The 124,516-nt window shown below is 33.0% G+C and overlaps 22 protein-coding genes, 1 long non-coding RNA gene and 1 other non-coding gene across 31 annotated transcripts; 14 read left to right on the top strand and 10 right to left on the bottom strand.

Moving 5' to 3' along the window:
* The first annotated feature begins 1,006 nt into the window (after window positions 1-1,006).
* LOC101205949 (photosystem II core complex proteins psbY, chloroplastic) lies at window positions 1,007-1,927 on the top strand. The gene has a single exon (XM_004135243.3). The coding sequence runs from the start codon at window positions 1,180-1,182 to the stop codon at window positions 1,717-1,719; it is 540 nt and encodes a 179-aa protein (XP_004135291.1). The 5' UTR covers window positions 1,007-1,179; the 3' UTR covers window positions 1,720-1,927.
* Window positions 1,928-3,691: 1,764 nt separating this feature from the next.
* Window positions 3,692-5,211, top strand: LOC101206192. Its single transcript, XM_004135244.3, has one exon. It carries the CDS (start codon window positions 3,885-3,887, stop codon window positions 4,635-4,637), a length of 753 nt encoding a protein of 250 aa, XP_004135292.1. The 5' UTR covers window positions 3,692-3,884; the 3' UTR covers window positions 4,638-5,211.
* Window positions 5,212-6,768: 1,557 nt separating this feature from the next.
* On the top strand, window positions 6,769-17,772 carry LOC116403670. The gene is made up of 4 exons (XR_004216450.1): window positions 6,769-6,930; window positions 7,522-7,745; window positions 16,890-16,952; window positions 17,080-17,772. It is a non-coding gene; the product is annotated as an uncharacterized LOC116403670 (long non-coding RNA).
* Window positions 17,773-21,345: 3,573 nt separating this feature from the next.
* Window positions 21,346-23,636, bottom strand: LOC101206427 (very-long-chain 3-oxoacyl-CoA reductase-like protein At1g24470). Its single transcript, XM_004135245.3, has 2 exons — window positions 22,569-23,636; window positions 21,346-21,916 (listed from the first exon to the last, which is right to left on the bottom strand). The coding sequence occupies exons 1-2, from the start codon at window positions 23,216-23,218 to the stop codon at window positions 21,568-21,570; spliced, it is 999 nt and encodes a 332-aa protein (XP_004135293.1). The 5' UTR covers window positions 23,219-23,636; the 3' UTR covers window positions 21,346-21,567.
* LOC101218119 (regulator of G-protein signaling 1) lies at window positions 23,617-29,220 on the bottom strand. 2 transcript variants are annotated; one of them, XR_004216752.1, is made up of 12 exons: window positions 28,989-29,220; window positions 28,318-28,438; window positions 28,162-28,222; window positions 27,967-28,051; window positions 27,789-27,862; window positions 27,404-27,595; window positions 26,521-26,609; window positions 26,099-26,337; window positions 25,576-25,700; window positions 24,678-24,799; window positions 24,308-24,586; window positions 23,617-23,959 (listed from the first exon to the last, which is right to left on the bottom strand). XR_004216752.1 is itself a non-coding variant. In XM_004135458.3 (11 exons), exons 1-11 carry the CDS (start codon window positions 29,063-29,065, stop codon window positions 24,377-24,379), a joined length of 1,395 nt encoding a protein of 464 aa, XP_004135506.1. In that variant the 5' UTR covers window positions 29,066-29,220; the 3' UTR covers window positions 23,617-24,376. The 2 variants fall into 2 exon arrangements, 1 of the variants encoding a protein (XP_004135506.1); XM_004135458.3 differs by having other exon boundaries at window positions 23,617-24,586.
* An 851-nt stretch (window positions 29,221-30,071) lies between these two features.
* Window positions 30,072-31,245, bottom strand: LOC101206667 (protein NOI4). The gene is made up of 3 exons (XM_004135246.3): window positions 31,037-31,245; window positions 30,718-30,933; window positions 30,072-30,346 (listed from the first exon to the last, which is right to left on the bottom strand). Exons 1-3 carry the CDS (start codon window positions 31,043-31,045, stop codon window positions 30,320-30,322), a joined length of 252 nt encoding a protein of 83 aa, XP_004135294.1. The 5' UTR covers window positions 31,046-31,245; the 3' UTR covers window positions 30,072-30,319.
* Window positions 31,246-32,096: 851 nt separating this feature from the next.
* Window positions 32,097-39,776, bottom strand: LOC101218359 (myosin-10). 4 transcript variants are annotated; one of them, XM_031886425.1, is made up of 9 exons: window positions 39,585-39,776; window positions 39,153-39,363; window positions 38,687-39,016; window positions 35,460-38,603; window positions 34,165-35,029; window positions 33,427-34,076; window positions 33,015-33,171; window positions 32,860-32,941; window positions 32,097-32,592 (listed from the first exon to the last, which is right to left on the bottom strand). In XM_031886425.1, the coding sequence occupies exons 2-9, from the start codon at window positions 39,318-39,320 to the stop codon at window positions 32,490-32,492; spliced, it is 5,499 nt and encodes a 1,832-aa protein (XP_031742285.1). In that variant the 5' UTR covers window positions 39,321-39,363; window positions 39,585-39,776; the 3' UTR covers window positions 32,097-32,489. The 4 variants fall into 4 exon arrangements, with proteins under 4 accessions (XP_031742285.1, XP_031742286.1, XP_011655589.1 ...); XM_031886426.1 differs by having other exon boundaries at window positions 39,153-39,345; XM_011657287.2 differs by having other exon boundaries at window positions 38,756-39,016; window positions 39,153-39,776.
* A 2,634-nt stretch (window positions 39,777-42,410) lies between these two features.
* LOC101206911 (E3 ubiquitin-protein ligase AIRP2) lies at window positions 42,411-44,523 on the bottom strand. The gene is made up of 5 exons (XM_004135247.3): window positions 43,860-44,523; window positions 43,473-43,635; window positions 43,295-43,367; window positions 42,964-43,198; window positions 42,411-42,869 (listed from the first exon to the last, which is right to left on the bottom strand). Exons 1-5 carry the CDS (start codon window positions 43,937-43,939, stop codon window positions 42,659-42,661), a joined length of 762 nt encoding a protein of 253 aa, XP_004135295.1. The 5' UTR covers window positions 43,940-44,523; the 3' UTR covers window positions 42,411-42,658.
* A 2,583-nt stretch (window positions 44,524-47,106) lies between these two features.
* On the bottom strand, window positions 47,107-52,682 carry LOC101207149 (probable LRR receptor-like serine/threonine-protein kinase At1g67720). The gene is made up of 15 exons (XM_004135248.3): window positions 52,193-52,682; window positions 51,532-52,069; window positions 50,786-51,297; window positions 50,531-50,660; window positions 50,238-50,309; window positions 50,089-50,157; window positions 49,926-49,997; window positions 49,727-49,795; window positions 49,197-49,363; window positions 48,875-49,116; window positions 48,509-48,635; window positions 48,372-48,437; window positions 48,061-48,247; window positions 47,841-47,973; window positions 47,107-47,768 (listed from the first exon to the last, which is right to left on the bottom strand). Exons 1-15 carry the CDS (start codon window positions 52,260-52,262, stop codon window positions 47,454-47,456), a joined length of 2,769 nt encoding a protein of 922 aa, XP_004135296.3. The 5' UTR covers window positions 52,263-52,682; the 3' UTR covers window positions 47,107-47,453.
* Window positions 52,683-54,868: 2,186 nt separating this feature from the next.
* On the top strand, window positions 54,869-56,886 carry LOC101207887 (E3 ubiquitin-protein ligase AIRP2). Of its 3 annotated transcripts, none has more exons than XM_004135251.3 (5): window positions 54,869-55,154; window positions 55,472-55,634; window positions 55,780-55,846; window positions 55,925-56,135; window positions 56,257-56,886. In XM_004135251.3, the coding sequence occupies exons 1-5, from the start codon at window positions 55,072-55,074 to the stop codon at window positions 56,462-56,464; spliced, it is 732 nt and encodes a 243-aa protein (XP_004135299.1). In that variant the 5' UTR covers window positions 54,869-55,071; the 3' UTR covers window positions 56,465-56,886. The 3 variants fall into 3 exon arrangements, with proteins under 3 accessions (XP_004135299.1, XP_011655587.1, XP_031741549.1); XM_011657285.2 differs by lacking the exon at window positions 54,869-55,154 and adding an exon at window positions 55,164-55,376; XM_031885689.1 differs by lacking the exon at window positions 54,869-55,154 and adding an exon at window positions 55,165-55,314.
* A 646-nt stretch (window positions 56,887-57,532) lies between these two features.
* LOC101208128 (small heat shock protein, chloroplastic) lies at window positions 57,533-58,866 on the bottom strand. The gene is made up of 2 exons (XM_004135252.3): window positions 58,320-58,866; window positions 57,533-58,221 (listed from the first exon to the last, which is right to left on the bottom strand). The coding sequence occupies exons 1-2, from the start codon at window positions 58,528-58,530 to the stop codon at window positions 57,734-57,736; spliced, it is 699 nt and encodes a 232-aa protein (XP_004135300.1). The 5' UTR covers window positions 58,531-58,866; the 3' UTR covers window positions 57,533-57,733.
* Window positions 58,867-62,974: 4,108 nt separating this feature from the next.
* Window positions 62,975-64,757, top strand: LOC101207639 (stemmadenine O-acetyltransferase). Its single transcript, XM_004135250.3, has 2 exons — window positions 62,975-63,866; window positions 63,976-64,757. Exons 1-2 carry the CDS (start codon window positions 63,096-63,098, stop codon window positions 64,519-64,521), a joined length of 1,317 nt encoding a protein of 438 aa, XP_004135298.1. The 5' UTR covers window positions 62,975-63,095; the 3' UTR covers window positions 64,522-64,757.
* A 4,191-nt stretch (window positions 64,758-68,948) lies between these two features.
* LOC101218593 (stemmadenine O-acetyltransferase) lies at window positions 68,949-70,671 on the top strand. Its single transcript, XM_004135460.2, has 2 exons — window positions 68,949-69,772; window positions 69,867-70,671. The coding sequence occupies exons 1-2, from the start codon at window positions 69,002-69,004 to the stop codon at window positions 70,410-70,412; spliced, it is 1,317 nt and encodes a 438-aa protein (XP_004135508.1). The 5' UTR covers window positions 68,949-69,001; the 3' UTR covers window positions 70,413-70,671.
* A 1,663-nt stretch (window positions 70,672-72,334) lies between these two features.
* On the top strand, window positions 72,335-75,884 carry LOC101207391 (signal recognition particle subunit SRP72). Its single transcript, XM_004135249.3, has 6 exons — window positions 72,335-72,503; window positions 72,587-72,717; window positions 73,412-73,764; window positions 74,021-74,117; window positions 74,206-74,487; window positions 74,682-75,884. Exons 1-6 carry the CDS (start codon window positions 72,365-72,367, stop codon window positions 75,681-75,683), a joined length of 2,004 nt encoding a protein of 667 aa, XP_004135297.1. The 5' UTR covers window positions 72,335-72,364; the 3' UTR covers window positions 75,684-75,884.
* Window positions 75,885-77,563: 1,679 nt separating this feature from the next.
* LOC101218831 (F-box protein SKIP14) lies at window positions 77,564-81,380 on the top strand. The gene is made up of 2 exons (XM_004135461.3): window positions 77,564-80,034; window positions 80,148-81,380. The coding sequence occupies exons 1-2, from the start codon at window positions 78,235-78,237 to the stop codon at window positions 80,649-80,651; spliced, it is 2,304 nt and encodes a 767-aa protein (XP_004135509.1). The 5' UTR covers window positions 77,564-78,234; the 3' UTR covers window positions 80,652-81,380.
* Window positions 81,381-82,393: 1,013 nt separating this feature from the next.
* Window positions 82,394-82,773, bottom strand: LOC101219061. Its single transcript, XM_004135462.3, has one exon. It carries the CDS (start codon window positions 82,692-82,694, stop codon window positions 82,509-82,511), a length of 186 nt encoding a protein of 61 aa, XP_004135510.1. The 5' UTR covers window positions 82,695-82,773; the 3' UTR covers window positions 82,394-82,508.
* Window positions 82,774-82,929: 156 nt separating this feature from the next.
* LOC101208371 (mitotic spindle checkpoint protein MAD2) lies at window positions 82,930-84,976 on the bottom strand. Its single transcript, XM_004135253.3, has 7 exons — window positions 84,735-84,976; window positions 84,629-84,644; window positions 84,396-84,526; window positions 84,112-84,232; window positions 83,931-84,034; window positions 83,309-83,430; window positions 82,930-83,198 (listed from the first exon to the last, which is right to left on the bottom strand). The coding sequence occupies exons 1-7, from the start codon at window positions 84,805-84,807 to the stop codon at window positions 83,142-83,144; spliced, it is 624 nt and encodes a 207-aa protein (XP_004135301.1). The 5' UTR covers window positions 84,808-84,976; the 3' UTR covers window positions 82,930-83,141.
* A 591-nt stretch (window positions 84,977-85,567) lies between these two features.
* On the top strand, window positions 85,568-85,648 carry TRNAL-AAG. Its single transcript has one exon. It is a non-coding gene; the product is annotated as a tRNA-Leu (tRNA).
* Window positions 85,649-94,767: 9,119 nt separating this feature from the next.
* On the top strand, window positions 94,768-101,220 carry LOC101219301 (putative ABC transporter C family member 15). Its single transcript, XM_004135463.3, has 10 exons — window positions 94,768-96,036; window positions 96,127-97,556; window positions 97,661-97,747; window positions 97,841-98,443; window positions 98,546-98,710; window positions 99,158-99,452; window positions 99,588-100,108; window positions 100,183-100,246; window positions 100,346-100,585; window positions 100,676-101,220. Exons 1-10 carry the CDS (start codon window positions 95,208-95,210, stop codon window positions 100,825-100,827), a joined length of 4,386 nt encoding a protein of 1,461 aa, XP_004135511.2. The 5' UTR covers window positions 94,768-95,207; the 3' UTR covers window positions 100,828-101,220.
* A 1,308-nt stretch (window positions 101,221-102,528) lies between these two features.
* Window positions 102,529-105,079, top strand: LOC101208612 (pentatricopeptide repeat-containing protein At3g04130, mitochondrial). The gene has a single exon (XM_011657283.2). The coding sequence runs from the start codon at window positions 103,089-103,091 to the stop codon at window positions 104,646-104,648; it is 1,560 nt and encodes a 519-aa protein (XP_011655585.1). The 5' UTR covers window positions 102,529-103,088; the 3' UTR covers window positions 104,649-105,079.
* A 1,298-nt stretch (window positions 105,080-106,377) lies between these two features.
* LOC101219540 (lysine histidine transporter 1) lies at window positions 106,378-109,307 on the top strand. The gene is made up of 6 exons (XM_011657282.2): window positions 106,378-106,956; window positions 107,331-108,108; window positions 108,186-108,291; window positions 108,414-108,505; window positions 108,663-108,731; window positions 108,891-109,307. The coding sequence occupies exons 1-6, from the start codon at window positions 106,775-106,777 to the stop codon at window positions 108,987-108,989; spliced, it is 1,326 nt and encodes a 441-aa protein (XP_011655584.1). The 5' UTR covers window positions 106,378-106,774; the 3' UTR covers window positions 108,990-109,307.
* Window positions 109,308-110,150: 843 nt separating this feature from the next.
* Window positions 110,151-110,873, bottom strand: LOC101219781 (TLC domain-containing protein At5g14285). Its single transcript, XM_004135465.3, has one exon. It carries the CDS (start codon window positions 110,871-110,873, stop codon window positions 110,151-110,153), a length of 723 nt encoding a protein of 240 aa, XP_004135513.1.
* Window positions 110,874-112,774: 1,901 nt separating this feature from the next.
* Window positions 112,775-120,171, top strand: LOC101220021 (ATP-dependent DNA helicase Q-like 5). Its single transcript, XM_004135466.3, has 20 exons — window positions 112,775-114,001; window positions 114,114-114,167; window positions 114,382-114,494; window positions 114,638-114,850; window positions 114,975-115,053; window positions 115,410-115,463; window positions 115,561-115,635; window positions 115,729-115,782; window positions 116,241-116,285; window positions 116,364-116,458; window positions 116,544-116,673; window positions 116,821-116,919; window positions 117,199-117,254; window positions 117,347-117,449; window positions 117,953-118,081; window positions 118,645-118,817; window positions 119,048-119,072; window positions 119,143-119,258; window positions 119,489-119,764; window positions 119,862-120,171. Exons 1-19 carry the CDS (start codon window positions 112,847-112,849, stop codon window positions 119,577-119,579), a joined length of 2,859 nt encoding a protein of 952 aa, XP_004135514.1. The 5' UTR covers window positions 112,775-112,846; the 3' UTR covers window positions 119,580-119,764; window positions 119,862-120,171.
* A 775-nt stretch (window positions 120,172-120,946) lies between these two features.
* LOC101208855 (hypothetical protein) lies at window positions 120,947-124,078 on the top strand. Of its 2 annotated transcripts, none has more exons than XM_011657281.2 (5): window positions 120,947-121,378; window positions 122,272-122,428; window positions 122,529-122,579; window positions 122,715-122,832; window positions 123,611-124,078. In XM_011657281.2, exons 1-5 carry the CDS (start codon window positions 121,224-121,226, stop codon window positions 123,700-123,702), a joined length of 573 nt encoding a protein of 190 aa, XP_011655583.1. In that variant the 5' UTR covers window positions 120,947-121,223; the 3' UTR covers window positions 123,703-124,078. The 2 variants fall into 2 exon arrangements, with proteins under 2 accessions (XP_011655583.1, XP_004135303.1); XM_004135255.3 differs by having other exon boundaries at window positions 120,952-121,378; window positions 122,715-122,807.
* Window positions 124,079-124,516: the final 438 nt, after the last annotated feature.

The raw sequence follows: 124,516 nt of genomic DNA, 5'->3' as shown, positions 1-124,516 counted from the left end.
CGTACTATTAAACGGGCACATATGGAGTCATTGTTTGTAAAATTAACAATTTAGTCGTATGTTTTATAATTTGTAACAATAATATAAAGGCTAATTGTTATATACTCGAATCTAAAGACTAAGGATATTGTTCTTGTTTCCTGTTTCTTCTTTTTTATAGTTTAAATATAATTTAATTACGTAAAAAATAATATATATTATTCATTAAAATTGACATTATAAAAAACACATAAATCATGTTACAAAATCAATAACTATAATATTATAAACTTTATTAATCATATGTGGGTAAAATTTAATTTGAAATAATAGTTGTTTGGTTAATTCAAATTCCATTCGAGCAAAGAAAAAAAACAAGTATACAATCTAAAACTCTGACTAATTTTGAAAGAAGTAAAAATAATAAATTTAAATTTAAAAAATATTAAAATTTGGAAGATCAAAATAATATATAAATGTAAATATTAAACAGTGTAAAATTCAAAATTATATTAAACATGGAAATACGGAAAAGAAAAAACTAAATAGAAAACAATTTTTGTAATTAAATATAAATTTTGACAATCAAATAATATATAAATATAAATATTTAAAAAGTTAAAAATTAAATAAAACATATAAATATGAAGAAAAAAAGGAAAAAATATTAAACACATATTTGAAAAATTAATAATGATTGGAAATAAAAATAAAAATGAAAGGATGAAAATGATTTCAAACATGCTTTTATACTAAAGAAATGAAATAAAATAAAATGATAATAGAACTAAGTTAGTGTGAGCTGAATTCTAAAGGGTGAGAGGTGTTTGAGTTGGTAAGTTCATCAGGACAATCAATTATTAGCGCTAGTTATATTAGTTAGTATTTTTTATTTTAATTATCCCAAAACACATTAGTGAGAAATGAAGATTAAGTTAAATGTTACGTCAAAAGTGTTTGTTATATGGTGAATGAAAATTAGAATTAGAAGAAGATAATATGGATGAGAAAGGAATAGTGATGGCAACAAAATTTTGAGGCTCAAAATTTCCCAATCCCACCGTTTTAGATAAGAATACAATCCATTCTCTCAATTCCATTGGCTCTCATTTCCCCAAAATCCTCTCTCAAATTTCCCAAAAACGCTCTTCACATCCCTAATTCCTATTCCCTACACACCAATTTCTTCACTCTCCTTCAATGGCGGCAACAATGGCGACTATGGCTATCCTCAACGCCAAATGCTTCACCCCCATTAATAAAACCCCACTTCTCCCTTCAAAACCCGCCACCAAACCCATCTCCCTCCCTCTCCCTATCCTAACCAAACCTTCCCTCGCCGGTACTGCCATCGCCGGAGCAATCTTCTCAACACTGAGCTCCGGAGACGCTGCTTTGGCTGCCCAACAGATCGCCGATCTAGCGGAAGGCGACAACCGGGGACTGGCTCTTTTGCTGCCGCTCATCCCGGCGGTGGCGTGGGTTCTGTTCAACATTCTTCAGCCGGCGTTGAATCAGATAAATAGGATGCGTACGGAGAAGGCGGTGATTGTTGGGTTGGGTCTGGGTGGGTTGCTGGCGTCGGGGCTTGTGGGGACTCCGGAGGCAATGGCGGCGGAGGCAGGGAGCGACGGGCGAGGACAGTTGCTGTTGATTGTGGTGGCGCCGGCGATTGCTTGGGTTTTGTTTAATATATTACAGCCGGCGTTGAACCAGCTGAATCGGATGAGATCGGAGTGAAATGGTGATTAGATGATCCTTAAATTACTTGTAATTTTAAATGCAAATCTCTCTCTCTTATGCTTTATAAATGAAGCGTTGGAGTCTAAGCCCAAACTTGATTTCTTTTTGGGGTCTTTTTTAGTGTTTATAATCAATATTCACCAACCTCAACTTCCAATATACTTTCATTATTCTTATTAATACTTTTAGATGCCACTTTCGTCCAGTTCTATGCTTATTTTCGTTCATTTTTATTACTTTCATCTGTTAATTTATGCATTTACTAGTTGTAACAATTGTATTTCAAATTAGAGAATTAAAATTGTGACTATTTCTTTCATATTTAACCTTAACTATATGTGGGAATGTGTCAAATAGCTGGGCCGTGATTCGATTGCCCACTGTTAATGAGCTCGGCCCAAGTCAGTGACCCAGTTCATTATCCATGATTTTTTTAAATTTTACTTTAGTAATTTCAAAAAATAGTTTTTTCAAAATTAAAAAAATTAACAAACTATTTTCTATTTTTTTTACCATTTACCTGATGAAAAATTTAAGCATTACCTACCACGTAAATTTGTTACTCATTTGATTCAACTTTATTTATCTGTCTCAATTCTCATTCAAATTCAAAATTTTTAAAGTTTATTTTAAAAATTTTATCAAAAGACTATAGACAAAAATTAAATTTAATCAAAATAAATACATTAATTATTTAAAAAATTAAAAATGAGGAATAAAACAGATATGAAGTATGTGTTTGAAAAAAGCAAGACCAAGATGCTTTGTTTGGCACTAAGTGAATGTTTATAGATACTTAAACCATACTTTAGCTAAATAATTCTTTTTTTTTAAAAAAAAAAAAAAAAGCCAACAATCACTCCACATTCTAATCCCAAATTCCCAATTAACAATCAATGCAATGTATTATTATATACTTTATAATCTACAATAACATATATATTTTAATATAAAGTTTGCTTCTTATTTAATTTTATATATCATGGACGTCATTTTCGTTACACAATAAAAATTCAATTAATTAACGTGGATTGTGTATAGTGTATAGTGTTGTGTTGTAATAATCAATGAACATTGAATAACATTATTAAATGAAAAATAATAGAATTTAGATGGAGGTGACACTTGGTGGGTTACTTTCTATTTCTCTAATCCGTTATGATTGATGTTTAGTTTAACTAAGATTTAATTTGTATGCTTTTATTATTTATAAATTTACTTTTTATTATTTCATTATAAAAAAATGTTCCAACTTCTACTTTATTTACTTAATGGTCAGTACATCCATCATTATACTCATTCAAGCAATAAAAAAAACGGATTTCTCCCCCATATATAAATTTGTTTGATAAAATATTTTCACAACAAAATCACTAAAAAAATAAATTTTACTATTTAATTTTAAATATTTTTTCAAGTATATTACAAAATTATGGTATCATTTATTTCTAATAAAAATAATAGTGGTATGTCAGGAGAATTTACGTGAATAGTTAAAGTTTATAGAGATATATATGATTTTTTTTTTGAAATTATTTATAAAACATAGCAAGATCTAACTTCTTTCTTAGTTTATTTAATATTATTAGCGACGACATTAATAATGTCAATAATATGAGTCCAACTCAAACTATCATCTATTATTTTAGAGGACTTAATATCTATTATTTTAGAGGACATAATATCTCAAATTTAAATCCAATTCCCACTGGGGTTGTACTTAAAAAGACCTTACATTAATTGATTCTTTATTTTATTACAATTTTATTATTATTATTATATATATATATATGTGAAAAGGAAAACAAACATTAGAGGTGTAATGTAAAAGCAAGCCATGTGAAGACATTAGTTGTCCAAATTCCCCATGCAATTTGTCTACTAAATGACCTAAATACCCCCATTCAATATTTAACTTTACCATTTTGCCACCACCCTCACCACTTCATTAGAAAGAAGAAAAAAAGTGAAATCTAATTTTCAAATTAAAACAAGTCAACTTGCAAAAAGCATCTGTTTTCCTTTGTGCAGTTCTTCAGGAAAGAACAACAACAACATCATCATCATCAAAGAGAAAAACAGAAATTTCCCATTCTTTTCTTTCTTTCTTTCTCTCCTTAAGCGATTTCCTCAAATTCCATCTCTGTTCTTCAAAAAAAAAAATGAAACCCAATCAATCAAAACCCCTCATTATATCCAAATACTTTGTTTTATCCCTCTTTTTCTCCCTCCCTTTCCTCCTCCTCCTCTCTCTCCGCCCTTACTACCATCGCTTCTCCTCCCCTCCCACCGACATTCCCACCCCCGATTTAAAGATCCGACCCGGCTACACTTCCTACGAACATTACATCAAGAAGCAACTCAACAAAACCCTAGACCCCAAGCTCCGCAAGATATGGACCACCCGAGATTGGGATCGCAAAATCCAAGTCTTCTCCAGATTCTTCGACGGTTTAAAACGGGAAGGCCTAATCTCCACCGAATCCAAAGCCCTCTGTATCGGAGCTCGGGTTGGGCAAGAAGTGGAGGCGTTGAAGAAGATTGGAGTCTCGGATTCCATCGGAATGGATCTGGTTCCTTACCCGCCGTTGGTGGTTGAAGGTGATTTTCATAACCAGCCGTTTGGGAACAATAGTTTTGATTTCGAATTCTCTAATGTCTTCGATCACGCGCTGTACCCGGAACGGTTCGTGGCGGAGATCGAAAGGACGTTGAAGCCCGGCGGGATCTGTGTGTTACACGTGGCGTTATCTCGTCAGACGGATAAATACTCCGCCAATGATCTTTACAGCGTGAAGCCGTTGGAGGCTCTGTTTCGGAGTTCGACGGTGGTTCGCGTTGGGAAGATCGACGGCTTCGGACTGGACACGGAGATTGTTTTCAGAAAAACGGCAAACATCATCCAACGGTCTTGATTCATTCATTATTTCTTTTGTATTTACTGAAAAAAATAGTTTTGAATTTTTTTAAAGATAAAATACCATTTCGTTTCCACATTCAATTATCCTATTTTACTCTTACTCTTCATAAATCTGATCCCTCCATAATTTAAAAAAAAAAAAAAAAAACAATTTTGAACCATTAAAAATATTTGGATTATTTTTCGTATAATTAGTCAACAAAATGAATAATGAAAAGAAATAAAATAAAAAAAGAGGGGGAAGACAGCTGGATTGAAAGAAACTTGTTTAGGGACATTATTACTTATTTGGTTAAATGAGAATTAATTATTGGTTTTGGTAATTTTTGATTGGACCGCTTGCCTGACGTGGCGTCGGTCCCTTGGAGTTATTCCCTTTCCTACGCATTCTTTTTGTTTCTTTCCTTTCTTTTTGGTTTGTGTTTATTTCTGTTTTTGGACGCTGTTTTAGTTTGCATTTAATTGGTTTTTGTTACGAAATTAATAAGTTTATTATAATGTTGTCAAGATTAATGCCATCTTACTTGTACTTATCATAATATATTATTAAGGAAATTTTTATTTTTTCACTACCAATTTAAATGAAGCAAACAAAATTTCAAATATGCTAAATGGTGTTGTTTGAATAATTTGCTAAAGTATATATATATATATATCACCTTATTACACCGAATCAATGTTCTTTTTATTTGTTTTGCAAATTGTGTTTCCTTTTTGAAATTATAAATTTACTCTCGAGGATACACGTGTGTAAAGTGAGTTTTATTCTTCCATCAACATATAACGAAAAAATCATTCCTCTCCTATAACCAATGATACAGAACAGTCTCAAATAATTAGTTTGTATTAACATTTTTCTAACAAATTTGTAAAGTTAAAATAACGGTTGTTGCAATGGATGACACCAACTATGAAAAAACAATAAATATCGATCAGAAGTTATTTGTATATAACCTATAGTTGATAATCATAGTAGGATGTGAGACCACTCTAACGGATATCTCTAATAACAAATTAGAAAGGTTACATATTTAAAGAAAAACTAGTCAATGAAAATGATTTTAAATAAATAAAAAATTATTAGATCATAGAAGCTTTCACGGTTTAGATCATCAACTAGAAATTGGTAGAGTGAATTATTACATACATCGTATCTTCATGTTAAGACATCAACTATAATAGTGATGTATGCAACTATTTATCACATATAATTCAGTATAATAAAGGTTTTAAATTATTTTTGTTACCATATTAACTATTTTTCACTCATCAACTTTTATTATTTATTATCATTTTTATTGTTTACTACATAAATAAAAATAGCTCAAATTCGAACCCAAAAAAATAATAACCTATACTAGTATATAGACATTATTCAAAATGAAATTTAAATTCTATAAATATGTTGAAGAGAAAATGATATTTTAATACTTTTTTCTAATTCAGTTAAGTTGTTTATAATGTGTTTGATATTATATTTATAAATGATTAAATTAGTGGATGTTACTCCCTAAATATTAATGGACAACAAATTTATTTATAAACATGTTTTAGGTTAAATATTTGTTATAATTATAATACTAGAATATTTTATGATTTATAATAAACTAGGGAAGGTTAAACACAAATATTGGAGAAATATAATATTAAAATAAATAAATTATTAAAACTAAAAAATTATAAGTATATAATCTTTTTCAATTTATTGTTATCTTACAAATATTAGTAGACTATAAATTTTTTTAGAGTAATGGTCAAAAATAGAAAATTTCACAAAAATATTTACACTATATAGCTAAATTTGATTTTCATTTTTTTAAAATTTAAAAAATTCACGTTAATACATTAAAAAAAGCATAAATTATTCTGTGTAAATAAGAGTTGGTAAATTGTTACATTATTATTTCATTTATATGTCATTTACATTGTATTGTAATTTACAACATCCTTTTTTATTTATTTTTATAAATGGTATGGGTGAGTACTCAGTGCGGTTTAATGGAAAGATTAATTATAATAAAACTTTAGCCAGCTGTCTTAGTTTGAAACTTAATGGCGTCAACGGCATCCAACGGCTACATTTTTAGGTTTATTTACTTCTTTATTTAACTTTACAGATAACCTCCATCGCAAACCAATTTTCTCCAGAATTTTCTTTTTCCGCCTCAGTGCACGCTGGTCTAACCTCTGAACCCTAATACTGATTTTCCTTTTCCTTTTCCTTTTCCTTTTCCTTTTCTTCTTCTCATTATCAGATGTTTGTGAATTCTACGGCCTTTGTGATTCAGGTGATGCGGCTTTCTAAATTCTGGGCACTATCTTTCTACATCGTTTTTGCTTCGTGTCTTTTTTTTTTTTTTTTACTGTTTTTTGTTAAATGTCAAATTTATGGCTCGTTTGACAAGCTTTTGATGCGTATTGTTTCCTAATCACTTTTGATTACATAGTATTGGCAATTGATTCAGATTAAATGTTTGTTTCTTGAATTCGAAGTGTTCAATTTTTATAATTTCTGCAGCGTTTTTATCTAGATGGTTTTTTTTTTAATAAATGATATTTACTGTTAATTTCTGGCGAATTTAAACGAGATAACGAGTAGAGGTATTATATTCTAGTCTCTTTTAGTGACAAAGGATTGGGAGTTGCTTCAGATTTAATGTTTTTTCCTTGAATTCGAAGTATAACTTTTATGATGTTGCATCGAGATCCTGGAATTGTTTTCAAATACACTTACCGACTTACGTTTATTTTAATTAGACAGTAACTGGTGTGTACCAGGATCGGTTTTCTATTTCAATTCTTCTCTGAGAGTTGGGATTTACTATCGTTTTATGACGAAGCTTCTCATATATTTTAAACTTTGATTACTACTTTTTCAGGTGAGGAAATTTTTTGTCTGTATGGACATCCTAATGAAACATGGGAAATGGTTCTTCCAGTAGGCAGAGGTTCCACCGGAGCTTCTAGAGCCTGCACTTGGAATTAATTTTGCAACAGATGGCATGGACAGAAAATATTGGCGACCTCTTGTTGCTGTACATGGTGATTCCTGTTTGCTCTCTGTGGCTTTCTATTTTGGAGCAAGACTTGACCGAAGCAAAAGGTACAACTGTTCCACTTTTGAATTTTTGCTTGTGAGCTTTAAGTTAGGTTCTGTTAAATGCAATTCTTTTTAATCGTGCATTTATGTGAACTTTTATAGGTAATGTCATTTTACTTTTCTAATGTTTCTTTTGGCATCATTACCAAATACTCTTTCTGACATGTAGGTGATAAGTTCATAACCAACTTACACAATCACACAACTTCCTTGTGTTTCCCAGTTTATTAAGGTTGATTTACCTTCAATAACATTGTTACAGTCTGAGTAATTGTGGTTTTAGGAGGATGAAGAACTACATAACTGTTTATTCGATATGATTACATAATCTTCTTTTATGTGAAGGTGTGCACTAACTTTATCCATCTTACTAATCATAAAATGACAGAACACTTTTCTAAAAGGTCTTTCCAGAAGATTTTTTCTTCCTCTTTTCTTCTAAAAACTCTTTCCAGAACATATGTATATATATATATATACTTGCAAAATCTCATGTTTCAAAGGTCTATCCAAAAGAATTTTCTAATAGTTTTCTCGATTCAAATTCTATTTTCGAACTCTTTTCAAAATACTTCTTGAACTTTTGTCTTCCTTTTTGTTTTTTTTTTTTTTTGTTCTAAAAAAGTAAACATTTCACAGGACTTTCAAAAAACCGCATGAGCAAGGGTGTTGCCACGACACACAGGGCAATGAGCAACAAGGCAACATGCACACGGTGCGCGGAAGATGTTGTCTTGGTGCCTTCTTTGCACATGTGGAAGCAAACTTTCAAATGTCATTTACAAAACATCATTGCAAACTTTTTTTTTCTTCCTCTTTTCTTCTAGAAACTCTTTTCAGAACATATGTATATATGTGTGTTTATATACATAGATATTTGCAAAATTTCTTGTTTGAAAGGTCTATTCAAAAAAATTTTCTAAAAGTTTTCTCGATTCAAATTCTGTTTTCGAACTCTTTCCAAAATATTTCTTGAACTTTTGTCTTCCTTTTTGTTTTTGTTTTTTTGTTCTAAACAAGAAAACATTTCACAAAACTTTCAGAAAACCGCATGAGCAAGGGTGTTGGCCACAACACACAGAGCAATGAGCAACAAGGCAACATGCACACGGTGCGCGGAAGATGTTGTCTTGGTGCCATCTTTGCACATGTGGAAGCAAACTTTCAAATGTCATTTACAAAGCATTTAGCAAACTTTTTTTCTTCCTCTTTTCTTCTAGAAACTCTTTTCAGAACATATGTATATATGTGTGTTTATATACATAGATATTTGCAAAATTTCTTGTTTGAAAGGTGTATTCAAAAGAATTTTCTAAAAGTTTTCTCGATTCAAATTCTGTTTTCGAACTCTTTCCAAAATATTTCTTGAACTTTTGTCTTCCTTTTTGTTTTTGTTTTTTTGTTCTAAAAAAGAAAACATTTCACAAAACTTTCAAAAAACCGCATGAGCAAGGGTGTTGGCCACAACACACAGGCAGGCACAGGGCAATGAGCAACAAGGCAACATGCACACGGTGCGCGGAAGATGTTGTCTTGGTGCCATCTTTGCACATGTGGAAGCAAACTTTCAAATGTCATTTACAAAACATCATTGCAAACTTTTTTTTTCTTCCTCTTTTCTTCTAGAAACTCTTTTCAGAACATATGTATATATGTGTGTTTATATACATAGATATTTGCAAAATTTCTTGTTTGAAAGGTCTATTCGAAAGAATTTTCTAAAAGTTTTCTCGATTCAAATTCTGTTTCCGAACTCTTTCCAAAATATTTCTTGAACTTTTGCCTTCCTTTTTGTTTTTGTTTTTTTGTTCTAAAAAAAGAAAACATTTCACAAAACTTTCAGAAAACCGCATGAGCAAGGGTGTTGGCCACAACACACAGGGCAATGAGCAACAAGGCAACATGCACACGGTGCGCGGAAGATGTTGTCTTGGTGCCATCTTTGCACATGTGGAAGCAAACTTTCAAATGTCATTTACAAAACATCATTGCAAACTTTTTTTTTCTTCCTCTTTTCTTCTAGAAACTCTTTTCAGAACATATGTATATATGTGTGTTTATATACATAGATATTTGCAAAATTTCTTGTTTGAAAGGTCTATTCAAAAGAATTTTCTAAAAGTTTTCTCGATTCAAATTCTGTTTTCGAACTCTTTCCAAAATATTTCTTGAACTTTTGTCTTCCTTTTTGTTTTTGTTTTTTTGTTCTAAAAAATAAAACATTTCACAAAACTTTCAGAGAACCGCATGAGCAAGGGTGTTGGCCACAACACACAGGGCAATGAGCAACAAGGCAACATGCACACGGTGCGCGGAAGATGTTGTCTTGGTGCCATCTTTGCACATGTGGAAGCAAACTTTCAAATGTCATTTACAAAACATTTAGCAAACTTTTTTTCTTCCTCTTTTCTTCTAGAAACTCTTTTCAGAACATATGTATATATGTGTGTTTATATACATAGATATTTGCAAAATCTCTTGTTTGAAAGGTCTATTCAAAAGAATTTTCTAAAAGTTTTCTCGATTCATATTCTGTTTTCGAACTCTTTCCAAAATATTTCGTGAACTTTTGTCTTCCTTTTTGTTTTTGTTTTTTGTTCTAAAAAAGAAAACATTTCACAAAACTTTCAAAAAACCGCATGAGCAAGGGTGTTGGCCACAACACACAGGGCAATGAGCAACAAGGCAACATGCACACGGTGCGCGGAAGATGTTGTCTTGGTGCCATCTTTGCACATGTGGAAGCAAACTTTCAAATGTCATTTACAAAACATCATTGCAAACTTTTTTTTTCTTCCTCTTTTCTTCTAGAAACTCTTTTCAGAACATATATATATATGTGTGTTTATATACATAGATATTTGCAAAATTTCTTTTTTGAAAGGTCTATTCAAAAGAATTTTCTAAAAGTTTTCTCGATTCAAATTCTGTTTTCGAACTCTTTCCAAAATATTTCTTGAACTTTTGTCTTCCTTTTTGTTTTTGTTTTTTTTGTTCTAAAAAAGAAAACATTTCACAAAACTTTCAAAAAACCGCATGAGCAAGGGTGTTGGCCACAACACACAGGACAATGAGCAACAATGCAACATGCACACGGTGCGCGGAAGATATTGTCTTGGTGCCATCTTTGCACATGTGGAAGCAAACTTTCTAATGTCATTTACAAAACATTATTGCAAACTTTTTTTTTTCTTCCTCTTTTCTTCTAGAAACTCTTTCCAGAACATATGTATATATATGTGTGTGTATATACATATATATTTGCAAAATCTCTTGTTTAAAGGTCTATCCAAAAGCATTTTCTAAAAGTTTTCTCACTTCGAATCCTGTTCACAATCTCTTTCCAAAATATTTCTTGAACTTTTGTTTTCCTTTTTTTCTTTCAAAAAGAATACATTTCATAAAACTTTCGAAAAATTGAAAGAGCAAGGGTGTTGGTCACTCACAGGGCAAATTTTAGTTTAAAAGGCCTATTCAATAACATTTTCTAAAAGTTTTCTCACTTCAAATTTTGTTTGTAAACTCGTTTCAGAATATTTTCTTGAACTTTCGTCGTCAACTTTTCTTTTAGAATGAAAAAAGGCATTTCATTGAACTGTCAGTATATTCCACGAGCAAGACAGCATACAATCGATGCATGGAAGACACAGCCTTGGTGCCATTGTGGCACAGGCGGTCAAACAAACTTTAAAAGGCCCCTTACATAATATTGTCTTAATTTTCTTCTCTTTTTTCTCTTTAAAAAACTCTTCCTGAAACACATTTTCAATTTATAAAAAACACATTTTCTCTCCAATGTAGATTTTGCATAATAAATTCCCTGTTTAAATAATATTTAAGAGTGAATTTTCACTTTTGTGTATTATTCTCTATCTTACATGTATCTCTTCATAATTATTGGATCTGTTCTATAACTTTTCTCGTAAATTTCTATATAAATTGCAATCGTTGTATAACATTTATCAATTTAGAAAAATCTTAGGTGTTGTCCGAAAATCACTTTTTTCTATTTCATCATCACCCGACCTCAAAGCCCCCTATGGTTGCCGTTTGGCTTTTCTATTTTTTTTCTTCTTGAAATTAAGTCTATAAACACTCATTCTATCTTCAGTTATATGTTCCAGAATTATATTATATTTTAGTTTGGCTTCTTTGTATATTATTATTGGTACATTTCTATGTTTTATTTGCACAAAATTATATGTTTTTTTTATAACGATGGATAACTTCTTTGTTACAATGTCCAGTAATTATTTGACTATCATTAATTTCTAATTCTGATTGATTTTTCTATGTTAGCACTGGACGCTTTACAGGTATTTTTATTTTACTTCCTTTGATGGATTTATTTTTCTTTTAGTTTTTCTTTCAACATTTTCTTCTTTCTCATATTTTTCTACTTTTGTAGAGTAGATTGTCAAATTTTATATCTTTGTTATCTTGGTAGAAGTTATTTATTTTTGCCGTATGGGTGATTTTTTGTTTTTTTGCCCATTCTATTCTCTTGGTTCTCTTTTCTTTTTTGGTTCATATATTTATTAGTATATGAGTGATTTTTTACTTTTGTATTCATTTCTCTCATTACCATTATGGGATCTGTTTTATGACCTTTTTCGTGAATTTCTATGTGAATTGCAATTGTTGTATAACATCCAATATGATGTTAGAAAGATATGAGGTGATTAAAGAAAACTTGATGGTTGAAAAATCAATTTTTCTTGTTACATCTCATGTCGATGCTCCAAATTCGAGAACCATTTAGTTTTTGTTCTCTTAGTTAAACCTTTAAATTACATTATATTCTTTAGTTTGACTTCTTGTATATTATTATTTTGGTACATTTCGTAGTTTTATTTGCACCAAATACTTTCTTTCTTTCCTTGTTTGTTGCATGGGGCGCTTTCAAGGTATTTTTCCTTTACATTATGGATTTATTTTTTTAGTTTACTTTTTCTTCGTACATTTTATTTTTCTTCTCATCATTTGCTACTTTATTTTAAAGTAGATAATTAAATTTTATTTATTTACTTTTTGGTGGATGATTTTTTTCTTTTTCCGTTTATGATCTCTTGGTGGTGGTTCTTTTTCTTTTTTATTGTTAGTTTTTTTTTAGTTTGGTTAGTTTTGGATTTGAATTGATATTTACTACAATTGAATGTGGTCTTATTAGAGAAGGTAATATTATTTTTGTTACTTTTTTTTTTTACTTGTGTAATTTATTTTTCTTGGATGGTTCAAAATATTTTCACCATTTTGCCGTCTGTTTAGTTTCTTTTTATTACATTCTTATTTATTATTTTTCTAGCTTTGTTGTTTACGGTTTGTCTAGTTTTTTATGTAAGGTCACTTTTAAAAATAACAAAACAAATTAAAATATTTATAATAATATGGCAAAATTTTAGATTTTCTCAAGATAAAAATTGATAGACTTTTATATCTATCCATGTTATTGATAGAAGTATATCTAATGTCTATTAGAAGGGTAAGAATTGTTGGAATTTTTTGTCCTAAAACTCGTAGTTTGTAATCATATTCTGTTTCAATAAAGTTGTTATTGAGAAAAATATTATAATCCTAAATCCAATAAATCAAGTTTCAAGGCTATTTTTTGAATAAACTTGAATTTTATGTGTAAACATAAACGTGGATCAAGTTCTGACATATAGCCTAAATAGTCTGTAGTATATGAATAAAAGTTGGACACCTTATTTAGAGAAACTATGGATGCGACCCACTTTGTAGTACAAACGATATTTTGAATTTAAGGAGCAAGATGTAATATTGGGGGTAAAACGATATTTTGACCCAACCAAGGTTACGAGTAACCTGTGTAGGATTAACTTACTGATTATAGTTTTATCAAATGGACACAAATGTATCTATAGTGAGGGGAGTGCAACTACGGGACTTTAGTGGAATGACCCGTCAGTTAACGAACGTTGATTAACTTTAACTCGGTCTAAAAGAGTTTAGCTAGTTAATCTTGAATCATTGGAGCCCATGATCTATAGGTCCATTAGGTTCCCCTGTTAGCTCATATGTATTAAACTTAGAACAGTGGGATGAAAAAAGTCGAATTGTTCGAATTTGGAGAAGAAAGAGAAACTGACAAATATAGTGATATAGTCGTGGTCTTCTAATTAGAAATAGAGCTTTATGTTTTACATACTATAAGTATGAATGTAGATTCATACTAAGAAGCTCGGAATTGATGGAATTTGTCAAAAAATAGTAAAAAGTCAAAATATTGATTTTTGACTTTGAAAAGTCAAACTTTGACCGGCCTTATATTCAAATGTGATTTGAATTTTGGAAAAATGAATGCGGATTCATGCTCGGGAGGTTGAAATTGGTCAAAACGGATAAAATGGTAAAAAATCAAAATATTGACTTTTGACTTAAAATATCTAATGACTATTTTACCCTTGGACTAAGTTAGTGGGAAAATCCAACATTTTGTTGGATAATCCCACTAATTCTTAGTGGGATATGTGGCTATATGATATATAGACACCTAACCCACTAAGTTCCACTAATTGTTAGTGGAACATTAGGTGTTGAGATTTGACAAATTAATTACATGTATTTTTGCATGTAATTAGGTTCTAAATAGGGGAGTTTTCAAATGAGTTTTCAAATGGTTGAAATTTTTTGCCTTTTTTAATATACTTCAAAAATCTCAAAAAAAAAAAAAAAAAAAAAAAACTTCTACCTTCTAATTTCCTTTTATCTCCATTACTTTTTACATCAAATTGGATCTCACAACCTGGTTCTTTGTCCAAAGAATAGTAGTTGAGCATTAGTGGTGGTCTCGGTTTGAATTTCTAAGGAGGTATCAGAGTTTTTTTGAAAGCTTCAAAGGTAATATTTCATAAAACCCTAATTTGATTAGTTTATGGTTACTTGTTAATTGTGGCAATTAGGATAGAATTTTGATTCTTTTTTCGCTGTGCATGTTTTATTTCTATCAAGAATAACTCGAATAACTTGACAACTTAGACTATTTAACTCATATTATATGAGTTGGGTTGGTATAGTTTGGAACGTGGGTTGGGTTGAGTTGAAAAATTTGAAAGTTTTTGAGTTGGGTCTCATGTTGGAAAGTACCAACCGAACTTGAATTAATAATATAACGAATTAGGTTAATAATTTTTTAATAAAATATAACGAACTAGGTTAAGTTTTATAACAAACTCTCCGTAGTCGTCATCTTTGTTCTCCGTTCTCTTCATCTCTTTTGTCCTCGTCTTCTCCATCTCCCTCTTCTTAATCTCTTCATTATTTTTGGGTAAGAAGAAAGATCAGTCATCCATCTCCCTCTGACTTCCTTCAATTATAATCCTTTCGATTCTGTCAATCATCGTAACAAGTTTGCCATCATTTTATGATTTTTTTTTTCATTATCATTGAGAATTGTTCACTTTTGTCACAATCCTTAAATGCTTGGCTATTTTTTTTCAATTTTGTTTTCTTTTGTCCCAGGTCTTACATTCTTGCCGTCGTTTCGTTTCTAATATTATGTTTAAGTCTTTCATTCATAACAAATTAAAATTTAGAAATGAAAGAAAAAAAAAAAAACAATACAATCAACAATCCAACTGGGTTGGAAACTCAATTCGGGTTGCCAACCCAAACAACTTGAAAAAGTTGGATTGAGAATGCCTTCCAATCCGTCTACACCACCTCTGGTGTCTATCAAGGTTTATTATCGATAAAATCTGAAATATTAAATTTGCTATTTTTGACAATTCCTCTTTTGATTATGGTTTTGGATGCTTCTTTTCCACAACTTGTCTATCAATCTTTTAGTTTTTATTTTGTTTGGTTCTTCTATTCTTTGATATAGCTTTTATAATATAATTATTTTTGTTTGATAAACTTATTATATTATGAGATATATCAATTTGATAGTACAATGAGTAAAGAAGTAAAGAAGTGTAGAATGACAACTCCTTTCTATTTTCTAATTCACTTTCATAACTATTAGTTTTAGTAGTTTTTGCTTTTTCTCATTTTGATCATATATTTCATTTCTTTTGGAACTGATGTAATTTTATATTTTTGTTGGATGGTTTAAAATATTTCACTCCATGTTTTTATGTGAAATTCTTATTCTTCTAGTTTTATTTTGGAGTAATTATAGTTCGTGGCATTTTTATAAATAAAATTAGGGATTTATTTTTAAAATTTTTGTAAATTTTTTAAAATGTTAATATATACTTAATTACTTTGAATCTAATTGCTATATTTGCAACCATCACCTTATTACGTGTGGTTCTTCTATTATTTGGTACATTTTTATATATTATTATTTTCTTTGATTTTATTATACTATGAGATACATTTGGTTAGTTTTGTGCAAAATATTCATATTTTGCTTGCTATATGTTTCTTTTCTTAGATTCTTGAGAATGGTGGATTGTATTTTGTGTATTTGGTGGATTTTTTCTTTTCTTTTCTTTTTTTAATGCTCACTTCATCTCTTGAGCTCAGAGGCTATATCATACTAAAAGTTATACATGTTATTTTAAAAAATTTCCATATTACACTTTCTTAATTTTAGGTTCCTAGGTATATTGAAAGTTTAAGAATTGTTGAACACAATCAATCATGGTCTTATTGAAAGTTTAAAATGTTTGAAGTCAACGTTGTTGTATGAGTTTTTGTTAGTACAATTTTTGTTGGCGAGTTTGTTAAATATGTAATGGATTTTTTATACGCTAATTGGTAAATATGATTGTTTACGATAAATTTTGTTGAATATTAAATTATACTAATTTTATTAATCTTACCAAGAAATTAAGCATAATTATTTGAAGAATAAATAATTTAAAAATGTCTTACAAGTTTTCTTAACCTCCAAATATTATAGAATTAAAATGAGTTATTTTGTAAGATAAGTTAAAACCGAGTCGAAAACTATACTCTCTTTAGTCGAAAACTTCATTTTACGAGATTAATCGAGGCATATACACGTTGGTTGAAATTAATAAAACAAATAAATTGCATGCTTGAGAAGCGAATACTTCACTCCCTGCTTCTTGAGTCTCGTTTCCTACGTCTTCTCCTACTCATTCACTTCTTCTATGGTTAAGAATCTTACATCTCTTCGATTCTTGCTCACTCTTTGATTCATGCTCAAACCAGCAAGCATTGAGTATCAAACTCCACACATGCAACTATGGCGGACTTAGTAATTTCATCCAACAGGTAACGTGAACAAAAAGTAAGAGAAAAACATAGATCTTTAAAAGTTGAGTTTAAAGCTTAATCGCTGAGAAGTAAGCTGAAAAACTAAGGTTTTTGAACTCATATTTTGTATAATCAATTGATATAGGTAGCGGCTTTGCACTTACTAGAAGATACATAAATCCCAATTCAGGAAACTTTTGAACATCATCTCTGACAACTTCTTAGGTGAGGTAATTAAGAGGAAAAGGGAACATAAAGTCGAATGGGATAATGGTGAAAATTGAATTCTATATGGAAGAACAGAAATTCCTTCAAGATCAGCCAGAGGGAAGAATGTTGCCTTCTACATTTTTACAATTGTTTAGCACATGAAATGTAACACTCTTAACTTAGCCTTCCTCTGTCATTTATAACTTTACAAATTGGTCTTCTGAAGGAACATGACGAACCACAAGCTGCTTTTGAGCTATCTTTTCGCAAATGAGGTGCGGCCATCGTTTTCAGTATGTTTGGAACGATTGTAAAGCACCGGATTAGCAACATGGTACGTGTGGCACTTACATTATCACAAAGCAGTAGTGGAACAAGCATTGATTTCAGACGACATAAGGACTGAAACCACATCAATTCAGCAGAAACATTGCACATATATGACGATCATCATCGGGACAATTAAGGAGAGATGATCAAACTTAGAAAAAATAATTAAAAGATATAGTACTAAACTTAAGATATCGTAGGATGTGCTTAACAGGAAGCTAATGTACAAAAGTAGGAGCATGAAGGAACGTACACACTTCGTTTAATATAATGACAATGATGAATTTTTTACTCTTAAGGAAAAAGTTTTGCTTTGTTGATGACAAACATGTTTGAAAGATTTATGCATCAACATAAAAACCATATGTGTGCACACATTTATAAAACAATTTTAAAGACTTAATATTGAGTAATAAATTATAAAAATTACTATCAATATTAATTAATTTATCAAAATAAATTTAACTCAACCATAATTTACATACATTTCATCATTTAAGATTCAAATTCTCATCTTTGTAGTTGTTGTACTAAAAATTCCATCATAAAAATTTTAAAAGTTGACTTCATGAAACTATAGGATAATGTTTATCCAAACAAACAAAACAAAATAAATGTTATGCTTTTCGATATGATAGTCGAATACAACATTTTAATTGAAACGATCTTTAAATAGATATTTTTCTATTTCTTAATTATTAGATAGTTGATCTTGCAATTTACTAATTAAAACTAAAAAAATATCTATGTGAATGTTGTTTCAATTAAAATTTTGTATCGAAAATTGAAAATTGTATCAATTTAAACCTATATTTATCAAGTAAACCCTTAAGTTTTCGCGATCAAATTAATTTAAACTAATAGTTAATAATTAAAATTTTTTAATTTGAAAATCATTCATCCTATCATTTTTAATTGTTCAATATTTTAAGAAGTCTATACACTTAAAGTTTTAAAGGTGATTTAATAGATCAAAATTGATTGGGTTGTGACAATTTAAGAATTTAACTAATAAAAATATCATGTCATATAGTTTTTTTCAAGAAATTTTTTGAGGCTCTTGCTCCAATACTTCACACTTAAATTGATACAGTTGTTGGATTCATAGTTTAATAGATACAATAACTAAAAAATAATAATTAATTTACAAGTTGTTGAATGTTTTATTTTCTTTTTAAATGCCCAAATGGATGGATTGATTTGAATAATAATAACAATAAAGTTTGGAATAGGATGTATGATGAAGGTCAACTTTGGTGTCTAATCTCTTATTTAGTGTTCTTCAAAACCAATAAATCATAATACACTTTTAACAAAAGTCTACACATTATTTTTCTTTTCAACCAAGTTTGTTATTAATCTTACTCTTCCATCCTAATTAATTCTTGAGAGAAAGGTCATCTCATCATTTCTCATCATTTAGATTGTAAATATTACGCATTAGTGATTTGAAGTTATTTTTACAAACTTTCTCGTATTTCTAACGATTTGAAGTTAATTTATTAGATTATTTATTATTTATGGTAGTTTTATTTTAAAATTTTAGTTGGTCTTAGTTTATTGGTTTTATTTGTAAATGTTAAGAAAGATTTTGAGGAAAGAATAAATTAATTAACATTTTAAAATAACAAGGTCAGAAAGAAGCATGATAAAAGCTACGATTAAAAGTCGAGATAAGACTAAGGTGGTTGGTTGGGAGTGGCCAAGACCGACCTTTGTTGGGGGTCGTCTTGCAAAATTCTACATATTTTACGCATGCATCAACCCAAAGTCACACTTGAAGTCCAATATATATTCTAAGAAAGACCCTAGCCGATGCCAAAGTTGATCCCTTAGGCATGCCTTGATCCATTCAATTTGAAAGATAATATATTATCTCATCTAGAATTAGGATCGGATATGTGAGTCTTCTAAATCGCCAAAGATAAACTTAGCTATATCAAGTCCTTTATAATTACACCATATTATGGATTTATATGAGATAACTTAAACTTTTGACTTCTTAATCTCTGTTCTTTCATGAATTACAAATACAAGTCACATGAGAAGGAGGGTTAGGTACGTTTTTTCTCGGCCAAAATTTGGCATGATCAACAATAAAGATTAAAATGAGGGTGAAGAAAGTACATTTTTTAAAATAGAGTGCCAATTAGGAATACACAAGAAGGAAAAGAAAAAAAATGATAAACCCTAATTAATTTTCTTTTGAACACCGACAAGGAAGGAAGGAAGGAATGAATGAACGAACGAATGAAGTTGGAATAGTTTAGATATGGAACGTCGTGAGCGGTGGGCTGCCGGAGAAGAAAAAGATGAAGAAAGAAAAGAAAGGATATGATCATAAACTTAAATCTATTAAACCAATTCTTTTTCATTTTAGTATCCCTACTCCTAAGGGAACTTGAATATTATACAATTTCCATTGAAAGAGAGATGTCTTAAGCCACTAGGGTTCATGATGATGATGAGGGAGATGGAGATGATGGAGATCGAGATGGAGATGGAGATGGAGATGGTTGTTTAATATATTTTTTTGTTTACATAATTGGTATATATAACGAAGTGACGTAGTTTTAGTATTATTAAGTTTAGTGGTCGATCTATCATTTAGCTATCGGAGATTGAACTAATCGCCTCTAAGAACATGAGCATGTCAAGATCAAAGTCCTCTAGAAACGAGATGTTTTATTTGGTTCAAGGTTTTAAAAATATATGAAATTATAATTAAGATAACTATTCTGGTACTATGTGAAAATGATAAATTTTATGCAATATATTGATTAAAAAAGCAAATAAGAATCTATTAGAATTTTAATTGTAATATTTGAAAGTTGTATGATTTATAATTAAAATTAAGTTGTTAATATCGTCTTACTTTTTAATTTTTATCTATTCTCCATTTTCTTCTACAATAAATAAATATACATAATTTAATAAGATACACTAACTTCAATAAGAATAAAAAGAATAATGGAAGAACCAAAATATTTGCTTTAACCAAGTTTTGTATGTTAAAAGGAAAATCGTCAAAAGTACATTTATCATTAACAGAAAAATAGTAATGGCTTTTTTTCTATGGAGTGTAAATATATATATATATATATATTGTTTTTTGAAAAAAAAATCTCGTATATTTTAGTAGTCAAATACGTTTATTTTATTTAACTAATTATCATTTTAGTGTTTCAAAAAAAGAAAATTTTTATTTTGAAAATTTGCAACATTGTGTAGAATTTAAATATTTTTTAAACAAATATTTAATGATTTTCATCCAATACGGAAATGATATTTATATTTTTTACACGAACTATAGATTTCATAGTGACATTTTTTTTTTGTATATAGAATTTATTTTATAAAATAGGGATGAATTAAATTTTTGGTGGGTATACATCCATCATAATTTCAATTTAATTTCCACAATTTAAAAAGTTTCTTATCATCATATTCATGCCTACCTTTTAATAATTTAAAATTCAATAAAATTGTCACATTGAAAAATAAATAAAAATATTGTTGTATTATATTTTTGGTGGCTATATATATATATGCACACACACACATCCACCATAATTTCACATTAATTTCTACCATATTAAAAGTTTCATCGTCATACCTACCTTCTTTTAATTATTAAAAATTAAATAAAATTTTCCTCAGTGAAACATAAATAAAAAAATGTGGTTGAATTATATGTTTCGTGGCTATATATGTATATATACATCCACCATCATTTTCACTTTTAATTTCTACAATTTTAAAAACATCATTCTCATGCCTTCCTTTCAATTAAAATTTAATAAACTTATTTCTCTCAGTAAAATAATTTAACTTCATCATGAAAAGTTTTGTGTTAGCACAAATTAATAAATGTAATAACGTTAGTTTGTTACATTCAACAGATTGAACTATTAACTTTTAAGAAGACATTGTTTTGTTTGGTTGTCGAATCAATGCTCGAATTGACACAAAATCTATATGTAATAAGATCACGTTCTATCATCTTATTGAACAACACAATGATATATTTACTATTTCACTAGATTGTAAACAATAGTAACCTTCACAGAGTTGCTTTTTTTGCCAAGTCCTTTCATTCTTGTTTGCAACCTTCAATCCGTTTCATGGTGACGGATTCCTTCCTCCTCCTCTCCAAGCCAATGGAGAGCCGCCAGGCGTCAAGCATCGCCTCCGGGAGCAGGGAAGCAAAACACCATTGGAGCGAGTGCGCCCAGTAAGGGGTGCACCGTGGCTCGTATCCAATTTGGCGAATTGCAGCTTTCACATAGTCATCGGCTGATGGAATGAACAGCGACGCTTGGCTTACCGACGCTACTCTTGATGCCATTTCAGTTGCGACGTACAACGGCACCTGACATTGAACATCAATTCCCCAATCTTTGTATTCCACGTGTAGAGATCTTGAGAGTTGGTCAACGTACCTGAAAAAAGAAAGAAAGAATTAGAAAGATCAACATGATTATATCATATCATCAACATTCAACAAGGATCAAATGGAGGGTTGCTTTTCAGCTTTTGGATTATCCCATAATCAGAAAAAGTAGAGGTTTTTAACTTAGAGGTGGAAGTTAGGGACCCGTGTACGGATGGAAAAATGAGTTGGATTTCCCACGTTTGAGAGTGTTTTTGAAATTGTTGAAATCAATCATGTCATGTTAAAAATGACTAGGAAACATGACTTTAATTACACCTTTAAAGCCAATTTTCATATCATCAACTTTGATTTAGAAGGACTAACAACATATTTCGGAGTGATTTTGAATAAACTTCTGACAACAGCACATGCCAAAACCTTTTCAACCGTACCTGTACTTTTTCTTATTTCAAAAAGCAGAGAAGACGTCAATAATTTCTCAAAAATTAATTAGGAACTTTGGCAGAAGACATGGTAGTTGGTGAGACATGGGGTAAGTGAGGGAGGCCCATCTCAGTGAACACTTATTTCCTCAGGAAGATAGAGAAAGAGATGGACTTCTTCCCTCAAACCTTCTTCATTTTCTTTATTCCCTAAAAGAAGAACAACAAGAACAAGAAAATATATTAAGGAAGAGAGTTGAGAATTTGATTACATACGCTTTCGTAGCAGCATAGATTGCATAGAGAGGATGAGAAGGAACAATAACAGCAGCTCCAGAGCCAATATTCACAATAGCTCCTCTGTTCTTCTTAATCATCTTTGGCAAAACAGCTTTAGTAACCCAAGTAGTACCCTTCACATTCACTTTGAAAACATTCATCCAAACTTTCTCGTCCACTTCATGGAAAAAGCTAGCGTTCGGATATGTAATCCCCACGTTGTTTATCAAAATCCCCACATCTAAATCTTCAATCACCTCCTCAATCTCTGCAATACCACCGCTAATATCGTCTTCTGTGAAGTCTAATTCAATTATCTTTACCTTTGTATCAGGAAATTCAGATTGAATATCCTTAGAAACTGCCTTAAGCTTCATGGAGCTTCTGCTCACCAGTACAAGGTTGAGTCCGGCTCTGGCCAGCTGATAGGCAAAGGACTTTCCAATGCCGTCAGTGGCGCCAGTGACTATTCCCCAAGAGCCATAGTATCTCAGATCCTTGGAGGGTCTGAGAAAGGCTCGGTAAACCCATCGGGCGACAGTGGCGGAGTGCCAAAGAATGGTGAAGAAACCGAGAAAGGAGAGGATGAGAAGCCAAATGGGACTAGTGGAAAGTAGCAGAAAGAATGTCTCCTTCATTGTGTGCATGATTTGTTTTCTTCTCCTTCTTTTTATCTTCCTTGCCTTCCCCTCATTTTCATGTTATAACTGATTACTTAATAAGAAAGAGAAGGAGAGAAAGAGAAGGAGAGAGAGGAAGAATAGTAGGGTAGAGAGTAGAGAGGGGGTAGAGAGAGTGGACAAAGGAAACTCTGCTTGGTTACCTACTTTATATGAATGGTCATTTTCTTTTGTTCGTTATTGGAATTCAACGAAAGCAAGAAAAAGCTTTCATTTGTGCCGATGCTAAAGAAATGAACTAGGACTTACAAATGTTAAAAGAATAAAGAAATGTTTTTATTATGTTTGAAAGTATGCCACCGAAGATTAAATAAAACTAAACAGATGAAGGCCACTAACTATTAGGCATTACTGCTGAAATCAGAGACAACTAACACAGATCATTTCCATAAAAGGTAAATAATGAAATTATGACTGTACATTTGGAGTAATTTCTGTGGAGCTGAAGCTGTCAAATTTATACTTCAAACAACATTTGGGTTTGCATCAAATGCACAAAACCGTGGAGTTGAAGGCAACGATGGTTCATAATTGCTTGTAGTAAGAAAAAATAAAGTTAAAGGTAACTTTAGGAAATTTGTGAACTGACTTAAATTTTGTACCTAAAAGTTGGAGGGTTCTTGAAAAACTAAACGGGTCTAGTTCGTGACTCAGCCTATCCACCTGTCCACTTTCAGTGCTTTATTTCATCAAAAGTGGCCATCTTTCCTGCAAGATGAAAGCACCTATGCCATTACTCCTTATGAGGAGGACCACTAGATATCAAATGCAACGGGGGACATTAATTGCGCATAGTGCATCCCCTCAGTTACCATTTACATCTTGGAGGCCATAACTCATAAAGAAGACCAACTTTCGTCTTATTGCTTTAAAAAATGAGAACAATCACATGATTTATCTGTTGCTTCGCTGCATTATCAACTCTGAGCTTGCCTTGTTGTTGCCTTGGGGAGATTAATGACAAAAACGTTTTGTTCTCCCAACTTCTTCCCATTTTTTTTTCTTTGGACCCCATCCTAGTGAGTTAGAAAGAAGGAAATAGTTTAGTCTACGAACCAATTAATAGACTTGAGATGTAAAGGCAGCTGCAACCAGGGATGTGTAGGATTCAAATCTTAGGCACTTTTAGTGGTCAGAGTCGTGAGTACTATCATGGCCAGAGCCCTTTGAAAATTGCTCTTGGTTGAAAGGATCGTCGGTGCCTTGTACGGAACTCAATCTAGGAGAAAGGTTCCAACTCGCCATCTGTTCAAGGTCTCGCCCATTTGATCTCATACTTGTTTCTTCCTTTAACTTCAGAAAGAACATTGAAGACCAGAAATCTTTTGCCAAATTCTTCAAGGAAAAAAAAAAAGGACAAAATACGGAGATGTTATGAAATTGAATTGAATGGAAAAGAAGTGAGAAGTCCAATAGAGATATATACCATCTTTATCAACTGTATCAGCTCGTTTAGTGCATTATTGAAGAGATTGGGATCAGCCAGATCAGAAGTTGTCAAAATCTCTTGACGGCATCGGTGAGAAATGTTCACCTCCATTGTGGCACCTGTTGGATGAATGAAATATGACACTTTTCATAAAAACAGAGCTCACTAAGTTCAAACGTGGAAATATATAAACAAATTGCAAAATGAAGTTAGATCTGGCCAACCTGAGCACATTTAAAAGAAATTTAATTCCATTATTTTCCATTATTTGGTCCTTGAATCAGTGCTAGCTAAAAGGCCGGTACAACAGGAGGAAAAATTATTGATTGCTTAAAGTTTTCGTACAAGGTTTAATCATTAATAACCAACTTGCGGTAACTGTTAAGACTTAACCACCAGTTATCTTCATGCTTGTGGATCGTTCCTTCCTCACCAAAAGAGGACAAAGCAAGCAATCACGAGTTTAGATTTTATATAAAATATGATCATGACAAAATATGAAAGCATTAAGTTGAATGACATTATGAAAGCAGGTAGAAAACAAATGCTTGTTCATGCACTCTATAGACTAGCAACAACTGTTTTTCACATTATAACTGAAACCCAGAAAGAGTTTTTCACATTATAGCACCAACTCTATGGACTAGCACCAACTGTTTTTTCACTCTGTAGACTATCACCAACTTAATGACCAAAACGTTAAAGATTGTATTTACCAAAGAAACTCAGAAAGAGTGATTTGATTTTAACCAAACTGTCCTTGGTTAATAAAGGAGTCACATTTTTAATCAAAAGTAAAAACTTGTGGTCACTCACGCGCATACATTAGAATGAAAGTCAAGGTTGAAAAAGAGCACGACTGGTTATGTTTCAAGGATATATCGAATGCCCGAACCTGGTGTTATGTAATTGTCAATTATATGTCTTGCCATATAGATTCTTCTCACAGGGTCGTCCAAAGGCAGTTTCCCTAGCTCATGCACTTCATCATAGAAGTGCACATTCTCCCCAGCTAAGCAACTGCAATTGAGAGTGGGGGAGTATATTAAATAGTAAAATCACAAGCACTTAAACCCTCTAAGTTGTTCTAGAGATAACCGAACAAAGGCAGCATATGTTGAATAACCCAAAGCAAATAATAATACAAGTAAGAAAAAGTGAAGACTCTAGCTAGAGGTTAGAGCCAAATGTTTGAACCAAACTCCCACCAATGATCTCTGCCTCTATCAACATCTCTTCTCTATACTCATATATGAACTTTGAATACCAACAAATTCCAAAAGCAAAGTCAAAGCCAACAAACTACTCAATCCTAGCACACATTCAAACAAATCAACAACCGATACCATCTTCAAGTTGAATCTTCAACTTTGTTCTATCTCTCTTACAGAAAAATACAGGAGGAACATAGTTAATACCTGTCCGCAAAAGCCATGAATGATCGACGAAATCTTTTGTTCAGAAGTAATTTCTCCAGTGGTTCGTTAGGATCTATGACTGTTTCCGGTTCCCTTTGTAGTAACAATCCACTATCTGGTATGCCCAGCGCATGACCCATTGAGTCATATTCAAGTGCTTCCCTTTTTCTCAAACTGATTTGAGAAAGCAGTGGTTGTGAGCTTGAGGTAGAGAAGAAGGTCAGCACAAGAATACTTGCCTGTAAAATATGCCTGGGAAACGTTAGGTAAATTGGCATAAGTCCTACAAGATGTCTCAGACTACAAGTGAACTATTGATACCTCTACTATTTGAAAGCAAGTTACTGGAACGTATATTCATATTTGCTGGCTAGGCCACAAGAGGAACAAAAAAGATAAGTAAACCAGCATGGATGTCATACCGTTACTAATAGCAGAAATCTAGAGGCAACCTGAAGACCTAAGATCTCTTCATGGATTTCATTTGTAATATAGGCAGAAACCCAAACTCCTGGAAGAGCAAAGAACAAGTGAAAAATTAACCCCGAATTTTGAATCCTACAGAATCTGCACATATATTTACTCCAGACTAGAGACTCATGAAATGGACGGTAAACTTTTCGTTCCATTATTTAATCTTTGATAATAATAGAAAATTTTCAACTCTATAGATTACAAGGTAAGCATAAACAGAATCCCACCATATGAATTCAAAGTGGTGACAAAAGTCAGTGTGGCATGCAGTAAATCAAAATTTTCTGCGGGATCTAGGTCTTCTATGCAACATATTTTGAAATAATAATAATAATAAAGTTTATTTTTTGAGGTGCACAATTGAACATGCAATTAATCTTTTGCAGACAAAAAAAATCGTATTAGGATGACGAGATATGATATTTTTAGGGGGAAATGGCTTTTGAAGAAAGATTGCTTTACAAAAATGTGGACTTTTGGAGGAAATTTTAGTGTGCTTTTGAGCAACAAAGAAATTAATAATGAGTTGTTCAATTCACTATGTTTAAACTAAAACAGAAAGCAAAGATGTTGCCTTAACCAAAAACCTCAGTTTCAGCCTATCTGAGCATAAAATGAAGAAAACTACGGTATCTTGTCTATTTGAAAACTATTGAATTTCCAATACCATGAAGTTCCCATACAAGATTCTTGTGAATTACTTTGACCCTTTTTGACTATCATCTATTAAGTTTTTGTGTTCCATCAGCTGAGATTTGGCATATAAAGACAATAAAACTTTAGCATCGTATACTATGCTCATCAAAGAAAAACATCAGAGGTATTATATACCAATGGAAAATGCTGAGACTATTATTCCCTTCCACAGATCCCTTAGTTCATCAAACCTGAACTCTATATGACGAACAGCCCATGTAAAAACAATCAATGTAGCAACATATAAGATATGGAGAGTCATGATTGGAATAATCCACCGAGGCCCCATGTGGCACCTGTAATTTAGAGGCTTCTTGACATTGATAACTGCAGAAACAAAATGAAAATTTCTTGTTTCTGAAACTTTCTCATCTGAAGTTACGAAAGGATATCTTGAACTCATAATAACTCATGTATAAAATATATCGAGGACAAAATATTGTTGTCAAGTGAAGTGAATGAGGTTGACATTTCGTGCATAGTGGTTCTAAAGTAAGGAAGTTCGTTGTTTCAGACTCACATGCAGCCCCAGAAATCCACGGCAATAGAATTAGTGGAAGGAAAATGTGTGTTTTGATGGGTGGTAGACGCCGCCTGAAAATCAAGAATCAAACCCAAAAGAACATTAGGAAGGGAGGTGTATAGCAGAATGTCTGAGCTTTATAGTCCTCTATTCCATAAACTATAAGTTTACTTACTTTACAAAAATGTAATATAGTTGAAAGGTCTGTGTTATGCGACTGCTCAGCAGCAAACCGAATCCAAGGGGACCTTCAACCCACACTAAAGCAAGAAATGGAAGATCAAATTTGGGAAAAAAGTAATAACAAATATTTAAGAACTCTGTTTGATAAGACGTTTCTAAATTCTAAGAATAACAAAACTATTGAAACCTGCCCAGATATAGCAAGAGCGCCACTTTTGCCTCTTGAATTTGAAGAAACTAACAGATATCTGTACAGAGAGACAGAAAGGTGGCATAAATTACACCTTGAATCGACAAAATGGAAAAGAGAATAAAGAGTAATACAAATAGTTCCATAGCCTACCACAATTGACAGCAGAAGATTGAGGCTAGCAAAAACTTGAATTACTGGAATCCAAAAGCGGCTGCCTTTGGGAAGAGGAATCTTGTACATCACATACGGTAATATCCACCGAAAGATCAGCCTGAAAGCAAGAAAGTGGAATAATTTATACCCGATTCAAACAGACAACCGATCAATTAATCAACAGGAGTAAATGTGGGAAGAGCTTTGCCTTCAAATACCAACTAGCCCAGCTCTAAAAGATAATACTGCATAGCCCCACTCATCAACAATTAAGAAGAACCAACTCTCCAAACAACAAAATGCAGATGCTTTCCATTTTTCACAAATAAAACGGCATTCCACGTAACTGAATTAAAACTCGACTCATCCAAGAAACGATAGCAGTTGAACTGAGAGAAAGACATAATCAACAGACCCAGAACTCATGGAAAGGAGAACATAGCAAAGCTACCATGGCCGCAATGGAAGGAACACTCCCAACCCCGTTGAAGAACAGAGTGTAATAGGAACAAATATACAGAGAAAAATGAGCCAAATCGTGGGATCGTTTCAAGTTGAACAACAACAAAATTTGTGCATTAAGTTAGAAAATCAACAAGCAAATAACTCCAAAACTGGGAGAAGCAAAAATAAAGAATTGATCAAAGAGCAGAAGAAAAGAAACCCACAAAGCCAAACAAACTGCAGCAAAAACTATAGCGATGTAATCGCTGGGACAGCCACCGTCGACGGCACAGCGCGCCATTTTGCTGATAAATAAATTCCTTCTATTAATGGAAGAAATCAATAACTTGAAGAAATGATTCTGATTCGTAAGAAACTGTTGACATAATCAGTTGATTTTCACTCAATCAACTCTTCTTCTCTTTCCAATAATCGATTGATGATTGTGTTGATGTTAGGGTCGTCTTCGTTTTCACTTTTCAGAGTCCCATAGCCACGTCAGTATGAAAGTTTGACTGAAAAGCAATATTGTTTGAATATTCCAACTCACTTTATTCACTAAATTGGGGAAGCTGTACTGACGTGTCTTGCTTTAGACGACATGTCGTCTAGCATTTCTTTGTATTATCACATCTCTTTGAAATATATTTCCACAATGTGAGCTTAAATTAACACATCTACATTTGTGTAAACCACCTACAAATTTGTGATTCGATACTAAAAAACATTTGTTAAGAAATAAAAAGTACGATTAAAATCGAATCAACCATTCATCCATGTCAAACCGAACCGAACCACTTATACATTCGAAATTCTTTATAAACATAGATTAAACTAATTTGTACAATAATTAAGTACATATAGAAGTTTCAAATACTCAAGTTTAAAAGTTCTATCAAAATAATTCGTATGAAGTTACATTTATTCCCTACCATTGCTAGACTTATATATATATTCTAAATAAAGTTTTTGGTTCAATTTTATAAGAATCAATTTCAATTTAACACAAACCAAATAAACCGCATGCATTCAGTTGCAGTTTGATTTGTCATTTTTCAACTATTTTTTAATACTTCTCATTGGAAGTAAACAACGTTAATGTTGTATTTATGAGTTAGTCGTAGTGAGGGTAAGTTAGCCTAGACTCTCACGGAAATCACTTTCATATAGTAATACCAACATGGTACTATGTAGTAAAATTTAAAGCATCCGACATTTTGCATTTTTGCTACTGATATTGCAAATTTGAAATTTAAAAGATAGAGTAGAAGGTAGATGATGAAATTAAAGCAATGTCAAAACAAAAGAGATCCAAGAATTAGGCAAACTCAAACCTTTTTCTTTCTATAAACAATGTCTTTTTATTACTATTACAAGAGAAGGCAACCCAAGAAGCCTAATTAATGTAATGAAAATAATGAAAACCCCATGAAAAGTTTCCCAAAAACTTTATACAACACAATAAATTGAATCTAACAGCATCCATCAATACTCAAGAAAGCCACCAACCACAAACAGAAGAATTTTTTGTGTTCTTTCAATGTGACAAAGTCGTCTACCAAAAGCAGCCACACCATCCTTTCTGCAACAAAGAAAACCAGATGGTTAGAAAGGAAAAATTCACATTGTAAAAGTGATCGTAGTTTGGTTTTCGCAAGATATTCGAAAAGCAATGAACTTCAAGCACCGAGATTATGTCTTTGACTTTCATTTCATTCCAGTTTAAAAGTCCATAGCTCATAATGTTTTAAGAGAGTGCTACTGTAATTAGAACTTTAGAGAGGTTTTTGTATAATATAATAATTTTTCACGTAATGATCAAATATGGTAAGTGGTTTTTTTCTCCACTTTGGTCCTAGTTTGATTGTTTTTCTTATAGTTTATCAGTTATCTTTTCAGCTTATTCCTACGATAGCAAGGAAAGGAGCAAAGCAAAACAGAACTGGATCGAACCTGCTTCCTTGGATACTTGTGCTTCTGATTCTTCTTAGCAGGTTCATACTTTTGACTTTGGTTTTGGGGTGGTATCACATTATTAGGAGTTCCAGCTGCTCCACCATTCTTCTTATTATCTCTTGCCCTGTTGAAAATCACAGTAAACCCTTCAGCAGCAGCAGGATTTTGTTCATCCCAATCACCAAATTTAGGAAGAAATGGACCCTTTTGAGCCTACAAAAAGAACAAAACAAATCAGAAATGAAAGAAAAGAAAAAAAAAACGAAGTAGCAAAGCATGACACAAAAATGGAGAAAGTGGGAAAGCAGAATCTTACTGAAGCCATAATTGAAGAATATTGCAGTTTTGAGGAAATGGATAATTCAAAGAGTAGTTGAGCAGATGAAGGAGAAGAAGAATAAAGAGTTGTGGTTGAAGAAGAAGAAGATGAAATATGGGGTTTCTTATAGAGGATTATGGGCTATGTTCAACGCGTCAGAGAGTTTCAAAGGGCTCAAAAGTGGCGGCTCAATAACGATGGCCGAGTGTGAATTCAATTTATAAACCCAAAATATTATATAAAACTATACTTTAAAATAATCATATGCAATTCATATCTCCATATGGTTGTTTTATTTTTCTAATAAAGTAAAAGTTTAATGTGTATCTACCATAAAAGATAATATAATTATAAATACGTAGCATAGTAGATTTGTATTTTTTTTTTTTTTGTTAGTAACAGGTCAAAAACATCATTTTTCAACTAATGGACAGGGTTGGAAATGGTATACTAAGACTAGTAAAAGTTCATATTATGTTATCTTGACCAAATATATTACAACGTTTTAACTTAAATTAATAACATTTTGTAACATTAACATTCAAAGAAGAAAAAAATTCAATGTTAAAGTCGCTAATCGAAATTCGAAAGTCCACGTACTCTTAATTTTGATTAGTGTACTTTTAACTTGTTTCATTTTGGTCCATATACTTTTAACTTTGACTTATTTTAATCATTATAGTTTCAACTTTAGAGTATCACATCTTTTTATATTTTAAGAGGATAATATTATTATGTACAAAACTATTTTTTTTAGTTCAAAAACTTGAATGAACTAAAGTTTAAAATCTTTTATAACTCTAATAACAAAAATGACTATAAAAATGTATAAAGAATATAGTTATACAAAGATGTCTTTCTTTCAAGAAAAAAATAAAATTTCTTTATTAAAAAAATAGTATTTGAAGGAAAGTATTTCTTTATATATAAAATATTGTAATTCACACATATTTTTGTTATAAAAAAGGGGAAATATTTCCCAAAACAATCTCCTCAAACAACAGGTTGAGTCTTTTTCTAAAAAACATTATACATCGACTATTAAACAGCCAGCTACTAGGAATAAGTTTGGTCATTGTACTTTTTCTTCATGTCTTGGTAGCGTAGAAAGTTACACAATTGACCATGTAAACTAAAGAAAATGGTCAATCGAAGAAACCGAAATGGAAATGGAAATGGAAATGAAAAGGAAAAGTATCAAGGCCTATATTCTATTATTCATCTATAACTTGATCTATCATCTAGCAAATACAAAAAAGAAGAAAGTTCTCTGAACTCCTAAAAGTTGAGCTCCGAGAATCAAATATAGGCGTGACAATAGGTATAATCTAACGAAGTCAATAAATGAACCAAGAAAAAAAGAAAAGAAAAGTATGGTTGCAATGTACATGATACAAATTACCAACACTTGAAGGAAATTCCCTTAGGTGGTGGATGGTCTTCTATTTGGTCACAAAATGGTTCCCAGTAACCATATGTGTAACAAGAAACAGTAGGTGATGAGGCTGAGCCTTGCACCTGGACGACTCATTAAAATTCGCCCGCCAGAAACCCTGCAATGGGATTACCATCAGGAATGCTCGTGTATCATGTATAATCCAAAGGTAGAAATTTGAGTATATTTGTCATTTGACCGTTTAATGAAAATGGTAGTTAAGTGTAATCAATTTTTCTGTATGGTGGGGAGGAAGTCATGTGTTTGATCATGTTGAGACCATAGTCTACTAACTAACCACACAATGATAATTCAGTAGGAGTTCAGGTGAAGCGTGTTTTTTTGTAAAAAATATAATACTGCCTCGAGAAAATGTGGCACTTACCAAATTCCATCAATTCGATCTGCAATAAGTTTTCCTTGTCTTGGGATGAGACCTGATGTATTGAGTGATTTGAACACGTGACCTGAAAGAAAAAAATTAGTAAACTCTCCAAGCTTTGGAACTGATCAAACAAATAGGCAAAACTTATAGCAAACCTTTGTCTTCATCACTTTCCAAGCCCTTTTCTAGTAGACGATCAGATTCTGTTTCCACATCGATCGTAAGATGATCAGTTGAACCTTTTCGCAAAGTTCGTGCATGGGCAGCTGAGGCTGGTGGAACAGGTGGTATTGCACTTTTCCCAGATGGTCCCTGCAAAATATCAAACAGTAGAAGATGTGATCCATGGAATTTCATGCCAAGAGAACCATTTATATGGAATGTGCATCTAAAAAGTCACAAAAACAGTATCCTACTCTTGACCCGTGGAAAGTAACTAACTATTTTGTCTAACACAAGCAAGCAATTTACATTCCATAAATTAAAAACCTCAACAATCTTTTATTATTTTTTTCCCCTCTTTTGTTGTTCCTCAAAATTCAATCTTCCTAGTGTGTGGATACGTACCGCATCTTCAATCTCTGATATCTCTGATCCAGATGGAAAGGAAGGTGCTTCAAAAATGCTCCTTTCTTTGATGATCTCTGGTGGGGATGTCCGCCCTTGAAGTGACTCTTCAAGTAGCGTATTCTTGGCAGTTAGTTCATCTATGATTTTTTGGCTCCCTATTAACCTTTTACTCAGTTCCTCAATTTTGGTTTTTGAATTTTCAGATTCTGAGAGCATATCCAGAATCTGCTTTCCTAATGTTCTTACTAGTCCCTTCAAGCCATCTGACTTCGATTCTCCATTGTAGTTACTATCCAACGAACTAATCATTTGTACCAAAGATAAAGAAATCTCCGAGAGATCTTTCTTCATCTTCTCTGAATCAAGTTGATTCCTTGATACCCGGTCAAACTCCTCTTTCAGCTGTTCAAATTCAAGTATTTGTGTAGTCACTGTAGATTGCAGCTTTTGCTTGTCATGAGATAATAAGTTGAGCTGATTTTGTAACTCGGAAACATAATCAGCTAGGTAAAAGAGCTTCTTTACATCAGGTGAATCATATTCTTCCAGATCTAGGTGTTCTGAGTCAGGCAAAGAGATCTCAGTCCTTCTAACTTTCTCAAAGAGGGCTTTCATTTGCATTGTTGACAAAACGCAGTCTTTTGCATCTAAGAAAAATATAAATAAATCATCAGAAGATTTTTAAAAGATAGTGGAAAATTTCTACAAATACTTGAAGTAAGAAGATTGGTTTACCTTGTTCTTTCACCAGCATACTATTATACAATGATGAAAATTCAGCTTCCCTTTCTTTTAACTTTTCTTCGGTTGCTTGACAAGCCTCCAGTTGTCGCTTAAATTCATCACAGGTACTCTGTAATAGTTGTAAATCAGTTTCCAACTTACCCACCAAATTTTGGTTCAAGTCCTTTTCCGCTTTAACTTTTTCAGTTGTTGCCTCAGATATTTCCAATCTATGCTGCATATCTTGAATTCTACTAGCTGCAACCTTGCTAGTGCTCTCAAACTGCTCAAACATAGATCGAACTTTTCTAATAGCAGTTAATAATTGTTCTGCAGCGGCAGCTGATTTGCTACTACATGATTTCACTTGAGACTCTACAGCTGAAGCTCCACTAGTCTCACTACTTTCCATGAGTTTGGCATCCTTCAAGTTGTCAAAATCGGGAACGGGGCTGAGTAGAAGTAGATGGTTGGTCATTTCAAACTGAAGTTCTTTAGTTGTGTCAACACAAACCGATATTAGAAGTGAAACATCGTTTTCCAACATCACTCTGGTAATTTCTTGTTCTTGTTTATGCATTTCGAGATTCTTCACCATCTCTTTCAAGGACTCCACATGTCCACACACAAAAACTATTTCCTCCCTTGTTGCTTGCACATTTTTTAACAGATCAGCAACAAACCCGTCCATTGAAGAGGAGAAACCTTCAAAATAATCTGTAAATTTTTTGTTCTTTAACCATATTTCTTCCAGAATCTTTCTGAAAGATGATGAAATATTACCAACATCATCTTCAACAACCGCCTTACGAGTTTCACTTTCAACATCAAAATCAAGGAGCTTTCCATGAGAGAGGCTTTCCATGCCATTCAGATCCTGGATTAAATTAAAAAAATGTAATCAGAAAAAGAAACCATATGGAATATTTGACAACTAATTAGATACTTCTAAAACTGCAATAGCAGTCACGTTAGTGTCCCCCAGGGAGAGAAGAAAATACTAGAATTTGTGAGCCACTGTTAATAGATTCAAAATAGCATCCACAAAGAAAATGCAAAATCCAAATAAAATAATAATAATAAGATTTTTTTTACGATGAGAAAACTGCATTTGTAAAGAAGAATAAGAATACTAAAGAAAAACAGGCCACAGAGAACTCAGCCCGAACCAAAACCAAATAAATGAACTACCAAAACATACAAACGTTAAAGACAGAGACCACACAGAAAAAACTTTGTATGCACTTGTTGAAAGTGATAGAAGATACGATTTACCAATCTTGATATCCAGAAAAGCAGAAAATTACCATGACAGCATGGTGATTATGAGAGTCTATTATGCCGCTATTAATAAGACAATTCCTGGTGTTCTTCAGAATGATATCCATCTCTCTTAGACTCTCAAGCTTCTTCTCAAAGCATCCAGTCACCACAGTCAACAATGTCTCGTCTGCAATAAACTTATGAAGATCATTGAGGTAGCCTGCAAACTCTACAGATCTGCTTTCTAAGCTACCATTTGACCCAGCCAACTCTTCCATGCATGCAGTTAATTTGGAATTTAGAGCAAATATCTCGTTTTCAGAAATTTTCCTCTCTCCTTCAATTATAGAAATTTTATTTTCTGCCTTAAGTAATGAATCTTCCAAGGATTTTCTTGTTTCCACTGCCTCAACAACTTTGCTAGCTTGAGAGCTTACTTCCTCTTGCAATACCTTTCGCTCATGCTCTAGCTTCTCTATAGCACTTTGTGCTTCAGCATTCTGTTCCGTCAGCAAAGCAACATTGGTTTCAAGCTCAGTCAATGTCTTTTCTAATCTGTTTATAGTTCCCTGGGCCTCTGCAAGTCTATCTGTCTGAACAGCTACTTGCTCCTTGACTTTCTTAGACTCTGTCTCTGCAGTGACCTTACAGACTTCAGCTTCTTCTTTCTCTTTGACAAGCACAGATATTTTATTTTCTGCCAGTGATAGCGACTCTTGAAGAAGACTCATAGATGAAGAAGCTTCCGCAGAGATCATGCTGGACTGAGAATAGGCTTCATCCAATGCTTTCTGTAATTCCTGTTCAATTTGTGTCTTACTAGATTCTATTTCCCCTTTATCCTTGGAAAGTTGAAAAACATTGTTCTCCGCGGATGATAATGCATCTTCCAATGATTTCATAGCAGCTAAAGTATCTCCTAATTTACTTTCCATAGCATTTGATTCCTCTTTAACATTCTCCAATTCTTGTTCAGTACGTGTCTTAGCATCATGAGATTCCCTAATGTATTCTGAAATCCACTTCAGCTTAGCTACAGGCTCTTCAAAAACAATATTAATAGGAAGAACAATTCCATCGATAGATTCAATTACTTTCTGTAACATATTATTGCTCTCCAACAAGAACTGTTCATATTGATTGCATTTGTCATTTAAGATACCAAGTTCAGACTCCAACTCCGGAATGCGTTGTGTATCAATAGACAACAAATTGATTTGACTTCTGAAATCAGCAACTGTAGATTCTAGACTATTTAATTGTAGTTTCAACTTCTCTATTTCTAAGTTCTTATCATCCAAGAGACTTTTCATATTTTCCCTGTCCTGGACCAGTCCTTTGCCTTTCTTGACTGCCAAGGACAACTTTTCCCTTAGCATAGCATATTTCTCCTCTGATCTCTGAAGATCCTTCTGCAAAGAGTCATTTTCCTCCTTCAGTTCTCTATGTTCTTCAGATATTAATCTTAACCTAGTCTGGCAATTACTCAAATTAGAAGACTCCTCTCCCAGTATTATATCATAGAGCATCAAATCTTGATGACTGATATACAAAAGAGTATGAACCTTTTCAAAAGATTCCACATATTCACCAGAAATTTCAGCAGAAGCACAAGCCTGCTCTTTTAACCTTTGAATGTATTTGTAAACAAGCAAGTTCAGATCCAACAAAGTTTCACTAATCCCTCCATTATCTGTTGTCACTCCAGATTCTTCTTGTAACATTTTTATGATTTGAGCCTTCTCCAACGAATTCTCATGCTCTTTTATCCTGGCTTCTTCGTATTTGTTTGACAAGTCATCCAACTGCTCCTGGAGATAGTCCTTTTCCTGTAATCTGATTAAAACTAATGCACTTATCCGGTCAATCTCTGCCTGTGCTGCTTCTTTTGTTTTAGCAAGTTCATCTTGCAAGATCGTTATTTCATCTTTAGCTTGAAAAAATGCTTCCTTAAGCCAACTAACAGAAGATTTCAGGTCATAAGGTGCAATCAAATCTGGCCAATCAGATAAGTTTACAGCATCTTTTAATTTGTAAAACTCCAATAAAATAGCCTCTAGAACCTTTTTCTCGCCCACAAGCCACTTGAGTCTTTCCATACTGTCCACTGATTTAAGTTCCTGAGGAACATCAAGTTGAGATATAATATCCTCAAAACTTTCAAGGATCGTGTTCCTTTGCAACAAATTTTCCCGAAGTGATGCAACTAAAGTATCATTTTTAGCCAAGTCAACCTTAATTAGTTCGGCAGCCTCCAAAGCAATTGATTTCTCTTGTAATTCGACAGAAACTTTTTCGAGTTCTCTAACCTTTTCAGCTAAAGACTGCTCTAATGAATTACGTTTCTGTACTAATGCCTTCCCTTTTGTCACAGCCATTGTTAACTTTTCTTTGGTATTAGCACACCTCATCCTTTCCTGCTCCAGCTCACTCTTTGCCTTTCCAAGTTCTCCATTAACAGTTTCAGCTCTCAACCTGCAATTGTCTAGCTCCTCTGCCAATCTTCTATTTTCATCCTCCAGGTGATAAATTTTTTCAACATTGCTTACCTCTTTAGCTTTGAGTCGAATTAAATCATCCTGAGCAGAGGCCAAAATTGTTCCAACGTCTGTAACGATGATGTCTGACTCTGTCCCAGATAAACATTTTTGGAGTTGATTGATATCCAGAAGGATTCTGTTATAATTATCAATTAACAGAGAAGTGCTTCTTTCAACATTAAGTGTTTTTTCTGATATAGAATCATCAAGAAGATGTTCCTGATTCAGTAGTGAGTTGAGAGAAGTTAACACTCTATCTAATGTGGCTTCCATATCCCTCTCCTTTTCTGATGAAACTTTCATAGAATCTTCAATTGAATTTGCATAAGAGCGAACAACTTGATCAGACACTGAAATTTCAATAACCTTTGCATTAAGATATTCAATCTCTTGATCCTTCACTAAAAGGTTATTACGGAGTTCTCCTATAGTAGCTTCATACTGCAACCGTTGATCTAAAGTTCTATTAACCAATTGTGAGCATTCATTGACAAGGTCTTTCAATGTGGTATTAGTACCCAGATTGTTTTCTTCCACGTGCTTGATTCCATGACTGCCGCTAAAATCGAGCATCAACGGTTGATTAGTAGCAGCCTTGAGTTGGCGACAAATGATAAGAAATTCTTGCACAAAAGTCTCTCTTTCTTCCTGCAAATCAACAACCAAAAAAAATGCAATTTAATATCATCCCAAAAGCATACAACCACAACTGGGAGGGGGTGGTTATGAACCTCAAAGTCGTGTATGACATTTTCTCTCTCAAAAATAGTCTTATTCAGAGTGGCCCTCGTGTTTTCTACCTCGTGCATCGGAGAAACCTTTTCCACCTCATACTGTAATTCCTGTTGCATATCAGAAGGCGTTTCCTCCATCAAACTACCTTGAATTTCAGCAGCTGCTGCTACTTCTCTGCTATCAACATTGCCAACTAACTCGTCCGGGCAGTCCACAAACATATCTTCTTTTCCAGCATCTTCGACTACAACAGTACCATCTGGACCATCTTTTCCAGAGTTCTTTGCACCTTCGGTAAGAGTACCCACTGGCGACAACGTTGATTCCTAAACCCCATGTTAAAAATAATCTTATTTCCAAAGCATTTAACTACACTTTTTTCTTCTCTAATTAACAAGGAAAATTCATATTAAGAACATTATACAGCTTCTGCATGTCAATAAATACTATAACAACACTAACCCGGTTGGATTCAGAAGAAGAAAATCCAGTGGAAACTTCAGAGGACTGCAAAACGGAGTCATTCTGAGAAGATGACTCCCCAACATTAATATTGACCACACCTTCCACCCATTCAGCTCCATTTCCTAAACTCTGCAGCGCCTGTTCTGGATCATGATTCTCAGACATGTCGATATCTCATAACCCAACCGCCCTAACCTCACAACGGGAACTAGATCTCAAACACAACAAAACCAATACTAACAAATCAAGAAGCTCAATAATGAAACCTAATTTGAATCAAATAACCATCAAACCCATAAAAAAATCTACAACCCAACACCCCCAATTCGTTGAATGACAAATTCAAAAAAATAATAATAATAAATAAATAAATCCAAATGGCGCGTAATGGAAATGGAAATCAGAAAACCCAGTAACGCGAATCCGTACAATGAATGAGTAATCGTGTTGTATGAATAATGGATCAACAGGTCGACGAAGTTTTGCACATGACCCTGCAGAGTTTGACGCGATTCACTTGGGGAAACAGTTGATCTGATGATTTAGCGCCATTGTTCGTCTCAATCGAATGGGCTCAAGCCTCAAGGGGATGATGATGATGCTAATTCACTACTGTAATTTTAGTTTGAAAGCCATCGGTTAAAAGAAGTAGAACTTTATCTTCAAATCCTAACCGTTCGTTTTCTATTTCTTAAATGTCACAATAAACAAAATTATTATTATGCTCTTTCGGCTGTGATTATTTAATTAATAATTTTAAACTAAAATGTTGGCGGAATTTTTTAGGACACCAGAAAAATATTCAATTTTCTTTTTATAGTTTTCAAGTTTTTTGGAAATTCATAATATTTGTTTTTTTAACAAAATTTTCATATTTATTATTAAAAAAATTAAAAAATTTCAAAAATAGCAAATTTTACAAAAATATTTACTAACATTTAGCAAATTCTATATGTCACAGTCATAGAAAACTATGACTGTAAATATTTTAATTTATCTTTTTATTCTTAAAAATATTTCTTTTTACTTTTTACTTAAAAAAATGGTAAAAAGAATAGAATAAAAATTTTGTTTTAGTGATTTTTTTTCAACATAATATATTAGTTTGTTTTTTCCATTTTTGAAAAAAAAAACCCTTTTTCAAATCTATATAATTATGCTAATTTTGTCTTGGGTAGGTCTTATAAATAACATTAAATTATATATATTTATTTATTTATTTATTTATTTTGTGTTATTTAAATAAAAGTTCTAAAATTCTCCATAGTTGTTCCAATCTTCTACTTTTTTTCCAAGTCATTAATTTTTCAACATCTATTTTACAAATTTTGCAATAATTGAATAAATTTTTATTTTTATTTTTATTTTTTTAACAAATATTTAATTATCTCTTTCATATCCTCCTTTCCATAACAAAATATTATCATATTTCTTTTTTCATAAAATATTTTATTATTTACTTCATACCCTCTTTTCCATATAAACTCATACATTATCGTGAACATGTCACTTTATTCATATTCATTACATATTAGTATATCTTATGTCCATATCTCTATTCTTTGTCACCTCATGTTTTCTCTCTACATATTGCATTATCCTATCATGCAAAACTCATACATTATCATAAGCATGTCACTTTATTCCTATTCATTACATATTAATATGTCATAGGTCAACATCTCTCTATTCTTTGTCACCTCATGTTTTCTTTCTACACCTCGCACTATTCTATCATTATTCTATCATGCAAAACTCATACATTATCGTAAGCATGTCACTTTATTCATATTAATGTGTGTATATATATTGTAAAATTACGAAAGTTGGTTTCTTTAGCCTCACTGGACATTATGAAACTTGACATGCTATATGTTATAACGTTAGGCAATACATCTCAAGATCAATACTTTCAAGAAACTAAGCTATATGTTCTAACTTGTTTAGAATTGATTGTACAGTTGATATCTAAAATCTATGGTATATTTTTCATTTTTTATATCTAGAGATATTGAATGTAATGGTACTTTCAACTCCATCAATCTCACCTCATAAAGTTTTAAACCAAAGCTTTAGATTACATTTTTTTTCTTCAGAAGACTGAATAATACCTCTACTAATTAATAAACAAATGACTCACATATAACAAAAACTGGTCATGTATGCAAATATTGTTTAATCAATCCAAGAAAAATGTAATTCAATATGAACATGGCCTATTGACATCTCAAAATCTGACTTTTCAATTTTCACTCCACTTGTTAAAAAATGATGAAGACACACGATGACACAAATACTTTTTAGACGTTGGTTGGAGATTTTGTTGAATGAAAATGACACAGTTGTATGAGAACTATGCTAAATAGAATTTATTACCACACTTGATGTGCATTATCAAGAAAACATAGTCACTCATATCCCCCCAGGAAAGTTAGTGAGTAATAGCATTGAAAGACTCCTAGAAAATTGATGACTTTTTAGGGAGGAGAAATTAGTGACTTAGCATCAAGAAAATTTATGACTTTTAGGTAATCTCTTGAAAAGCTTTTAATACATTGAAAGTGATTTGAATCAAGCTCTTGAAGTCTCGTTTAAATGTCTCTTTCTATGTTCGTTAGTGAATAATCCCATCTAACCCTACTTATAAGTATGTTGATGAGTATGACATGGTTGAAACTGCAAGTTCATGTGAGGATGTATGATATACAACCAGCTTTGAAAGCATGAAAATAGTGAACCATTCATTTTTCAATATGTAGAACATATGAAAAACTTATGTGCTTTTAATAAGTAGTCTAATATCATTCCATCCGAGTCAACTCAATTTTTTGAGTATTTCTCTTTCATTTCATACATATTTTTTTTCTTTCGAGAACGTCTACAAAGAAGACTGATAAGCCAAACTCACTCTTGCAAAGAAAAATCTCCGCAATTTTCTTTATCTTAGTTTGTTTGCCGCAATGAGCATTGCTTTCAAAGTGGAATTTCAATCATTTTCAATTCCTTCAGACAGCAGATTACTTTCTTTCAAATTATTGTACTTTGGCTAACCATGACCATTGATCACAAGTTATTTTGTTGATGATATAATCACAACCCCACGTGAAAAAACAGAATGACTTATATCCTATTATCGATAACTTAGGATAAGCTCAGAGAGTTGAGGTTTTAGAGAAGACCCCACAAATTAAACAGTGAATGTTAAGATTTTTTAAGATCAGAAATGAACCATCCCATCCATGCCAACAAAAGATATGATACAAATCACCAGAGACCAAATTCATCTTTATTGACAATCAGTGCATTAGAAAAAGGCACTTTCAAGTTTATAAGATACACGAGCCGAGATGCAGAGATGATTGGCATCTTACATTGATTCATTATTGGTTCTAGCTAAGCATGTGATGTGATCAATGATTCTGTATGAAGCAGAGAGGATATGTTCTGACCTTTACATTTTGCGTCGGGATTTTCCCTCTATACAGTTTACTCTGAAGCCTGAACTAAATTAGATATTCGGAATATACTATGAAGAGGGCATCTGGATAGTCTTTTGGAAGGCTGTTTATGTAGCGATGAAACTGCAACATGTCCTCCTTGGAAACGGTTTCGGTATCAACCACATCATCGCTGCAAGTGAGTACCCATAAGTCCTCTGAGTTGACCCTCTTTAAGCTGCCACGACAAAATGGACATGATTCTGACCTTGTGTTCCTGTAATGTAGGAAGAAATAGCAATTGAGCACAGAGGTCACTACAAAGTGCTTCATAGACAATGACGATGATGCTTAATAAGACTTGTCTTTACCAATTTCGGTAGCATTTGATGCACATTGAATGACAACAATTCGGCAAAACCATCTTTGTACAGGGCTCCAAGCAAATACCACACTCGTCTTCTCGCTTCATTTCGATGTTCTTGAGTCTACCATCTTTATCAACTCTCTTCTTGCTAGACATCTCAATCCAGTGATGCTCTTCCTTGCAATCATCCAACTTATCCAAGCTACCATGGATTCGCTGAAGCGAAGGCAATATTATAGCTGGAATTCAAAACACGAGGAAAAACACAATATCAGAATATACAAAACTACTAAAAAAGGACAAATCGTTAGCTAACAAACTTAATAAGTCAGTACCATAGAAATCCCTAATAGTTGCCTTCCTTCCATGCCTTGATATATTTTGTTTTTGTTTCCCTTCCGGATGTACCTGAATTGATACAATGATCAACAATAAGATATCACAACCATACCGATACTGGAAAAAAACTTAATATAATCATCAATTGTCTACAACTACAAAAAACCAACAGACCTTGTACACAAGTATGTGGAAGAGGTTCAAATATCTTGGAAGCAAGCAAGTGCAAGAACAATCCATCCATTGTAGCAAAAACAGAACAATGGGAGCCAAGTGATTATAAACCAACTTCATTTGAAGATACACACCCCCTTTTGCCATGGGGATTGCAGCTGCCCTAAAAGACCAAAAAAAATCAAACAAAAAACAATCAGATATCTAAGAATACAATCATCAAAACCCCAACAAACAACAATTTATTTCTTTCCATTTTGGGAAAAACCAAACGACTCCCCTTACAATCACTTCCAGACAGAAACAAAACCAAGACGTCGATCATCGCGACTGAAAAGGGGAAAATTAAGAAAAGTACTTAACAAACAATTAAAAGAGAAAACTCACAAAGAATTAGCATACTGAATATCCGCTTCCAAGACTTCCAAAGAATCCTGATGAGAGAATTTCTCGAGCTGATAATACATAATCTGAAAGATTCTCTTCCCTCCTCTGCAAGAAACCGATGAAAACAAGAGAGAAACCCAAAGCCTGGAGCTGGTTTTCTCAAATGGGGTATGACAAAAGAAGAAACCCTAGCTTAAAAACCTACAACCCAAAATCCCCAACAAAAGAAGAGACTGAAAAATGAAGAAGGTAAGCCCCAAACCCACTTTCCAAAACCAAAAAGAAAGCCTCTTTGTTATTTTAATTTCTCTCTAGCTTTTATAGAAGCTTTGTCCTTTAGTCAATGGCGGGTGGCAGTGAAATTAAACCTTCGCTCAGTCTTTGTGATCAGGAAAAAAAAAAAAACTTTCATACAAGAAAGAACAAGTTTCAGCTGAAATTCGACGATGATGATGATGAAGAAGAAGAAGAAGAAGATGAATGAATGGTAGAGTTCATTATGGGTTTGTTGGAGGATGGCTTCAAATTTTATTTTATTTCCTTTTTCCTTTTTGATAAAGCTTTGATTTTTTTCATTCTTATCCATCCAAAACATATTCCTTTATTGCTTCTGAAGCCTTTAGTTTTTCTTTTTAATAACAAAATAAACAAATAAGAATAATTTTTTTCCTAACTCATATAATATATATAAATTTCTGCCTTCCATTATTGAAAAGTATAATAATTATTTTAGTAATTTTTAATTTAATTTTTATTTTTAATGAAAATGAACTATGCCCACTTAATTATATTGATGATTAGTTGAGCTAATTGAAGAACTATGATGCTGTCCTAATGCTATAAATCAAAAGGATGGGTTTGGCACAATAAAGTTTTAATTTTTATCAAATTTATAGATGTTAGAAATTGAATTTCACCTACTAATCATTAATTGATTTATAAAATTGTTAACTTTTTTCTATGCTTTGATCACAAGGAATAAGATTTGGAAAGAAAAAAAAAAGGTTTTTCTTTATTTGAAATTGGTTTTCTTAATGATTACACACGACTTCCAATCCGCTTGCGTTTCTAAAGGAATGATTTTAAAATTAAACATGTTGAAAAACAAACGATGCTCGTTTTTTTTTTTTTTCTCTCTTTCTTTTTCTCTTTTTGAATTCAATCCTTAGAGTTAAAAGTCAAACTTTGTAGTCTTTTGTATGTCTCGAACATTTAAAGTATGCTTGAATTAACAGTAGAATTAGATATTATTGAAATTTAATTTGATGCAATATTACCTCTAAATATATATGTTATAATTACTCTCGTTTTCTTCGTGATTTTAAGAGTCAATTGAGAGGTATTGGTGTCTAATTTCTTTAGAATAAAACTAAGATTAATAAATAAATATTGTCATTTTGAATATAATGTAAGTTTTTTAAACGGTTAATAATTAATTAATATATTTAAAAAAATGGTCAAAAATAGAATATTTGACAAAATATTTATGGTTCATAGAAAATCATATGTAATAAAATATGTATTTTAGTTGTTATGTTCAACGGAGTCTAAATAATTGGTCTTTTTTTTAATAAAAAATGTATTAGATGACAAAAAACATCTAAAAAAAATCGTTCATGACACCTATTTTTTTCATATTATAAAATAAGTGATATCATATCACTGTTAGAGTGCTATCGACTTTTAAATTAGGTATTTTTTTAATTTATAAAATATAGTGGCATAGCCCATATTATCATTAAAAAAATTACTATTTTTATAAGCGTCAATCTCATTAATTTAATTATCTAACCCATCATAATCACTAAAAAAACTAATAGTTTTCAATAATACTTTTATATTGTTAATTTAATGGAACCAAATGTCTACATCATTATTTGGTGATATCAAATCCTCTATTTGACTTAAACCTACACACACAAAAAAAAAAAAAAAAAAAAATCTTCACATATTTATAAATAAAATTTTGATAACACCTAATTCGATTGCTAATTCAAACGTACCTTAATTTGTTCGAGATATATGTCATCTAACAAAAACTTATAAGCTTGACTTTCAATTATACATTTGAATTTAGAAGAATCAAACTTCCTACTCGGATTTTCTAATGATCCACATGTGCAGTCCCACAATTTGAACTAATAGATATGATGAATCTTTAGTAATGTTTTTAAGCATTGTTTAATTTGTTTTATGCAACCTAATTTATTGATTAGATTTTATAATCTTCTCGTTTTTCAATGTGTATATATGGTCAAACAAACTTGTCATATTAACATTTAACAAATGGTCACTTTATTTCTCTTTTTACTAACATTTTTGTATGTACTCTCTATGACTCTTAGCACATGGCCGAAAGCACTGTTTCTGCTTTCTGCTTTCTGCTTTCAAATCAATCCCATATCTTTACCTACTTCTTACTTTCCATTTCAATAACACATTTAATTACTAATGATATGTTTAATTTTGAATGATTAAATTAAAGATTTATATGTATAGTGACTAATTATTTAATTTCCTGTGTTTAAATCCCCTCACCTCATTCCTAAGTGGTTGTATGGAGCCTTCACAGAGATATATATATATATATATATATGAATTAAACGAGTATTTTAACTCATTATTATTCGAAACGTCTACTTTAATTGACATATTTAAGTTTTTATGAACACACCTAAGAATGATTTTAAAATGTTTAAAGTCATTTTTGTCTCTTCAAAACCACCTTGAAACACTAAATTTACAAGAAATTTGCAAGTGAAGCTTTGTAATTATCACTTCTATAACTATTAACAGATACTTATGGCTATAGATTATTATGAAGATTTCAATACTAGAACAGAAATTCCCTTACCAAAGTTATAAAAATAAACAAGAAGTAAGAAAACGAACTATTTACATATACATATATATATAACAAAATGAAACAAAGTATTTACAAAATACCACATTTAAAATCTAACTTAGAATAGACTTAGAATAGAGTAGCTTAACTTTTATATAAAACATTTGGTTCAAATCTATCTGCCTCTATTGTTATTAAAAAATAATTGTGATTCTATCTAATGGTGATTGATTTAAAACGTACATGTAAAGCAATGGCAATCTTAAGAGAATCTTTGGAGAGAAAGGAACAAAATAAACAAATAAATCAAACAAATTCACTACATTCTAAAATCAAGTTGTAATATTATAATTTTTATTTTAATGATAGTCTTAAGTCAATGAGAAAGTTATTGGAGTTGAATTAGTTCCACAAGATTATATTGTTATTGCTATTAATTAAAACTATGGGCTAAATAGATGCTTCAGCTGCAGCAGAACTTAACTAAAATATACATAGATATCAACCACTTCCCCTATGAACAACTTCAAATTATATTCCCCATGTTCACTATAACCAAAGTTATGTCTCATCTGTTCAAAAAATCATATTAAAAAGTATGATAATTCAAGAAATAAGAGAATGATGAAAGGTAAAAATGTGTTGTCAGTGTTCCTACTCTTTGTGTTTCTATCAAACAATATTTCAGTCACGTATCTGTATCGTTTTATCGTACATTACCTGGAAGTCATGTCGGAGTTGTTGAGGCCTTATCTTGCAGAAGGAAGGAGGGAACCGTCGGGGCTCTCGATTTCAAGAAAGGTCGTCAGCAAAGTTTTTCGAGATGATTGTGCTTTTAAATTCTCTGAAGATAGCTTTTGGTTCCCTTCAGTACCATGTTCAATCTTGATTGCATCTTGTATGGCTAAGATGACTTCTTGCATCCTTGGCCTGGAAACTCCATGCTGTTGCACACACTGTATGGCAACTTCGGCGATTCTCCACACCGATTCTATTTTCACTTTTCCTTCTAAAAATGGATCTACGATGCTCGTCACGTCCCCTTTATGGACCAGGGACCTTGCCTGTGAAATCAAATCAATTGTCTAAAGATTCGAGAACTGTGATGACGCATTAAAAGTGAAGATCTTACATACCCAGTGAACAATGTTCAATTCATTCCCATAGTCTTCTGGTGAGACAGGTTTCTTCCCAGAGATCAGTTCGAGCAGCACAACCCCAAAACTATATACGTCGCTCTTTTCGGTGAGTTGTTGACAAGCATAATACCTGTTATTTTGATATGTCTATAGTTATGCTTATGAGCAGGGGAAGGGGGTGAAATGTGTCATGGAAAAGCAATAAAGTTTGGCATACTCAGGATCCAAATAGCCTACGGTTCCTCGAGCAACGCTTGAAACATGGGTCAAATCCTCCTCAGCTTGCCTTGAGAGGCCAAAGTCAGAAACTTTTGCCCTCATATTGATGTCCAGGAGTATGTTGCTAGTTTTTACATCTCGATGGATGATACTCGGGCTGCATCCTGTGTGCAAATACTCAAGCCCTGAAAAATGATAAATTCATTTCAGAAAAAAAAATTAAAAAGAAGAAGAAGAAGCAGAAGGCAAGGCTTGAAGATGGAGAGCCAAAATTCAGAGAAAAAATTATAGTTTTTCACTAGGATGAACCTTTAGCTGCATCTTCTGCTATGTGCAAGCGAGCCAGCCAGTCCAAGTGCTTTTGAGTCGTAGAACCTGCCGATGAATGATTAATGGAGAAGGACTGGAAAAGTGAACTTTTCTTAAGACGGGATGGAAGAACAAACCATATAAGTGATCTCGCAATGTCCCATTATGCATGTATTCATATACCAGTATCCGTTGATGTTCTTCTTCACAGTATCCGATCAAAGGGACCAAATTTCGGTGATGAATTCTTGATAAGAGGGCAACCTGTTGATATTTACAGGTTTGGTAAAATCGAGTACTATTTTACATGTAAACTGTATTCACTCTCCCTCGTTTTCTTTTTTAAAGTTGTTGAGTTAAGAGTATATAGTTCTCTCTTGGCAACATAAGAACCACAGGCATCTTAAATGGACTAATCTATGCGTAAACGTTTGATTCATTTTTAGCAATATAAAATTATGTAAACACAACGAGATCCATCCAATAATAGGCCAACGACCTACCTCAGTCATAAATTGTTGATTCCCATGTGTAGATGACTCGGCCATGATCTTGACGGCAACTTCTTTGCCATCAATCATTTTCCCATAAAAGACTGACCCAAAGCTGCCTTTACCAATTTTCTTAGAGAAGTTATTTGTCGCTTCTTCCAGCTCGGAGAGGGATAAATAATAGGCCATGCCTTCGTCCCCCTTGCCGATCGAGTATGCAGAAGAGCGTTTCGTGCTGATATTCAGAGAACCACCTAAAGCCCACAAGACATGACATAATTTAGAAAAGGTAGCGCTATAATAGAAATATTAAGCAGGTTTCTCGAGTGGGAACCTTTTTTCTGGTAAGGTGCTGTTTTTCTTCGAAGCTTGCGAAGTAACAGCAAACTTCCTAAAAGTAGAATAACCAGAAGCACAAGCACCCCCAATGAAACTCCTAATATAAGCTTAGAATGCACCTTGTATCGTTCAGTTTTGTGCAGCCCCACGTTACCATCATACCTGCAAGGTAAGATCACAAAGAAGTAAAACAAACACATCAGGACCCCTCTTCATGTCCCATCCCTGTCGTTCTTATTAAGACTGCTCCTCTTCGATAAGAAATAGCAACTTCAAACACGTGAGTGGTTTTATCAGGTCTTACAGTGCACAATCTACATATACTTCGTGCAAGAAATAGGGACCAACAGATTCATTTCTACTAACAAAAACGCAGTCATCCATAAAGCCATGACTCCCTCTAGATGAGTCCTGACTCTTAAGGCATTTGTAACTTATTTTTTTATGCTTTGTCTCTAAAAAAAGAAAACCACATTCTCAAAGGCAGTTAAAGCCTTATGGTGGGGCATCAGTTGGAGTACTTACTTAAAGATGAGTTTCTTGGCCAATAATTCTGAGGGTATTTCACCAGAAAATGTATTGTTTTGGATATATCTGCCACACACAATTCACACGGTCAATATAACAAGCAAGCTTTTCGTAAATGTTATGAGAGAAACAATAACCTAACTTTCTATTCAACCTATTTGACATACAACGCTCAAAGTTAGAGATTTGAACTTACAGTTCCTGCAAGTTGGGCAAACTACACAGGTAAGAAGGCAATGTCCCTGTTAATTTGTTATTCTCAAGATGTCTGCATGTTCAAAGATAACAATGCTAAATCACGATGAAACATAATGTCTTGTTTCATGAATGGAAAATTGTAGATAACCTCAAGTGCTTACAAAATCTTCAAGTTTATTAGATTACTCATGTCAGGAAGTGGCCCTGCAAGAGAATTTCCATCCAACCACCTGAAGAAAAGGAGGACATGACAATGAGTTGCAATGAGGATAGGTTACGAAGTGCTTTGCTTGAAGCAAGTTGGACTTACAATTCCACCAACCCATCCATAGTATTGATCTCTGGTGGAATTTCTCCCTTGAGATTCTTTCTGGAAAGCTCTCTGCATAAGAGGTGAAAGGATAGATATGCATGCGTAGGTAAAATGCTTAATTTACTTGAATACATATTCAACTTCTTAAATTTTCAATTGGCACAAAAGGCTTGAATCTTGCATTTCCTTTTTCAAGCAGGAGATTTCTCAACTAGCTACATACCAGAAATGCATGGTTTGAACCTCTAAAAGGATAAAAATAGAACCATTGAAGTGATGAAGAAAGTTACATTTTAGTTATTCTTGGTGGTTGCGTGGCAGAACAAGTCACCCATTCCCAGCTTGTTGGAACACAAGGATCGCCTATATTTGTCCAGACATTCTCTGCTGACACGTTACGGAAGATATTCGCAACAGCCTCTACAATTTGAGACAGAAAACAGAAGTCAATCAACTTCAGTAGGGAAAATTTATAATCTGTCACAGATAAAAACTTTGATGTTATCACGAATCTTCATAATAAGATGTGATGATGAAGGATCTACCATCTCGCCCATCAGTCTTGGGAGCAATTTCAACATATCTGCTAATTTCCAATGCATTTAAAAGTGGTCCACGAGTCGAATCTCGAGTCTTGACAAACGAGAACGAAAGCACAAAACTCAGAGTCACATTCATATAACTTGGTTCGTAAAGAGTATATGTCCCATTGGCATTCTCTGCAATATTCACCACTGCATTGCTCGAATCCGGAATGTTAGGTTCCTCTAGTTTGAACTTCCGAGTCTCGTTCCAACCCAAATCTTCGATCTCAGCAAAATATGCATAAGCCCTAGCATTGGCAGGAAAATCATCCAAATTCAATCTGTAGCTGAGCACTCCTTTAGTGCCAAGAACTGCAGTTTGCATCACTTTAACAGGTGGATATTCTCTAGTCATTACATTAATATTATTCAATGTGCTAATTCTTTCTGTTCCTGGAGCCACCCCCACAAGATAATTCTGCCTCTTCTCAAGGTCTGAATCCCAAATTCTGTCATATGGATCATCTGGGTACCTAAGAAAAACAGATTCAAGTACACCAAATAAGTAGTTTCCTCACCATTCAAACCAACACTTGAAGCCATTGAATTACGCGGTTGTGTGTTAGCTACGTTCACTTGAACAGAGGGGAATAGTTTACTACTAAGCCAGATTACATACCGGAGATGCCTCAAACCGTAAATAATGTAAATATGACAAATCCAAATACAACTTAGGTTTCGGGGCAGAACCCTTCAAACTAACTTACCTTATCGCATCCTTGGTTAACGCACCAAAATTCACTCTAGCAGCTACTTCCAAGAAGAAATTATCTTCAAAGTCTGTTGCATACATTGAAAGATTAAAAGGGCGAAGCTCAAGAGTGGATATGAATGGAGAACCAGTAGTTGCACAGCATATGCAAACATCAAATGAATTTGAAGGTGCCCTGATGATCATCTCCTTCACATAAACTCTCGAAGCATCAAAAATAGTAACAGTAGACCACTTAGTTGCATCCAAATAGAGCTGAAATTTAGGGTAAGTTTCTTCATCTTTCAAACTCCCATATTGAAAAGTTGCTCGAACCAAATATCTTCTTCTTTCCTCTGTTTTCAAAGTGTAACAGTACTTCTTGTCGTCGATTGGAAAGTCTCGCCGTGTTTGGTACTGCATCAAGTTTCCATTTGGGTTTTCCACCGGTGATGACCCACCGGCGTTCATAATTCCGGCGTCGGAAATCCATGCCAGCCCTGTAACTGGGTCGGTGTAATTCTTTGTCCCTCCACAATCTATACTGATGAACTCTGTTTTTTTGGAGAAATCAGTGTTGTTGGGTTCATTTTAAACAAAATGCGTACGCGTTTCAAAACATCAAACGGGGAAAAACAAAATGAGGAACAGAGAGAGAGAAGAAAGAAAGAACATACCTTTAACCTGACAATGGACAGAAGAAACGACGAGAAGAAGAATCAAACCCCAAAAAAGAGGAAACCCCATTTGAAGAACAAAGAAAATGAAGAAACCCACTGATTTTTATCGATGATTATGCATAACAGTGATCGTTATAACGACAACAGTGAGCTGAGCTTCACTTTCAAAGTCACATGGTGTCCTCCAACTTTAGATGGGTCTGTGCTTTCTATGTCCATAGTGTTCAATCATATCCTCCCCTTGGCGTAGATTTTGGGTTATGGAATCGTCTTTTTCCAACCCAAAACCTTTCACTGGCAAGTTTTTTAGACTTTTGTTGGTCCAATCCTAGAAATCTATCAAACTTACTTTTTATTAACGTCATCAACCACTCTACCCCTTGCAACTCCTCCTCGCCAATTTTAGGATCAAGTCATTTCACCTTTACCACCTCAAGAATTGCCTCCTTCGTTACAAAATTTCAGGTATCCTTTCAACTACCTAACTAATAACTAATAAGTGTAGTTAACTAATAAAAGTGTTTGAAATATAGAGTTATAAAATGAAGTTACTCAATACATATACAAAAAAAGAGTGGAGAAATAGGTAAAGACGAAAGTAAAAAATCGAAAAAAAATGAAATTCTAGATAAATATGCAAACTTCAATAACATTTACATAAACTTTAAAAGTAAAGTTAGCATGTCAAGACTGGTTGTGAAGCTTTTATCTCCATTTGGCTCCTTTTGTTTTTTATTTATTTGGAAATGAGTGCAATATAACAAAGTGAGACTAAATGTTTATGGGAAAAGAAACAAAGATAAAATGATTTGTTTTCATATGGAAATAGAGAAAGAGAGATAGTGAGGGCATTCATTCAAAGCCTCATGGAACAGTGAAGAATATGGAAAAAGCATAAACTTTTAGAAAGAAAAAGATAAAGAGAAGTGACAAATTGAAAATGATGGTGCACTACACTACACTTCTAAATTCACAAGATTTTATGAAGATAGATGGGGCATGGTAGATTGATAGAGAGAGCCATGCAAAAAGATAAAATAAAATAAATATATGAATAATATAAAGTGAGGAAAGAGGTTCAATATAATATATTCTTGTGGGCTTTAATCAACTTTTGCTTTTGGTTAAAATTACAAAATAAGTGCTTTTCTTTTCTCCACTTGGGAGGGACAGCTTGTCTGCAGCTTTTTCAAGCTTTGAAAAAAATTGCACACACGGATTCGCTTTGCCTTTGCTCCCTCTCAATGACGAAATCTACTTCCATTTTTTTCACCTTTGAATTGGTCAAGGAATCAATTTCCCACTTTTTTCCTTCCTTCTCCTTTTTTTTTTAAACTATGAACAAATTTCTAGTACTACGACACATGATTGACACAGTTATACGATATCCGTTATCATTGATGGTCATCGTTACTAATTAATAGTTGTTATCGTTATAGCTCTCAATCTGAAAAATATGCTATTAGTTGTTATTATTGATATCGATTATCAATGATGGCCATACAACAACAAAAATATTAAATCATAAACAATAAATCGATAAATTGATATGGTATGATAAACCAACAACCATTAGAACAGATTTTAAGTAACCATGTTTTATTACTTGGATCTTGGTTTGTTTCCATCTCCCATTTTCAATTTACGATATTGTTCTTTCTTTTTTTCAATATTGTTGGAGCCTCTGCACAAATCATTATAGCCTCCAGAGAATAACTTTACACCAAACATATTTCCTATTAAATTCAACATATATAAATTTGTATATATAATACGTGGCATAGTATATTTATAGGATTAAAGAACAAAGAGATACCCACACTCTAAATGGTATAATCTCATAACAAAAATACACCCACCAATGTGATGGGCAAACCCAGAAAAAATTTACCTATATTTCATGTAAATATTCCCACAAACAAAGTTGCCAACAAGATATACATATGAAACACAAATATATATATATATATAAATAAGGCAAGGATTTGTGCCCAATTGATAGTTGAAATCCCTACACTGTAGAGATGATCTCTTTCTGAGGGCCCAACAGAATTTTGGCCCAAGTTTTTTAAAGAATAAAAAACGGTCTTTTGCTACCAAATAATGTAACGAGTAATGTAATTAGAATGGTTAGCAATTTTAGTAATTAAAGTATATAGCCAATGTTTAAAAAAAAAATTTGTTTGAAATATTAAAATATTTACTGATTATAACAAAATTTTGAATTATATCAATAAAATTGATAGAGTTTGTAATAGGCTAATACAAAGGGTATTGGTGGCTATTAATAAAATTTGTTTGGGGTATTAAAATAAGATGGGTGTTGTGTTGCTGGTCAAGAACCACTGCCCACTTTTCGGAGGAATGAAGTGGCGAGATGAGATCAAACTTAGTTAAGAAGAATCACAATTATGTTGTTTGTGAATTCATAACCCCTCTATTTGTTTTACTTTTAACAATCAATCAATGGGTTAAGGAATTAGTTAATCCTATGTTTATCTGAACAATGCTTAGTTATTGGGTTTTGGGTTTTGTTTAGCAAAGGAAGGAAAGTCTGACTTGGAAACAATGCAATCCCCAATTGCAGTTGAGAAAGTTAAGAAAAACAAAAGGGTAAAGACTTAACAAGAGAACCTATCCTTTTCTTGTCTTAAAGTGTTACCAGGTTTGAAGTTTGAAATCAAAGCAATACCCATCTCCCCATTCTTTTACTTTTCTTGTTTTCTTTTCGTTTTGATTACCCCCTTATAATTCTCAGATGACAGGACAAAGCCTTTCCTCAAAAACATTTCACTTTTTTTTCTCTAGATCATCTTCCTTTTTGTCTTTTTCTTTATCATTTGTTCTTCTGTTCTGTCAAATTCAAAGGATAAAGAATGTGGCCAGAACAACCCGAAAGGAATTCATTTAAAGAATCTCTTAAAGCTGTCGAAGCTGATATAAGACATGCAAATACATTGTAAGTATAATACATAGGCTCAATCCAAGAAATGTAAATAAAATACCTCGCAATATAAGGAGGCAGCTTTGATATATTTCAATGCTCCTCCAATTTTCTGCTGATAGTCTTCAATTGTTGGCGATATTTCCATCATTTTCCCTAAATTTAAGACTTCTTCGCAAGTTCCATCTTCTGTCCACAAACCCTACTTTATATTCTAGAATCCAAAAGATTGCCATGGTTCTGAACTTCTGATATACAAGCATTGTTGTTACACTGGTTGAGTATTGACATTGAAATCTGGGGTTTGAACCATTTTGGTTTTGCATTTGCAGGGCCGCTATGCTACCGAGAGAATATGGCGGGTTTTGTATTCAGATGAGATTGCATTACAGCCCATTTGCTCCGTTTCTTCTTCATTGGATTGAATGGATGGATTTCAATTGCACAGATCCTGTTCCGAGTTTCTTGGGCCTTTTCCATATACTCTTGTACAAGGTAAGGTGTTTCCCTCAATTTTTGAGGCATATGACAACTTCACTTCCATATTCCCAAGCCTCGGGGAAAATTCTCTTTCTCGCCTGAAGGTTTCTAGCTTTTTAAAGAAATCTAAAGCCCCTTCAATGTTTACTCAAGTATGCAGGTATACGTCGATGGAAAACCGTTGGTGTCGCCAAGAGAAAGGAAAACCACCCTCAAGGAGTTCTATGGTCCGTAGTTCTCTCCTAACTTCTTTTCCAGAGTCAAACAGATTAGTTCAAAATTATTTACTATCAAAACCATGGCAGCTGTAATATACCCTTCGCTTAGGCAACTTCAAAGTGGACGTGTCGAGTCAAAAGAAGAGACTTCGTCTAGAAAGATAACAGAGGATGAACAAAAGCTGTCTAATGAAGATCTTCAGAGAGATGAAGAGTGTGGGATATGCATGGAGAACTGTAGAGATGTCGTCTTGCCAAATTGTGGTCATTCGATGTGCCTCAGCTGCTTTAAAGACTGGTAATCTCACTAGTGGCCAATTTACACCAAATTTTCTTTCTTCCTAACTTCAAAATTACTGTTGTACGCCTTTCTTATCATTAGTTAACAAGAAATCTCCCTCTGGTAATCATGTTTTCAGGAATGCAAGATCACGTTCCTGTCCGTTCTGTCGTAACTGTCTAAACAGGTTGAGCACCAGGGATTTATGGATTCTTACAAGCGATACCGAAATCATCGACTCCGAAACTCTTGCCAAGGAAAATCTACTACATTTCTATCTTTACACCGAAAGCCTCCCACTGTTTCAACCAGACATGAATATTTTTATACCAGATTATATGTTGTGATCCATCAGAAGAAAGAAACATTATCCGACTCCTAGACAAGACTTGTATATATAACTTCAATTGAGGAACCCCCTTCACAACATGGGAGCAAGATTCTGGAAATCTACAAATTTGATAGTGGGAGATGTCAAAACAATGGCTTCTCGAGTACGAGACAGTCATCTAGATCATATCCAAACTATTGTGTAAGCTTGATTCTCTGCTAATATCATCTGTATAGATTCACGAGATTGCAAGATAGAAAGATAGAGAGAGAGAATGAGAAAGCATTTAACTGTACGATTCCTACAGCTAGTCCAATGGTTTCTTTTCTCCTTTCTCAGTGTTTGCATTCAGTTACCCTGTACAAAATCAACGTGTCTGAACATGTTCTGTGACCTTATACAACATGAATTACTGATAGAGCATTGTCATTTCAAAAAGGAAATCAACTTTAATTTTTAAGTAAATAATTCAACATAATACAGATGGGGCCATATCAATGAAGGTAGATTAAGACTAACGTTATGTAGTGTGATAATTGATACCACTGGTGGCTCGTGTTGAGTTCAGACAACTACGAGACACTGAGCCATTCTTGAGAGAGCTTATACCCCAGATGCATTTTCATCCTATTGTGGGATCGCATATACTGTTGTTTCAATCATAAAATAACAGACTAATTCAGTGAAGAAAAAACTGGCTTGTTGTTCATGAAATTTATCTGTCCAAATAGGAAACTTGGGTCTGCTTAAATTGTTGTAAAATAGTGAAAGTTTCTTGCTTCTAAATAATCCATTGAGGGTTTTGTTCATACAGAAGAAATGGCTCTACTACTTAACTAGGCAACAGATAGAGATAAGAGAATCATCTGAAAACAACTCACACCTGAAGGTTGGCATTCCGATTCATCTCTCTAAAACTACATGGCTTTCATGTTGAGCTTGGTTCTCTGAAAGCAAGAAAGTAAGAACATAACTCCTGAAGTAACGTTTCAGCTACTAATATTCAATCCAGACAATAACAGAAGGAACCACGGTTCTTCAAAATTCTGATGAACCAATTCTCTTAAAACAAAATTCAAAGCAGTTGCGTTTAACAGGTAACTAAAGGTATCATTCCATCAGTAATGCCAAATGTTTACATCGAAGCTTTGTTGAAAATAGATTACAAAAGCCAGGATGAAATTGCAAGAACTTCATCTTCATAACTGTTTACATCAGGTTCTTTTGAAACTGAAAGCAGATAAAAAAATAACTACACCTACTCTCGAAATCTAATCTCAACTCTTCACTGGACATTAATGTCCACAATTTTACTTGTAGCCATAGCCTTTGGTATTGTTATGTACAAAACCCCATCTTTTACCTCTGCCTTAATCTGCTCAAATTGAACATTCTCAGGCAAAGCAATTCTGCTACTGTATCTCCCATAGCTTTTAGCAGACCAATCTCCCTCTTCTTCTTCAACCTTCCCATTTTCTTCACTAGCCTTCTTCACCTTCTCAGCCTTTTCAGCCTTCACAACCAACATCTTCTCCTCCACCCACACCTTCACATCGTCCTTCGTCATACCCGGCATGTCAAACCTCATCTTATACTCATTTTCCCCTTCCTTGATCTCCCATGGAGTTCTTCCCCTACTGTACCCAGCACCATCGCTGGTAAATGGAGGCGATGGCCATGCTCCCGAGTAAGCAAAAGGATCATCCATTATCCTCTCCATTGTCTCCATCATTTGCTGTACAGTTCTCGCCGTCGGAAATCGATCCCAAAGCCCTAGAAAAAACGAACACAAACAAAAAACAAAATCAAACCAAAACCAAAAAGAAGAGCTGCCCATTAATTAAAACCAGCAACAAGGTCAGATCAATTACCAATTGGAGCAACAGGAGCTACTCGTTTCTTCGGTGGCTGAGCTGTTTGTTTTTCCTTTTCGATAGTTCTCTGTAAGTGATCGAGATTCTCTCTGCCATCCCCTCTCACGGCTTTGACGCTACTTTTACGAACAAACTTCTTGGGATCATTGGAGGCTTTGGTAGGAGTGAAGCAGACGAATCGAGTCAGATTTGATACAGCTTGAGCCATTCAAACAGAACTTTGTGGATTATGTAGGAATCTGTGGACTAAAAGAGAAATGTGAAGTTCGAATTGAGTTGGAGGAAGTAGTAGGAATGAGGATTGTGTTAAGGAACGTTTAGGTGATGAGAAAATCGCCATTGTTGAAGTTATTAAAGGATGGAGAAGGAGGGTCTGGAGATGGAAAGAACTGGAACCTCCTTTCGTTCTAGATCTCTCCAGAAATTTGAGCCATCCAACAGAATTATCCTCTATTTTCTATATTGAATATATCAACTACACATCTCCTAGAAGCATCTAATGATTTGTGTGTATCTCTACACACGAGGTTGTATTTTTATGGTTCTAAGGTGAGCATCCACATCGGAAAAGTAGGTATGAATGATCCGAATTTATATCCTTTTGTGTCAATCTCTCTCAAACTCAACCTCGACATCGGTAGAGTAAACTTAACTTTTTTACTCATTTTCAGTAAAAAAACACTAAAATTAGCTCGAGATTTCATCATATGATCACCCTAACACCAAATGAAAAGTTGTACATTAGTCATTTACTAAAAAAGACAAAAGAGAAGGGCAAAAAGAAAATGTAAAAAGTAAAATCTACTTCTACGAGTGTATATATATAGTAGAGATAGATAATAGATTACCCTAACATCTCTTAAATGGAGAATAGAATGAGGCTTTAATTTAAATTTTACAATATACTTGAATCCCAATTTTTGACCTCTTCCAACATGAACTTTCCTACAATTTCTCACTAACACCAACTATGGGCCAGCCCATTAGCGATTTCCTTAAAAAAAAAAAAGTAATTATTTCTTTTTCAAAATAATAATAATAATATAGCTTAATAAAATAGTAACATTATTTAAAAAATAAATAAAGTTGAACATGTATTTATTTTATTATCTCTCGGTTGAATGCATACTTTTGATTTGAGAAAATGGAATGCATTATATTTTTGAAGTCTAAGTATTAGAAAAATGTTTGTATATTCAAAAGATTTGTATCTTCAAAGAGCGGTCGATTTCAGAAATTTAGAAATCTTATAATTGTTGGAAAAATTCGAAAGATAACCATTTCATTTATAGAATTCTTATGCACTTTGGCGAAAGATAGATGACACTGTATTTAATTTATGGTGCAAAAATGGGAAAAGAAAATGACATAATTTATAATTGAAGTCAAAAGGATTATCTGTCATTAATTAAATAAAATATGTTCATAGATATTTTGAATTGGAAATGTCTTCCACTACCACGAAATATTTGTATTAATTATAAGAAACTTTGCATCCCAATTTAATTATATATACTCAATCACAGCTAATAATAATAATAATTATATAAGAACAAAAAAAAAAACATTTCCTCGTTGATTGAGTACTACTATTCTTTCGATTGAATTGTCAATTTATTGACACGGAACATTCAAAAGATATATCTAATAGTGAATAACCGAGGAGATATCGATATCACATAATATATTACTTTTCCATATACTATCATTACATATTGTCCTACTTCATTGTATTCATGTATTGTGGTTAAGACATTGCTATACTTGACTAAATTTTTATTATAGGATTGAATTTCCAAATCTATGTTGTCTCTTTGTAAACGAATTAAAATATTTAAATAACTTTTAATAAAACGACCATCGCATATTATATAAACTAATAAATTGGTTAAGATATTTGAACTAGATGGTTTTCAGTTAAAGTAATAACATATCATATCCACGATAACATTCGTGATAAGAGATTATGTTTTTCTTTCTCATAATATTCGCTTAGAATATGTTTAAGTTTTCCCTTAGAGAAAAGTTACTTAACGAGCTAGGGCATAGAAAACCAGTCTTTGAAATTTACCTTTTTCTTGATTAGTCAAATCCAAAATTATCGACCTAGTTAAGAGATAATACACAGTCACATTAATAATATGTTATTAAACCCAAATTAAATATTAACAAATGGAGAGAATGAGTAAAATCATCAATATCGCTCTTGTGATCAAGATGTTTAAATTAAACTTTCTTGTGAATCAAGTTTTTGAAGGAATATGAAAGTGATAAACTATATATAAAATGTAAAGGAGTTGGTGGCGAGTCAATCTTCATGAATGAATGACAAATATTAAATTGCTACTACGAAGAAATCAACGGAACATAACATGTACGATCAATTGAATTTTACAAGATATCATCGAATTGTCATAACTATTTTCATATAAAAGTTATCTTAACTATATATATATATATATAAAAAAAAAAAACAATAACGCGCAGCGAGATAGGAAAATATAGACAATTTTGATAACATTTTTTTCCATCAACAATACGAGATTGAGACGTTCAAACATTCGACAAAAATCAAATGATATACATCTTAATTAGTTTAGTTAATTAAGCTAGATTATAAATATGAAAATATGAATACGCCAAACGTGATTATTATATTACACTTGAAAAAGTCTCCTACAATATATAATCAATTAACTATAGGCTTTGATTTCTCACTACAAGTTGGAAGATTTGTTTAAGTTAATACTCTTCATATCAAAGATATGCTATGAACTATATGAAGATTGCAATATAAAATTGATTTAGTCCCAATCACAAAGCAATTGAAATGTTCAAACAAAAACACATCCATTCTATTCCTTCCTTTCCTTTTTTTTTTTTTTTTTTTTCTATTTATATGTTATTATTACCAATATACAAATTGTTATGTTTTCTACACATACTATTTTAATTAAGCAAGTTATTAATCATTGACTTTTTTAGTAGAAATTTATTGTTAATAGCAATATAAACCATTTAAAAAGTAAATTGGCAATTATATAATACTTAATTACAAGAATTTATTACCTTAATTTTTCTATATTTAAATAGAGAGAAAATAATATTGTCATTTTCTTCAATTATATTGTTTGTAAATTACATATTATTTACATTTATTTGTAAATTATAAAATATGATTACTTATTTTCTCAATAAATTAGATATGATCAACATTTTACATTATATTTAAATACAAATAGTTTATGTTTAATAGTACAAAATTTAAAATTCAATGTATTTTTCACCAATTATAGTTTGGGAGTAAAATTTTGATTTAATTATAAAATAAAATTATTGAAATATTTTTTTTGTTATGACTAGATATTGTGATGATATGTTCTTTTTTAGTTTATAATTTTAATTATTTTTCTTGCAAATTTGAGTGCTTTTATTAAACATTATGCATACTTTTGTTTGTTAATATTATTGATAGATATTATGGATTAGACATATTTCTCTTACTAAATTTCTCCTTAATTGATAATTATAATATATATATATATATATATATATATATATATAACAAGATTGTTTCATAGTCATGGAGTCCTTACAATGATGCAAACTTTGAGAAAGTTTTGGTGCCTACATATATATATATATATATATTTGAAAAAATAATATTATAAAAAATAGTTTATGTCATTAATTTCGTAAGAAACAAAATCCAAAAACAATAATGAAATAACTATTATAAAGAAAAAAATTAAAATACAAAATGAAGGAGAAAAATATAATAATAATAATAATAAATTAGATCGAAAGTCAATCGTAATTCTAAGATCCAAAACATTCAATTCGAACATGAATTGTAGATTACAATTGACATTTCTCAAATTCTCATTCCATTATGATTATTAAAGATTAGTACAAGTGATTCAATGGGGGCTTAAACTATCATTGAGGAGGTTCGTGGAAGAATGAATAAGTTAAGTTATTTAATTTAAAAATTGAGCTAACTTATTTTGTAGGTAAAGTATCCAAGTTTGCATGAAGTTTTAATTATAAAGAAAGAAAAGAAAAAGAAAAACTCATATTTTCTCATTGTACACTTAATGTACAAAGTTGAATTTGTTAAATTTAATCTCAAGTTGTGTTTTTCTTTTTTAAAAAATTAAAAATCGAGCCGTAATTGTAGTTTTTTAAACAAATACAAATTTTTTACTTCAATGTCAACGTTCCAAAAATCTAAATAAAAAATGCCAAAACGTGTAAATTAATAATTAAACTTAACTAATACTAATTAATTTCAAAACGTATTAAATTATCAACATCCATTTATATAATTAAGTTCAAATTAATTGAAAATTGAAAACAAAACACCTGTATAATGATAATAACAACAATATTATACTAACAAATCACCATTGACACCCAAAAGATTATATTTCATTGTATCAAATTATACTTTGGTGTGTCAATCATTGTTACAAGGAGTAGGTGAGTGGGAAACAAAAATTGTAATGCACATATACATTAATACATATACTTATACTTATATTTTTTATATATATATATATTGTAACTGATTCAACAAAGAATTAAATAAAATTGTCTTTATATTATTTATATGATGATGTGTTATCTTCTTCATTTTGCTTTGACTTAGTTTCATGCATTTCTTCATAAATTTGGATCCAAAACACAGCTTCAATTTTCAACCCCTTCCTCTCATCAGCTTGTCTTCTTTACATTCTTCTTCTTTTTTCACTCTCCAAATTTCAATCAATCATGGCCGTCCAAATCGACATCGTTTCTAAAGAAATAATCAAACCCTCTTCTCCGACGCCGGACCACCTTCGCCGCTATTGTTTATCCTTCCTCGACCAAGTCACCGTCGATGTCTACAACCCAATGGTTTATTTCTATGTTGCCGGCTCCGCGACCACCCCTGTCGAAATAGCCGACCGCCTAAAAAAATCTCTCTCCGACTTCTTGACCTATTACTACCCTCTCGCCGGTAGACTCAACTCCGACGAGCTTTTCATTGACTGCAACGACGATGGTGTCCCCTTCATTGAAACCAGTGTCAACTGCCCACTTTCTGATGTAATGAACACGTCGTTTCCTTCCGAATTGAACAAATTGCTTCCGTTTGAATTGGACAAGCTTGACGATGTTTCAATGGGGGTTCAGTTGAATGTGTTCGAATGCGGCGGTGTTGCAGTTGGGATCTGTGTTTCTCATAAGATTAGTGATGCTTTGTCTTTTTTCATTGTGGTTAATGAGTGGGCTGCGTATTGCCGAGGAGAGAAGGAGGCAGTGCGAGTTCATTTGTCGTCGGCCGAGGTGTTTCCACCGACGAAGACTAAGGTTCACAACACGAGGACAAGTATTTTTAGACAGAGAGTAGGGAGACGGTATCATATTGATGCTGCAAACGTTGAAACTATTAGAGCTAAATATGCAGACTGTCCTGCCATGGAAAACCAGAGGCGACCTTCGAGAGTTGAGGCTTTGTCTACTTTCATCTATAGCCGTTTTATTGCCGCCATTAAAGCGGTAACACCCTTTTAAACTTTGTTTAACTTTATGGACTAAATGATTACAAGTTTAATTAGGAAGAAAAGAAAGTTCAACTGGGATTAATTTTCTATTACCTTTGTAATAGGTTTCAAACGATCGCATGGAAAATGGAAGCTCAGATTCGGAGAAAAAGATATTCTTGGTATGTCACTCGGTAAACATACGCTCAAGACTTGACCCACCGGTTCCTGATTACGCATTTGGAAACTATTATCGAACCACATTTGCAGTTCCTTCAGAGGAGGTTCTTAACGACGAGTATTGTTACGATCTCGTGAAGCAGGTGAGGGAAGAAATTGGGAAGATCAACAAAGATTATCTAAAAAGGCTTCAAGACAGCTCAAAATTCATCGAATCCATGAAAAAGACGGCCTCCCAATTCGCCACCGGCGAACTCATCTCTTGCTCCTTCACTAGCCTTTGTCGGATGCCAATCTACGATATCGATTTTGGATGGGGACAACCCGACTGGATAAGCTCCCCAGCCTTGATCTTCAAGAACCTTTTTGTCTTCATTGATAAGAAAGATGGTGATGGAGTTGAGATCTATGTTCATCTCACAGAAGAGCACATGAAAAAGTTTGAAGCGGATGAAGAGTTTCTTAAGTATGCAAAATTGCCTTCTAATTAATCATTTTGCTATCCAATATTAGTACAATTAATATTTGAGTATTGCACGGATCATTTGAATATCTCATTAGCTATCGATTTCGTTTGTCAATTGAAAGAAGAACACAAAGAAACCAATAAGAGCAATGTTTGTTTGTGAAGTTGTTAGGGACAATTGTAATGTAAGATTAAATTGTGATTTGGCATTAATTTATTGTTTAATGATTGGATGTGTTGGATTAAAGAAATTGTGATTCACTTTTTATTTATTTACTAGGTCTAACAAATTGCCTTGAAGTAAATCAAATATGTGTAATAAGTTGAAATAAAGGTCTTACACATTTAGGATGTTAAATAATAAGAAAAAAAATAATGTGTATGTAATAAGAATGTATATCGTTAATTAACAAATTAAAACTAAAAAGAAAAGAGAGAGAGGAATTTGTTAACAAAATAAAACAAAAAATTTTGATTTAAAATCATTTTTGTAAAAATTAATTAAGGATAAATTTTATTTTTTAAAAACTTTTTTATTTTATGCTTGATTCTAAAAATAAATAATAGAATGCACACTACAAGAAAAGTGGTCTACGACGACAGTTATTCTCTGTCGCGAATAAAATTCATGACAATTATTTACAGTAATATAAATGTCATTAATTACTATTTTATGACAACAAATAACTGTCATCATTTGCGTATTAACGACAGTTTAAAAATGTCGTAAATTCGTTTATTATGACATTTTTTAAATGTCAAGGATATGTCAACCGTGACAGTTTATTTTAAAATTAAATGTCATTGTTTTGCTATTGACGACATTTTTTTCCTGTCAAATATAGAACAATCGTGACAGTTTTTCTTATAAAAAAAATGTCATTGTTTTGATATTGACGACAATTATGGAGTGTAACGAATTCATATACTATGATATTTATTTTATGTTGCAAATTCTTCAATTACTATCATTTTTCTCTGTTCTCCTTGTCGCTCCGCCATTACACGAACCATTTGAGCGACAATAATGTTATAATACATAACACTCATATAGAAACAAATTATCGACACTTTAATATAAATACACTTGTAATATTCATATATTTCCAATCAAGTTTGAACAATTTACAAGTATGAAATTACAACCCTCAATCAAAACCAGTGTAAATACCATCATAATACATATAACATGATTTTCTGTACAAACATAAACAATCAATCGGTAATCCTTCACTTTTGAAAATATTCTTTGTTTCTACCGTTTCCCGCATTCCTTATGTACTACTTGTTTCCTTTTGTCACGAACTTACCTTGAAAAATAACATAAAAAATAAGATAATATTCCTGAAGAACCATACTTAGCGTATAGTCAAGTGACAAGTGGAAAAGAAGAAAAATATATGACACCTATTGGATATGATATTATTTATTATAGTTCATTTCACAACTCTACCCATGTTTTAAGTTGTAGTCGTGACTTTTATCTTTGTGACTTCTAAAGTATGAGCAATACTACAATAAAAAACATCATCATCAATTATATAGGTCCCAAGGCAACTTAAACCGTGGACTACGAAACCAGAACTCCAATAGAAACTGTAAAAATAAAAAAAATCACTCCATTGTGTCTAATTGGTGAACATTTTGTTCTATCCTCGCTTATAAGAAAAAACATGATGATCGATTATGTTTATTATGTCATAAAAAAAGAGTAAGAAAAGCTACATACCACAACAATGATAACTACAAGATCATCTCAGTGCAAGACTATCACTTCCATCCTTTTCTTTTAGGGGCGGGGAAAACAAAGTGCTTACCTTATGAAGAATCTTCTTTTGATAGCGATACCCTTGAGAAAGTAAACAAATGAGTAACTTTTATGAGCATGATTTCACAAGAAGAACAGATGAGAGGAAAAAAACTCAATTTTGCAGTTTGATACTAGTTGGTTGAAATTACCAGAAGGAACTGATATCATTGATACTAGCAGCAGTTTCAAAAATGGTCATAATGTTAACCATTGACATGAACAAAAAACAAAGTCTTGAATTTCAACGACTTTGAGAACTAGTCGTTATGTTATTCATATCACAACAATATATCAAAGCTATGAAGTCAAAAGCGTAGAAAGCACCTTTGAGTAGTACTCAATGACCATTTTTATAATCCTTGTCCCTAAATGCAATATCCCCAAAGAAGACAAGATGTATGAATGAAAATATTTGGCATGGTGTGCCAACAAAATTATAGTTGCTTACTATGGAGTCAACTTATAAAGATATTTTTCAGGAGTCACCACCATGGTAGAATACACATTCACAAATGATATCAAACACCCCTCAGCAAGAAATAAAGAAAAAAGAAAAAATATTTTGCTTAAGATCAGTTAAATGTTAGTCATATATGTGAAGTTTGTATAATATTGGCAACTAACCTTAGAGCATGATTAAACTTACAAAACAGATAAATATTGAAGAATAGAACACCAATAATCTCATGACAAATAAACAATAAGAAATATTGAAGAATAGAACACCAAGTAGTTGCATTCATTGCACACAAGACTTGTGAGTGAGGTTATGTTATGGAGCTAAAAAAAAAAAACAGAAATAGTAGCTAGATACTATATAGTGTTGATAAGGTAATACAAATAATTAAATGCTTCATTAGTATTGAAAAAATCGGCAGGAGCAAGAACTCGATTCTTCTTAAATTTCGACCATGAGATTTTGTGTTCAAAAACCACTTTGCAATTTAGCAAATAGCCTAAAGCTTTATTCAAATGCCATAAAACTATCTTTTTTGGGATGACTTATTCAAAGAAAAGTACAGAGAGTAACGATTCAAAACCTTTCAACTCTTTCTCTTAGAGACCTAAACTAACATTCATCCTTAATTGGAAACTAAACAAAGAACAACAGGAGAGGTAAAAAAACCAATAGTAATAATAAGGGATGAAGGAATTACAATTGCCTTCTGGAAATGAGGATAAGAGGTGGAGCGAATCTGAGAAAGGCGAGATTTGGAGGCTTCAATGGCAGACTCCAAAGAGTGGTCGTAGCTCGTTCGTCGTGTAGTAGAAGAGGTACAGGTGGCGTTGGAGTGGGGAGATGGCCACGAGGGTGCAGTGCTGATGATGGACCTCGTTGTCGTCAGAAGAAGGGAGTTCAAGGAGTTTGGAGATTGGGAGGCGAAAGGGGAGAAAGACGAAAGAAAGGGGAGAAGAGAATAAGTTAAAAATCTCTAAAAAAAAGTTATTATTTTTCATATATTAAATATATTGTTTTATTTTTGTTTTATGACATCAAATAACTGTCGCGAAAAATATTTTCCGAAAATTTTCGTTTTTTCCGCCAAAAACGCGTTTTTTCCCTTTTGTAACATTTTTTTCCTCCCTCTATTTTGTGATATAAATAAATGTCATAGTAGAGAGTTTTTCTTGTAGTGGTGATTTGTCTTCTTCACGTGAATCATATGTGTATGTATATACTTTTTATTTATTAGATTTATTTTTTAATGTAAATTACGCTAGATTTTTTTTAAAAAAAAATTGTATTGAATGACAAATTAGTTTAGATATTTAGGTATGTGATTTTGCAAATATAACAAAAACAATCAAATTCAAGTTTTTATATATGTGAACTCGCCTTTATTTTTTATTATTTTTATAAATAATAAAGTATGTGTACTATAGATTTAATTATTATAATTTGTTTTGTCATTTCTGCATATAGTACTATTTTTTTCAAGATATATTTTTCTTTTATTGAGAATCAAAATAATAATAAAATTTTCCTATTTTTTGTATAGTATTTTTTACTAAAAGATGACATATTCAAATTTAAAACTAAAAAATCCGTTGCATCGAACATATTAATTCAAAAAATGTTGGTAATATAATTTTTTCAACCTATTTTGCTTAAAAAATAAAAGGTCAAGATGTAAAAATGAAATTTAATACAATTTAAACTAAATTCATAATTGTGGGGTTTAAATTTGAATTTTGGGTTAATTGGAATTTTAAATTATGGTTTAGTGGTAATCACTTTTACAACCAATTACAAGAGTAGGTGAATGGGAAAGGAATACGCAATCCATGCACAACTTATTCAACAAACAATTAAATAAAGAAAAAACACATACCCAAACTTGTATTACTCTTAAACAAAATTAATACTACATTTTTCTTCAAAGATAAACTAAAATATACGTTAATGACAACTATTAATATATATATAATTCACCTAAGTTCTCGTTGGCTCTATGATTGTTATTTGTGTTATGAATCGATTAGTAATAGTAAATGCAAATATTTTTGTTTGCTTAAGAAGTTAAACTTATAAACCTTTGTTAATGTATATTATAATCATGACGTGTTATCGTCTCCATTTGACTTCGACTCAATTTCATGTCCATAAATTTGAATCCAAATCAGAGCTTCGTTTTCCACCCCCTGCGTCTATCTTCTTCACGTTGTTCTTTCACTTTTCAGATTTCAATCAATTATGGCTGTGGAAATTGAAATCGTTTCTAAAGAAACAATCAAACCCTCTTCTCCAACGCCGGAGCATCTCCGTCGTTACAGTTTATCCTTCCTCGACCAAGTCACCGTTGATGTCTACAACCCAATGGTCTATTTCTATCCAGCGGGCGGCTCTGCCACCCCTGCCGAAATCTCCGACCACCTGAAAACATCCCTCTCCCATGTCTTGACCCATTACTACCCACTCGCTGGTAAAGTAAACTACGACGAGTTTTTCATAGACTGCAACGACAACGGTGTTCCTTTCATTGAAACCAAAATAAACTGCCGGCTGTCCGATGTTATGAACACACCGTTTCCTTCTGAAGTAAACAAATTTCTTCCGTTCGAATTGGACCAGCTTGACGAAGTTTCAATGGGGGTTCAGTTGAATGTGTTCGAATGCGGCGGCGTTGTTATTGGGATCTGTGTTTCTCATAAGATCAGCGATGCTCTGTCGTTGTTCATTGTGGTTAATGAGTGGGCTGCTTATTGCCGGGGGGAGAAGGAGGTGGTGCGGGCTCATTTGTCGTCGGCGGAGCTATTTCCTCCGACGAAGACGGGGCTTTACAACACGAGGACGAGTATTTTCAGACAAAGAGTGGCGAGACGATATGAAATAGATGGTGAGAATGTTGAAAGTATTAGAGCTAAATATGCAGAGTGCTCTGCCATGGAAAACCAGAGGCGGCCTTCGAGAGTTGAAGCATTGTCTGCCTTCATCTATAGTCGTTTTATTGCCGCCATTAAAGCCGTAAGTCCCTACAGCTTCTAAACAAAGTATGAGCTCACTCTACACACTGATAGTTAATTCTAAAATTGATTAATTTTCTATTATATATCGATAGGTCTCTAGTTCTGAGTTGGAGAATGGAAAGTCGGGATCGGAGAAGAAGATATTCCTAGTATGTCACTCGGTAAACATACGTTCAAGACTCGACCCACCGGTTGTAGATTACGCATTTGGAAACTATTATCGAACCACGTTTGCAGTTCCCTCTGAGAATATTCTCAATGACAATTACTGTTACGATCTTGTGAAGCAGGCGAGGAACGAAATTGGAAAGATCGACAAAGACTATCTAAAAAGGCTTCAAGAAGGTTCAAAATTCCTCGACTCCATGAAGAAGACGGCTACACAATTCTCTACCGGCGAACTCGTCTCTTGTTCCTTCACTAGCCTCTGTCGGATGCCTATTTACGACGCCGATTTTGGGTGGGGCAAACCCGCTTGGATCAGCTCCCCAGCTTTGATGTTTAAGAATCTCTTTGTCTTCATTGACAAAAAAGATGGTGATGGAGTTGATATTTATGTTCATCTCAAAGAAGAGCACATGAATAAGTTTGAAGTGGATGAAGAGTTCCTCAAGTATGCCAAGTTGCCTTCTAATTAATAATTTGAATGTCCATTCTTTTTAGTACTAACTCATATATATTTGGGTTGTTATATACATGGATTTGAAATTGTATCTTCAATGTATTGAAATACATGTTCGTTAAGTTAATTATTGATTGTGTTTGTCCAATCAAACAAAATTTAAAAAACCAATAAAAGTATGATTTTATTTGATGAATGTGTATTGGATCAAAAGATAAACGTGCCACATGAAAGAAATGAACAATGTACAGTCCCTTTGGTTGATAAAGATCTATGGAAACTGTTTGATAATCAATTGGTTTTTATTTTTAAAAAATGCATCATTTGATTTTCTGTTTTATCAAATTTAAATGTGTTTTTAATAAATTTGTTTCTTTTTGTAAAAAATTACAGCAATTCTTGATAAGAGAGTGTATTTTTCTCTAATATGATATATTGTCTTATTGAAAGGATACGTTTTCTCTCCCAAATAAAACCAAGAGATGTAACTATATAAATATTCACATATAATCTATAAAAAATTATTCATTCAAATCTCGTTGTATTTTTATATATAATTTCATATATTATGGTAGTTGTTGAGTATTGTGGTTGAAGCATTTATAAGCAGTTAATTTGTTCTATCTCGTTAGACAACTTTTAATAACTTTTTTCACCATCGTATATGGAAAAAAGTTATTCTAATAAGACATTGTGAATTTATAAGATCATATCACTTCTTCTCCTTGTTCATTATCTTCCTATAGAAGTTATTTCATGACATGTTTGAAGACAATGGGTTGAAAAATTAAAATTAGAAATTAGAAAAGAAGATATTTTATGTCACTTTGTAAACAGATGGTCAAGACTTGATCCCCCTATTTTTTATCATGCATTCAGAAGCTAGGGATATAAGAATATGGATTGAATCCGAATAATTCAAAATATCCAACCCATACTATAAGGGTTGGGTCTCAGGTTGGAATGTTGAAAAATTCGGGTCAACCCAGCATAACCCGAATTAATATAATATATATATATATATATATATATATATATATATATATATATATATATATATATATATATATGTATTGTTCGATCATTCTCTTTCGTCTCACCTTGGTCTTTGATCTTCTCTCTCACGATCTTGTCGTCCACCTCCGTTTTCATTAGAAAGTAGAAAAAAAAAAGAAAACACAACTCAACAACCCAACCCATATTTTACGGGTTTGGTTGGATTGGGTTGAAAACTAAATTCGGGTTATTCGGGTTGCCAACCCATGTAACTTGAAAATATGGGTTGAGTTGATAATGTCTCCCAACCCAACTTGATTACATCCCTATCAAAAACTATTACCAAACTATATTTCCAGTTCTCTCGAAAAAGATTCTTAACGAAGAGTATTGTTATGATATTGTAAAGCAAGCAAGCAGATGAAACAGTGAAGATCGAGAAAGATTATCTCAAAAGGCTTCAAGAAAGCTTTAAATTCCCGATTCCATGAAGAAGACGACAACTCAATCCCATGCTAGTAAGCTCATTCCTTGCTCTTTCACCACGAACTCTATCTAATGCCGATATACGACATCCATTTCATGTGGGGAAAAGCTAACTAGATTAAGTTCCCCGGTGGTGAAGTAAAAATTATATACTTAATTTTAAAAAAGTTATTGAAAATATTTAGCTTATAAATATTCCTTCTCTATCAAAATATCTTTTAAGTAATACTTTGATTGCATTTAAATTAAAATAAGGATGTTACAAATAGAATGAGAAACAAAAGAGTTATAAACAAATTGTACTTATATCAATTAGATCGGCCCAAATATATTTTGGGCTTCAAATATGGGCCTAGAGATTAAGAGTTTGGGCCTCATCTTGTCGAGAAGCCCTTTACGATTACAGGAAGCAACACGATAGATCGATCCGCCTGTTAGGCGAGGGAGAAACAAAAATCAGAGCTTTCGCTTTGGCGAAGAAGAAAAATGGCTCCGAAATCGAAAGACAAGCCGAAGGCATCCCCGTCTTCCCAGCCGCCTCCACCCATTGAAGATCAATTCACTTCTCTTAACAGACACATCCAGCGATCTGAATTCTCTCAGGCCGTCAAAGTTGCAGATCAAAGTCAGTAGTCTTCTTTTTCTCCAACATTTTTTGTTCCATTTCTTTGTACTTCCTAAATTCACATCTCTTGGATTATGTCTCAGTTCTTTCAGTTGCTCCTGGTGACGAAGATGCCCTTCGATGCAAAATCGTAGCGTTGATCAAGGATGATAAAATCGATAATGCTCTTTCAGCTATTCAATCTTCTAAGACCGCTGATTTTAGCTTCTTCAAGGTAGATGGGATTTTAGGAATTACGTTGGCTGTTTTAAACATGGATGAATTGAGTATTTTGGGGGGACATTATTCGTTGGATTGTGTTTTTGAGGAACTTGGATCTTTTTTTGCCCATTTTTAGTCTCTTCTTAATTTTTTTTGATGCAGCTGAAAACAACAGTCAAAATAAAATGAAACTAATGAGTAATTAAATAAACTGCAACAGTGTATTTATGAATTTAAAATGGTCTAAGGATAGTAAATTTTACTTTCATCTTGTTCTGTCTTTGATTTTATGGAGCTTGACGGTTTACAAATTGTAATGTTGTTGGGAATGTTGAATCTTTAGTCTTAATTAACTTGAATGAAATTACGGTTAAGGTTACTAGTGAAGATATAGCTCGAGTACCTAAGATTAACATCTATATTACCGTTGTTGGTTTGATGCAAATTTTAAATGTACTCGCTAGTAAATGAAGATTTGAAACTAATGTCTTTTGTTCAGTCTGTTTCTGTTCTTGTTTATGTATTTCCTTTCCAAAATCAAGGAGTTTCAACCATCAAATTCTTGAAAACACCCGACTACTCCTGAAGACCAAACGAAACTTGATTGATTCTTTTTATCTTCTTTCTTTAGATTCATGTAGTTATGTAAGCCTGCACACAACTAACTAACTCATTTTTCATTGTTTACATTTCCTTTTAAAAATTAGGCATACTGCCTATACAGGCAAAATAAGTTAGATGAAGCTTTGAGTTCCTTGAGAGACCAAGAGAGAAACTCAATGACGATGCTATTGGAATCCCAGATCTTATATCGTTTAGGAAAAATGGATGCTTGTGTGGACACTTATCAGAAGCTCGCAAAATCAAAGATCGATTCATTAGAAATAAATTATGTTGCAGCTTTAACTGTAGCTGGTCGGGCCTCTGAAGTACAAGGAGCCATGGAGGCTCTCAGGGTGAAAGCTACTAGTAGCTTTGAGTTGGCATACAATACTGCATGTTCCTTGGTTGACGTGAACAAGTATACAGATGCAGAACAACTGTTGCTGTCAGCTCGAAGGTAATACGTTTATAAATATATAAGTTCACAAAAATAGTTGGTTTCTAGTTTTTTGGTGCTCAATGATGGCATGACAGACAAGTGACGTATTTGAGTGTCAATTTACATATGTATTTAACACCTACTGTTGCTTGTTGTTGGAAATGTTTTTTAAGTGGTTGTCTTGTATCTTTGTTTTACTTGAAGTTCTCCATTTATCATAAAAATTATTTCCTTAAACTAACATTTTTGGTTATACTCTGCATGATTTTGTCAGAATTGGTCAAGAAACGCTCATGGAAGAGAATTTGCCTGATGAAGATATTGAGATTGAGCTAGCCCCAATAGCCGTCCAACTGGCATACTTGCAGCAGGTACCGTCACTGACAAAATGAACGCCTTTTCTTTTCCTTGAGCACTTGAGGCATTCAGTGATGTAATACCACTTTATCTATTAATCAGCTTCTTGGTCACACATCAGACGCCTCTGAAGCTTACAAAGACATCATTAATCGAGATTTGGCAGATGAATCTTCGCTTGCAGTGGCGGTGAACAATCTCATTGCATTGAAAGGTCCAAAAGATATTTCTGATGGCCTTAGAAAACTCGATAAGCTAAAAGAGAAAGATGCACCAAACTTCCGACTTGCTCATGGACTTGAACCAAAGATTTCTCAAAAACAAAGGGAAACAATATATGCAAATCGTCTCCTTCTCCTTCTCCATGCTAATAAGATGGACCAGGTCTGTTTATATCCTGCATTTTCTTTAGAACTTATTGGTTCATACCTTTCTGCAATTTTATGGATGTATAAAAGTTTGAATGAAATATTGGTTAGTGGGAATAGAAAATTCCTTGTGGCTGCATATTGATTATTCTTGTACATAATAAATTTTGTGGATTGCATCTGCTTGAAAGAACTTTTTACATGTTCCAGGCTCGAGAAATGGTTGCAAATATGGCAGATATGTTTCCAAACAGTGTGACCCCTGTACTGCTTCAAGCGGCTGTATTAGTAAGAGAGAATAAAGCCGGGAAAGCTGAAGAAATTTTGGGTCAATTTGCTGAAAATTTCCCAGACAAGTCAAAATTGGTTCTCCTAGCAAGGGCGCAGGTTGCTGCTGCTGCAGGCCATCCTCATATTGCATTCGAGTCCCTTTCTAAAATACAGGATATTCAACACATGCCTGCTACCATTGCTACACTTGTGTCTCTCAAAGAACGCGCTGGCGATGTTGATGGAGCTATTGCTGTGCTTGACTCTGCAGTCAAATGGTGGTCAAATGCCATGAGTGAAGACAACAAGCTTGATATTGTTTTGCAAGAAGCAGCTTCCTTCAAGCTGAAGCATGGCCGTGAAGAAGATGCAGCCAAATTATACGAAGAACTTGTTAAAACTCATGGAAGTATAGAAGCATTGGCTGGATTGGTCAAGACAGTTGCTCGTGTGGATATTAAGAAGGCAGAAACTTACGAGAAGCAGTTGAAGCCATTACCGGGCTTGAAGGAGGTTGATGTGGAGAATCTGGAGAGGACTTCCGGAGCAAAACATGTTGAGAATGGTGCTGATCATGGAGCATCTGATGCATACATGGTGGATAAAAACAAAACCAAATCAAAGAAAAAGAGAAAGAGAAAGCCAAGATATCCTAAAGGATTTGACCCTGCAAATCCAGGTCCTCCCCCAGATCCAGAAAGGTGGCTTCCCAGGAGAGAGAGATCAAGCTATAGACCGAAGCGAAAAGATAAGCGAGCTGCCCAGGTGAGAGGTTCTCAAGGTGCAATGGTTAGAGAAAAACATGAAACTAGTGTCTCTGGAGGCAGTTCCAACAATGCAAATTCAAAATCTAACCAAGCAATGAGCTCGAAAGGAACCAACCAAAACACTGAACAATCTAAGCCTCCATCAAAGTCTTCGAAAAAGAAGTCTAGGAATTAAACTAAGAAATCCAGGTTCAAATTTTGGGATTCTGTTCTTTTTTTTTGGAAAATCTGGTATTTGAACAATTTATGTTATATGTTTTAGTGAGCACATTCTAAATACTTTGTCACCACATCACCATCTGTTTTCTTTGAATTAAGATATTAACGATTTTAACAGTGCAATTCAAAATTTTAATGAGACCACATCAATTGTGTAGTTTTGAGTTAATGTTATCCTCAGAACGTTGCTTGAATTGTTAGACAAGATTTCCATGGAAGTTTCAGCTTGAATTACTTGAAGAAAGCTTCGTAGATTGCATGTGGAGGAGATGCTTCTTCGTGCAATACAAGAAAGAAAAGGTCTGACTTGACGCCCAAGTTGTGACTGAGAAAGCTTTGATATAATTATACATTATCAAATTACCGAACCTTTTCCTTTCATGCAAGTTCCTTTCAAGTTACATGACATAGTTATCCAACCTCGAGGTTAATAGTACAACTTGACCTTACTTGAGCTATGCTTGTAAGATAGTTCATGGATCTCAAACACATGCTATTCTAACCTAGACTAAAAATGGCATCCAAAGGTGTCGAGACTTTGATATCAAATTTCTAAAGGAGTATCTTCAGCCTAAAAAATGACAAATGATTCATTGCTTAAATGAAACAAGAAAGGTAGGGATTTGACTAAATAATTAAAACTTGGGTTTGAATTGAAATTTTGATGGGAGGAAATTGAAGGGAGACGAGAAAATGGGACCCTTTACCAACCTATTGGATTTGCTAGGAAAATCATTTAGCAAATACCAATGAAACTATGCCAATCTTATCCTCCAAGTTATCCCAACAGATTCTCTTCTAACTTCTCTCTCTCTATATATTTATTAATAAATAACCAACTTTTCTTACCCAACCAAATTTGGTCTCTTTCAATTTACTTGAATTTTTGCTATTTTACACAACTGCCCTTTTCATCCATATTTCTCCTGCACAATTTGCTACATTATGATAATGCCAATAATAACTCCCCAAGATGGCTATGTATGTAAGGAAGCTTAAAAGTCTACAATGTTATTCAATCTTCCAAACTTAAACAATTAAGTGTTAGGTAAAATAATAATAACAACAACAATCGAATTAGTTTAACAAATACCAACACAAATCTAGCTCAATCGAATTAGTTGGTTCATGTCAACTAAATACAAGTAATAAGAATACACAAAAATACAACTATAAATATCTTTCCATCCCATTCTAAGTTGAGACTATTCATTGGATTAACAAGTCTTTATCCAATTATAAAATTAATTTATATTATAAAATATTTCTTTCTAAACCTTAAATCTTAGATTATACTATAATTTTTTTGGATTAAAATATCATTCATATATTAGTTCAAATAAATTAAAACATAGATAATTATGAGAATTTGATGCTATTTTTCACACTTCACCACGGATAAATCTCAAATTTAATGCTATTTTGGTTTTATATAATTAAAATTTGTAATGCTATTTTTAGAAAAAAGAAGAAAGAAGTTAATTTATTTGATGTATCCAATTTAGGCGCGTGAGAGTGGAGAGAGAGAAAAGTAGGGATAAGCGCGTGGTTGACGGCAGTTAGAATTTGAAACTGAACCTAAAGAAGAGGAGAATGGCCCACAAGTTCCTCGAAAGGAAAAACAACCGTCAGATGGAAATCCAACGGTATAAAACGAAGAAAGTATAAAGTGGGGATATAGAGGAGGAGGCGCCAATTAGGGCTCCGTCTCCCGCCACATTTAGGTTACCCTTAAACAGAATCCTCTCTTAGGTAACCGACACGTGTCTTTCTCACCGCTTTTTTCTTATTTTTCTAACTTTCTTATTATTTTTTCCCCCTTTTTCTTCTCCTTCTCCGTTTCACAAATCCCCTCCTCCCCCCCCTCTCCCTCTCTCTTTCTCTCTCTCTCTCTCTAAAATCTCGAATCTGCATCTTCTCTCTTGCTCTGGTTGAATTCTCCCATTCGTCATTAAACCTTGCCGCAGCTTATCAATTCATTTCCAGTTTTTCCATTTCTCAGTAAGCTACGTTTGTGGGGACATTCGATTCCGCCAGATTTTCCCTATTGTATTTCTTAGGGTTTCATATTTCTTTCTCTGTTACTCTCATATCTTCTTCCTCTACTTCTTTCTTTTGTTTCTTCGCCTTTTGGATTTCCATTCTGGTTTTTTGTTCTTCTTGTTTTGTTTTTGTTGATCGGAACCCAAAAAAAAATTGAAAAAAAATTGAAAAAAATTAAAAAATTCGATTGTCGTAATTTTTGATTTGGGTATATTTGATTTGGGTGCTTCCTTTTTAGTTCCCTTTTTGTTCATTCACCTGTGATTCGATCTGGGTTTACCTTATAATTGCGAGAAAACTCCGTGAAATTTTGGTGTGCTGTGTTTTTGTTTGCTATCCGAAATTGAGAGTTCTTTTTCCCTCTTCTTTTAGGTGGGATCTTCTCTATTAGTTCTTCTTTTTTTTCCCCTTTTGTACTTTTCCTTGTAGCAATAGGAAAATTATTGGGTTAGGGTGTATATGTAATGGCTTTGAATTTTTCACATCGACCGATTTTTCCCTCTCATCTTACGGAGGAGAATTTGGTTTCTTCGATGAACATTTCAAGTGGTTTTGTTGTCGATGATGTTTCCGAGAGGAATTTTGATGTTTATGGGACGTCCTGGCTGATTAATCGGGAGCTCGTGGATTGCCTTAATTTTTTAGAGGATACCTGCGAAGGGGGTGGGACGCGAGATTGTGTCCCGGGGGATGTTTTGGATCTCTTGCCTTCAGATCCCTTTGATATGGATATAAGTACTACTGTGACAGCGATCACAGGCTGGCTTGATGATTTGAATGTTGACTATGGTAGTGGATATGGGAGAGATGAGAGAGTCCCAGTTGATGAGAATTATGAGCTTTTTGCTGGATTGAACTATATTTGGAACAATGCTTTTAGGTTCCAGGCGTTTCCCCTTGGAAATGGAGGAAATTTTCACGGTACTGGTGAGCTGGGGGGATTTGGTGCGTGGTCAGATGAGAGAAAAGCAGGTAGTGCATCCTGCCATTCTGATTCTGAATTACCGTATCTTGTGGATACAATTCAGACACTTGGTATTGAACCTGAAATTTCTGGAGATGGGCTCAGTTCGTGGTCTGATGGGATAAAAGCCGGTGCTTTATCCTGCCATTCGGATGCTGAATCAACATATCTTGTGGATACATTTCAGACTCTTGGCATTGAGCGTGAAATTTCTGGAGATGGATTCAGTTCGTGGTCCGATGGGACAAAAGGAGGTGGTTTATCCAGCCACTCTGATCCTGAATCACAATATCTTGTGGATACATTTCAGACTCTTGGTATTGAACCTGAATCTGGTGATGGATTCAGTTCGTGGTCTGGCGGGATAAAGGCAGGTGGTTTATCCTGCCATACTGAACCTCAATCATCATATGTTGTGGATACAATTCAGACTTTTGGTATGGAACCTGAAATTTCTGGAGGTGGATTCAGTGCATGGTCTGATGGAAGAAAAGCAGGTGCGGTATCCTTCCATACTGATCCTCGATCATCATATGCTGTGGACACAATTCAGACTCTTGATATCGAGCCTGCAATTTCTGGAGGGGGATTCAGTGTGTGGTCTGGTGGGATGGAAGCAGGTGGTGTGTCCTGCCTTGCTGAACCTGATTCACCCACATATGTTGTGGATACAATTCAGACTTTTGGTGTTGAACCTGAGTTTTCTGGAGAGGGATTCAGTGTGTGGTCAGATGGGAGAAAGACAGGTGGTCTAACCTGCCATACTGATCCTCAATCATCATATGTTATGGATTCAATTCATACTCATACTATTGAATCTGAATTTCCTGGAGGGGTCTTCGTTACATGGTCTGACGGTAGAAAATCTGGTGTCATGTCCTATTTTACTGTTCCAGAATCACCACCATATTTAGTGGATACATGTCAGACTCTTGGTACTGAACCTGAAACTTCTGGGGTGCAACCTGTAGTTCTTCACGAGGAAGACTGTGTCCCGATTGATGCAAGTGGACCTCCTCATGCAGCTTTTAGTTTTGTGCTTGGTTATCTTGGCACGCGGGAACTTCTTCTTGTTGAATCAGTTTGCAAGTTCCTGCAGTCAACTGCAGAAGGGGATCCTTTCTTTTGGAGAAACATTAACATATGTGGAAAGCCGGATGTGAAAATTACAGACGATGTTCTCTTAAGATTGACTAGCAAGGCTCAAGGTGGTCTGGAAAGTCTGAGCCTTGTAAACTGCGTAATGATAAGTGATGATGGTCTTAACAAGGTGCTTCTCAATAATCCTAAAGTCACGAAGGTAGGAAATAAGTTTTGTACCGTTACTGTACAAAAACTTCCTTTTCAATTTTCATGTTACATAAATATCAATTTCCAATTGTAGTTGGATTTTAATTGTACTTCTTTCTGTAGTTGTGTGTTCCAGGATGCACAAGACTCACAATTGGAGGTATTGTTGATAATTTGAAAGCCTTCAAATCAAGAGGTGGACCAGGAATAAAACATTTAAGTGTAGCAGGAATATACGGAGTAACAGAAGTGCATTATAAAGAGTTGGAGAAGCTGTTAGTAGGTATTGAGAACTTAACTCAACTAGATACTTGCCAGCCTCGATTTTATCGAGGAGGTGAACCTCGTTTTCCATCAAGTGATGGTGGGCGTGCCATTGACATAGAAAGATGTCCAAAATGTATGAATATGAGGATCGTTTATGACTGCCCGGTGGTTGGCTGTAAGGGAATAAAAGAAGGTGACACCGACCCTGACACCAACATGGCGCGATGCAGGGCATGCACCATTTGTATACCTCGGTGCAACTGGTGTGGACGCTGCATTGATGAGACAGTACATGAGGAGACATTTTGTCTGGACTTGCGTTGCATTGATTGTGGGAAGGAGATATCCAAATGTGAATAAAGAGGGAGGAACGCCAACCGGGGTTCATCTATCCTTACTGAATCAATTCTTGCAGCCTTTTTGCTTCTTGGTTATATTATATGTGCATATAAGTTAAAATTTTCAGATTGGTTCTTGCCAGAAACCTATTTTGAACAGCCAATGATCGTAGGATTGATTGGCATTATCTCAATCCAAATGTTGGATCTTTTTAGACCTTTGAATGAATCCAAAGAAAAAAAGAAAAAGAAAAAGAAAAAAAAAAAGAAAAGAAAAAGACAGACTCCTGGTATCTGAATTGGTGCCATGGTTCTGGAAATAACTTTCTGCTTCTCCGATTTAGTCATCTTGACGTCGGCTCTCCGTTTTTCTTCCTCAAGCTCTACTGGGAACTTGCCTGTTGAAGACTATCATCATCCGTGCACACAATTCAGAACGTTCGACTGTTGATGAAGTCAGGAGAGAAGATGTCATTTATCTATAGGATTTGGTCGTCTTTATTATTCATTACGTCCTGTTTCTTGTCATTGTGGTGGTTCTTCAGTATGTCGAAGTTATGCTTTTTGTGTCAGACAGTTCATGTTATGCTCTGTTCCTTCCCTCTCTTTAATTTTCTACGAACTTGTTGGTCTTACGACTTTGATTGATGTCCTATTTTTTACTTCTATTGCGTTGTGGGAATCCTAATGTCATGTTGTTGTTGGGATGTGTTTCAATAATGAAATAAATGAAGTCGAACGTTCCTGTAAACTTCAATTTCTCCAATTTCCGCTAGGATTCATTCTGCATCTACTCTTTGGTTGATCAATAGTTGTAGATTTGTACAACTTCTTTGACATATATCTTTTTTATAATTATTATTAATTTAGCACGTAGGAATATGATTTTCACTAAATAATTTGACTTATGCTCGAGTTAAGTTGAAGGCATGGGGTTTCAATCTTGGTTGATGATATGTTATTTTACTTTACAAAGTGCTTCCATTCCATTTTCACTCTTTTCTTTATATTGTTAAATAGACTCATTGACTTAACTGACATTACTATTAACCATGTGAGGTTTGGTTCAAATTTCCTTATCCTAATTGTTCTCTTTTGAAAACTAGTGTTATATTTTGAAGTTTGGTGTCATTTCTGTCATTAAAAATAGTGCAAATTGTGCTAGTTTTTAACTTTTTTTTCTTCAAATGCACTCAGGCATGGACTTGAAGTGAATAAGAGGTGGTGGTCAAAATAAAACAAATTTTGATACAAAATTGTTTGTGAATAGAACATTTATCATCGTTTTTCATTAGAGAAACAGAACTTCATATAGAACATTTATCATCGTTTTTCATTAGAGAAACAGAACTTCATTGTCTTTGAGATGAAATCTAAGATCCGTTTTTGGACATATTTCATAAGTGAGAGGTTGAGAATAAGATATCCTTCTCGTTTGGAGAAACAAAACCTCCTTGTTTTTGGGGATGAAATCTAAGGGAACTACTTCATTTTTTCGGACATATTTTGGAAACAAGATATTCATTTTTTTTATCCTCAACCCACCCCCCCAACCCTTCACAATTTGTTTGGAAGAAGAAGAAAACGGTAGCATAATTCAGTGATGCAATATCGAATAATCATTTTTGTCACTCATAGTGGTCTCCTACTCAACTAACCTTCGGTCATTTTAAAACATCTCATAAACATTTATCTATGATATATATATTAGAATTCATTGGATGCTGAGTTTGGAAGAAGAAAGAAAACAGAAGAATAATCGAGTAATGTAATAATAACTGTATCAGATTTCATTGGATATGGGGTTTGGGAAACCCTGAATGATTTTTATGCTCATTCACAAAGCTTAAAAGCAACAAAAGTACAGATTTTTTTTTTTTCAAGATTTGTCAGATTTCTTTCGCAATTCTTTCATCCACTTGAAGCCCAAGATTGTCTTCCTAAATTTGCTCTTGTCTGAAGATCCATCTTTGTTCTTCTTCTTCTCATTTTCCGATGACGATGGTGGGGGGTCAGGGTTGTAATCCCATTGATCTGCCCAGGACAGACCACCATCTAAACCCATTCTTCTTCTTTTTCTCTTCAACGGCTTCTCTTGGTTTTCACGTCTAACTTTTGGAATTTTCAAATTAAATTTACCTGCAAAGTTTCTAATTTTGGATAAATTGTTATTTTTAGAGAACAAAATTCTTTGGTTCGACCGAAGAATTTGGATAATCTGAGTGGATTCAAAGACTTGGTCGTCCACTCTTGTTCTTAAAAACACAACAACAAACAGCCTTGTTCTTGTCGAGAACACGTTTTCTTTATAGAGAAACAATAACAATCTTCAACCATTTCATTTAGGTGGAATTCTAATCGAACACACAAAACAACATTGTTCATTCCAGTGTTAGAGTACAATACAAAATGTGAATAAATGATTCACAATGCCACCTTGGAAAGCGAGAGATCAGGTTGGAGGATTCAGAAACCATCAACAAATTGAAGAAAATGAAGTTCACTTTCGTGTTTACTCGTCGTCATCATCATCATTCTTGTAAGAAACAAGAGTGTCCACTTTGTGAATCTGCAATACACACACCATTTAAAAGTTCAATTATTTGCTTGCAGTGGATCGAGATTAGTTGAACGAATAAGTTTGATCTTATTTGCTTGCACGAAGTCCCATTCTCTCACCTTTGTGTCAAAAGAATGCAGCTTCACCATTTGTGGATTAGCAATCAGTTTAGGGTCACTCTCCATCCAAGTAAATGGAACTGCAAGATCTTTATCAGTATATGCTAACACATCGAATACACCTGAGACAACAAAAACATCGAGAACACTTAATTGAGGACATGATTTGAACTTAAATCCCATAAGAAAGATACACCTATGCATAGCCATTCAAAGCTATGTTCAAATCATCTTAATTGAGGACATGATTTGAACTTAAATCCCATAAGAAAGATACACCTATGCATAGCCATTCAAAGTTATGTTCAAATCATCTATAAAAAGTAACGATTTCACGGTGGAACTATTGTGACATCCCGCTGATTCATAACTCAGCCTAAAATATAAGGCTTCATATGTGAAACTAATCCCCAAAATAGCAAATGCAGCATCATGGTAATCTTGCTAACCCCCTACAGCTCATCATCTAGCAGAGCAAGTGATGATTGGAGAAAAACTTACAGGATCTGCTAAATGATTTCATAATGGTAAGACATCCTATGGACTTAGAAGAACGTGGGCAAGCAACATCACACATCATGTTATACCAATCCGTAAAATGATGTATTTTGTCAGCACTTACAGGGTTCATCTAGGCAGGGCAAGTAGGTGATGCTTGAAGCAATCTGTCTCATAATTGCTTGGATCTCCCTCATTATTTCTTTATCACTCTTTTCCCTCGATACACTGCAACAATGTCATCTGATCAACACAAGATCACTAAATTTAGGAAAGGGGGAAGAGGAGTTTTTTTGTTGAATTACCCTTGTTCCACCACCTCCCCATCAGTTTCAATTCTAAAATTCCACCTCTCAAGGACCTCATTGTTGGATTTGCTCATTATAACGAGCACAACCCTTTGTAACTTCCCAGCTTCCAGCCATTCTAAAACCAATTTCACAATTTAAAAACTCACCAATAAATACAGTTCTCATGAAAGTATAAATCACACTACAACCTGATCTACTGCAAGAGAAAAAAGAAACAAAAAACACAATTCTGAACTGTTAGAAGTTACAAATCTTTCAATCAGAAAAAGGGAACTAACCAGAAAGCTGAGCAGTTAGATTAGAAATGAAGGTCTTAACACCTTCATCTTGAGTAAGCAACATAGGAAGTCCATATTTCTTAACCCTAACAAAACTTTCCTCCGGATAAAGCCCACGATTGTAAAGGATGCTACACAGTTACGATCGACATCTCTCGTAAGTGAAAAATTCCAAATTTACACGATCATAAAGACAAAAATAAGAATAAAGAAAGAACACCCAGTATTCATACCTATTCGCAGCATACCCTAATTGAAGAAAACAAAAAGGAAAAAAAATCAGCCAATATTATTCATCAATCATCAACCATATTAAACAGAAAATTGCAATAAATATACCGAAGAACTCGCTGACAATTGCCGCAGAACCGCGAAGAGTGATTATGTCTTTGGTCGCTGTTTTCGAAGCCATTTCAAATCTTGGATTGAGCGGATTTAGGGCTAGTAATCGAAACAGAGGGAAACCAAATTTGAAAGAAAAATTGGAGTCGATGAATCGAGAAATCAAATGGACAAAGAGAAAAGGAGAGGAACTAAGAAAATTTGACAACTTTGAGACGCAGAAAGTGATTAAAAGTAAAAGACGAAGGGTTCGTCTCCGAGAGAACATTGAGTGGAGAGGCAACGGCTCTTTCCAACGGAAACATTTTTAAAATTTACGCCGTAATCTACCGTTAGCACCCTAACGGTAGGATATTGGTTCCGGAGCCGGCTCCGTTAAAAGTTTATATATAAATCTTGATTTACATTTTAAATTTTGGAAATTATAACAAATTGAACTCTAAAGAAAAAAAAATCAATTTATATCCGTTTTGAAGTTTACACTAATTATGAGAATAACAATATCCAATTTTTGCGTAAAGATTAAATTCTTTTCCTAACAAAAAAAAATATTATAATGATTAAAACTTAAAAATATTTACAAAAATACATAAATTTTCTAGATTCTATTAATCACATTACAAGTTTTTATCATTAATGATACTGATACATATTAATAGAATTCTATTAGTGTTTATCAATATCACATTCATAAAATTTGAATCTTTCAAAATTTAAAGCTTAATTTGATAAAATAGGAAACTAATATTAAAGTTTGAAAATCATTATATGAGTATGTAAAGGATAGATTAAGAGTATATATATATAAATAGCACTTTATGGTCAAAGGTGTTGAGATGGCCGAGTTGGTCTAAGGCGCCAGATTAAGGTTCTGGTCCGAAAGGGCGTGGGTTCAAATCCCACTCTCAACAAAATACTAAATATTTTTATTTGGACTTTTCCTCAACCATCATTTGGTTTTGGGTTTTGGTTCTTGAGGTGAGAACAAATATGGTTGCAGTCACATTTTGACGTACCTTGTTTGTTTGCTTTATTAGAACTTATATTATTTGATATGGTCTTTCTTTACGTGGCTTATCTTCTTTCAGTGGCATAACTTCCACTTAGGTTTACTTAATTTGAGAGATATCACTTCTCTCAATAAATAAAATAAAATGATGAAATAATGTTGTTTTTAGAATAAATATCTATTCTACTCCCGCACAAATAATAAAATTAATTGATGTAACACTTTATTTTTTATTTTTTTTCTTTTTACATATGTGAAATTATTTTACTTTTGGTTTTTATATTTAGTAGACTTTTTCTATAAAAATGGAGAAATGTCAATGGAAAGATGAATATGTTATAAACAACATAATAGAAATGGTAATTAGACGTCTAGCTATATATCTATCTATCGTATGGAACAATAATATAAGCATTTACCGATCTACGTACTTATCACATGGAATAATTATTAACGTGTTCTATAATTTTTCTCTTTTTTACTCAAATGATCTAAGTTTTACTTTTAAATGTATATTTAGAAGTAATTCTATTCTAAAATAGTTTAAATCACTTCTACGGTTTTAAAAGTCACTTGAACATATATTACTTTTACTAAAAAAAACGTAAAATTAGAACCTCCAATTGTTTTTTAGAGATTAAATTTATGTTTTTCGGTAAACTTTAATACGATAAAAATGATTTTAGCGGTGTTTCTTTTATTAAAGTATTTTTTTAATGTTCTACTTGACTTAATTACCCTTTAGGAATGTTGCTAATTTATAGTTAAGTCAACAAGCCAACAAATATTAATGGGGATTTAATTATTTTTAGTAAATGCTGTGGAGAGAATAAACCTTCATTAATAATTCATAATCAAGTAATTAAAACTTAAAATAAACATAAAAGGTGGCAAAGTTAGAATAAAAAAGGCTAACTTTATGTAATGAAAAGAGGAACAAAAGGTCAAATTAATGTGCAAATCGATCATTTCAATTTCTAAAAGAAAATAGTTCGAAACAAAAATTCTAAAATAAAAAATAAAAAATAAAAAATTGGACACCTTTAATCAAAATGTACTGGAAATTAAATGAACAAACCATGGTGAATTTTTTATAAGAATTGTAAATATTTATAGTATAATAATAGAAAATTTATTTTAAACGTTAAAACTACAAATATATATATATATAGCAAAATTTCACAAATAGATCGTAATAAATATATATATATTTTATAGGAAAAAAATTAAAAATGACAAAGTGAGTAAAATAGAGAATAGTTGATTTTTTATGGTGAATGTTAAATAGTTTACTTTTTTTATTATCCTTAATAAGAAAAAAACTCATTCCTTCACTAATGAAATGGATTATTAAAAATGACGTAGGACAGATTTTAAACAAAAATCGAATTATTAATCTTACGTAATGTTTATGAAAATGAAGCACACCACGAAGTATCCATTAACACATTTATTAATATTGAAAGTTTAAATCTCGATAAATTTATTATTTTAGGGTTTTATTTATTTATGTAAAATATATATATATATATATATATATATACACACACACGTAGAAGTATACTTCGCAATAAAACAAATGAACTAACAAGTCACAAAACAATATCTAAAATTAACTTAAAATGTCGTAGATCCAATTTCACCCGACATGTTTTAAGATGGAAGAAAAACAAAAACCAAATTATGTAACGAGCAATCTTTTTAGATAAGCGAAAGTACCCACGGTTGTTATGATTTTAGAAGAAAGAAACAACTTTTGTAATAAGCACTTGCATGAAGAAAAATATGGTGAAAAAATTGAGAAGACAAAAATGTTTGAATGAAAAAGGAAAGTATGGGGGAAATGGGTTGTTGTCTTGTTGTAATATTATTGACCCAAACCCACTACACTCTCTTTCCACTACTCAATTAATTTTGCTATACCAAAATCCCTTTTTCTCTCTATGACTTCTCTAATGCCCCATCTTTCTTTTCCTTAATTAAATTTATTAAATAATTAATACTTTACTTGTTTTGATCCATAATAGTTTCCCAATTTTGTGATTTTTTTCTATTTTAATCAAAACAGACAAAGTCATTTTTATTTTATTCTAAATCTGAACGTTGAATTATAAAAAAAAAAATTACTTTTGAAATGGTAGATAATTAAGTACTCCTTTTCGAGATTAATATAAGTATTTATATATTATGTTGTAAGATTGGAAATAAAATAAAATTTCACAAAGACATTATTAAAATTAAAACATACCTCAAAGTGAAGATATTTTTGTATACATAATGTAGTTCAATGATTAAATAATTAAATTAACCTTTTCCCTTGACTAATAATAATAGTAAAGAAAACTAAAAGGGGTTTGGTTTGGGAGATGCACAATTTTGACCACTTGGAGCTGAAGTTCGGGCGGGCGGGGCGTCGGCGGTGGAATTTTGGTTGAACCATCTTAGTCACGTGGTATAGTTGATATGTAAAAGAAACGTTACTTTAATATTATGATCCTCTTTTTAATGTCTGCCACCATCACCTTCTTTGTTTCATTGTATATATCCTTCCCCTTTCATTTCTCATTCAACTCTCAAATTATTTTTCTTTTTCTTTTCAACTGCATGCAATGGTTTATCTATCACCCTTTTATTTTGATTTATCAAAAATGTATTTTCAAGTCAGGTTGTAAGTCTCATAATTAATCACTCTCAATTCTTAATATTAAAATTGTAAACTGTCCAAATGAATGTATTCATATTGATCACTACTCTTTACGCTTTTTGCAAGAAAAAATGTTGTTTATGAATTCGATTATTTGTTGTTGTAAACATGTAAAAATATTAAATAAATTAATATACTTTATTAAAATAAAATTGAGGTCGGAGTTGCCTTAGAATTTACCTTTTGATTAAGATGAGATTGATTTTTTTTTTTTTGTCCTACTAAATTAAGGTCAAATTTGATCGTCAAAGTGAACATGACTTAGTTGTAATGCCATAAACTTTGTCCCAAGTCAGTCATCAAAGGTTTGGTGTCTTCCACCGTATAGTGGTTATACTTAAAGAAAAAAACAAATCTAATTGTATAAATGATTAATAAGGAATCAAGAGCTTTTAACTCTAACAACTCTATAAGTTGAGGATTTTAAGTTATCGTAATCAATATATATAACGACTTAGTTTAGAATTTTCGTAATTTGATAAGGTTGATTAAAGGGAAAGTTTGAAAGGATGACAAAAGGCATTCTTATAGTTTAGGTGTATGGATAGATTTGACTTAACTTTAGAGAAATAAAATAACAAACAATAATAAAGGTTTTTGTCAAAAGGAACTTTTAAAAATAAAGCACTAAAATAAAACCCCTACCGTATGAACTGTACGACACGTGGAACAAGATGGATGGTGTGAGTGTGAAACAGCTGGTGACATGGCTGCACTCTCACATCATGAGTCTTTAAAAAAATTCTATCACTTCAAAAAATTAGATAACCTCGAGTTTTCGATTGAGATGTTAGATTCGAATAAATGAAAATTTTACGGGTTACTTTGATTATGGATTTATCGATTTATCTAAAATAACTCGTGTGTGATATATTTTTTTCGTAAACTATAATACAATTATTATATAGAAGTTTTTTAAAAAATACAACCAAATATTTACCACGAAATGGTTAGAGGTCCAAAATAAAAAATATAAAAAATTGTACTCCAGTTAACATGATTAATATAATGTAATTAAGTGTATGATCCTATTGCAATAACATTGTTATAAAGAATATATAATGTGAAAGAGGTAAAATAGAAAATTGTGGATGGAAATAGAATTTTCTAGGAAGGTGACAGTGGGATCATGAGATAGGGCTGGCCACGTCATCAAAGTGGAATTTATTTAGAAAAAGAAAACAAAATTGGAAAAGATTCCTTTATGTACTTTTAAGGATAATGGGGGAATGATGAAAGTTTGTAGGAATAGGAGAATATTAATGGAATTCCATCATATATTGGTTGTCACACTTGTCATTTTCATCCACAAAACCCAAACATTATTACTATATATTTGTTTGCATTAGATCAATTAATACCAAAAAGAAAATTAAAATCTCTAAGACTGAGACTTTTCCTAAACTTAAAATTGGTACCCCACGTGTATATATTATCCCATGCCATATCTATTAATATATATCTAGATTTAATGATATTTACTAATATAACAAAATATCATATTCTAAATTACTATACTTGTTGATATAGTGAAATAATAGACACAAATTATAGTAATCTATTCTATATAGTGAAATAATAGACACAAATTATAGTAATTCATTACGATCTAAATAAATGAGATTTTTTGAAAATAGAAAAAATTGATAAAATATTTACACTGTATAAAACAAAAAAAGACAAAATTAATTAAAGAATTTTTTTTCCATAAATAGAAAATTGATAAATTATTTACAAAAACTACTCCAAACAAAATTTGTTATACTTGGAAAAATCAATTTTTCCAAGTGTAAATATTTTGTCAAATATTCTATTTTTGAAAATTTTCGTGAAACAATTGAACTGGTTTTTTTAGTAAGGGTAAATATTTTGCCAAACTTTTTATTTTTGAAATTTTTTCCTAATTAGTTAAACTTGATTTTGTTATTAAGGCTAAATATTTAGCCAAATATTCTATTTTAAAAATATTTTTTTGATTAATTGAACTATTTTATTGCTAATGGTAAATATCTTGTCAAATGTTCTACTTTTAACAAAATTTTGTAATTAATTAAAATTGATTTTTTTGTTGAGTGTAACTATTCGGTCAAATATTCTTTTATTATTTTTTTTCTTAATTAATTAAACTTGATATTTTTATCGAGAGTAAATATTCTATTTTTGAAAAATTCTCTTGTCAATCCTTATCTCTAAATTTGGATATGATTTTTATTTTCCTTTTAAGTTTAAAAGCAATTTCTAAAAGAGTCTTAGTTTAAAAAAAAGTAATTAGGTATCAATTGATATAATAGAAGGAAAAAAAAAAAAAACTATCAATATTTAGTCTTCTCTTCATTTTCTTTAGGTTTAATTACGTTTCAACTTTTCATACTCAAAATATTCCACAAAATTGTTTTTCTATACAATGTTTATTCTTTAACTAATTTTTGTATTTCTTTACCAAAATTTTCCAAAACATATAAAATTTTAAAGACTTTTAATTTCTATAGAATGATTTTAATAAAATATTAAATTAAAGTCAAGGTCAAAATGGGGTGGGAAATTTATTTATCTTACTCTCTCATAATTTCCAAATTTGTTTGTTTGTGTGTATTATTTTAGTGAGATTTCTTCTATTATATTATTATAATCATGAAACTATAGTTCTATATTATATATTTGGTAATAAATTATTAAACTAAAATGTTTCATATCGTATCAATGATAAATTTAAAAATTTATTATGTTTTTGTAAATTTTTGAAAATGCATCTATTTTAAAAGAAGATGCTTCGATTATTTAAAAAGGTTACGTTAAACTAAAGAAATATGAGACTTACTCTATTTATTTAGTGTTAGATCGACACTGGTTAAGTGTATCTTATTTCATATGTAAATTAATTTTCATATGGTTTTCTATCTACTTCATATAATCTACTTTTAGAAAAAGTTGGCCATGAGGGATGCTTTTTTTCTCTGAAGTATCCACGAAGAATGTTGGAACTATCCCAGTTGTTGCACGTGTTGAAAAATGATTTTCTTTTGTCAACAATTGAATAGTGTTTTTCTTTTTCCTTTTAAAGGTCTTAGTTAAGCTCAAATATACTTTTTTATTATTATCATTTTTGACAATTTCTTTTAAATTCATATATATATATATAATTTTCATATTTATTGAACAAAATAATTTCAAAGAAAGTTGTATCTAATGATAAAAAAAATAGCAATATAATATATATAAAGTAATTAGATATATCTAATCATCAACTATTTTTGTAATTTAGAAAATGAGGTGACATGAACTTTATTATTATAAATTTTTTATACCTTTTGTTATTATAAATTTTTTATACTTTTGGAAACCCGGTCATTTCAACGTGCAAAATATTAAAATTAACGTATTTTGGAGTAAAAAACCAATCTATTTTACTGATTAAATAAATATAATGAGATGTTTGAATATTTAATGGAGTAAGAGAGAAGGGAGTAGAAGTAAAAAAGGATAGGCTTTTTGGTCTTAATAAATAAAATAAAACAAAAGGGGAAGATTGGTATCATTATTATTATTTTTCTTTTTAGCTTTAATTAATTACATGTGAAAAGTTAAATTTCAAACTCCAATTAATCTTTTTTTTATTTATATGTACTTTATAACATCTTAATTAATTAAAGTTGGTATAGGTTTGTGTGTCTTTTGACTCTTTGTTGCCATTTTAAGGCAGGAACAATATTTATAACTAACTAAATAAATCCAATCTACTCCTCAATTTCATAAATATTACAAAAAAAAAAAAATCAAACTGTTTGGAGATTTGAAATCATTAGGATAAATGTATATATATATATTGGATTTTTTTTTTATTTACAGAAAAAGAAATTGATTCTAAAATTATCAAGTTGTATTAAAAAAAAAAAAAAAACTGCAATCTGAATCCTAAATTTTAAAGGAAAAAAAATCAAATTTAAATGTAGCAAATTATTGTTGTAATAAACATGAATTGAAGTGAAAAGTTATGAATGGAAGGAGGAAGGGGCAGGTGAGGGTCACGCATAGAGCAGACGCTTGGAGGTAGTGGGACACGTACCGGGCCAGGTTGGCGACTTGGAGCCACTAGTCAGCCACACGACTTGTGTCTACGTCATTAGTTAGTCCAGGTGTCATTAATTGAGTGGCGCACGGGACTCAATAAGCATTAACAGTCTCCGGGAGTCGGGACCAAATCAGTTTTCCCTTTTGTGATGAATAAAGCTCTTATTCCTCAATTCCAAAAAGGAATGTTTTTATTTATTATTTATTACCATTTCTCTTTTTTTAGAAAAAAAAAAATTGCATTTATTACCAAATCAGTATAATAAATTAGGTTTTGATTTTGAATTTTGAAATTTATGAGTTTGATCCGATTTGAGTAACTTATGACTGGTGGCCATTTTATTTATTAAGGTTTTGTTTTTTTTTAATTAATACTTTTGGTTAGTCTATTCAGAATGTTGTTGCGAATTATATTATACTTTGTTTGGAATATAAAAAGTTGAAGTAATGATTTTAAATTATTTTCTTCTTTATGTTTGGAGGGTGATGGAAAAGGAAAAGAGAAAATGAAAGTTAAGAATTTATTACTAATTAGGTAAAAGAATAATTGTGAAGAGATTTTACCATGAATGTGTTAATTGAAAATTAATAAACGAAATCTGGGTTAGAAACGTTTTTTTTTGGTAAAAACAAGATTTTGAAATCATTTTAGATTTTAAAATATATGCTAAATCCATTCAAAATGTTGAGGTTCCAAAATAGAGCATTAAACTAATATTTTCATATTTTCTAATTAAAAAAATGAGTTCCTAACCAAATTACTAAAATAAAAATAAGATTTTCAAGTATTAGGATTGAACACGACTTTTACTCATTCGTGATTGAGATTGGTTTGGATATTTACTAAATCGATCTCATTGTTATTTGTTTTTGCTTTTAAAATTTGTCCAAAAATTCTATCATTTCTACTCAAACAATATATCATATACAAAGTAGACTTCATTCAACAAAAACGTTATCAAATATAATCGGAATGATTACTAATAAACCCTACATTTCAAATTAAAACCCAAATTAATCAATTAATGTTAATCAATACCATACATTTTTTAAGCAAAAAGAAACAAAATTGGCTATATGTTTCACTTTTACTTAGTGGGGATTATAAATTTTGGTGAACATATTTGCTTTTGCAACTAATTTTGAACACTTTTTAGTTTATGAATATACATATATTACCAAAACACTTTTCCTTTTTGTAGGGTTTGAGTATTTTCATGGTTTACTTTATTTAGTGTGTGTGGACCATATCTCTAAATGATTCATCACAAAATTATCTTTTTCTTAGTTTTACCTTTTGTTTTTATCTTCACTTACCTTTCATATTCATTATTAATATTTTTCTAACCATTTATATATATATGTATGTACTTTACCTTTTCCTATTTTTCATAAACTATTAATTGTGTCCTTGCAATCTTAATTATGTGATCCTACGGATACTACTACAATAGTATATAAAATCTTCACTCTTAAAAACATGTTGAAAATTTCCCTAATCATTCATTATCAATTTTGGTTTATTTTTAGTCTATACATTTTTAATAAATCTTAAATTAAAAATTTTTAAATTGATTTCTATGAAAATGTTTAAATGGTAATAATATCTCTCATGCAAATAAATGTAATTTGTGAATTGTATTTTCGAATATTTATAGTAAAAATGACAATGATAGCAAGTTTTTAAAGAATTAATTAATAAGTTAGGGGAGTTTTTTCACTAATAGAAAAAGTTCTAAACTACGTATAATTCATTACACTTAATTTTTTTTATTATATAAATATTAGTATATATTTTTGACAATAAAATGATGTTCGAGGAGGTTTGTTGTTATTATTATTATTTTGTAGAGATATATAGGAGTTAATTACTACTTTCATCTATATATTTTTGGTTTTGATTCATTTTATTAATTCATCTATTTTTAAAATGTTTATTTTAGTTTTATAGTGAAATTATAAAAAAGTGACGTTTTTAAATATTGTTACAAATATAATAAGAATATAGACTTATTACGGATATTGAATATGAAATCGAGACATTTTTAATATATAGCAAATAATTGAAATTATTTAGGAAATATTAGGAAAGAATTATAAAATTTTATATGAAAAAAGATTCCATTTAAAAAGGTAGATAATTAATGGGAATAAAAAAAAAAGTATGATAAAATGGAGTCATGATGAGGACATCATTTGAATTAGAAGTTGATGTGTAAAATGTTTGAGCAATGGAGACTGAGAAGGAACTGTTGGGATGGGATGGGGAAATTGTAAAATCTTATTTCAGCGATTTTTTAATTATACTGAAAAGGATAGAGATTGTGGAAGATGAAGACAAAGATTAGACTGAAAAGCGACAGAAATTCACTATATATATTTGTTTAAATTTTAAATTCGCGATTCCAATTTTTAAGAACATGCTAATTGGCCACTGCGATAAATCCACCAGGTTTACATTAAATTTCTTCTCAGTTTTCGCCATTTTTGTAAAACCCACGTGTTTCCATTTTCACGGGCTTCTTCTTCTTCTTCTTCTTCTTGTTATTGATATCCATGGATTTTGATTTCTCTTCCTCCCCTGTTTCTATCTGAACCCACATTTCGTATTCTCAATTTACTCTGTTTCCTGCTTCTTATTCATCTTCTTCTCAATGCCTGTTGTTTTCCAATTTTAATCACAGTTTTCATGGATATTCCTTCTGTTATCGTAAATTCTTTGTTTGTTTTTGTATTCTCGATGTGGGTTTTGCTTCATTTGTGTAGACGAGAGGTAGAGAGTGAATCCATTCAATCCAGAAACGGAGTGTTTCGAGAGTTTAAATGGGTAATCAACATTACTGTATTTTGTAATGTTGTTATTTCATTTTTGTTGTCCGGGTTTGTTGCGTTTGAGTACTGGAATCATAGAATCGTTTGTTGGGAATCAGTCATATCTGCTCTAACGTGGATTTTGGCTGCGGCGATTGCTTTTTATTGGAGGAAAGTAATGTATCTTGAAGGCAAAAATTGGCCGTTGGTTCTTACTCTTTGGTGGGGTTTCTCTTGTTTTTATGGGTTATGTGCTTCGATTATTTACCTGTTAACCCGCTTGAAATCTATGGAGTTTCCTCATTTTCTTCCGAAAGCTACTATTGTAGATTTTGTGTCATTCACCTTGTCTTTCATTATCTGTTGTACTGCACTGACGGTTAACTATTCCAAGAGACACAATGATCTTGAGAAGTCATTACTTCAAAAAGACAATGATTGTTCTTCTGAAGATGGTGGTGGTTTCATCAGTCCTGGATTATGGAGTCGAATTACATTCCAATGGTTGAATCCTCTCTTCAAAAGGGGGAGGAACCAGAAGCTTGAATTAGTTCATATTCCTTGTGTACCTCAATCTGAAACAGCTGAATATGCTTCCTCGTTGCTAGAAGAATCACTTCAGAGAAAGAAAGTTGAATGTTCTTCCTTGCCTAATGCTATATTTTTAGCCACATGGAAATCCCTTGTCTTAACTGCAATTTTTGCAGGTAACTTTTCTTCATCTCACTACTTGAATTCTTCTCTATGAACTGTAAATCTTTGTCTTCTCTAATTTCTTTGTTCATAACTTTTATTAGGATTCAACACGTTGGCATCTTTTATGGGGCCTTTACTAATCACCCACTTTGTGAATTATCTGTTGGGAAAAAGTGATGACTCAAGCAACCGCGATGGATTGATTCTTGCGTTCTTCTTCTTCTTTGCTAAGACAATGGAGTCTCTTGCTCAAAGACAATGGTATTTCGGCACTCACCGTGCCGGTATACAGGTAAGGGCAGCTCTTACGGTGATGATCTACAAAAAATCTATATCTATTAATGCTGCTGGTCCAAGTAACGGTAAAATCATAAATCTAATAAATGTGGATGTTGAAAGAATTGGAGACTTCTCTTGGTATATTCACAAGATTTGGTTGCTTCCCGTTCAAATAGCTCTAGCCCTTGTCATCCTTTACAGGAATCTCGGAGCTGCTCCTTCCATTACTGCTCTTTTAGCCACAATATTTATAATGGTGAGCAATACACCTTTGGCTAATGTTCAAGAAAGTCTTCACTCAAAGATAATGGATGCAAAAGACTCAAGAATCAAATTGACATCAGAGACTCTGAAGAACATGAGAGTCTTGAAACTACATTCTTGGGAACAGACATTTTTGAAGAAGGTTTTGAAACTTAGAGAAGTTGAAAGAAGCTGGTTGAAGAGATATCTCTATACATGCTCAGTTATAGCATTTCTCTTTTGGGTTTCACCAACTTTAGTTTCAGTATTTACTTTTGGCGCCTGTGTTATGATGAAAGTCCCCCTCACAGCAGGCACAGTTCTATCAGCCATTGCTACTTTTCGTATACTACAAGAACCAATTTATAACCTACCAGAGCTAATTTCCATGATTGCTCAAACAAAAGTTTCCCTTGACCGTATACAAGAGTTCATTCGAGAAGAAGATCAAAGGAAGCGGATTTATTATCCTCCTTCCAATCCATCAGACGTTGCGATTGAAATGGAGGTGGGGGAGTATTCATGGGAAGCCAGTGATCAAAATTTTAAGAAACCAACTATAAAAGTTGCTGAGAAGATGCAAATACCAAAGGGTTACAAAGTTGCAGTTTGTGGATCAGTTGGTTCAGGAAAATCAAGCCTACTTTGTAGTATATTGGGCGAAATTCCACAGGTTTCAGGAACACAAATGAAAGTACATGGATCTAAAGCTTATGTTCCCCAAAGTGCTTGGATCCAATCAGGCACTGTAAGAGAGAATGTGTTGTTTGGGAAAGAGATCGACAAACATTTTTATGAGGATGTGTTAGAAGCCTGTGCTTTGAATCAGGATATCAAGTTGTGGCTGGATGGAGATTGTTCTTTGTTGGGAGAGAGGGGGATGAACTTAAGTGGAGGGCAAAAACAGAGGATTCAATTGGCAAGGGCTGTCTACAGTGATGCAGATGTTTACTTCCTGGATGATCCTTTTAGTGCTGTGGATGCATGTACTGGAACACATTTGTTCAAGGTAAGCATCATCTTTCTATTGTTCTTCTTGTCTGTTTCCTTTTATGATCGTTTACTTCTTTACTGAAATAGTATGATGGTATTTATACTGAACTGATAATGCAGAGATGTCTTTTGCAACTTCTGTCCGGTAAAACTGTGGTATATGCTACTCATCACTTGGAATTCATAGAAGCTGCAGATCTTGTTCTGGTAAGTACCTGAATTTTTCATTGTTTTCCATGGAGCATTACAAAGCAATGTCTCCTGTTGCCTTATATTGCATTTGAATGCTTTTGCTTCCAGGTGATGAAAAATGGTCAAATTGTTCAATCAGGAAAGTACGGAGAATTAATGTCAGACTCAAACGGTGAACTTGCTAGGCACATTGCAGCTCATAGAAGATTCCTAAATGGAGTTAAACCATTCAAAGAAGACAAACCCCACCATAAAAGACCGCGTAAGACACATCAGATAGAAGTTCTAGATGAAAACTCTTCCCTATCCCTTGGAAATGGTAGCCAGTCTGTGAGAACCCAAGAAGAGGAAATTCAAACTGGTCGTGTAAAATGGAGTGTATACTCAACCTTCATCACATCTGCTTATAAAGGAGCTCTTGTTCCTATAATCCTTCTATGTCAAGTTTTGTTTCAAATCCTTCAGATGGGCAGTAATTACTGGATTTCTTGGGCAACAGAAGAAGAAGGGAAGGTTAGCAGAGAGCAGTTGTTAGGGATCTTCATTTTGATGTCCGGTGGGAGCTCCATCTTTATATTAGGCCGAGCCGTTTTGATGGCAACCATTGCTATTGAGACTGCACAACGAATGTTCCTTGGAATGGTCACATCAATATTTGCAGCACCTATTTCATTCTTTGATGCCAAACCTTCAAGCCAAATCCTTAACAGGGTTAGTACCTTTTTATTGCGTTTGTTATCTTCTCCTGTATTAAATTTTTTCATTGTATCAATCAATAATCTTAACCCATTTTTCATCGTCTTTATGATGCAGTCTTCTACTGATCAAAGCACCTTGGATACAGATATTCCTTATAGATTAGGAGGATTGGCTTTTGCACTCATTCAGTTATTGAGTATCATCATTCTGATGTCCAAGGTCGCATGGCAAGTTTTTCCCCTCTTTCTTGTCGTCCTTGCTATCTCTATATGGTATCAGGCAAGAACATACATCCCACTCTTTGTTTGTAATATTCTTTTCATTATTGCACAAAAAGTATGAAGTTATCATTCCTTGAATTTGATTATTATTCAGTAGTATCATATGAGTGTGACACATGCTTTGATAAAGTCCTGTAAACTTTTATCATATACTATTAGTTTCTCAAATATGATTTAACAACCGGGTTCTAGGATTTTATTCCTTAAGTAACTAGGTTTAGTGTCTTAAAATATATTTGTTAGATATAATATTATATTTACCTTCACCTATCAATTTAAGTTTTTGAATTAATCGATGATTTAAAGTAGACTTAAAGTAGTCTAAAAGCAGATGCAAGAGATCTTGTATTTTCACTTGTTGGATTTTCTACATATTTCAAACTTACGGGTCAAGAAAGTGTTATGTGTCAATGGGGGATTTAACAATTTTCAATTCCTTTTATAGGGATATTATATCAGTACTGCAAGAGAACTAGCTAGAATGGTTGGGATTCGGAAGGCCCCAATTCTTCATCACTTTTCTGAAACGGTCGTTGGTGCAACAATTATCCGTTGTTTCAATCAAGAGGATCGTTTCTTGAAAAAAATACTGAACCTGGTTGATGACTATTCACGTGTGGTTTTCCATAACTCAACTTCAATGGAATGGTTGTGCCTTCGGATCAATTTTCTTTTTGATGTGGTTTTCTTTCTTGCTCTTATCATCTTAGTGACCCTTCCTAGAACAGCAATTGATCCAAGTAAGTTTTTCCAAACTTTAGTTGTCTTCATCAATGCAGTCATCCAAAACTTTTATTTTGAACAATTATTTCATCGTTGACATTCTAATATTCCAAACCACATATCACTTAGCCAACTGGTTTATTTTACTATAGGCTTAGCAGGATTAGCAGCCACATATGGTTTGAACATGAATGTGCTTCAGGCTTGGGTTATATGGAATTTATGCAACGTTGAGAACAAAATGATATCTGTTGAGAGAATTCTTCAGTTTACTAACATTGCATCTGAGGCGCCACCGATTATTGAAGATTGTAGACCAATGCCAGAATGGCCAAAGGAGGGAAAGATAGAACTAGAGAACCTTCAGGTCCAATATCGCCCTGATCTTCCATTGGTTCTCAGAGGGATTACTTGTACTTTTCCAGAAAAGAAAAAAATTGGAGTTGTTGGCCGGACTGGAAGCGGAAAATCCACCTTAATCCAAACACTTTTTAGATTAGTAGAGCCTTCTGCAGGAAGAATTCTAATTGATGGAGTTGATATTTGCAAAATTGGTCTACATGACCTTAGGTCCAAGTTGGGTATTATTCCCCAAGACCCTACATTATTCCAAGGAACCATGAGAACTAACCTAGATCCTTTGCAACAACACAGTGATCAAGAAATATGGGAGGTGAGCTTTCAAGTGCTTTTTTCTCACGTAGAGTGAAAAGTTAACACGATATCGAATCTAACTTGATATTTCAGGTCCTTCACAAGTGTCGTTTTTCCGAGATCATCAGAACGGATCAGGCTATTCTTGAAGCACGAGGTTAGATTAGAGCTCCCATTGTTTTTGAAGTGTTATTTTCCAGTTTAGTTTATTTTTATACTCAAAAGGTGTTTTGTACTTGGTCTGTAAATGATGCAGTGGCTGAAGATGGAGAGAATTGGAGTGTGGGACAGCGGCAACTTGTTTGCCTAGCCAGGGTGCTCCTCAAGAAGCGTCGAATTCTTGTATTGGATGAGGCAACAGCTTCCATTGATACTGCAACCGAAAATATAATTCAGGAAACAATAAAAGAAGAGACTAATGGTTGTACCGTTATTACTGTTGCTCATCGAATACCTACAATTATCGATAACGATTTGGTTTTGGTTCTTGACGAAGGTAAGTGAACTTCTTATTTAGCTAAAAGGTTTCTAACTTGAGTAGTAATAGTAACATTCTAATGCATCATTATCATTTTCACTTCTGTAGGCAAGGTCATCGAGTTCGATTCACCATCTCAATTACTCAAGAACAATTCTTCTATGTTTTCAAAGTTGGTGGCAGAATTCTTGAGGAGATCATCTAGTAGTCATGCACAATCTATGGGGAATTTTGTCGACGTCAACGCAAACCGAATATGAACTTCATTGAATTTGATCAAATGTAAAGATTGGAGGGGGAAACACTCGTTTGCCAATACTATGAAGAACTGTTGATTGGCTTTCACACTAACTCCATAGGCTGAAGATCTTGTAAAGCAGTAGATCATGTAAAGCAATAGATCCATACAAATACCATTGACAAGCTTTCTAACAATAGCTGATGAGATAGATATAGAACATTAGTTGTTCAGGTGTTAACCATAGTTTTATTATTACTTTTTTTTTCTTTCTTAATGTAATTGAAAGTGTTTTTCATTTCACCATTGATAATCAATGTATTAGGGAACTCTCTTGCCTGCATAATACAAGTTTTATGCGACAGAGCAGTGAATGATATTATTTGATCTTTCCAAATTCCAATCTTCTTGGTCATCACATTAAAAAATGCTTCATTGATGGGTGGTATGGTATGGTGTGGAATCACCGATAAATTTAATATAGAGTTTCAGCTCCTCTTAACTTTATGTTCAAATAATACAGTTACTAAAAGTTAGTCTATTGATATATCTGTCTCTCAGCTTCTTTTAGTCTATGGTTTAAACCTCCACTACATTCCTTTTCAATATATTTTAGTGCATATAGGATTGTATCTATTTTTGTACAACTTACTCAAATATTCAAATCACAAATTACATGTAACAAAAGTCATGTTTAATAAAAGTATGTAATTAGACTTTAGAATACTAGAAAATACACGTGTGATAATGTTATTATAAGTTTTATAACAATTTCGAAAATGAGAATAAAATCTTTAGCTTTTAAAAAGAAAATTCGTTTTTTTTCTTTTAATCTAGACACAACAAATCCAAGATTTCAAGTATTTCAAATAAATATATTTTGTATAAAAATAAATATTTTAAATTATCAAATATATTTATCATGAACAAAAAAAATATAAATACAGTTACTCAAAATAAAATAAAAAATAAAGGTAAAGTTAAAACTAAAATATTGAGATTTGTCTTAAATCAACCATTTTGACACCAAAAAATCATTTTTTCCTTAAATTTTTTTTGTAAATCCATAACCATGCATGAGACTATTTATAAAGATTAAGTTGGATATTTCAATTGGTTTTTGTTTTATATAATTTGATTAATAAAGATATATCAAAATAATATAAATAATTACTTTTTATATATCTTTTGAAAAAAAAACTTCCAACAAAAATTTAAAACCACATTTTTTATTATTATGAAATCAATAGTATAGAATTTAAAATCAACTTAAGGACCAATGAATCAATGAATATAACATTAAACCCAAATTGGTCCTAAAATTTGAAAGAATAACGTAATTATATAATTTTTTATAGATTTTAATGAGAGATATATTTAAAATTAAGAATAAATATTTGGACGAACTATACTTTATAAGATCTTATTAATGAAATAATAAGTAATATTAACTATTACAATAGGATTTTTTTTTCAAAAAACGAAAAAAGAAACTCTTGAATGGTTGTTAAAAAAAGAAGAAAGAAAAGAGAAAAAATTGTTTTAGAGAACTATTTAAGATAGAAAATCAAATAATAATATTGTACATTTAAACAAAGATAGAATGATCTAAAAATGATTGTGTACCGAAGTATACAGATAAGAAATGAAACTTTTATTTATTGAGAAAGAATAAAACGATATGTGTCGTATTTTGTATTGTCAAAAACGACATGTCGATTAAATCTAATAACCGCTTGATTCTTCGTATTATTTATCCAATGGTTTATCTTAGTCGGAGTCGGAGCTCAAAATTCCCGGAAACCTACTCTCCTACCTGCCGTCGCCGACAACTTGCTTCGAAGACTCATCGATCGGAAAAGTACCCTAGGTTCCGAGTTCGGTGTTTTGAATTTCATTCTATATAAGGAGTTGAAACTTTTAGAAACCATTTCCTTTCCAAGTGATTAGTGAAAAACTCACACTTCTCTTCACTGGTGCTACTGTTCTCATTCTCTATGGATTCGTAATTTCCTCTTTTATAGTTTCAATTTGACGAATTATTGCAGAAGAAGAAGAAAAAGGAAGATAGGTACCTGCATTACTTCCCTTGATAGTTCATTACGACTTCTCAGGTGCGCGGATTTTGTTGAATCAATTTTGGGCTATTGCTGATTTTCAATCCTAGGGTTTGTCTCTATTCAATCAATCAGGAAGTGGATAAACATTTCCATTGTTAAGTTTACTGTGTTATATTAGCCGCCCAGAAAATCTATTTTCGTTTTTATTCAGCTAGTGTGCTTCATGCTCTTGCATATTCAGAAGAGTTCTAAGGGCATTTGGGGTGTTCTTGATCGTTGTAAATCATTTGCCTATTTTCATGTATCCTCTCAACGCTGTTCCGATGCCCTCTCCCCTGCAAATATTTTGTATCCGCTGGAACCTAATATCTCTGTAGGAGCTAGAGATTTGCAACAAAGAGTACCATCTGAATTTCAGAAAAAAAAATCAGATATTGACTTCATCATTGCTAAAGTTCAAGTGGGTAGCAGCGAGGATGAGGTTTTTCAGTCTCTTTTGCAAGATCCAGTGTGTAACAGCATACAACTCTCCCATGATCTTGTTTACAAGTTGCTCCAACGATTCAAAGATGATTGGAAATCTGCTTTGGGTGTTTTTAGATGGGCAGAGTCACTCTCTGGATTCAAGCACACACCAGATTTATATGACATTTTAATCGATACATTGGGAAAAACAAAGCAATTGGTTAAGATGAGAGGTATGCTTGAAGAAATGAAGGAAGCTCGTCTTGTGACACTTGATACTGTAGCTAAGGCCATGCGAAGGTTTGCTGGTGCTGGACAATGGGAAAATGCTGTTAGGATATTCGATGATTTGGAAACTTATGGATTGGAGAAGAACACCGAATCAATGAATGTGTTGCTTGATACTCTGTGCAAAGAGAAGAAGGTTGAGAAAGCACGACAGATGTATTTGGAACTCAAATCACATATTGCCCCGAATGCAAACACGTTTAACATGTTCATTCATGGTTGGTGTAAAGTTAATAAGATTGATGAAGCCCATTGGACGTTAGAAGAGATGAAAGGTTACGGTCATCGTCCTTGCGTTATTAGTTATTCAACGATTATCCTATTTTATTGTCATCGTTGCAATTTTAATAAGGTTTATGAGTTGCTGGATGAAATGGATGCTCAAGGATGCCCTGCAAATGTTATCACTTACACCACTATCATGTGCTCACTAACAAAGTCGGAAGAATTCGAGGAAGCTCTGCAAATTGCTGAAAGAATGAAATCTGCTGGATACGAACCCGATACACTATTTTATAATTGTTTGATCCACACATTGGGGAGAGCAGGTAAGGTACGGGAAGCTATTCATGTATTTGAAGTTGAAATGCCAAGCAAGAGTGTTTTACCAAATACATCAACCTACAATTCTATGATAGCCATGTACTGTCGTCGTGCACGAGAAGAAAAGGCTATGAAACTACTTGAGGAGATGCAGAAATCAGAGCATTGTAAACCTGATGTCCAGACATATTACCCATTGCTTAAATCCTGCTTTAGAACTGGAAAGACAGACTATGATCTAAGCAATTTATTGGATGAGATGATAAATAAACATCACCTGAGTCTTGATATTTCAACCTATTCCCTTTTAATTCATGGTCTTTGTAGAGCGAACAAGTGTGATTGGGCTTACCAGTTATTTGAGAAGATGATTAGTCAAGATATAAAGCCAAGGTATCTTACATGTCAACTGCTTTTGGATGAATTTAAACAGAAGAATATGGATGGAGTTGCTGATAGGATTGAAGGTATTATGAAGAAATTGTGAGCTTACAAGTAACAAACCTTTGTGGTGTGGAAAATGCAAGTCTACAATTCTGGATTTGCATCACACGATCGTCGTATGAAGTTGACTGTTCGTGATGTCGTTGAGTGTCGTCTCGATTTTAATTTGGTTGCATGAGAGGCCAATGTTTTTATCACTTCCTTTGAATCTGGAAGCACAAGAAGTGTTGGTTTTGAGAGGAAGTTAATCTAGGCTATACTACTACATCGTCAATCATGAGTTGCCTTACTAGTAAAAAAACGAAAGGACAAAATCTCAGTAAATGGTAAAAAAGTTATTGGTTCAATTCATGGTATTATCTTGGATTTAATTTCCTACGAGTTGTTTTAGTCTCGTTAATATCAAAAATTGTAACCATAGTATAAAACTCTAAATTGTAGCCATAGTATAAACGTAGAGTTTTAATTTTTATCTTTCAAAGGTGTAAGTTTTAAACTACTGCAAGTTTCAGATTTCAATTTTAACAACTATTTGACGAAAAGATGGTAACTACCCAAAAATTTTAATAGGAAACAGGGAAGATAGATTGCTAGTTAGGTGAAGACATCTAGAAATGAAATTTAAAATTTGTGCTTCCAAGATCCATCCTTCAACTTGAAAAAGACAATTGAGAAAATTAATTGCCATGACTCTAAAGTGACTATTATGAAGAAAACTGTCCTTGATGTTTCATACATGATTACATATAAATTGTTCATAACATTACATAATCATGTGAAGAAACTGTGACCAATGTGACACCTTTAGGTGTGTGTTCAAAAATTATAATTACATATCGATAAATATGTTTAACAGTTTTGTTATTTGCAATAATATTTTAAATATCAATGTATAGTCCTAAACTTACCGATTGTATAAATCTAAACTCCAAATTAATAATGATATTAATTTAAACCCTAAACTTTTATAAATGTCTCAATACATCATCTGTTACATTCCATTTGAAAAAACCACGCGTAAGAAATTTAATTATATCAATTAAACCCCTAAACTAAGTTGAGAAATATGCATCGTCATTCATAACGTTACACACCAAATTCAAGGTATTATGACAATATGACACATCTTACTCATAATGCGGTAACGGTCGAGTATTTTTGTTATACGAAGATTCTTCAATGTGAATTATTACAATTTGAAGCATTAATTATTTTGAGAATAGATAACGTAAATTTAACTTTTAATCTTGTTTGAATGACACAAAAGAGGGTTCATTCTTCATTCCATAAATAAAAGAGTTAGGCATCTAAAACCAATCATGTGAGTATAGCATTTTTCCATCCTAACCCATGACTCTAAAAGATACCATGCCCATGCCCAATACTTTTTTGGTCTATGCAATGTTTTTTCCTCATTCTTAACCAATGTTTGTGTGATGTTCCCCTCACATACCATTAAAAGGAAATAACTCAACGTTGAAACATTAGGTAAATTAATTTAAGATATTTTCGAATAACATTGTTATGAAAACTTCAACTATTATAACATAAACAAGTTGGGGACGCAAACGTATCCTTATTTCCACAACAACGTAAACGAAACTCGGCTGAAACAAACTCGTAGTACCAATAGTAAGATTATAGAGGGAAAACAGAACCCATACTGCCATAACCATGGAGGGGTAATGGAGTGTTTTTAGTAAACCAAACAAAAAGTAATTAAATTACCAAAAAGGGGAGTAAAGGGGGGCTGAATAGAGACCAAGCATTGAACGAAAAAGAGGGAGAAGAAGGTGAAAAATGTGGTGAGACATAAGTGTGCTGTGAAAGATCACCTCAGAAATCGAATACTCTTAGATTCAAAAGAAAAAAGAAAAGTGATTTGAAAATGGTAACAATGTTAAAAAAATAACGACAGACCATATACACACATTCATGAGATGTTGACCATACAAATTAACAACTGTCTAATTATAGGATTGTGTCTCAAGATCCTTTAAATATGGCCATTTCGAGTGAGGAAGTTAAAAGCTCAAAACTTGTTTTTGTTTTGTAAAGTCCCATCAAACACAATTTCTTTAAACTGATTATTATATTCCTTCATTTTCTTCTTCTTCTTTCTCAATTTCATAGATTCTTGTTTTTGTGTAAAAGAATAATCAAGAAGATATGACTCAACTGGAAATGGCAGAGCAGAGTGGAAAGGATGCAAATCAGAAAGCCATTGATGATTGGCTTCCAATTACTTCTTCAAGGAATGCTAAATGGTGGTATGCTGCTTTTCATAATGTTACTGCCATGGTTGGTGCTGGTGTTCTTAGCCTTCCTTATGCCATGTCCGAGCTTGGATGGTACTTTTTTTCTTTCTTCTTCTTCTTCTTCTTCTTCTTCTTTGTTAATCTCGCCTTTAAAGTTGGGATCTGAAATGGTGTGACGTTGAACTGTAACGGATGGAAATTCAACTTTTCTTTCTAAAACACAGCCACATCGTTTTGAATCTCAATTAGTTTCTCTAGAATGCTCTAATCTGACGTAGTTTTAAAACAAAAGACAATGTTCGACAATGTAACCTATACCATGTTGCAGTTATCTTTCTTTTTTTTCATATGGAAAACATTTGTTTACGTGGTTGAAGTATGCAAAAAGATGAGTCGAATCCGAAATGATGTTTGAGTATTGATGTATTGATTTTCACTCATTTGATGAATTTGGCGGTGATTAACAGGGGACCTGGTTCAGTGATAATGATTCTATCATGGATCATTACACTATATACGTTATGGCAAATGGTGGAGATGCATGAGATGGTGCCAGGAAAGAGGTTTGATAGGTACCATGAGCTAGGCCAACATGCCTTTGGCGAAAAGCTCGGCCTTTGGATTGTGGTTCCTCAACAACTAACCGTTGAAATTGGTGTCAACATTGTTTACATGGTCACTGGTGGCAAGTCGTTAAAAAAGTTCCATGAGACAGTTTGTCCTAGCTGCTCTCAAATCAAAACCTCTTACTTCATCGTCATTTTCGCCTCCATACATTTCGTTCTCTCTCACCTCCCCAATTTCAACTCCATCTCCGGCGTCTCTCTCGCCGCGGCGGTCATGTCTCTCAGCTACTCCACCATTGCTTGGGTTGCTTCCTTGGAGAAAGGGGTGCAGCCCAATGTGGACTATAGCTACAAAGCAAGTAGCACATCAGATGGTGTTTTTCACTTCTTGAGTGGACTGGGGGAAGTGGCTTTTGCTTTTGCTGGTCATAATGTTGTTTTGGAGATCCAAGCTACCATTCCTTCCACTCCTGAAAAGCCTTCCAAAGGCCCCATGTGGAAAGGAGTCATTTTGGCTTACTTGGTTGTGGCTGTATGTTACTTCCCTGTTGCCATGATTGGCTATTGGGTCTTCGGTAACGCAGTTGAAGACAACATCCTAATTTCTCTTGAGAAACCCGCCTGGCTCATTGCCACTGCCAACATGTTTGTTGTCGTCCACGTCGTTGGCAGCTACCAGGTACTTTTACAATTGAAAGTTTAAGAATGCTTTCTTGAATATGCTAATATTGTTATGTTTCTTTTATGTGTAAGCAGATCTACGCTATGCCAGTGTTTGACATGATCGAGACCTTGTTGGTGAAAAGATTAAAGTTTAAACCTTGTTTCCGACTTCGATTCATAACCCGAAGTTTATATGTCGGTGAGTTAAAACGATTAATAAAATGCAACCATGTTAGTTCATGAAACGACCATATTTTCTTTCTTAATTTTGTTTGATGGTCCAATTCCTTCACTATTTGTGTTTTTACTTTTGGGTTGCAGCCTTTACAATGCTTGTGGGTATAGCTGTCCCTTTCTTTGGTGGCCTTCTTGGTTTCTTTGGAGGCCTTGCTTTTGCTCCCACTACTTACTTTGTAAGCAATTATATATACCTTTCTTTAACAAATCCACCTCACGACCCGATAAATATAACAATCAACTTTAAAGTATTAGCAGATATAACAAAACTTAGATCTAGTTTTCGCAATCTGGTAGAAGTTTAACCTCAATTTCAAACTCTTCAATTTCCAGCTCCCTTGCACCATGTGGTTGGCCATTTGTAAGCCCAGGAGATTCAGCCTATCTTGGATCATAAATTGGGTATTAATTTACTTTTTGTCATATTACAAATTTAGCCCTATAACTCGAAAAAAATTAGAATTTAGTCCTATATAAAAAACTAAACATTTACCAAATCCATTATTTTCGATCCTAACCTTTTTGTTTTCTAATTTAAAGTGATATGATGATTTGGTTCAGATATGCATTGTATTTGGAGTTTTGTTGATGGTTCTATCACCCATCGGAGGGATGAGAACGCTCATCCTTTCAGCCAAGAATTACCAATTCTTCTCATAGAAATAAAATCACTGGAAGTTGCAATAATACTCATCAAATTTTGCAACTAACTTTATACCACATGTAGCTAAATTAAATAATGTGCTATCTTTTAGCCCAACAATTATGTTTTTCTATAAAGTGCCAAGAAAATGCAAAAAGTTTATAGTCATTTCAATAGAAGAAGAAAAAAAAAGAGTGAAATTTGTATTTTCTACCTTACTTATTGGAAGCTTTTTATTTCAATAGGTTGGAAATACTAATAGGGCTGTGTTGTGTTATGTTATGTTTGATTATATGTGCAATGTAATTCCAGTTAATTCATTACCTTTTCTTTAATTATTCGTTTGTTACATTATTTATCCTTTTTTGCTTCTTAAATGTGATTTTAGTTTTTGTTTGTATTGATTAAAACTTTTAATTAATTGTATCCATTTATGTATTTATTTGCTTACTCTTTATAAATTTGTTTATATAGCAAGAAATATATATAATGCAATTAATGATAAAACCTAAATTCAATGATTCCAATCCAATGAAAACAATTTCAAATAATAATAATAATATTCACTTAAATGATATTACGTCGGTGAGTACTACTAAATTTATCGACGCAACTAAATATATTTTTCTATTAGGAATGAACTTTCAATTTTATACGTATCAAGTTATCATTACACTGGGGTGACAACGGTCGGTCAAGTTATCATTACACTAGGGGTGACAACGGTCGATCAAGTTATCATTACACTAGGAGTGATCAACGATCGATCAATCAACCCAACTTCGACCGACCATGTATGGAAGTTGTTGACCTGACGTTAGCAACAAAACTGACCAAACTGACTTTCGGTCAGTCAATTTTGTCTCTTTTTTGTTTTGCTTTCTACTCTCTTTCATTTCTCTCCCACTTTTTCGAGGTTAATTAATAAAAACATAAAAATATACTACAAAATAAAATCATTTGCATTAAAAATTGGCAGTAAATAAATAAAATGTGGAGGATTTTTTAAACATATCAAATAAATTTAACTAGACTAATAAATGGATCTTGCCCTTTCGACCTAAATCAACTCATTTAGGTTTGGTTTTTTGGTCTTCCATGCTTACTCGTACTTTACACACAAAAGATCGAATTTATGTCAAATTATAATTAAACAATTCAGTGAGATATAGACAAACTTACGATTTTGTATTGGTTATGCGGTGAAACCAAAGAAGCCAATGATTTCCAACCCACAACACACTACCAAAAATAGCTAAACCAATAACACACATCCAAGAAATCCAAGCCCATGTGGGAATCAAATTCCCACTCATTCCCAAGCTCCCAACATAAAATTCCCCCATTTTGCACACAACCACCGGCGCCAATCCCACTCGTAAAACACTATAAAACGTTAAGAAATACGGAGCCACAAACTCCTCAAACTTAGCCGCGGCTACCATTTCCGTCCTTCTATACCCCGCAAGGGTCCAAGCATTTTGGCACCCACTGCTCAATTCCGCCACCACCAACAGCCCTAGAATCGGTACAGCCCCACAACCAACAATGTAATTACATGTAACGAAGACGTAAAGCACTGCTAGATGATGAAATATGAAGACGAAATCATTTGGAGAAAACAATAGGCAATGAAGAAGATCCAGTGAGAAATACGCTATGCTGTATTCGAGAACTAGTGCTTGGAATTTGGTGTTTGGAGCGGCAAAATCGGTTGAATTTGGGGATTGGAGAATTGCGATTGCGGCGAGGATTACGACCGGAGTGCCATGGGCGAGGGATATGAAGCAACTTGAAGCTTCTAATCTGTGCTTTGGCCCCCAATTTCGAAGGAGAACTGAGTAAGCGAAGGTGTAGACGAATAGAAACATGGCGAAGAAGAGAGGTAACTGAAGGTCCATTGATGGTGATGATGAGATTAATGCGATTTCTTGGTTTCTTATTACGTAGTGAGTTATGATTGGATTAGGGTTTATAATGATGAAATTGTTTTGGGATTAGGATTGGGGATTAGATTTTAAGTATCGTGCACGGTTAATTATGTGATTATGTGTATATATTTATGCTTGATTTGAATTTTTAAATTGTATTTGATTGGTGAAGATTAGATAAGGAATAGATGTCTTTGGTGGGAAAATGTTTACCCAATCTTTGGTTGCCTAATATAATATGAAACTCAATATGAAATTTCTTTGTTCTTTCTTTTATTCTTCTACTTTGACGTTAATCAATTGTTAATTCCCTCTCTATCTCTCTCTATATATTTATTCATCTTTAGTTTTGGGTGTTGCTTTGTTTGGTTGATGTTGAAGTTTGTACATTTATGGAACAATTTCGAATTTGTTTGATAGAGAATCCGAGTTGAGCTAATATATGTTTACTAGATGACTCAAATTTTGTATTCTATGATCTAAAATGTGCAAATTTTGACACTGCCAATGTAAAATAGTATTAAATACTATTTAAAGACGTCTATAAAACATTTATAAATACAAATAAGTTTGTTGTAAGTACAATTCATTTTATAGGATAATTGTCGATAATGAAAAATTTCTCAAACTATTTATAAAACATAGCAAAATAAATTTAAATAGAACATAGGTAGAATTTGATTTTTGTATATTTTGTAAATAGTTTTAATATTTTTCTTACTGTAATATGTATGGTATATTATGTAATGTTACAAAATAATACTTAGATTAACTTTTGAAAATTTGTAAAATAAAATAACCTAATTGACAAAATATAAATTAATGGTGTAAATATATATATAATTAAAAAAATTCCAAACTTTTAGGTTAAATTACAAATTTGGTTCATGATCTTAAAAAGATTTATTAGAAAATAGTCGTTTAGTAGGAACTATTTAGAAAGCATTATCATAACCATATGACTTAACTTTAAAATTTAATCAATTTTTAAAATATAAATTATATTCATAAATAAATTTGTAATATCTTATTGTCAACTAATTAGTGGTGGTATATAGAACTAGTTTTGTGATTTACAAATACACAATATTAAACAAATATTTTTTTTAAAGTAAGAATCTAGTTTATGAATATATCGAAAACACATGTACAAATATTTTTCTATGAACCTCTTGTTTTCAAATATGTGTTCTTAGATTTTCTATCTCTAATTTGTATATTTATTGACTAATTGTATTTTTCCTTCTTAATTTGCTTTTTAGGAAAAAAATGTGATTGCACGAACAAAACCACCGTACTAATTCATACTTGCGACATGTTTAGATGAGACACCCTTATCTAGCGAAATATAGTAAATCCACAACAACTCAACCACATAGACGAATAATTCTTTCAAAGTTATGAATCAAAATTGATTTATTAACAAATATAATATTACAAAGATTAAAACAATAAAATTTGTTTATAAAAATATAGACGTATATAACAAGCTTATTTGAGATTCAATTCAACAAAGTAGAAGTAGGATTAATTTTTTTATATTTGTAGTTTTTAAAAAATGTTATTGATATCGACTATTGATGAAAATATTCATTCATATATTGATAAAATCTTTAAATTAAAGTATTTTACGTTGTATTAAATATTGGATGAATATTTCCAACACAAATTTTGATCAATTATTTAATTTTTAACAATAGTGATTACAATATAAAGAATTGGTTTAGTTTAGAGTAAAAAACAACCTAATTATTATTAATTTTTTTCTTTGATCCGAGAAAATGGTTTCGGACTTCGGAGCGGAACCCTGAAAAGTGGTCCGGCCCGGGAACCCATGATATTTGGCGGGAAAACTTATACCGGGAAATAGAAATCCTTCTTCCTCCTCTTCTTCAGCCGCTGCTCTGAGTTCTTCCTCCAATTTCCCGACGACACTACACAACATGAATTCCGATTCAGACTCAGATTCCGATGCATCTCACGTCTCCGCCACTCCACCCAGAGCTTCAAAGCCTTCGTCTTCTTCATCTACTCTCTTCACTTCATCCTCAAAACCTAATCCTAACTTCAGCAAAGCCTCTTCTTCACTCCCGCGTATGGCCAATTCGAAACACCTAAAACCCTCATCCAGAGTTACTAAACAGCCTCCATCATCTGATGTGAAGCATTCTGAGAAAGAACCTTCTCCCGATTGGACTCCTCTTCCGACTCTGCCATATCAAATCCGACGGGCGTCTGATCAGAGTCGCGCCATTTCGTCCTCCGAATCAATGGAGATGCTTCCAGCTGGGTTCTTCTCGAAGTCGCCATCCTTCATGAAATTTCGTCGATCCAGTCTTAATTTTGAGACTTCCGAGGATAATCGGACTTTGTTGGAGCCGATTCAGTTGAACAATGCTGAAACTGAGATTGCTGGTTGTTCAACGGCTGATTGGGGGATGAAAGATGATGTTTGTAGTCTCGGGAATCGGGTGAAATCCGTAAGGACACATCCTAACTTGATTGGAACTCACGTTTCTGTTCCGCCAATCAAAGTGCGCAAATGTGGAGGTGAAGGCAACTTTGTGAAGCTTAACATGAACGGTGGGAAACGGAAATTTATTAAGAAATTTAGCAAGAGAAAGTATGGCGAGCGGAGTAGTTACCGGCCACGTCGAAAGACTAAGACGAACCTAAAAACTGAAGACTCCGAAGAGGCGGGTAGTTTCTGCGATGAGGATGGTTTGGTTACAGAAACAACGCAGCATCCTCAGAAGCAGGGTAATGGAGGTGCGAAATTTGATCCGATTACCATCGAAGAGACTATATCCAATGTGCGAAATGACCCATCTGATGATAACTTGGTGAAGTTGTTGACGTTAGCTTATGGATACGATTCTTTCCAAGATGGGCAGTTAGAGGCAATCAAAATGGTGCTGGCCGGGAAATCAACAATGGTCGTTTTGCCCACTGGTGCTGGAAAATCAATTTGTTATCAAATACCGGCAATGATTCTACCTGGGATAACCGTTGTTGTTAGTCCTTTGGTGGCGTTGATGATAGATCAGCTAAAACAATTGCCACCTGTAATTCAGGGTGGCTTCTTATGCAGCAGTCAGGTAGTCCTTGGTCCATTTCCTTATCAAGCTTTTCAAACAATATTTGCACTTACATGATCACAAAGTGTTGAAGAGCTAGCAACTTGACTTGATCATTCTTTTGTATTTTTAGAGATCTGAAGAAGTAGCTGAAACAGTGAGGCTGCTTATCCAAGGCACTATTAAGGTACATGAATGGGAATACTCCTATCCTTTACTCTCTTTGTTGCAGAGTGTTGTGATTTTTTCTTGCAACTCTTTTTGATGAATCTATTGAATGATCATCTTGCATTTAAATGTTAATACAAGTATTGTTCGAATGCGAACAACTATGACTTGATAATTATTGTTGCATGTCATCATCAGTCATCACATGGCTAAGTTTGTATATATATTTTCAGGTTCTCTTTGTTTCACCCGAAAGGTTTCAGAACACAGATTTTCTGTCAATATTTTCTAGCAGCTTAGTGGTATCGCTTCTTGTGGTGGATGAAGCTCACTGTATATCTGAATGGCGAGTCAATTTCCCATTTCACTTTTGAACCAAGACCAGCATCATTTTCTTATTTAGACACTGCACTTATGAGGCCTCTGGCTTTCAGCATATGTAATGGCATGAATGAACTAATCTAACTTTATTCAGTATGATCTTACTAGGTCTCACAACTTTCGACCTTCATATATGAGGCTAAGAGCATCTCTACTTCGAGCTGAACTCAATGTTAACTCCATTCTTGCAATGACAGCAACGGCAACTACTTCAACCATGCAAGCAATCATGACTGCGTTAGAAATTCCTTCTGACAATCTTATTCTAAGAACTACAGTAAGGACAAATCTACAATTGTCAGTGTCAATGAGTACAAACAGGCAAGTATAAAATTATGAGAGTTAAATTGTCTCCTTAACAACCCTTTTTCTCTTTATTGTATGGATCCTTTTAATTAACTCTTTCAACTTTTCAATTTGATTTGGTGAATGTGCTGAAATTAAGAGTGAAAGATCTACTGAGGCTAATCAAGTCTTCTCCCATATCTGAAGTCCAGAGCATTATTATCTACTGCAAGTTTCAGGTTTGTTTGTGTATTCAGTGTTCAAAATGCTGAAATTTCTCTGTCAATAACATATTAATATGAGTACATGGAAGTTTGAATGCAACATAAGCTCACCCTCTAGCTATCTATCTGTCTTTTGAGTGAGTGTGGAATGAAACGATCAAATTAACATTGTTGGGGATTTTGTACTGTTTCATTGTGTGGTAGTGTTGAAAGTCCTCTTCCTACATAATTTAAGTGTTTCTGAAGATGAAAATGTAGTTTGTTCATTATTTTGCACTGTGACCCAATAGTGTTCTTCAATTTTAATTAATTGTCTGGATAGATTTTGAACTTATAACTAGCCATGATTGCTCTCTTCTTTGATGTTGCAGTTAGAAACTGATTTAGTAAGCAGATACTTGTCTGATAATGGCATCTCCGCAAAGGTCACTTCTGCAACTTAGCTAGTTATGATTAACGACGATTACCTTTTTTGGGTATTTAAAAAGTAAATCTGATTTGTTTTTTACTATTGCCAATCAGAGTTATCACAGTGGTCTTCTTGCTAAAGATCGCAAACGCATACAAGAGAACTTTTGTTCAAACAAGATTAGAGTGGTGAGGTACCATATTCCTCTAATATTTATGTGCGATATAAATGTTATGAATAATTATTCTCTCTTAATGCTTTGAATGACACTTTTTCTAAAGGTTGTTGCAACTGTGGCTTTCGGCATGGGGCTTGACAAGAGGGACGTTGGTGCTGTAAGGATTTATGGAGCATTTTCGAATTGTTTTATTCCCTGTTATAACTGCATACAGCCTTGAGATATTCCTGATATGTTGAAGTGGTTGACCAGCAATGAAGTAGTAACATGACCTTCTTTCAGTATTCTAACCGCTAATGTCTCTAAAGATGCTTTATGTCAGCGAATGTCAGAAATTAAAAAATAAAAACAAGAGCTTGGTTTTTGGATATCGGTACCAAAAAGGAGCGAGTGATCTGATTTTGGAATCATCTGTATACATCAATTCCACAACTTTGTGCATGCAATGCAATAGATCATTAGCTTTGGAGGATTATAATAACTTGAAATGAAATCCATACTGTGCTCATGAGATAAATTTTCCAGCATCAAATTTAGCTTTTATTGGTTTTGGAGTATTTCACTATTTGAACAATCATATTTGAACAGTAAAAAAGTACAAGTTAATTGTTTCAGGTAATCCACTACAGCTTGCCGGAAAGCTTGGAGGAGTATGTTCAAGTAGGTTTTCTTCCAACCAGTTCTTCATTTTCTAATATGACATGCCATGTATATCGATTAATTGTATACTTCTTGCAGGAGATAGGGCGTGCTGGTCGGGATGGTAGATTATCCTACTGTCATTTATTTCTTGACAATGACACCTATTTCAAGCTTCGAAGTCTTATGCACAGGTCATGTGATATAATTTTTCTTAATTTTGTCAGTTCTACAAGGATTATGTGATTTGGGAACTGATTCGAAATATTGCATGAACAGTGATGGAGTCGATGAATACAACATAAACAAATTCCTCAGTGAAGTGTTCTCTGGTAACAATAGTTTGTGTGGAAAGGTGTATTCAATAGTCAAAGAACCGGCATCACGTAAATTTGACATGAAAGAAGAGGTCGCTTCCTTCACTATTATTTTCTTTAAGATATTCTTCTTTGATTGATATATTTGTCTCGTTTCTAATAAAATAGTGGCTTACCAAATTTGTCCAGACTTATTTTTCCTGGCAAAGTTGCTTCTCACTTGGTTTTATCTGTGACAGGTGATGATTACTATTCTGACATACTTGGAGCTGGGAGAAATGCAATATTTGCGCGTACTTCCTCAATTAAATGTGACGTGCTCTTTGAATTTTCACAAGGTTGGCCTTCGATGACTTCTTTTATCTTTCTCACTTTCCGACTATGAAAGCTCAATTGATAATTTGATTGCTTCGTGAGAATGGACTACCATAGTTTTTACAGCTTTTGACTTAATCAGTGGTGCACTACAGACATATTGTCAATATTCTTGTAATAAACGCAATTGATCCATCTACGATCTACTGGTAGTCTTTTATTGCGATCAATATTTGGAAAAAGAGTTGGGATTGGTTCATTTATCCGGTGCTTAATGTTTTTGTATATTGTGCTTGGTGCAGACTTCACCAGCGATGCTTGCTGACAAAGATATCGTTGTTGCAGAAATTTTGAAGAAGTGAGTAGTTTTGATCTTGACCAATTTAACACCATGCACCTTTGGGGAAAAAGTTATCTTTTTGGATCAGGTTATTAATTCGGGAACTTTAGGTCTGAAACTAAGCAAGGGCAGCATGTTTTTGACATGCTCACGGTGGTCAATAGTATTGGGATTTCAGCTACCAGTCTCTCAAATCATTTGCAAAATCTCAAGGTACGGTTGATTGTAAATGGAAAGCTCGTCGTTTCTTTTAATTTTTTTTTCTTGCCATTACACAAAATTTGGCCAGTGCATTTGAGTTGTTTTATCTTCAAACAAGATTGTTTGGCCTTTCATTTTAAAAATTAAATCACTCTGAATTACTCAATGTACCGGTGTTTATCAATGTTGAACAATACATAAATATTCAGTTTGAAGTATTGAAGATGAGTGGATGCCTGTTAAATGGCCCTGGTTTATTGTTTTCTTCTTTTTCAATTTTATTAATTTAGTTGCACGGATGATTATAATTTGGAAACGGGTTGGACTAATTTTTCATTGATATCAATGGATTCAAATGCAGCGTTGGTTTCATTTATCCTTTTAACCGTGGAGATATGTGATTTAAAAAGTTATTGAGAAGCTATAGCATGTGTTACAGTGTTATACGTTGTAATTTTGTCTCTATTGTCCACTTCTTTTATGTACTAATTAGTTTCTTTCCTGTACTGTTTTAGTTGAAGGGAGAAGTAACGTACGAGATGAAGGATATGGCCTACTGTTATACAATTTTGAAAACCCCTGAAGATTTTTGTTCTCTGTCAGCGCATCTTAGAAAATGGTTGTCCGAAATCCAGACTAGTAAGGTAGTTAATTCTGACTTTACTATGCATTTGTTAATCTATTCACGTGTCATTCCGGAGGTAAAAAATCCAAATTCGAAATCATGTTTTTCATGTTTCCATAGTCACAGTATAGGAAGCAAAAAAACCTGTAAATAATACCATAATAGATGGCCGTGATACCGACAGAAAAACTGTGCCTTAACCTTTTTCATCTATACTTCTCATCCAAAAAATGTTCAAGACACTTGCAAGTTGCACCTATTTGTTATTCAAATAGCATATATAATACAACTTTTTAAACCTTACGCTACTTTGTTTATATTAGAAGTCCAAATTATTTGACGCATTCAAATCTGTTGATTTGTATTTCTCCAGTCAAAGCACCAAAAATTTATTCAGATGTATTGTTGTTACTTTCCATCCTAAACACCTTAGGGCCAAAATTGAAAATACTGCTGTTTAGACTTCGTAATTTACATGCAACCAAGCCTTTCTACTCTGTGAGTGACCACCACTCGTAGATTGACATTCTGGGTGGATGTTATATGCTTTCTTTAAATCAAGCCGGTCGACTTTGTTTTCAGCTTAGGAAGCTGGATGCCATGTTTGATGCGGTGACTTCTGCTATAAATTTGTATGGAAAGAAGACTCAGGCCTGCTGTAACTTTGAGCAGACTCCATGCTTAGAAGAAAAGATTTGTTCTTATTTCCAGGAGGGTGATACTTATGATACTCCAAATAAAATGAGCCAGAGCAGGTACGTACAATGTACAAGCACTAATTCTGATTGTACAACTAGAAGAAATGAAAAGAGATTCAATAGTTAAACGAAATTTGACAAGTGGATTATTTATACAGTAGTAGTGATACTACCGGCATGATTATTTAATGTCCTTCCAAAAAAAAATGTTAACTTCCGCTCTTGTCCATTTCTTGTTTGTATTTGAGGTATGTAATCATGCTTACATCAATATTATTCATGTGCAGCCCATTCCTCCGAGCAGATATAAAAGTAAGTGCACTGCCAGATAAACAGGTTAGTTCTCGGTTGTTGGGAAAGCTCTTACCTTCTGCTGTAACAGGTTTTTCTACAGAGCAACTCACAGGCTAAATTCACTCCCAGAGCCGTTGCAAGGATTATGCATGGCATTGGAAGCCCAGCTTATCCATCTACAATTTGGTCAAGAACGCATTTCTGGTATCCTAATTTCTCTTAGTTTTAATCGAACTCTTTCGTACTATTTCATTTTATTGAGAATGAAGGACAGCACCAGTCATCATTAGCAAATACTTAGCTGATGAACCGCTTTTACATCAGTTAATTTTGGATTTATCTAAACTCGTCGGAAGAAAGAAAGTCTGACACTGTAATTAAATGTTGCTTGAAAGATAAGCCACCAATCTGACTTAAAGCATTTGGGATGGTAGGGGTAGGTATACAAATGTCAATTTTGAGGCAGTAATGGAAGCAGCGACGATTGAGCTCGTGAATATTGTTGGGAAGGATGCTGCATCCTAGCTATTTATGAACAGATGGAAACGCTATGCAGTTGCGGGTTCAAAATTCGGTCATCAGTCTACCATTGCCATAATTGACCTGCAACTTGCGGAATGAGGGTAAAAAACAGATGTTCCATTTTGTTCTCCACTGAACCTAATTGTCATGAATGCAAATGACTTTAAGAAGGTAGAACAATGGAGTCGGTGAGTTACTGATCTCAGAGAATTTCATATATACGTCTCATTCAATTACTTGTTATGATCTCTGTTCTGTCGCTTATGAATTAATTGGTCTTTGCAGGAGAACATACACTCATATATAAGAGATGGATCATGGTTGCTCTCCTTCTCTTGTATTCAAATCATTTACAATAAGAGAGTAAGAGATGGAGCATCTTAAATATCAATCTTTACATGGTGAAGGGTTTTATTTTTTTATTTTAAATTTTTTTAATAATTATTATTCTTGCAAAGTTTAATCCACTGACCACTTGTATACTGAGCCTTGGGGTACGAAACATTCGAGATTATGCAATAAAAACTTCTTTAAACTCTGCTCTTTGTTTTAGAACAACAATATACGAAATGGAAGATTCAAATATTATCTTTTAGGTTGAGAGAACATATTTTCTAATCTTTTGGTCAAAAGTATATATTTATGTTGGTTTATCTTAACGAATTTGAATATCTAATGAGTTTTCAATCTTTTCTTAAGATTTATACCGTTCAACCTAATGATATATGTGTACATATCTTACTATTACATAACATATAAGAAGAGAATTTGAATTTACAGAAGTAATTGTATCTTAATGAATAAAATATTTTTGTCTCTAAATTTTGAAATATTGTAGTTTTACTTTTACTATTAAATTTTGAATTTTATTTTGGTTGGATCATAAATAATAACAACAAAGACAATAATAACAACAAAATCGAGACATAAAATTATAAATTTAGTTCACGGAGTGGTTGTAGTATGACCTTTAGTTTATGAGTGTAAAATATGTTTCACTTTTAACTTTCAAGCACAATCAAATTGTTCGTTCTTTAAAATAAGTTTTACCTTAATTAGAATTCTTTTACAAAAAGAATTATCATAACTCAATTAACATTAAACATGTATTATTAATTATAAGTACAGAATGAATATCAAATCATTAGGACAAAATAGAAAGTGTGACAGGTAAAAAAGAGAAATTAAAAGAGAGACAAAATGTTTATAATGATTTTTTTGTTAACGTAAATAGTTTGTATTTTTTTATTATTTTTTTTGAAAATTTAGTAAGAAGTTTGATTTATTGGATTGAAAAAGAAAAAAGAAAAGAGGAAATAATAATATAAAAAAAAGCATATTCGAGGAAACGGCATATTCAGGAATTGAGTACAGAGAGAGAATGAGGAGGCAATTGGGAATGGTAAAGAAAGAAACGAAAAAAGAAAAACCGTTGGTCGATTGAATAATAACATTAAGAACATAGAAGAAGAATTCGCCAAATCGAAGCTGACCCATCGCTCTCCTTTTTGCCTCCTTTCTTCAACTAACCATTTCTCTGCATAAAAACAAAAAACCCCAAATCCCATTTTCCTCTTTCTTCCCTTCTTCCCTTTCTCCATCTTCTCTTCCAAGTTACCAACAATCCCAGCTCGATCCAGTCCAAGAATGGATGATGTGACGGCTTCTTCAGGGTCGTTGATCAACGGGCCTCCTTCTCACACCCCCTCTTCTTTTTCTTCAACCATTTTTACCAATTACCCTCTCATTTCTGCTCTCCTTGCCTTCGCTATTGCCCAGTCCATCAAGTTCTTCACCTCCTGGTATGACTCCGATCCGATCCAACTCCACTGGTTTGTCTGTGTTTGTTGCTTTTAGGCATTTTAATGCAAACCCCATTTGATGCTTCACTATTCTACTTTTGTTTTCCTGAATCTTGGTTTCTCTTTTGTTCATTCTTGAGGATATGGATTGTTTGTTTGTTTGTTCATGGGTTGTTCTGTATTGCTTGCTTTAGGTTTTCTTTTAATTTGTATAGTTCATGTTCTTATCAGTCGTTTGGGCGTACTGTTTGGTTTCTGCATCTACTATCAGAAAATTCTTCAGTACCCATGTTATTTGTTCTCCCTCTAACGCCCTAATTAGAAAATTGTTTTGTTTATAGCTTCATTAACAAGCCCTTTGATAAGGCTTTGGTGTTTCTTTTTTTCTTTTGTGGGGTTGGGGGGGGATTAGAAATAACTTTCCATGATGATGACCCAATTCTAGAAATTCAATGAAAACTAAAAATCTGCCTACGTCATAGAGCAAGTCACCATCTCATTATCGTATAAGGAATGTCTCACAAATTGCAAAATGGTTGGAGCGTAAATGCGATTTTCATTTTAATCACCAGTTGATCGACGGTTGATTTAAAAAGAAAACAGTGGTTGAATTTCAAAATGTTGCGGTTGAAATAAATATCATGTAAGGGCTCAAGTTTATTTTTAGATGGGGAGAGAGACGTCTATAATGTGATTGTGTGTTGGGACATCAGTAGAATGTTAGTTTTCATTCATTTTTTTAGGATTGAACAATTTCACATTAACACCTTTAGAATTGGGTCCTTCGTACAAAAAGCCTCCCCATGAAAGGTGGATTTTTTTTCAAGACTTTTATCACGGCAGTGTAGAACAAATCAATGTATTGTGTTTTTACCACTTGTGACATTTCACAGGTATAAGGAAAGACGATGGGATTTTAAGAAACTAGTTGGATCCGGTGGAATGCCTTCATCTCATTCTTCAACTGTTTCTGCTCTTGCTATTGCTATTGGGCTCCAAGAAGGCTTTGGAGCATCAGTCTTTGCTGTTGCATTGATCCTAGCATGTGTTGTATGGTCTCCCTATCCGTTTTATGGCATCCATTATGGTTTAAGTTTTAAATTTTCTTGAATGATTCTAAGATGTTAAACATAAAAAAAATTGGTGACAGGTAATGTACGATGCAACTGGTGTGAGATTACAAGCTGGACGCCAAGCAGAGGTTATATGCTTCCTAAATAAAACCTCTTCCTCCTTTTCCTTTTCTACTTCTTAGTTGCTTTTATTTAGAGTTATGTCTTAAAGTTTAACTTTTTCTTTCATTGTTTAATATACTCTGACTAGTTTGATATTTTAGGTTTTGAATCAAATTGTTTATGAGCTTCCTGCTGAACATCCTTTGGCTGAGAGCAGACCATTGCGAGAACTTCTTGGACACACTCCTCCCCAGGTCTCCATTAAGATGACATTCTACAGTAATTGATTCTTTTCTATGAAATCGACATGTTAGTTTAATATCTTATCAAATAGGATTTATAGGCTACGATTAAATCTGGCCCTTTACACAATTCATTAAATTGACTTGTATTTGTTTCCTTGACTTTATGCTCTTTATATAAATATATAGAGAAAACTAATGTATATTAATGATTGTAGTTAGTTCAATAGTAAATGCATGTCCCAGCTCCCCTTTTGTCTCAAGTTCGAATTCCCTCTCATGCATTTATTTTTCAATTTTTCCTTTCTTGATATAAAGTCCGTCTGTCAACAGAATTTCTAAATCCGCCACCGCTAGTATGAATCAATTTTGAGATGAAATGGTCAATTTGTTATTTTACACCAAATTCAGGGTTCCATGGACCTTCATATGATGATGAAATTGATAAATCTACTTGGAGACAAATGAGAGATTGTTATTTTTACTATCACTTTTGGTATAATGTGGAACTGGAGATGATCTTTACAACATAGATAGCCACTTGAATAGCTGGTTTCATGAATGCTTAGCAATGTCTTGGCACTTTCTGGTTTCTAGTAGGGAAGGTTTGAAAAGAGCACCTAAAGCACTTAATAGATGTGCATTTGTCTCTTTTTTATGTTATCAAGATTCTAGAATAGAAGAAAGGAATTCCAAAAAAATCACCTTGGAAGTATAGCTTGAGAATAGCTTATTCAAGATTCACTTTGGTTGAAAAAAGTTTTTTAGGCAATTCTTTCTTTTCTAATGTGAGGCTACATTTTATTTGATTACAGGTTGTAGCTGGAGGCCTGCTTGGTATTGTCACCTCTTCTATTGGCCATTTGATGATCATAATGACAAGGTCGTGAACATTGTGCTGAAGTAGAAGGTAAGGCAGTTGCAGCCCTGAATCTTGTCACTGATGAAGGCTATCTGCTCTAAAACTTCAGTATCAACTTATTCTTGTGAATATGGTCTGCACATAACATTTTATCAATGAGATATTTCAGAATCATTGTTTGATTTATTGCTGTATTTAGTGCAATAGGACCATCAAGCTGCAGCTACAGTTGCAGTAAATCAGAAAACAAACATATAGTTCTTACTTCTTAGCACCTTCGTTTTAGATATAGCTCTAATGGCACTTGCTTTTGCTACAAGTCCATTTTGATTCATGTAGTTTTCCTATTTTGTGGTTATTATTCTTGACTAATTCTGGATAAAAGGAAGAAGGCTATTTTCTGTGGCTGTCATTACCCTCTTCTCAATCCCATTTCTCAGTTCCCGTTTCATCATTATTTCATTCACCCAATGAGAAACAAAAATAAAACATATAAAGCCAGCATGATCTAACTCTAAACTAAACTAGTATTCTTATTCACATAAAACAATTCAGCCAGCTTTAAAGTTTTTGATCATTAGAAGAACCCAGTCTACCGACAACATGTACTTTCCAGAGAGCATTGACGGTAAGTCTTTAACAGTCTTTCCCAATAAATAAAAAATGTAAAAAGAATGCATTTTCATTGATTAGAGGGAACCAAGTAATTTATAAGGAGAATAGTTATAATCAATAGAAGCCATCTTCCATTGTTTGGAGTAGGGTTTTTTTTTTTTAAAAAAAAATTGACTTCAAGCTAACCATAGTCGGTTTGGTAAAGTGTCAAACTGAGTAAGGGTCGGATCGGTTTAACATTAAA

This window comes from Cucumis sativus, chromosome 5 (genome assembly GCF_000004075.3).
Source record: "Cucumis sativus cultivar 9930 chromosome 5, Cucumber_9930_V3, whole genome shotgun sequence".
Taxonomy (NCBI): Eukaryota; Viridiplantae; Streptophyta; class Magnoliopsida; order Cucurbitales; family Cucurbitaceae; genus Cucumis; species Cucumis sativus.
This window is presented reverse-complemented; position numbering and strand designations above follow the sequence as displayed.

Excerpts from the sequence above, each read along its gene's own strand:
- LOC101205949 (XM_004135243.3), top strand. The coding sequence starts at position 1,180 with ATGGCGGCAACAATGGCGACTATGGCTATCCTCAACGCCAAATGCTTC.
- LOC101206192 (XM_004135244.3), top strand. The coding sequence starts at position 3,885 with ATGAAACCCAATCAATCAAAACCCCTCATTATATCCAAATACTTTGTT.
- LOC101206427 (XM_004135245.3), bottom strand. The coding sequence starts at position 23,218 with ATGCACACAATGAAGGAGACATTCTTTCTGCTACTTTCCACTAGTCCC. Across the intron at positions 21,917-22,568 it reads ATCTATGCTGCTACGAAAGC|GTACGTTGACCAACTCTCAA; the intron begins GTATGTAATCAA and ends TTCTTTTTTCAG.
- LOC101218119 (XM_004135458.3), bottom strand. The coding sequence starts at position 29,065 with ATGGCGCGCTGTGCCGTCGACGGTGGCTGTCCCAGCGATTACATCGCT. Across the intron at positions 28,052-28,161 it reads CTCTTGCTATATCTGGGCAG|TGTGGGTTGAAGGTCCCCTT; the intron begins GTTTCAATAGTT and ends TTCTTGCTTTAG. Across the intron at positions 27,596-27,788 it reads GTGGATTTCTGGGGCTGCAT|TTATCAATGTCAAGAAGCCT; the intron begins GTGAGTCTGAAA and ends TTGTTTCTGCAG.
- LOC101206667 (XM_004135246.3), bottom strand. Across the intron at positions 30,347-30,717 it reads ACAAGTATCCAAGGAAGCAG|AAAGGATGGTGTGGCTGCTT; the intron begins GTTCGATCCAGT and ends TCTTTGTTGCAG.
- LOC101218359 (XM_031886425.1), bottom strand. The coding sequence starts at position 39,320 with ATGTCTGAGAATCATGATCCAGAACAGGCGCTGCAGAGTTTAGGAAAT. Across the intron at positions 33,172-33,426 it reads TATCAGAGATTGAAGATGCG|GGACCATCTGGGAAAAGTGC; the intron begins GTACGTATCCAC and ends GATATTTTGCAG. Across the intron at positions 32,593-32,859 it reads GATCGAATTGATGGAATTTG|GGTTTCTGGCGGGCGAATTT; the intron begins GTAAGTGCCACA and ends ATCCCATTGCAG.
- LOC101206911 (XM_004135247.3), bottom strand. The coding sequence starts at position 43,939 with ATGTATTATCAGCTCGAGAAATTCTCTCATCAGGATTCTTTGGAAGTC. Across the intron at positions 43,636-43,859 it reads ATTCAGTATGCTAATTCTTT|GGCAGCTGCAATCCCCATGG; the intron begins GTGAGTTTTCTC and ends TTGGTCTTTTAG. Across the intron at positions 43,368-43,472 it reads TCCACATACTTGTGTACAAG|GTACATCCGGAAGGGAAACA; the intron begins GTCTGTTGGTTT and ends GTATCAATTCAG.
- LOC101207149 (XM_004135248.3), bottom strand. The coding sequence starts at position 52,262 with ATGGGGTTTCCTCTTTTTTGGGGTTTGATTCTTCTTCTCGTCGTTTCT. Across the intron at positions 50,661-50,785 it reads CAAGACTGATGGGCGAGATG|AGGCTGTTGCGAATATCTTC; the intron begins GTAGATCCTTCA and ends CTCAAATTGTAG. Across the intron at positions 49,796-49,925 it reads TTGCCCAACTTGCAGGAACT|ATATATCCAAAACAATACAT; the intron begins GTAAGTTCAAAT and ends TGTGTGTGGCAG.
- LOC101207887 (XM_004135251.3), top strand. The coding sequence starts at position 55,072 with ATGTGGCCAGAACAACCCGAAAGGAATTCATTTAAAGAATCTCTTAAA. Across the intron at positions 55,635-55,779 it reads TCCATATACTCTTGTACAAG|GTATACGTCGATGGAAAACC; the intron begins GTAAGGTGTTTC and ends TCAAGTATGCAG. Across the intron at positions 55,847-55,924 it reads CACCCTCAAGGAGTTCTATG|CTGTAATATACCCTTCGCTT; the intron begins GTCCGTAGTTCT and ends AAACCATGGCAG.
- LOC101208128 (XM_004135252.3), bottom strand. The coding sequence starts at position 58,530 with ATGGCTCAAGCTGTATCAAATCTGACTCGATTCGTCTGCTTCACTCCT. Across the intron at positions 58,222-58,319 it reads AGCTCCTGTTGCTCCAATTG|GGCTTTGGGATCGATTTCCG; the intron begins GTAATTGATCTG and ends CGTTTTTTCTAG.
- LOC101207639 (XM_004135250.3), top strand. The coding sequence starts at position 63,096 with ATGGCCGTCCAAATCGACATCGTTTCTAAAGAAATAATCAAACCCTCT. Across the intron at positions 63,867-63,975 it reads TTATTGCCGCCATTAAAGCG|GTTTCAAACGATCGCATGGA; the intron begins GTAACACCCTTT and ends CCTTTGTAATAG.
- LOC101218593 (XM_004135460.2), top strand. The coding sequence starts at position 69,002 with ATGGCTGTGGAAATTGAAATCGTTTCTAAAGAAACAATCAAACCCTCT. Across the intron at positions 69,773-69,866 it reads TTATTGCCGCCATTAAAGCC|GTCTCTAGTTCTGAGTTGGA; the intron begins GTAAGTCCCTAC and ends ATATATCGATAG.
- LOC101207391 (XM_004135249.3), top strand. The coding sequence starts at position 72,365 with ATGGCTCCGAAATCGAAAGACAAGCCGAAGGCATCCCCGTCTTCCCAG. Across the intron at positions 72,504-72,586 it reads CGTCAAAGTTGCAGATCAAA|TTCTTTCAGTTGCTCCTGGT; the intron begins GTCAGTAGTCTT and ends ATTATGTCTCAG. Across the intron at positions 74,488-74,681 it reads ATGCTAATAAGATGGACCAG|GCTCGAGAAATGGTTGCAAA; the intron begins GTCTGTTTATAT and ends TACATGTTCCAG.
- LOC101218831 (XM_004135461.3), top strand. The coding sequence starts at position 78,235 with ATGGCTTTGAATTTTTCACATCGACCGATTTTTCCCTCTCATCTTACG. Across the intron at positions 80,035-80,147 it reads ATAATCCTAAAGTCACGAAG|TTGTGTGTTCCAGGATGCAC; the intron begins GTAGGAAATAAG and ends TTCTTTCTGTAG.
- LOC101219061 (XM_004135462.3), bottom strand. The coding sequence starts at position 82,694 with ATGGGTTTAGATGGTGGTCTGTCCTGGGCAGATCAATGGGATTACAAC.
- LOC101208371 (XM_004135253.3), bottom strand. The coding sequence starts at position 84,807 with ATGGCTTCGAAAACAGCGACCAAAGACATAATCACTCTTCGCGGTTCT. Across the intron at positions 84,233-84,395 it reads TCTAACTGCTCAGCTTTCTG|AATGGCTGGAAGCTGGGAAG; the intron begins GTTAGTTCCCTT and ends AATTGGTTTTAG. Across the intron at positions 83,431-83,930 it reads GCCCTGCCTAGATGAACCCT|GTGTATTCGATGTGTTAGCA; the intron begins GTAAGTGCTGAC and ends TTGTTGTCTCAG.
- LOC101219301 (XM_004135463.3), top strand. The coding sequence starts at position 95,208 with ATGGATATTCCTTCTGTTATCGTAAATTCTTTGTTTGTTTTTGTATTC. Across the intron at positions 96,037-96,126 it reads CTTAACTGCAATTTTTGCAG|GATTCAACACGTTGGCATCT; the intron begins GTAACTTTTCTT and ends AACTTTTATTAG. Across the intron at positions 97,557-97,660 it reads CTGGAACACATTTGTTCAAG|AGATGTCTTTTGCAACTTCT; the intron begins GTAAGCATCATC and ends CTGATAATGCAG.
- LOC101208612 (XM_011657283.2), top strand. The coding sequence starts at position 103,089 with ATGCTCTTGCATATTCAGAAGAGTTCTAAGGGCATTTGGGGTGTTCTT.
- LOC101219540 (XM_011657282.2), top strand. The coding sequence starts at position 106,775 with ATGACTCAACTGGAAATGGCAGAGCAGAGTGGAAAGGATGCAAATCAG. Across the intron at positions 108,109-108,185 it reads ACGTCGTTGGCAGCTACCAG|ATCTACGCTATGCCAGTGTT; the intron begins GTACTTTTACAA and ends ATGTGTAAGCAG. Across the intron at positions 108,506-108,662 it reads TTGCTCCCACTACTTACTTT|CTCCCTTGCACCATGTGGTT; the intron begins GTAAGCAATTAT and ends TTCAATTTCCAG.
- LOC101219781 (XM_004135465.3), bottom strand. The coding sequence starts at position 110,873 with ATGGACCTTCAGTTACCTCTCTTCTTCGCCATGTTTCTATTCGTCTAC.
- LOC101220021 (XM_004135466.3), top strand. The coding sequence starts at position 112,847 with ATGAATTCCGATTCAGACTCAGATTCCGATGCATCTCACGTCTCCGCC. Across the intron at positions 116,674-116,820 it reads AATTTGACATGAAAGAAGAG|GTGATGATTACTATTCTGAC; the intron begins GTCGCTTCCTTC and ends TATCTGTGACAG. Across the intron at positions 117,255-117,346 it reads GTTGCAGAAATTTTGAAGAA|GTCTGAAACTAAGCAAGGGC; the intron begins GTGAGTAGTTTT and ends CGGGAACTTTAG.
- LOC101208855 (XM_011657281.2), top strand. The coding sequence starts at position 121,224 with ATGGATGATGTGACGGCTTCTTCAGGGTCGTTGATCAACGGGCCTCCT. Across the intron at positions 121,379-122,271 it reads ATCAAGTTCTTCACCTCCTG|GTATAAGGAAAGACGATGGG; the intron begins GTATGACTCCGA and ends GACATTTCACAG. Across the intron at positions 122,833-123,610 it reads CATTAAGATGACATTCTACA|GTTGTAGCTGGAGGCCTGCT; the intron begins GTAATTGATTCT and ends ATTTGATTACAG.